Below are 125,483 nucleotides of genomic sequence, written 5' to 3' on the forward strand. Positions count from 1 at the left end.
CTGTGGGTTGCCTTTTCACTCTGTTGATAGTTTCCTTTAAAAGATTTACATTTTGATGAAGTTCAATTTAGCTATTTTTCTCTTTTGTTGCCCATGCTATTGGTGCCATATCCAAGAAATTATTGTCAAATCCAATAACAGCATGAAGTTTTACTCCTGTGTTTACTTTCTTTCTTGTCTTTTTTTTTTTTTTTTTTTCAAGATAGGGTCTTGCTCTGTCACTCAGGCTGGAGGTCAGTGGTGTGATCAGGGGTCATTGCAGCCTCAATCTCCTGGGCTCCAGCAATTCTCCTGCCTCAGCCTCTTGAGTAGCTGGGACTACAGGTGTGCATCACTGTGCCTGGCTAACTTTTTTTTTTTTTTTGTGAGACGGACTCTTGCTCTGTCACCCACGCTGGAGTGCAGTGGCGCAATCTTGGCTCACTGCAAGCTCTGTCTCCTGGGTTCATGCCATTCTCCTGCCTCAGCCTCCCTAGTAGCTGGGACTACAGGCGCCTGCCACCACGGTGCCTGGCTAACCTTTTGTCTTTTGTAGCGATGGTATCTTCCTACGTTGCCCAGACTGGTCTTGAATTCCTGGCCTCAAGAAATCCTCCTGCCTCAGCCTCTAAAAGTGCTGGGATTATAGGTGTGAGCCACTGTGCCCGGCCTACTCCTATGTTTTCTTCCAAGAGTTTTATAGTTTTCACTCTTACACTTGAGTCTTTGATCCATTTTGAGTGAATTTCTGTACGTGGTGTAAGGTATGGCTCCAGTTGCATTCTTTTGCATGTGAATATCCAGTTTTCCCACCACCATTTGTTGAAAAAGATTGTCCTTTTCTCCACTGAATTGTCTTGATAATCATTCTGTTTTGACATTGAGAAAAGAAAAATGTTAGAATTAAATCTAACCTTTTAGATTTATATTTCACTTTTTAATACGTTTTCAAACTCCATGCATTTGCCACAGTTTTTTCAGCAGCCCTTTGCCCAAGAGTCAGTGTGGGTCACAAACTTGCCTGCAGTAGAGGTGAGGAGACCTGGGTAGGGAATGACTCTATTGGCTCCATGGCCTTTGGATGGTTTGAGGAAACTCAGGCCTCCCCAGATTTTCTTTGCTGGGTATCCTACAGATTGAGTTTTCCATCTAAAGGAAACATTCCTTTAGCTTAACAAACTTTTTGTTTGTTTGTTTTTGAGACAGAGTCTTCCTCTGTCTCCAGGCTGGAATGCAGTGGCGTGATCTTGGCTCACTGCAACCTCTGCCTCTCAGGTTCAAGCAATTCTCCTGCCTCAGCCTCCCGAGTAGCTGGGACTACAGGCACCCACCACCACACCCAGCTAATTTTTGTATTTTTATTAGAGATGGGGTTTCACTATGTTGGCCAGGATGGTCTTGATCTCTTGACCTCATGATCCACCGGCCTTGGCCCCTAAAGTGCTGGGATTACAGGTGTGACCCACCGTGCCTGGCCCTGTCTTAACAAACTTTTAAAATGCCCGTACACATGGGAGGAATAAAGAATATTAGTGACTCACATGCCGGTATGAATTCATTTACATTACTTTCCTCCCAGGCAATTAGCTGAGAGGGGGGAAATTTTAACTTTAACTTTAGTGGAGGGTTGCGGAGAAGGAGAGGAAGAAACTTTGCTTTGGGGACAAGGTCACCTTCCAAGGAGGAATGTGGGTGCCCTGGGTGTGGTGCTACCCTGGACAGCACGAGGCATTGAGTATCTCGGATGGAACCAGGAGAGAGGATCAAGACCCAGAAGGGGAAGTAGGAGAGTCTAAAGATAAATTTTGCCTACTTCACAGCTGTGCCAGGGAGAGGCCTTGGGAGTGAGCATGAGTAATCCAGAGATGTGCGTGCACGGGACCCGGCCCTCTTTTGTTTATTCTAATGCTGTCCTGGCAGCAGCAGACACTTCCCCAGGCCTGGCAACATTTCTTCCAGATATTGTCTGGCCAGTCCATCTTTGAAGGAAAAATGAAAAGATGGTAGTGCTGAAAAACCTCTAACTAGAGAATTTTCTTCCTGTGACCCTCACCTCCACCTCCAACACATTCACACACACAATTATCTCCTTGTGGGATTTGTCATGATTTTATAATGATTCTAATTTGAGTTGCTGGCACTTGTTTTAATACCAGATATTTAAAATGTAGACTATATTATTGATGCTGGGATACCTCTGGTGAGTACTGGATGGCTTGTTTGTTTTGAGACAAGGTATCGCTCTGCCACCCAGAGTGCAGTGGGTGACACTGGAGCGCAGTGGCAGTCACAGCTCGCTGCAGCCTTGACCTCCCAGGCTCAATAGATCCTCCCACCTCAGCCTTCCAAATAGCTGGAACTATAGGCACATGCCACCATGCCCAGCTAATTTATTTTTATTGATTGATTGATTGAGACAGTCTCACTCTGTTGCCCAGGCTGGAGTGCAGTGGTGTGACTTGGCTCACTGCAGCCTCTGCCTCCTGTAATCCCAGCACTTTGGGAGGCTCAAGCAATTCTCCTGCCTCAGCTTCCTGAGTAGCTGGGACTACAGGCACAAGCCACCACACCCAGCTAATTTTTGTATTTTTAGTAGAGACAGGGTTTCACCATGTTGGCCAGGATGGTCTTGAACTCCTGACCTCAAGTGATCCACCCGCCTTGGCCTCCCAAACTTCTGGGATTACAGGTGTGAGCCATCGCACCAGGCCAATTTTTTATATTTTATATATTTTAAATATTAAATATTTATTTAAATATTAAATATTAAAATATGTATTTAATATTTTTATATTTTTTGTTAAGATGAGGTCTTGCCATGTTGCCCAGGCTGGTCTGAAATCCTGGGCTCAAGCCATTCTCCCTCTTCAGCCTCCCAAAGTGCTGGGATTACAGGTGTGAGCTACCACACCTGGCTAGAGTACTGGATATGTTAATAGTTCCATTCATACATTTCAAGAATTAGGGTGTTTTTTAAATTACTAAAGGCTGACTTTTTATCCTGTAAACTTCTAGCCCAAATCATCTCTACTACACAGTCGAGAAAAGTAGTTTTAGAATTTGGTTTAGTTATCCCTAAAGCACCTTTTATTCACAAAGGGAAAGATGTATCTGGATCACATTCAAAATGTGTCTCATTAATGCCTCCTTATTCTAATTAATTTGGCCATGGGGAACTTAACCATTACTGAATGTTAATCTCATAAAAAGTACCAAAACCATTCTCTTTTTGTTCTCTGATAAGGATTTTCCCTTTTCTATTTCAGAACTAATTATCTCTATCTCCTTAGTCTTTGTACAGTTGCAAGAGTTGACGTGTGAAACTATACAAGATATCACAGGCTGGGTGCAGTGGCTCACGCCTGTAATCCCAGCACTTTGGGAGGCTGAGGCGGGTGGATTACCTGAGGTCAGGAGTTCAGGACGAACCTGACCAACATGGTGAAACCCCATCTCTACTAAAAAATACAAAAATTAGCCGGGCATGGTAGTGGGCACCTGTAATCCCAGCTACCCAGGAGGCTGAGGCAGGAGAATTGCTTGAACCCGGGAGGCGGCGTTTGCAGTGAGCTGAAATCGTGCCGTTGCACTCCAGCCTGGGTGACAGAGGGAGACTCTGTCTCAAAAAAAAAAAAAAAAAGAGATATCACAAATCAGTCTAGCCAATGATTTTCTCTTTGATAAATCACACAACTCCCTTTAAGAAGTTAATGAGAGAGGCTGCCCTGTGTTATCACTAGGAAGCTGGAGTTTCTACTTTCCATTACCTTTCGTTCAGCATCTACTTTTTTTTTTTTTGAGATGGAGCTGGCTCTGTTGCCCAGGCTGGAGTGCAGTGGCATGATCTTGGCTCACTGCAACCTCCGCCTCCCACATTCAAACAATTCTCCTGACTCAGCCTCCCGAGTAGCTGGAATTACAGACGTGCGCCACCACGCCCAGCTAATTTTTGTATTATTAATAGAGAGATGGGGTTTCACCATGTTGGCCAGGCTGATCTTGAACTCCTGACCTCAAATGATCTGCCTGCCTTGGCCTCCCAAAATGCTGGGATTACAGGTGTGAGCCACTGCGACTGGCCTAGGAGTAAGATATTTCTAATAACAGTTTTTCTTTTAAAGATTCCAATAAATGGAAAGAAATACCATACCCATGGATTGAAACATTCAATATTAAAATGTCACTTCCCCCCAAAGTAAAATAGAGATTTGGTACAATCTCAAGCATAATCCCAGCAGTCTTTAATATATTAATAGGAGCTGAAAAGATGATTTAAAAATCTATGCAGGCCAGGCATGGTTCATTTACTTTGCATATATTTGAATGTTTTCATAATGAAAAGTTTTTAAAAGCATTCGTGAAATATAAAAACCAACTGATTGGATAGATCGTAGCTTGCTGCCATCCCTATACTTTTCCTGGGCAATGTTCAATTATCCATATAAAGGGGACAGAACACATTATACTATTACAAGCTTTGGAGCCATTTTGCAGTTATGTGGCTTTGAGAAAATTTCTTGACTTCTCCGTAGTCTGGTTCCCTCTTCAGGCTTGTTGCGTTCATGTGAGATCACACGCCTCTGGTGTCAAGTGCGTTGCCAAGCCCCTGATGCACCACTGCTTGTTCAATAAGTGTTCATTACTGCTCATGGAGGAAAGTGGGGCAGAGATTACCTTTAGAAAAATGTATTCTTGGCCAGGTGCGGTGGCTCATGCTTGTAATCCGAGCACTTTGGAAGGGCGAGGCTGCCAGATCACCTGAGGTCAGGAGTTCGAGACCAGCCTGGCCAACGTGGTGAAACCCTGTCTCTACTAAAAATACAAAAATTAGCCGGGCGTGGTGGCGGGCACCTGTGATCCCAGCTACTCGGGAGGCTGAGGCAGGAGAATTGATTGAACCCAGGAGGCGGAGGTTGCAGTGAGCTGAGATCACACCACTGTACTCCAGCCTGGGTGACAGAGCAACACTCTGTCTCAAAAAACAAAACAAAACAAAACAGAAACAAAAACAAAAAAACAAAAAACTATTCTTATTTGGTTTTGGAAAAATCCTTTTCTGTTTATTTTGAATGTGACTGATATTTGGAAACTGGCATGATAGGGTCATACCGCAGGAGATTTGGGCAAGAATAAATGAGAAAGCGGCTCTGCCCTTGCAGTAGACTCTTCACCTTCACACTTAACTTGGGAATTAACTCCTGAACTTTGTCTCCATGACACTGCCTCCACATTCCTGACAAATAGCACATAAATGGATAATGCAGATGACCCTGACTTTTTTTTCTTGTTTGCCTTTTGAATTTGAGAGCACCTATCTCTGGAGTGTTTTGATTGGGTCAATATTTAAATTGGCTCTATTTCCTGTCTTTAAAACAGCTAGTAATAGAGAAGGCTAAGATTTTAGACCTAAAAATAGCAGAAAAAGGAAAAAAAAATATCTCCAGCTAATAAAAAAAACTAAGCATATAATTACATCAAGCCCGGGCCTGGAATACCATTCTGAGTTTCTTTTATTAGCAACTTTCACTTCCGTGTTCTCACATTGTTATGGGCTGTTCTTTACCTTTGGCTGGAGTTCTTTTCTTCTTTCAGTCAAGGAACTGGTTTAAACACCTTCCCTATGCCAGGCCCTGTTAGGCAATGGGGATGTGCGGATGAGGGCGGCCTCCTAGTTCTCAGGCTGGGAGACAGACACTGAGGACGTAATAAAACCCTTGATGGGACACTTTAGAGAGGGTTGTCAGGGAAGGCCCCTCAAGATGTCTTGAGTGCAGACCTGTGGGATGAGAAGGGCTCTGCTGATCTCTCTTTCTTGCTTTGCATAGTGTTGGTTATCGGTGTCATTTTTTTCTCTAGAGGACCTAGATGGAATTTACCAGAAAGAGCTGTCTTTGACGATTTATTTAGGGTCACATCTTTCTACATCCCTTCACAGAAGTTGCTCTGAGCACCACAACATATTTTGTTTTAGAAAAGCAAATTTAAGCACATCTGCTACGGGTCGAAGGTCTCTGTGCACTCCTAGCCATGTCGCAAAAAGATTCCCACGCTTCAGCTCTCTTGCTGGTTATCTGTGATCTCGTTCCTTCCTTTTTGTCCTCCCCTGAGGATGTGCTCACGTGCTGGTGTCTGTTTCTGGCCTCTCTCTCCTCATCCTAAATGTAAGGAGTGTCTTTAATGGACATTGGGCTTCCCACGGGTCTTCTCCATGACATCCTGTTGGGTAAGCTTCAGTGTGTTATACCACTTTATCTTAGACTTCTTTTTTGTTGCTTTCTCATTTTTATTCCTCCACTGCTTTTTAAAAATACAAGCGTTTACCTGGACGCGGTGGCTCATGCCTGTAATTCCAGCACTTTGAGAGGTGGAGGCGGGTGGATCACCCGAGGTCAGGAGTTTGAGACCAGCCTGACCAACATGGTGAAACCCTCTCTCTATTAAAAATATGAAAATTAGCTGGGCTTGGTGGCACATGACTGTAATCCCAGCTATTTGGGAGGCTGAGGCAGGAGAATCACTTGAACTCGGGAGGCAGAGTTGCAGTGAGCTGAGATCATACCATTGCACTCCAGCCTGGGCAACAGAGTGAGACTCCATCTCAAAACAAATGAACAAACAATACAAGCATTTAAACTAATTTAGGTTACAATTGATGCTTCACATGCATGTATTTTTAAAGTGTTATTATTTATTTTAGAGATAGGGTCTCCCTCTGTCACCCAGGCTGGAGTGCAGTGGTGCAATCATGGCTCACTGTGGCCTTGAGGTCCTGGACTCAAGTGATCCTCCTGCCCCAGCCTTCCAAGTAGCTAGGACTACAGGTGTGCGTGACCATACCTGGCTAATTCTTTTTTTTTTTTTTGAGATGGAGTCTCATTCTGTCACCTAGGCTGGAGTGCAGTGGCACGATCTCAGCTCACTGCAACCTCTGCTGCCTCCCGGGTTCAAGCCATTCTTCTGCCTCAGCCTCCAAGTAGCTGGGACTACAGGCAAGCATCACTACGCCTGGCTAATTTTTGTATTTTTAGTAGAGACAGGGTGACAGGGTTTCACCATATTGGCCAGGCTGGTCTCGAACTCCTGACCTCATGATCCGCCTGCCTTGGCCTCCCAAAGTGCTGGGATTACAGGCGTGAGCCACCGCACCCCGCATACCTGGCTAATTAATTCTTTCTTTCTTTCTTTTTCTTTCTTTTTCTTTCTTTCTTTCTTTTCTTTTTCTTTTCTTTCTTTCTTTCTTTCTTTCTTTCTTTCTTTCTTTCTTTCCTTCCTTCCTTCCTTCCTTCCTTCCTTCCTTTCTTTCTTTCCTTTCCTTTCTTTCCTTTCTTTCTTTCCTTTCTTTCCTTTCCTTCCTTCCTTCCTTCCTTTCCTTCCTTCCTTTCCTTTTCCTTCCTTCCTTCCTTTCCTTTCCTTTCCTTTCCTTTCCTTTCCTTTCCTTCTTGGATTACAGCTGTGAGCCACCGCACCCTGCATACCTGGCTAATTCTTTCTCTCTTTCTCTCCTCTTTCTTTCTCTCTCTCTTTCTTTCTTTCTTTCTTTTCTTGGATTACAGGCGTGAGCCACCGCACCCCACATACCCAGCTAATTCTTTCTTTCTTTCCTTTCTGTCTTTCTTTCTTTCTTTCTTTTTCTTTTTCCTTCCTTCCTTCCTTCCTTCCTTCCTTCCTTCCTTCCTTCCTCTCTTGGATTACAGGCGTGAGCCACCGCACCCTGCATACCCGGCTAATTCTTTCTTTTCTTTTCTTTTCCTTTCCCTTTTCTTTTCTTTTCTTTTTTTTCTTTCTGTTGGTCTGGAACTCCTGGGCTCAAGCAATCCTCTCACCTCAGCCTGCCAAAGTTCTGCATTACAGGTGTGAGCCACCACACCTGGCCACAGGCACATATTATTTTTCCTGTGTTTCTTCAGGATGATTTTAAATGATAGGGTCTCCCTCATGTTCTGGTTTTCCCATCTGCACTTGGGAAATAGTTGGCTAAGTTTAGCTTCATTTGAATAACTCAAACATGTGCTACATTATTCCACATGACTTCTTCGTTTGTGGATTTTCTCCAATTTCTTTTTTAAAAAAATCCCTCTTGGAGGTTTTCACAAATATTTATTGAGCATCTACCATTTTTTCATGTCAGGGTGTGGAGCTCCTCACTGACCTGGAACCTTGCTTCCCTGCCTCATGCCTGTGCCTTCCTGCCCTCTCCCCTGGGCCAGGTCGCTGTGGCCCATGGCCTCTCTTTGCCTGCTGAACACTTATCCCTGCCATCATGCACTCAGCAACTTATCCTAATCAGCCGGCCCTGTGACATGTATCAAACTTCTTGTGTGCTGTCTTCCAAGAGTCTTTTCATCCCTGGGCACCCCCTCACTGAATATAGTATTCTCTTCCTTCTGGACACTAAAAGTACCCAATTTCTTAAAAGGATAATGGCCCCTTGCTTTCTACCTCTCCCCACTCAACTTTAGAAACCTGCTGTGGTCTTCAGCTCTCCAAGGGAAGTTTCTTCCCTTTCTCAGAAGAATATGTTGACCAAACAGCTTTACTTGCTTCCTCAGAGTCAGTGCAGGCTGAGGAACGTCTCTGAATTTGTGGATCTCTTGGAACGAAATGAACTGACTGGCCTCTGTGATTTGTGACCTCTTATATAGAGACATCACTCAATTATGTAATAAACATTTAGTTATTAAAACCTCTGCCCCCCTTTTAAAAAATAGTTGCCTTAACAGATTGCAAAAGACTATGCCCTAGGCTTTTATGGAATATGGACAGCTTCTTAGCTTAATTTCTCAGGATATAAATTAAGAGCAAGTTTTTTTTTTCTTTTCTTTTCTTTCTTTTTTTTTTTTTTTTTTTTTTGAGACAGAGTCTTGCTCTGTTGCCCAGACTGGAGTGCAGTGGCATGACCTCAGCTCACTGCATCCTCCGCCTCCCCGGTTCAAGCGATTCTCTTGCCTCGGCCTCCTGAGTAGCTGGGATTACAGGCGCGCGCTACCACGCCTGGCTAATTTTTGTATTTTTAGAAGAGATGGGGTTTCACCATTGGTCAGGCTGGTCTCGATCTCCTGACCTCATGATCCACCCAGCTCAGCCTCCCAAAGTGCTGGGATTACAGGTGTGAGCCACCACACCCAGCGTTGTTGTTTTTTTGTTTTTGTTTTGTTTTTTTGAGACGAAGTTTCGCTCTTGTTGCCCGGGCTGGGGTGCAATGGCACGATCTTGGCTCACTGCAACCTCTGCCTCCCCGGTTCAAACGATTCTCCCGCCTCAGCCTCCTGAGTAGCTGGGATTACAGGCATGCACCCTCATGCTTGACTAATTTTGTATTTTTAGTAGAGATGGGGTTTCACCACATTGGTCAGGCAGGTCTTGAACTCCTGACCTCAGGTGATCCACCCGCCTTGGCCTCCCAAAGTGCTAGGATTACAGGCGTGAGCCACCGTGCCTGGCCTTTTTTTTTTTTTTTTTTTTTTTTGGCAGACTTTTGCTCTTTCTCCCAGGCTGGAATGAAGTGGCGAGATCTTGGCTCACTGCAACCTCTGCCCCCTGGGTTCAAGCAATCCTCCTGCATCAGCCTCCCAAGTAGCTGGGATTACAGGTGCTCGCTACCATGCCCGGCTAATTTTTGTATTTTTAGTAGAGATGTGGTTTCACCATGTTGTCTAGGCTGGTCTCGAACTCCTGACCTCAAATGATCCATCCGCCTCGGCCTCCCAAAGTGCTAGGATTACAGGCGGTAGCCACCGCTCCCGGCCTCAAGAGCAAGTTTTACAGTCAAATCTTACAGGTTTAGAAATCATTTTTAAGGATCAACATAATTTGTTCTCAAGCAGCTCTTGGAAGTAGAGGAGACATTGTTCATTCATGTTGTTTGCCTAAAGAACAACAACAAAAAAACCCTCTAGAAGTTCTACGTTACATGGATTTGTCTTAACCAGTGAAGATTAAAGAAAACATCTGTCCAGTTCCCTCTTTAAAGATCTTCATAGGAATTCTGGGCATGTGAAAGAGGTCAAGGTCACAGTGTAGGCTCCATCTATAGCACCGCAAGGTCTGGAATGGGGCCTTCCAAGGAACTTAGTTCCGGCTTCCTGCTAAGAATAAGCAGAAGACATTTACTTTTCATTATATGGTTGCTTTCAACTGAATCTATGAGAAAGTAAAAGGAAATTTCTAAAGTGCCGCCAGATGGTGAGTACTTGGAGCACGGAAGCTAGAGACTAAAGCCCAATCGGAAAGAAACGTGACACATAGGACAAGACAGGCTCTTTTGAGAATACGTGAAACTAAAGCATTAGAAACCTTCCACAAAGACATTTAGGCTGATTATACAAAGTTGTTCCTTGGGTATGAGGTTTAGAAACAAAAGTCAAATCTAAGTGACAAGGAGGATCTCAACAGTAGCCTCCTATTAGCTACCTATTTGCTCTTGGCAAGTAAGTTTCTTCCCTGTTGAGGCTGTTTTTGAAGAGTTAGGGCTTCCTTTCTCCATCTTTGGTATAGATCAACTGGTATTGCCACTGCTGGTAAAAATTATGGCTTTTCATTCAAAATAAACTATTGTAGGCAAAGCTCAGGTGTGTCTCCTTTAGTCTATGATACTCTGCCTTTTCCATTTTCACTGAAGCTGCCATGAGCTAGTTTTACCGAATATATATGTATATCTTTAATGGTTTTACGTACCTGTAATTACTGCTTCTGCTGGTACTCTCTGTATGAACCAGGGACTTTTTTTTTTTTTTTTTAGACGAAGTCTTTTTTTGAGACAGAGACTTGCCTTTTACTCTCTATAGCAGCTTCATAGTTCTCATAGTTCCACTGGTGTGCAGTGGCGCAATCTCGGCTTACCGCAACCTCTGCCTCGCAGGTTCAAGTGATTCTCCTGCCTTAGTCTCCCAAATAGCTAGGATTACAGGCGCCTGCTACCACGCCCAGCTAATTTTTGTGTGTGTGTGTTTTTAGTAGAGAAGGAGTTTCACTATGTTGGCCAGGCGGGTCTTGAACTCCTGACCTCATGATCCACCTGCCTCGCCCCCACAACATGCTGGGATTACAGGCATGAGCCACCTCACCAGGCCAAACCAGGGACATTTTAAAAGCAAAACAAAATAGATTCTAGGTGTTTTCAAGATTGCTTTGCTATACAGCAATAGTCTTTATCTAACTTTCCTATACTGTTGTCTTCATGTTCATACATCTATAAAGCACTTTCAAATCATGAAAGTGTAGGATAATTTCTTGAGAGTCAACATCATTTTTAGAATTCCTATTTGCTAAAGTTAGCATTTATGGAAGGCCTGGGTCTAGAGTACAGGAATGCCTTTAAAATCCAGGCTGCAAGAGAAGGTGTCTGGTAAGCTCCTTGACTTCTCAGCCATGACTTGAGCCATTTAGTAACATTTGTGTTGACCTTTTCATACAATGAGCCACAATGCTGTGATTTGTATACTGACCAGATCTTTGAGCTTAGAGTTGATTTTCTAATAGAGCTGATAGGTCTGTCTCTTATGGGATTTACAGGATAGTGGTACAGCCTGTGAGTATGAAACAGAACAAAGCCAAATGGACCACAAGGGGACTGAACCCCTGACCCGGGGCTCATTAGCTCCATTCTTAAACCACGGCAGCTAAACTGTCAGCCAATTAGAGGTTCACTTGGCAGCAGAGGCCAGAGCCATGTGCTGATCTCATCCAGCCTCAGGAAAGCACATCAAAAGGGCAGAGTGGGCCGAGTGCGGTGGCTCACGCCTGTAATCCCAGCACTTTGGGAGGCCGAGGCGGGCGGATCACGAGGTCAGGAGATCAAGACCATCCTGGCTAACACAGGGAAACCCCGTCTCTACTAAAAATACAAAAAATTAGCCGGGTGTGGTGGCGGGCGCCTGTAGTCCCAGCCACTCAGGAGGCTGAGGCAGGAGAATGGCGTGAACTCCGGGGGCGGAGCCTGCAGTGAGCCGAGATCGCGCCACTGCACTCCAGCCTGGGTGACAGCGAGACTCTGTCTCAAAAAAAAAAAAAAAACAAAAAAAAATTAAAAAAGTTTAATCATATTATGTATCTTCTGCATCTAGATGTTTTGGTTCAGCATCAGATTGAGATTCATCCATGTTGTTTTGTGTATTGGCATTTGATTCACTGCTGTTTTGATTCCATCTTAGGACTGGATTATAGTTTAGTCTACTGCTGAGACATTTGATTGTTCCTAGTTTCTTCGTGTTATAAATTGTGCGCTTTGCATATTCTTGTGCTTGTCTCCTGGTGTGTATGGGCAGGAGTTTCCCCAGGGTGTTTGTATACCTCGCAGTGGAATTTCATGGGGGTAGGATAAATGTGTAATTTTACCAGATGATGTTGAAGTGTTTCTGAAGTGCTTCGTTCCAATTTATACTCCCACCAACAATACGTATTCCAATGATTCCATACTTGATAGTCAGATTTAAAATATTTTACTAATATGGGTACATCTGAAACTGTAATTGTATTTAACATTTATTTCTCCCAAATTTTCCAGAATACTAGTGAAGTTGAACAGTTTTTCATAGATTTATTGGCCATTTCAGGTTTCCTCTTTTGTGAAATACCGAATGTTTTGTCCATTTCTCCTTTGATTGATCTGTATGCAGGTTCATTTTTTGGATACCAATCCTTTGTCAATTATGTGTTGCAAATATCCTCTCAATCGGACTTGCCTTTTACTCTCTACGGCAGCTTCATAGTTCTCATTAATGTAACCAGTTTGTACTATTTGTGCCTCTACACTAAATATCTTTCCCCAGTGTCATATAAATGGTCTGTCATCTTTTAAAAGTTGTGTGGTTTTGCCGTTCACATCCAAGACTTTGACCCATTTGGAACTGATTTGGACTTACACATACAGGTATGAGGTTGTGGTCCAAATTCTTGTTTCATAAAGATAAGCACCAGGGCCGGACGCGGTGGCTCATGCCTGTAATCCCAGCACTTTGGGAGGCCGAGGTGGGCGGATCACAAGGTCAGGAAATCAAGACCATCCTGGCTAACACGGTGAAACCCCATCTCTACTAAAAATACAAAAAATTAGCCAGGCGTGTTGGCGGGCGCCTGTTGTCCCAGCAACTCGGGAGGCTAAGGCAGGAGAATCGCTTGAACCCAGGAGGCGGAGGTTGCAGTGAGCTGAGATCACACCACTGGACTCCAGCCTGGGAGACAGAGCAAGACTCTGTCTCAAAAAAAAAAAAAAAAAAAAAAAAAAAAAGCACCAGCACCATTCATTGGGAAGCCCTTTTGTTTTGTCCCAATCTGCACGGCCACCTCTCAGAAACCAAGTGTCTGTACGTGCGCATATGTATTCTGGAGTTTCCATTTGGATTCTCTGGTTGTTTTATTGATCTCTGTGCCAACGCTACACTTTCAACATACTTGTTATCTGGTAAGGCGAGTCCCCTCATCTATTGTTCAGGAATGTTTTGGCTATCCTGGCCCCTTGCTCTTCTGTTTTCCAAATGTTCCTTCTAAGGCTAATTGGATTTATAATTAGGCCAGCACGACATAAACAAGGTTGTTTAAATAAGCTGATCAGTAAACCTGACAGTAAACGTGTTCACTTGAATCTTGTCATAAAGGTTACAAAATTTAGATCTGAGATGAGAATTTTATGCTCATACCTCCTCTTTATCATGCAGTATCTGCAAACCGTATTAATACAGATACAATTTTAAACTTGTTTGGTTGGCTGTGCTGTTTTTAATCACAAATTTAATTAACATTGAACTTGGACCACTTCCCTGAGCGGTAAAACAGATAATGCCTGGCCAGTGAAGCCACATGAGACTATAATTAGATCTCAAGAAATAATGGTCTCAAATTATTTTAAGTGCTTGTAATTTTTAGTAATATGCAGGCCCATGAACAAATATCAAAAGGGAAACCCAACTGAGAGTGTGTGTGTATGCTGATAACTGTTTATTTAGGGAATTTTGATGTACACAATCAGCCTGGGAAACTTTGTACTGTTTATTAAATAAAGCAGAGAAAACAAGAGAGGATCAACAGTGGGAAATAAGGTCACCAGATAAGGCTTTTTGGCTACTGCTTCCTGTTCTGGGTAGCTCTGCAATTCACTCTGAGAATTTTACTCCCTTTACCCAGATTGCAAATTTCCCATTTCCTGTCACTTATCTCTGCCACCTCCCTCATTCTTGAGCTGCCAGACCAAAACAGTTCAAACAGATAAAGACACAGTTAATTTGTTGAAGAGAACAGAGCTCTCCAGTAAACAACTTCTTCCTAGATCTTACTTTGTAGAGATAACTGGAAATACATCAGCAGAGTAAGAGTTGGATCAACTTATTGTACCATGTTCATTAGGTCTGCACCGATGTAGCAAGTTAACTCATCCTTGCCTTTCTTCTGCCATTTATAGGACAAAAAGAGGTGATGACGCAATAGCTACAAAAACATTTTGTGGGTGATGGATTTTTAACTCAGTGTCTATGTTTTTAGAATTAAGGAGAGAGAAGATGGCAGCTGTGCAGGGTTATCCATTCAGTATCAGTGATGTAGTATGTCACAAAGGGATGGATTTCAGAAAGCCCTGTGCTCAGACTTTCTGAATTATTGTCGTGATGAGTGAAGACGTTACCATGTTTTAGGTGATGAGTATAAAACAGCTGTATCCTTTATCAAACTTAGTTATAAGGGTGGCTGTGCACAGTGGCTCATGCCTGTAATCCCAGTGCTTTGGGAGGTCGAAGAGGGAGGATCACCTGAGGTCAGGAGTTTGAGATCAGCCTGGACAAGACAAAACCCTGTCTCTACTAAAAATACAAAAATTAGCCAGGCGTGGTGGCAGGTGCCTGTAATCTCAGGTACTCAGAAGGCTGAGGCAGGACAATTGCTTGAACCCAGGAGGCGGAGATTGCAGTGAGCTGAAATCGCACCACTGCACTCCAGCCTGGGTGAGAGGGACACTGTTCCAAAAACAAGCCCAAAACAAAAAACTTGGTTTTAAGGAATAGAAATTATGATCTCACTGCATCACTAACTGATCATTAAAAGCATCTTAATAAGATTCAACATTTTTTTTAAAAAGTAAAAATACACAGAATAACAGGATAGTCTGTGACATACTTGCTTTTTGGCCTCTGTAAGAGTAGAGGGTCAAGAATGGCATGTGGCTTTTCCTTGATAAAGTTCATGTCTCTAGCTCCCTGACTTTGAAAGTTCAAAGTATGTAAAACATAATTTGTACTGAGTTGAGCTTACTGAATAACTACATCAGCATCAGGGGCTTCCAGCAGGTTTCTTTTTTTTTCTGAGACGGAGTCTCACTCTGTCGCCCAGGCTGGAGTGCAGTGGCACAATCTCGGTTCACTGCAACCTCTGCCTCCCGGGTTCAAGCGATTCTCCTGCCTCAGCCTCCTGAGTAGTTGGGGCTAATTTTTGTATTTTTAGTAGAGACGGAGTTTCACCATGTTGGCCAGGATGGTCTCGATCTCTTGACTTCGTGATCCGCCCGCCTCGGCCTCCCAAACTGCTGGGATTACAGGCTTGAGCCACTGCGCCCTGCCAGGGGCTTCCAGCAGGTTTCTAACCTGATGATTTAAGGGAAAGAATTGGATGGGAGCTAGGTTGGGGTCCTGCCAACGGTGCTTTCATGTCCACATAAGCTTGAGTCACATGGAGCGGAAAGCTGAACCTAGGTCTCTGGAAGTCCCAGCTGGTATTCTCACAGACCTATGTTCTCTCTAGAGAGGTCACTACTAATAGCGGTGTTCTCAGAATTCATGAAAGGTTTGTTTTTACTACTACTAGATAGGGATATGATTGGCCTTGGCAGTAACCATAGATGTTTGACTTTAAACAGGTCAATTGGCCTCCCTGAGCCTCATCTATAAAATGAAGAGGCTGAATTGTATGAATCCTTGAGAGAATATGAGTACTTAGCATGTTTCCTATTGCATAGTTGGTGTCCAAAAGTTTTGTTTGCTCTGTATTAAACTATACTGAGGCTACAAAAATTTGGAGTTCTAATAATAATAATTCCTTTGGTTATTTGGTTTGGTTATTAATTTGGTTATTTCCAAAATAACCATCATTATATTCAATAAACCCATGTGTAACTGATCCTAAGTAGAAACCATAGCACTGAGCTCCAGTCCTCAAGGATGTAATAATTCTATGTTAGGAGCAACATGACATACTCAACCATAATAAGGATGATTACTCTTTAGTTCCACAGAAGGACCAAATTCAATGGCAGTTCAGGAAGAAGAGAGTTTTTGGCTGCAAGGAAACTTGAAAGTGTTTATGGAAGAAAGAGCACTTGAGTCTTTTTTTTTTTTGAGATGGAGTCTCACTTTGTCGCCCAGGCTGGAGTGCAGTGGCAAGATCTTGGCTCACTGTAACCTCTGCCTCCTAAGCTCAAGTGATACTCCTGCCTCAGCCTCCTGAGTAGCTGGGACTACAGGTGTGCACTACCATGCACGGCTAACTTTTCTACTTTTAGTAGAGATGGGGTTTCATCATGTTGACCAGGATGGTCTTGATCTCTTGACCTCATGATCTGCCTGCCTCGGCCTCCCAAAGTGCTGGGATTACAGGTGTGAGCCACCGACCCAGGCCCACTTGACCTTTTTCTAAAATGCTAGACAGATGAGGTGTAGACAGATACAAACAGGACGAAGGTCCAGGACTAAAGACATTCCAGACTTGGGGAATGATAGATGGATGAGTGCAAAGTGGAGAGTGTAAGCTGTCCAGCTGGACCGGAATGCAGATTGTTGGGAGATAAGGATGAAAATGTGGGCTGGGAGACCATACAAAACCTCTGAGCACTTTACTTTGGCTTTTATCCTGTAGGCAATAAGGCGTCGTTAGCGCTGAAATGCAACCAGCGCTATGTTGGGGCTGGATTACTCTCAAAATCACTGGGAGGGCAGCAGGGCAAACCAGAGGTGTGGCAATCAGCACGGAGGCTATTCTCACTTGTGTGGAGGCCGTGGGACTAGAAAGCACTTGAACAGGTGTGGTTTCAATCAAACATGTTTTGGGACTTTTAGTAAGTGACATGTAAGTTGCTGACTATGCAAGTTGGTGACTTGCACAGTCACTTACTAAAGATGAGGAAAGGGAGTATATTTTAAAATGTTTAGTGGAAAGGAACTCTTAGATTTTGGAGCAAGCCCTGTTATGGCTTTAGAGTACAAAGAAAAGTCATGGAGAATGTCATCACAGCCTTGTCTTAAGATGGTGCCACACTACCGCAGGCACAGGACAAAGAACTGAATTTGGATGATGGTGACAGCAATGACAAGAGAAAAAATGCAAGGCTGTGTGAGAGGAAAATCCACAGGAATTGGTCTAATTACATGCAAAGGGTGAAGGACTAGAAATCTGAGTCTCGGATGATGACGGCAGTAATGACTGGGAGTAAATTCGTAAATGCATTTTTTTTTTTTTGTAAACCAAGAATAATTTTGTTATTTAAAACAAATTCTGCCACAGCCAACTTCTATTTATAAGTACATTTCTAACAACATTTAGATATTACACATTCATTTTTAAGTATTAAGAAAATTAGGGCTTTTCAATTGAGGTGAAAGACTGTCTTGGAGATAAAGTATCTCTATCTGGTGATGCTGTGGAATACTAACCAGTTGTTCTCATAAAATAACATGCAGGCAAAGCAATTCCAAAAGGCAGAAGTTCATTTCTACTAAATACTATGTAAACATTAAAAACAAGTACAAAAGTAAATATTAAAAGTTTTGCTTTTATTTAAAATAAAATGCATTTATACAGTCTTTGAACCATGGATTATTGAACAATACTGGTAATCCACCTCTCCCTCGCACCCTTTTGGGCTATGTGAGCTAGGAATTTTCTGACTAGCACCAATACAGATTGTAACAGCGCAACAGACTAGAACATGGCCAGTCCAGGCATTAGAGTTAAGGACATTGTGGCAAATCATGATCAAAATGAAGTCATTCTTAATTTAGTAGATATTAAAACTGCACATTAATTATATCTCTTAAAGGCATTTAATTAATGCAGAGATTGCTACATTTAAGCCATTTGCTAGTTGTGAGTAGTTTTTAAAAAACTGTACAATTTTATAAAATTTGTGTTTGTACATTAGTTACACAAAATGCATACTTCATAGAACTTTACTTCATATTGTAATGCAAAGAGTTGCATATTTTAGGCAGACAGTGATTATGCTGGTGAATACTAAAAGTGTAATACAGTATGGTGTAAAAATAAAAACACGAGACAATATACACAACATGCTTATTCAAGGACAAAAACAAATCAAGCACGACGGACTAATAGCATTTTCCTTCAAGGTCAAACACAATGACATTACTAAGTATCAGGCCTCCTGCATGCCTGATTTATTTGGGGGTAGGGGGAGGAATTAAATGGCTACCAGAAGTAGGATATTTTAAAACATGATATCAAATTAAACATACATTAAATCACATGCATTAGACATGATAAATAGAGTTCATATAGGTTAAGCCCTGGTTAGCTTTAAAATAGATGGCTTGTTTCTTACAGTTTGGCTAGCTTAAATCAGTGATGGTTTGTTCCTGATTTGCCTAGTATTTCAGTTTTCAATTCATGGCCCTAAGGAATGTGTGCCAAATTCAAGTTTATTATATCATGATAGATTAATAGTCGTGCTTGTTTAGTGCACATATTAACTGGTCTTGTAAGGCAAAGAAGTTTTCATGATAAAATGATAAATTTCAAGCTTACTTATTAAGCAGCATATAACAAACAGCTTTTAAAGTTAAATATTGTTATGGCCGTGGAGTTTCATTAAACAGTATTTCTATTCACACCCAACCACTGGTAAGTTTGTAGAACATCTCTTCATCTAAACTCTCATTTTGGTCTTTTGCACGTGTTGAGAGAAATATGTAGCCACCAATGAATTCATGAACCACTTTGCAATCTACTTCAGTACAAATGAAGGACAACCGTACTTCATCTGCAAACTCTACGGTGACCTGGAATAAAGACAAGAACCATCAGTGCTGTCCCAAATGCTAGGTGGCTGGGTCCACACAAAACTACTGTGCTACTTAAAGTCTGTCCTATCACAAAACACTTGTTGATCCTCAAATAATCAGTCTGTCTAAAACCTGAACTAATAATGCCTTTAAGTCCCAAAGAAGAAGCTAAGTTTATTGCCCTTCCCCTACACTTTAAGTTTTCATGTTCTGAAAAGGAAGACTAGGAATGCAAGGGTTTTAGGTCATTCAGTTCTCAAATGGTCTCTGGCGATTCCATTAATGAGAATGCCTCTCTTCAAGTCGTGGAGGAAAGCCTACTTCCTGTGTTTTAATATTCGCTTCAGATATTTAAACTTTAGGGAATCACGTTTGAGTATTTCAGAAATATAAGATTCTTTGAAGTAATAGGATTTGATACAATAAATCCAATATGATCCTAAACCAAATGACTTAGTAGTAAAAGATGGTTCATTTTAAATGATACTCGTGTACTCCAAGACCAGGGGCAACATGATGTACAGTGGTAAATGTGCCAGGTTTTTAAGCCTAAAGCATCTGGGTTTGAAATGATTCTGTAGTTACTTTGTGCATGGTCATAGACAATGATGGCCCTCAGGTCTCTATATTGCAGTGTCTTCATTTGTAACGTACGGTAATCCAACTACCTTAAAAGGCTGTGACGAGGTTTAGAGACAGGGTACTAATGTAAGCCTCTAGTATCATGTCTGGCACAGGGTAGGCATTCAACAAATAGTAGCTGCTATTTCTGAGTAGATCGGCTTTATCCATTATAGAAAGACAAAAAAGGCAACATCCTAAGAAAATTATGCACTTAGAATTTTAGTAGCTGGGCTAATTATGAAATAGGCAAATTTAAGTGAGAAATGAATAGTCAACCATGGTCTGTCTGTACTTTAAGAGGTGGTGGTACAAATAATCAGAATTTATAGGCCTTTTTATTCTTAATGTACTAATTTGTATCAGAAGGACTATATTCAAGCAACATTGTTATACGAGTTTACCATTTTGATTTCCCAGTTGACATTCCACTGTTTCATGTTGCTGAAACGCCATGTTTTAATTGCATCTCCAGTGCTGGCATCCATCCGAATCAGTCTGTTGTATGCAATTCCAATAAGTTCTTCTTTTTTGCCCCCTTGGAACCTATAACATTTAAGAAAAGAACAGTTAAAAGCATGTTGTGGGGGAACACGTTGGACTGCTTTTCTTCAAGATAAGTGTTCTCTCTAACCCTAAAAGAATACTATTCTCTTTTTTTTTTTTTGAGACGGAGTCTCACTCTGTCGCCCAGGCTGGAGTGCAGTGGCGCGATCTCGGCTCACTGCAAGCTCCGCCTCCTGGGTTCACGCCATTCTCCTGCCTCAGCCTCCCGAGTAGCTGGGATTACAGGCGCCCGCTACCACGCCCGGCTAATTTTTTGTATTTTTAGTAGAGATGGGGTTTCACCGTGTTAGCCAGGATGGTCTCGATCTCCTGACCTCGTGATCCACCCACCTTGGCCTCCCAAAGTGCTGGGATTACAGGCGTGAGCCACCGTGCCTGGCCAAGAGTGCTATTCTCTTAGTAGTAAAACAAACACAATTATCTTGAATTTTTAATGTAGAAATTAAAAGCTTACAAAATACATTCTAACAGTCTTTGAATTCTACTGTAATATGAGTTAATGGGTCTACATAGGTATGCTTTAAATGTTTAATATCTAATTACATGATGTAGATTAAGCAAAAATGCAGATTAAGGTTTACATATAGATGCTTAGAACCACTGACCTTGCAATGAAGTGAGTGATGCCAAATTCAGGTAATGACTGCCAAGCTTGAATAAATCTCATCTTGGCTTCAATGAGACTCATCTGAGCTACATTCTGATGGGCCTCCAAGATTCTCGCTGTTATCTAAACATGATTAAACATCACCTTTACCATTGAACATTATTCTCTCATGGGAGAATTGAGACAAAAGATCAAAAGATTGAATTATGCACCCTGTACCCCAAAATCATATTGTACGAGTTGAAATCAAAATATCTGAAGGTACATTTGGACATTGTAATAATGTAACGTATAATGATTTTTCAAAATAAGTCTTAATTTCAGCTTTCATATATCAACAAAAAGTACTATTAAGAGTACATAGTTGCCACACTTGAGACATATTCCAAATGCATACACATAACGGTACTACTATTATAGAACAGCACATTCTAATCCACATATACATGAGTTTTAATTAAATTTAGCACTATGTCTATAATCAGAATGAATACCTGGAATACATGTTTCTAGCAGGAATATTTGTAAGCAGCTTTAAGGTACTTGAAATCACCATAATCATTTTTATTTTAAATTTAAATTTCACTACTGGGGTAAATTCCATGAGGGATTTGTGGCTATGAGTTTTTATTTATTCTTTTTCTTTTTTGGTAAATATGGAGAACTTACCAAATCTCTTACATAGCCTGGCTGTAGATGGCAATGCGAGGAAAGAAAAAGGAAGCAGAAAGAAAAAAAAAGGCAATCAGAAAAAATGGCAATGAAGCAAAGAAAAAGTTGTGGTCACCTGCAAACCAAAATTCCAGCCAAAAGTCATGCAAAAAACTACTTTAGGTAGAAACCAAGCAAAGTAAATGCAAGAATGAAAAATGAAAATGAGGAAGCAGCAATTACTTTCCATTTAGAACACTGAGAAACACTCCACATTATTTTAGAATATTAAGTGTTGCTAAAGAACCTAAGGGTAGAAATTTGTAGGGAGAAGATAAAAAGAGCAAATATTTCTTTCCCCCTACATCGTGTACCCAGTTCTCACTGGTTAAGGTAAAGCCAATTATTTTAGTAGCAAAATAAAAGTATCCAAAAGCCTTTAAAGTCTTCTCAGATTTAGTCAGATAATATGATCCATGCACTGCTTTTCAGAAGTAAGAATTTGAAGGCATAAAATAAGTGCAGTGCCCATCTGTTTCTTTTTTTACACAAGAAAAGCAAACCCCTCAGTTACCATGTGTTTTTTGCATCCTTTTTCCTGGAAGGGAAAATAAAGAGATGCCGTATACTACATGAGGAATTTCGGCTTTATGGCATTAGTCATTTCCATTTAGATTAACATAAATCAACATATAGAGTAATTCTTCAAAATTTAAAAATCCAGTTTGAGAGTCATATTTATTTAAAAATACCCATAGCATGTTTAGTTAATATATGTATAATTGAAGGGAATTAAAGTAGGTTAAATACAACAGGTTATTTTGATAGACCCAAAAGAAAACTATGAGTCTATGCCCTGGTAGGGAAGAATGTCCTTGTGGCCTGCACATCTTCCTACAGACTCCAGAATGCAACTGGATATAGCTTAATAATTACTGAGCACCATGTCCAGTGTGACTAGTGTGGTATCTGACACACACTAGCAACTAAACTTCTGAATGTCACTACTTACTAGGCGCCAGGGTAATAACATTATGGTCGCTACTCTCTGGAAACAATTTTTTTTTCTTTTTTTCTGAGACAGAGTTTCACTCTTGTCACCCAGGCTGGAGTGCAATGGTGCCATCTTGGCTCACTGCAACCTCCACCTCCCGGGTACAGGTGATTCTCCTGCCTCAGCCTCCCAAGTAGCTGGCATTATAGGCGTGCACCACCACGCCTGGCTGATTTTTGTATTTTTAGTAGAGATGGGGTTTCACCATGTTGGCCAGGCTGGTCTCGAACTCCTGACCTCAAGTGATCCACCCGCCTCGGCCTCTCAAAGTGCTGGGATTCCAGGCGTGAGCCACTGTGCCTGGCCAACAATTTGTAAGTCTATTCCAGCAGTGTGGTGGCTCACACCTGTAATCCCACTGCTTTGGGAGGCCAAGGCAGGCGGATCACTTGAGCTCAAGAGTTTGAGACCAGTCTAAGCAACATAGCAAGACCCCGTCTCTACAAAAAATACAAAAATGAGCCTGGAGTGGCAGTGTGTGCCTGTGGTTCTGGTTACTAGGGAGGCTGAGATGGGAGGATTGCTTGAGCCTGGGAGATGGAGGCTGCAGTGCGCTTGAGCTATGATGGTGCCACCGCACTCCAGCCTGGGAGACAGAGAGACTCTGCCTCAAAAAGAACAAAATACACACCAAAAAATCTAACCTATAACTCTAGTGAGAGAAAGGAGGGTTAAACACGTGCATTTGATTAGATGGCAACTAAGGCCAGAAGGATTTTTAACCATGGACCACACACAAACTGTCCTCCTGTCCGTTAAAGAGAAATCTTCATCTTTATTCTCAGAATTTTCAGTTGATAGTTTCTAGTCAAGAACTATCATTTAGAAGACTTCTGAGAAAACAAGTAGTTGCCAGTGAAAACAATGTGTGGCAGTTCTCGTTTAAGCTCTTTTATCTCCCTGATACCTTACTGTGAAATGATAAAATTGGTCAGGTTTGAAATTACTTATTGCCTTTGAAGGCAAATAAGTTCACTTTTAGAAACAAGATTCTGTATAAATAATTTTAAAATATTTAAATAACTACGAATGAAAAATGAAATTAGCACTTGCTTTACTTTCCCTTTTTAACTTACAATCTACATTCCATACAGTTCCCCAGGGCAGCATTTCCTCCATTCCTTACTACTCCCACATCATATGACCATGGGATAAACAATTTCTAGGCTTACACAACCTCTGAGACTTAAAGACAAATATTCTGTGATTAAAACTTCTGAACATTTAGGTAGAAATAATTTCAGACCCACATAATAATTATATTTAAAGTTAAGGAATTAATAAGTGTTCTGGGCATTTCATTGAGCCTTTTTAGTATGTTTTAAAATTATTCCTTAACAAAGATTAAAGCAAAATTAGATAAAAACAAAATGTTTATTTTAAAGGTCTTCATCCCCCCACCCCCAAACTGAAGGCTTTTCCTTTTATGGCATGATGTTGGGGGCAGAGAATACCAGGGCCTATCCCAAGTGAAATTCCCCTGTAAAGGACTTTTTATGTTGTACCAAAGAACCATTTTCCTAAGTAGCAGCCCTTTTATGGTATTAGTTTCCAAAGAAAAGAATTCTAAACAGAGTGAACAAAAGCAAATTTCAATGAAAATTTACCAAACTGTAACTATGTGTAAAATTTTGGTTAGGTTCTGACCGATAACGTTAAGAAAAGACACAGCTAAAAATGTACTCCTGTAAAGTTTCTTTCTAAAGCTGGAAAAGCCAGTTTCAACAAGAGTAGGTATTATAGATTTTGTTGAGAAATGCTGGCTGCACTTTATGTCACATTTACTTAATTATATACGGAATAAAATGAAATAAATTAAGGAACACAAAGCATTGAGACCATATTCAATTCCCTAAAATGTGTGAAAGAACACCATGTTAACAGAATGATTTCTGCAAGTTTAGAGTAAGTTCTCAACTATTCTGCGTCCTTATCTGTTCTATTAAAATGATAAAGATTTTTTTTAAATGACCAATTTAAACTGACTAAAGGTTACTTTATTTTCTACAGATTGAGTATCCATTATCCAAAATTCTTGGGACCAGAAGTGTTCTGGGTTTCAGATTTTTTTGGATTTTGGAATATCTGCATTATACTTACCAGTTGAGGATCCCAAATCTGAAATCCAAAACGTGCCAATGAGCACTTGAGAGTCATGTTGGCACTCAAAAAGTTTCAAATTTTGGAGGATTTCAGAGGTTCAGATTAGGGATATTCTGTATTTTATATTCTAACCACCTGATACAAAATTAAGACTAAAAAGTTTTGTTTAAGAGGGGAAAAACAAAGTTATGTACAAAATTATAAAAACAAACCAGCAGAAAACAGTAGATGAAGTAAAATGAAGCAAGTACCTGCTTGTTCTTATACTTTTTTAGATAGCGGGGAGACACCAAACATTCAGGATTTATATCAGTCGTGATCTGCTCTGGTATTAACTGGGGATCTGGGTTTAAATGCTGCATCTTCAGAAAGGAAAGAATATTCTGAACTTCTAAGTTGTAAGAACTGTCCGCCATTGTCTTGCCTTTAGAGGCTAATCTGCAGGCTGCCATCCAGTGTGCATACTGTTTTTCCTGGAGAAAAGAAATACTGATGTGTGCAATGTATCATGAAGTGGGCCTTTCAAGTATAAAATATAAGGATGACTGGTCAACTCATTTAGAAATACAAGAAAACTGAAGTGTATTCTTAACTGGAAAACTTACATTGTCACAACGAAGCCAGATTTCATTCATGCCTTCTGCAACTGGAATCAGGAGTTTAATGTTAAATTTTTGGCCCGAAATGTTTACATCTGGGGTAACTTCACATCCTGTAACAAAAAATTTTTAATTATTAAAATGGCTAAATTTACTTTTAAGAAATCTCAAGTCAATACAAGCAGCCCTCATTTTGTGGCATCTTAACATGTTGGATTTTGCCATAGTATTTTATGAAGGCATCTGCTGCAGAAGGTAACATACACATCATACTTGGGAAGCTGGAATGAAAACAACTGTATTCAGGCCAGGTGTGGTGGCTCATGCCTGTAATCTCAGCACTTTGGGAGGCTGAGGCGGGCAGATCACCTGAGTCAGGAGTTTGAGACCAGCTGACCAACATGGTGAAACCATGTCTCTACCAAATACAAAAAATTAGCCAAGGGTGGTGGTGGACACCTGCAATCCCAGCTACTTGGGAGGCTGAGGCAGGAGAATCGCTTGAACCTGCGAGATGGAGGATGCAGTGAGCTGAGATCGCGCCGTTGCACTCCAGCCTGGGCAACAAAAGCGAAACTCTGTCTCTTCAGAATTTCACTTTGTAGGAGGCTTTACAGAAAGGAGTGCAGATTTACTGAACTAGGTGTTAGATAATGGCATAACAGCTGACATAAACAAGTAGTAACAGTATAATAAATATAGCGAAGTAGAGCTCTGCAGTCAGAGAGACTTGGGTTCCAGACCTTTCTTTGTCACTTATTAATAATAATTATGGGCCATTTAACTTCTCTAAGTCGACATTTCCTGACCTTGAACTCTACCTCACAGGGATGATTTAAGGATAAATAATACACATGTCAAAGCTTCCTAAAGCTTATTCCAATTGTCTGAGAATGACATGAACAAAGCACAATGTCATATGATCATGCAGTAGGCTCTACGAAGAAAATTTTAAACTGTTAGTAGGGCTTGCTTTTTCAATTCTTCTTGGCACAGAGTATAAGAAGATCATACACACTCCATATCCAGAAGAACAAATGTTAAAATTGTCATTTTCCCCGTCTACATAAATATTTTAGTATTAAATAAAAAGAACACTTTAGATAAAGGAGAGGCCCTCTTTATTCTCCTCCCCAGAAGCAACTCGTACCATGAATTTGGTAGATTCCCCCCTGCCCTTTGTTTTCTTTTTAAAATATTTACTACATATAAATTTCTTCTTTTATATCTCCTTTTATACAGGCTTTAGAATGATGAGAACATGTGTGGCGAACTGTTTAACGTGCAAAGTTGAAACAGTTGTTCGAAAGTACACAATCTTCTGCACAAATATCATTAATAATTCAAGAGGGTTTACAGTACAAAATTCCATCATAATTAGGCCTCTTTTAAAAAAACAAGAAAACTAAACAGGAAGAGACAAACTGGGTGCTAACTCAGGCACTAGCGTAGGTTCAGAGGCCTACAGGGGCCACATCTCAAACACCCATTCCATGCCACCTCAGCTACCCTACTTCCACGGCAACCACTGGACTTCCTCAGTTACCCAATTAGTGTACTTCTGAAAGATGAAATGCAAACAGCCAATTCTGATCACAATCTCTAATCCTAACGCTCATCAAACTCTTTGAGGAACCCTATGCTGCAACCCCTCCACTTTCTCCCCAACAGCAACAGAAGGAAGCAACAGCTCCCTCCTTCCCAACCAGCCTGGATCACATACACTGGACATCAACTCCAACTGCCGAGACTCACTGTCTTCACACTGTACATTCTCCTAGCAAAATCTGCACCCTAGGTAAATAAATCCCTCTAACTTTTCCTTGCCTATACTCAGGCTGCTTAGCACTGCAAGATGGGAAGGAGCAAGAAAAAAAGGTTTCACTAGAGATTCATGGATACCAACCTCAACTGGACCCTTTATGCTTGCATCCTTCCGTGCTTATAGGCATTTTCAACAATGCCTATTTCAAATCTTCTCAGACATCCTACAATGTCACTTAGTCTCAAGGGACAACTCCACCTCTTATGTCTCCAAGAAAATGAAAGCCACCAGAAGTTAAGTCCATCCATTTCCTGCCACCCTATAAGATAAACTTAGCTGTCCTTGCTTCCACACAGTGCAAGAGGCATCCCTCATCCTCCAGCTTTCCTATCCAAGTGGGCTGGGTTCATTACCATCCCAGCAACCCTGCTCCACCACTGAGATCCTCCCTCTCAGACACTAGATTTCCTTCTTTCTACTACCACATTTCCATCAGCATTAATTTCCTTGAGTCTCTCCCATCTTACACCACAACATACCCCCCTCTTCTGTTACCTCTTTCCCCCTTCCTTGTCATAGATGAGGTTCACTAAAAAGCTTTGCCTTTTTTTTTTTTTTTTTTTTTTTAAATAGAGACAGGGTTTCACCATGTTGCCCAGGCTGTTCTCAAACTCCTGGGCTCAAGCAATCCACCACCTGCCTTGGCCTCCCAAAATGTTGGGATTATAAGCATGAGCCACCGTGCCCAGCCATTTTTGTCTCTTATTTACTTCTCAATGACTGTACTTTGGCTCCATACTCAATAAACCACTGAAGTCTACTTAACTTGTTCTTATCAAGGTCACGAACTACATGGCTAGATACTATGTTGGCCTAAGTACCTTACTTTACTACAGTACTGGACACTGTTGACTACTCTGTCCTTTTGAAACAACTTTTTTTTTTTTTTTTGAGACGGAGTCTCGCTCTGTCGCCCAGGCTGGAGTGCAGTGGTGCAACCTCGGCTCACTGCAAGCTCCGCCTCCCGGGTTCACACCATTCTCCTGCCTCAGCCTCTCCAAGTAGCTGGGACTACAGGCGCCCGCCACCACGCCCGGCTAATTTGTTGTATTTTTAGTAGAGACGGGGTTTCACCGTGGTCTCGATCTCCTGACCTCGTGATCCGCCCGCCTCGGCCTCCCAAAGTGCTGGGATTACAAGCGTGAGCCACCGCGCCCGGCCGAAACAACTTTTATCTTAGCTTTCATCATACTTCATTGCCATAGTCTTCCTATGCATTTTTTTTTGTTTCCTTTGCAAGGTCCCCTTCTTCTAACCTGCCCTGTCTCTTAAACATGGGTGATCTGCAGGGTTCTATTCTTTGTCTTGTCTTCTCACATTACAGACAACCATTGCAATGGCTGCACTTACCATTACTGCTAACTGCTACCCTATCAGTATCTGTAGCATGTGCATCTCTCCCCTAATCCAATGTCTACAGGCTAGCTCCAAATAGATATCCCACAGGCACCTCAAATTCAAAATATCCCCAAATTAAACTCATCTTTCCCCCCAAACCCAGCTTTTTCTACATTCTTCTCATCTTCTACATTCTTATCTCAGTATCACACTATCCACCCAATTGCACAGGTCAGAAAAATGACCCCACTTCAACCTCCTCCCAAATAAATCACCCAGACTATTGACTGAATCCTCAGTATCTATTCAATCTGCCCCTTTTCTCATCCCATGTTGATTACCTTAATTTGGATTACTATCATCTCTCTAAAATGACTCCTCTGCACCATAACTGGTATAAATATGGATCTTGTCATTTTTGTGTTAATATTCTTTCAGTGACACGTCACTGCTGCCAGTTCAAAAAACAATCTCCTTACCATTTTTATCATCTAATGTCTGCCAGTTTCTTCTGTGACTATCTCTCATATTAGCAGGAATCAGATTCAATAGCTATTAAGGAAGTATTCATCCTTCCCCTTAAATTCTATTTTCCAGCAGCACAAAACCCTCCAGGCTTTTTTTTTTTTTTTTTTTTTTGAGATGGGGTCTGGCTATGTTGCCCAGGTTGGTCTTGAACTCCTGGGCTCAAGTGATGCTCCCACCTCAGCCTCCTGAGTAGCTGGGATTACAGGCATGTGCCACTGTGCCCGGCTCTCCATCCCCGATGAAGTCTCTCCAACCTCACTGAAGATTAAGTTACAGAACACCCTTACCCCTTGCTCCTTTCCTTTCCTTTCCAAAGTACTATTTATTACCCCAATTGTAATTTTATCTCCCCAACATACTCTAATCCATCCTGAGGATTGAGACTGTAAGTGGTTCTTCCTTGTATCTCTAGTACCCAGCACAGTTTGTAGCACAGGAGTTCACTTAGTATTAGCTAAAATGAATTTTTAAGAACTTTGCATTTTAGATCTCTATGAAGCCTTGGCATCCAGTCTAACACTCTCATTTCTCAGAAGAAGATAGTATAGGCCCAGATGTGCTATCTTTCCAAAATCACAGATCTAAACCAGGTGTAGTGGTGTGCACCTGCAGTGTCAGCTACTCGGGAGGCTGAGGTGGAAGGATCACCTGAGCCCAAGAGTTGGAGATAAGCGTGTATAACATAGTCTCAAAAAATGAAACAACAAAAATCACAGGTCTTGTTTAGTAGAAGAGCAGCATCCAGGCCATTTGATTCTCGGTCAAGGTGTTATCAGTGTGGTGCCTGTGATGAGTGTGATGATCAGTGTGATGAGTCCTTTGAGAGTACTTGGGAGCAGTGGGATGAAAACTGAGAACAGCTTATAAACTTATTAATTCCATGCCAGGACTTGACCTCTTAGTTATACAGAAAGAAGGTTAAGATATAACAGGGACAGTGAGAACAGGGGCCAGAAGACAGATCTAGTCTCAAAGTCAACAGTGGATCATTTATGCTGGTCCTGGGCAGCTGAAGAGGGAAGCAGGAGAAGGCTGCAACAGATCCTGAGAGCAACAAAGAATGACAGAGACCCAGAAGTGAAATGTCTGTGACTGAGAGAGGAAGGTAGTGAGCCTAATTAAGAGTTTCAGGTAAATTACAGAATTCCAACATGTGGGAATAGCAATTGTCTACCCAGGACTGAGTTTTTCTATTTTTTTAAAATTTGTGTAACTTTAAAAGCAATAGTTTAAGTGACTACTAGGCAGAGCTCATGTACTAGGGTACAGATTTCAACACTGTGTTGAAATACAGTAAATCTATCTTAATGTACGATATACAGTCACGCATTGCACAACAGCATTTCGGTAAACAACAAACTGCACATACGACAGCCACAGTGCCCTCATAAGACTATAATGGAACTGAAAAATACTGCCTAGTGACACTGTAGCTGTATCATAGCTCACATCTGTGTAAACTTATTCTGCTGCCAGTAATAGAAAGATGTAGCATGTACAATTACAAATAGTACATAATACCTGATAATGATAAATGACTACGTTACTGGTTTATGTATTTACTATACTATTGTTTTCATCATTATTTTACAATGTACTTCTACTTAAATAAAAAAAGTTAACTGTAAAACAGCCTCAGACAGGTCTTCAGGGGGATTCCAGAAGAAGACACTGTTACCAGAGGAAATGACAGCTCCATGCTTGTTACTCCCCGTGAAGACCTTCCAGTGAGACACGACGCGGAGGTGAAGGACAGTGATGTTGATGATCCCAATCTCGTGGAGGCCTAGGCTAATGTGTGTGCCTGTGATTTAAGCTAACAAAAGGTTAAAAAAAAATAAAAATCTAAATACAAAAAAAGCATATAGAATAAGGATATAAAGAAAATATTTTTGTATAGCTGTACAATGTTTAAGCTAAGTGTCACTAGAAAAGGGTCAAGATGTTAAAAGTAGTTATAAGTTACAGTAAGCAAAGGTTTGAAGAAAGAAAATTATTGAATAAAGTTTATAGTAGTGTCCAGTAATGTCCTAGGCTTTCATATCCACTCACACCCAGAGCAACTTCCAGTCCTGCAAGCTCCATTCACGGAAACTGCTCTATAGAAGTGTACCTCTTTTTTTTTTTTTGGAGACGGAGTTTCGCTCTTGTTGCCCAGGCTGGAGTGCAATGGTGTAATCTCGGCTCACCGCAACCTCCGCCTCCCGGGTTCAAGCAATTCTCCTGCCTCAGCCTCCTGAGTAGCTGGGATTACAGGCATGTGCCACCATGCCCAGCTAATTTTGTATTTTTAGTAGAGAAGGGGTTTCTCCATGTTGGTCAGGCTAGTCTCGAACTTACGACCTCAGGTGATCCACACGCCTCAGCCTCCCAAAGTGCTGGGATTATAGGCATGAGCCACTGCACCCAGCCAACTTGTACCTTTTCTAGATTGATATGTTTAGATAACAAATACTATTGTGTTACAGTTGTCTACAGTATTCAGTACAGTAAAATGCTGTACAGGTTTGTAGCCTAGGAGCAATCAGCTATACCATATAGCCTAGGTGTGCAGTAAGCTTACGTTGTCTTTTGATCTTCAGCATTAAGGACATTTAGAGTTTCCTTATTCTGCAGGGGCTGCCTCCTTATCTGTTTTGGATTCTGCCTTATTTTAAGCCACGTTGTAGTCATCCCTGGGCTTTCCTCTTCGACATCCTGCTCTTCCTCACCCTCACTGATGACAGGCTGGTCCCACTCAGGGTCCTCAGCCTCTGAATTTTCCTGGCTCGCCAGTGGGGTAGCTGACACTTTCAGGGTTTGGGCAAGTCCTTCCTCTTCCCCTTCCCCAACACCTCTTCCTCACACAGTTTTGTCTTTGCTCAGCCTGGCTTCTGAGGCCACTTCAGGATATTCCTCGGAGGCTTCTAGCTGACACCTTACACATTATGGTTTGTGTAAGTACACACACTCCATAATGTTCACACAATGACAAAATCACCTGGTGACACATTTCTCAGAATATATCCCTACTGTTAAATGACACATGACTGTACTAAGTACAATTTAGAAATATGAATCAGGAAAAGCACCTCTGTGTTTTAAGTGTTAAATGAGATTGTTTTGGAAGTCATTTTTGTGAAATCAGTCTGGAGCCCTTTTCCCTGGTGCTGTTGTCCACATCTGAACACTTCGAGTTAGAAAGGCAGATACTGCCTTATCTACAAAAATATGTGTACATACAAAGGTACCCAAAGAAGAGATGGGCTGGGCCACTAGGAATAACTCAGAACTGGCTTGCCAAGGATGGTGCAACCTTTGCTATAATCAAGCAGGTGGGAAACCAGGAGGCTATGGCTGCAGGTGTTAGCTCCAGCGCCTAGAAATACCTCCCTCCTTTCATTTTCTGTGTCTCTAACCCCTTAGCTCTATTACGAATTTAAGTCTCCCATGAATGCACCTGACTGGAATCTAAGTCTCATTGGAAATGAGTCTAGAAAGTGTATTTTAGTTTTTTAGTCTTTGCTCTAAGGGAAGATACAGTAAGAGGACTGTGGAACAGACAGTGAGGGGCCAGCTGATTGACTGCATCATCCAAAAGGCATGCCAGGTGCCAAGGGTGTGTGCTCACAGGAGAGTGGTCCTCAGGGGATACAGCTTTCTGGAGAAGCGGTATCTACACTGAAAGTGAACCAGGTGATTTTATTGAAAAGTATTACCCCAAGTGAGAAGCTCATTAATGCTCTGCAAAGAAATCACAGTGAGCAGCAGAATGCCATCTACCTGCAGAAGAACCAGACTAATCTGGAGAGGAAATTCGCCTACCAGCTGAGCCAGGGCATCATCAGATGAAAAAGGTGAAGGAGCAGTATGAAGAACCAATAGAAGAAATCACTGAAATAGAAAATTAAGCTGTAGCTCATAGACCTCACTGAAGAAAAGGAAAAACAAAATCCAAAACAAAGCCAATAGCTGAGGCTTCATCCAGGCTTAGCCCAGGCTGTAGGAAGCAGGCCTGCCACAAATGCCCTGAGGGAAAGGAAATGAGCAACCCAAATACCAGCTCCTAGTTCTGAGATAGCTTTGGATTTGAAAAGACAGGACAAGAGAAAACCAATGAGACTCAAGGTGTCAGCTAGAAGCCTCCGAGGAATATCCTGAAGTGGCCTCAGAAGCCAGGCTGAGCAAAGACAAAACTGTGTGAGGAAGAGGTGTCGGGGAAGGGGAAGGGGAAGGACTTGCCCAAACCCTGAAAGTGTCAGCTACCCCACTGGCGAGCCAGGAAAATTCAGAGACTGAGGACCCTGAGTGGGACCAGCCTGTCATCAGTGAGGGTGAGGAAGAGCAGGATGTCGAAGAGGAAAGCCCAGGTGACTACAACGTGGCTTAAAATAAGGCAGAATCCAAAACAGACAAGGAGGCAGCCCCTGCAGAATAAGGAAACTCTAAATGTCCTTAATGCTGAAGATCAAAAGACAACGTAAGCTTACTTGACAAGTTAGAAATGCAGAATCAGCTTGGTGCGGTGGCTCACGCCTGTAATCCCAGCACTTTGGGAGGCTAAGGTGGGCAGATCAATTGAGGCCAGGAGTTCGAGACCAGTCTGGCCAACATGACAAAACCTTGCAGCTGGGTGTGGTGGTTCACACCTGTAATCCCAGCTAACGGGGAGGCTGAGGCACGAAAATCGCTTGAACCCGGGAGGCAGAAGTAGCAGTGAGCAAAGATTGCACCACTGCACTCCAGCCTGGGCGACAGAGCAAGACTCCTTCTCAAAAAATAAAAAAGAAAAGTTGAATCATACATTTCAGGTCAAGTCTGCACAAAAAGATTACAACAAAATATTTATGTGGAATTGAATACTTCAAAACTGTGTAAAGGACTATGTAAAAGAGACAATCTAAACATTTTTCAAGTACCCAAAGGAGTAAAGAAATTGATTTTTAAAAAAACTTGTTTATCCCAGCAAGTGGCTCATTGACTATTAGGCCAATGGGGATGCCACCATCAACAACAGCTGTGCCAGGCTCTCCTTACCCCTGAGGTTCATCTGATGAGCTGGTGTGCCACTGGATTCTTCTTTGCTCTTATAACAAGAAATGGATGTGTCTTTGAAGGTGCACCAATATTGCTTGTAACCTTTCAGAGTCAGCTTTTTTGGCCTACGTATCAAACAGAATTAACAACAACAAAATCACTTGGAAGTAACTTTATTAATGCTGTATTAGCAAAGTTTCACAATATTAAGTCTGGGGTCAAGTTTTACACGTGCTGAAATCGATCCCCCTTGGTCAGTGTCTTACAGTCAGTGCTACTGTTACTGGATGCGAGCCTCCCTTCTCAATCTACTCTAGAAGATCACACAAACAGCGTTCAGAAGAGAAAGGCAGTAGGACCTGTGTTCCAGTATTCTGCAGCTGTAGCCATCACATCTATCACTAACTAGCAGGTCACATGGGAAGGGTAGGAAAAGAAAGGTGAAGTAAATGTCAGTAATTGGAAGATTCCTAGATCCTGTAATTACCTGCAGGTTTATGGGTGTCTGCAGGATTGCCTTGGAGCCTCTATAAAGATGAAAATTTACCTGGCAGGACTGAAAGTGGGGGGAAGTGCTTCTTTCTCCAGGGTAAATTCCAATGGTGACATTAACTTGCCACTCCAGTATCAAACACAGAAGGAAGATGACAGAGCAGTCATGAGGGTGTGTAAGGAAAGGTGCAGGTAGATGAGAAAGGTGGGTCAAGGGGGAAGGAGAAAGGGTAGGGTAGTGGATCTGAAATCATGCCCTTATCTCAGAAGTTCCATATTTTGAACTGTTGCATGTTCAGCTATGGTAAATGGTTTATTCTAGAGTAGTTTTATATCTTATATAGTAGAAAATAGTACTTTCCACATCACCTCCTTTCCTTTTTCTCCTCTCTGCCTTAATGCCGAGCTCTCTTGATTCTGTGGAATATAGCTGGATAGAGTTAAAAATCTTGATCAGATATACTAGAACTTTATATAAAATGTTCCATGAACAAATGAACAGAGTTCAATAGAATCTTGCACTCTGAACGAGGAAATAATCGCTGGCAATGACACAGTTCATTATGTACTGCTTCCAACTGAGGCCCAGAGGGGCTGTGCCACTCTATTACTATGTTTCAGCATCTGTATGATGCAATCTAGGTTTCACAATCTTTTTTTTTTTTTTTTTTTTTAAAGAAAAATGTTTATCTGATAAAAGAATGAGCATTGTGATTTTAATTTCGTAAAAGTGGTTATTTTCTCTCGTGGTAATTTGGTGTTCACCTAACTGGTAAATCCTTTTACAGTAGATGCGTTTGTTAGTCAAACTTACAGTTAGTTTCAATAATGTGACCATGACTATAAAACTGACAGTCATTAATATTTGGAATCCCTCCTCTTTTTGTACTTACTTGAAAACTTTAATGTAGTCAGCAAGTTCAGGGATGGAAGTAATGTCACCCTAGGAGAGAGTTAAATCCTTTTTAAATTTTTTTAATATTTGAAATTCTTTCTAATGTTTAGTATCTGATATCAAGAACTAGCTTACTTAATAAACAGAACGACATAAAATACAGATGATAAAGATTCAAACAACAAAATCACATTACATAGTCTTATGGACCATATTCTTCTTGGTACAAAGGCATTTTCAAATAGCATAAAAGGTTAACAAAATTTTCATCAAAATGGCAATTTATACAACCCGTAAGAATATGTTATCTTTAATACCGCTGAAACTGTTTGTAGCTGCATATAAATCTGTACATTGTAAAAGGCCTGAAGTGTTTCTTCAGCAGTAACTAATCCCTATACTTAAAAACCAAACCCAGCATTTCACAATTTTCCCGAGATCTATTTTTTTCTTTTTGTAGTATTTCAAATGTGCACATCACTAAGTGGATTTTTACCATGACTTGAGATTATTTTCCTCTGCAGAAATATCTTCTCACCGCTTGTAAAAGAATTTGCAGAGTATTAGAGTATTAGATCTATTCTTACTGTATTGAATGCACTAGAGACTAATACATTATTACTTTAAAAACAAACTTCCCAGTGGTGGCGGGAGCACTGCTTAAGGCCAGGAGTTTGAGATCAGACTAGACAACACAGTGAGACCCCATCTCTTAAAAAAAATAAAAAATTAGCCAGGTGTGGTGGTGCATGCTTGTAGTCTCAGCTACTCAGGAGGCTGAGGCAGGAAATGGCTTGAGCCCTGGAGTTTGAGAATGCAGTGACCTATGACGTGTGCCACCGCACTCCAGCCTGGGCAACCGAGCGAGACCCTGTCTCAAAATAAAACAACCACTTTGCTCAAAGTTCCTGAAAAATTAACATCTGATTTCTCTCTCTAAAGCATTAAATATCTCTTTCCACCACCCCCAAATACTTTGAACCTAAATCCACAAAATGGAATGCATCAATTCAAGCTAAATTAGTAGGTAAAAAGAAGATTCACCCTACCAAAATTGTTGACGTTTTACCCCCTTCCAGAGTAATCTCCAGGTCTGAAAGGGCAGCATCAACTTCATCAACTTCTTTGTCACTGTTGTTCAAATGATTCTCTGATGTCATGATTGACAGCTTATTGATATGATACTGAAACCAGAATTATTTTATTAAAATAATTGCTATAACTGTAAAACTCTAAAATGAAATTACTATCTGAATCTATAATTTAATGCTTTTCAGTACCTAATCTGAAAAGACAGAAGCATCTGGGAACTAGAACGATAGGAAATAAAGGGGATGGCACCTGAAATCAATATCCTAAACCTGCTAATAAATATTTATCCAAAAGAAGTAGGGTCTTTGGACACATACCAATGAATTCATCGTTTGGGGGCCCTAAGACTTAAGAGAGTTAACTGGTCCTCAACTGTACTTCACATTAACAGAGATTTTTGACTTTTTTTTTTTTTTTTTCATTGTAATCTGCCCTGTGTCTATAACAGGGCCTGTTATCAAGAAATATTGAATGGACATACAGAATATGCATAAGGTCTTTTGTAGAAACTGATGAACACTGAATGCTGTACATTGCTCCTATTACCCAGGAGAAAGTCATCATTATTATGTCGAAAGATAAAGCTCCACTTTTTCCCCATCCTTGATTCATGCTCTGTATTCTCATATGTAAGAATGTTTGTGAGTATGCACATCGACACCCACATATATGTGGGTGGGGAGGGGGCAGAGAGAGAGTAGTGAGTAGTGATTACTCATATGTAGACAGGAAAATTTTGGGATATAGAATAGTTATTGATTTTAAATATACTTAAGTGACTTAGAACAAATACTATGTTAAGCCTTAGGTTTTCTACAAAGGTCAGCAGAACCTTTAAATCTTAATCAGTTACCTTTCAAAGCAACAAGTGGCACTCCAAATGTCTAAAGTATTCATTTAATACATTCATTTCATGGGAACATTTAGTGAACTAATCTGAGGCCACTTATCAATGTTCTTCTGTGTTTTAAGGTTTAGTGATTGGTAATGAATAGTCTCTGACTACTTCAATTGTGCTGAAATGAGATCTTACAATGGTAGAAATGTCAATGTTCACAAATTATGCGAAATGAGGTAGAGGCTGAGGCCCTCAGGTACCAAATGTCAGAGTATATTAAGAGTCAGGTGAAGAATTGGTCAAAAATACAGATCCTTAGGTTTACTCCAGAGATCCTGATTCAGGAAGTCTGGGGTCCAGCCTGGAATCTGCATTTTTACTCACTGCTCTGGGTAATTCTGATGCAAAATGTCTTTATGAGTCATACTGGAGAAGTCCTGGCTGTGAATGGGACTTAAAAAATCCAGCTTTGCTTTCAAAAGTGCAAGGGATATCTTAAATTTCTTAATACATACTCTGACTTAAATGCTTTAAAAACAATGTTACTAATTCATCTACTTTACTTTTTATCCCCACCTTCTTGTTTTGTATTATTTTGCTTCTTTTTACTATTGTAAATTTACTTTACACAAGGATCCAGATGTCCCAAGGAGAGTGTACTTCAGAGCATGGGCTCTCTCTGAAAGAAAAAATTCTAGGCATCTCCTTCTCACCATACTTTCACAGTTTCCTTATTCTGGTACTAGATGGCTTCCTACAACCTTAGGGTCAGTCTTTGAGAAAGCCTCCAACAACTCAAATCTGTATGCCAAAATACTCTCATTAAATCTAGATTCTAAAATGGTCTTGGAGGGCTATGGTTTGAGACCATTCCATTTCCATGAACTAAAACCTGCGGTCTCTGAGGTGTTCCTTCTGTACTGATATGGAATGCCCACGATACACTCGGGGAGGTGGGCTGCAGAATGATGCCATTCCTGTGAGAACACAACTGTGTGTACTCTCATTTTACAAACACGTTTTGAGCACCTACTATGTGCCAGGCATATAATAGGCATCTGCTGGTTTTAAAAACAATAACCATAAACATGTACTATTTTTTAATACAAAAATAAAGCAACGTATAAAATCTGTGGTCTTTCACACATATTTTACAGGTATTATTATTCTATCATTGGCAAAACCTCCACTAGAAAATCATAAGCCTGTATCAAAGTGAGAAGGATGCAGGAAGAAAGCCATAACCTCGTGAGGGGACTCCCAACAAACTGCTCCAGAATTTAATTCAAGAAATTCACCAGAGTCAGAATTATCTGGAAACACAATACAGGATCCTAACTGGCTCATTAAGCAAGTCCCTAGAAAATAACTGATTAATCCATCTGTCACCTGGGATTTTCCTTGTCTATGCTTCTTTGCCACTCCTTTCATTATGTAAACTAAGGTGAAAATTAGCTGTTCTTGCTTTAATATATATTTTTTTTTTTTGCTAACCTCACTCCCCATTCTTGCTTTCTAATGGCAACTTTTTGGGTCACAACTGAAAACTTTTCTGGATGCATAAAAGAGGGTATTTGGAAGACCGAGAACATTTTTGTTTGTGTTCTAAGGAAAAACAAAATCCTGTCTACAGTGAAAAGTTCTTCAACTGAATGTCAACTCTGCTTCCTGTACTTCTGTTATTTATAGAACACCAACTTCATCAGGACTTTAGGCTGAACCTAGAATCCCGTCATAACTGGGAATACTTGCCAAAGCATTACTCAGGTATCTGAAATTTAAGAAGGATGAATTAATTTGGTCATCAGACCTCAGTAAGAATGTGGATGTGTGGATGCCACCTTAAAGTTATTCATGAAGTGGATAATTAATTTTTAAATAAGCTCCCCTATAATTCTGAAGGAGGTGGTATGTAAGAACCACATATGAAAAAACTGGTTTAATCTAAGGACAATGTTAGCTATCTACTTAAGGATTATCATTGTAGAAAAAGGTTTGGTTCCACTAGTCTCTCTCAATCTTATCACCTAAAAGCATCGCTTTGCTACAGCCCATTTTATAGTGTGTTGTATCATCCCTGGCTATTTATGAAATGCAGGTAAACTTCAGATTAGATTTCAGAAATCTGATTTTTAATAAATATTTTCTTTCCAAGGAAAAACTGAGGAGCTTTGAGCAGATATATATTTGGGGGTGAGAGGGTAATTTTTTTCCTACAAAATAGAGAAAAGTACTTAAGTATACCACTGAAGTCTTGGAAAAGATAAAAAATCAAACTAAAATGTATTTATTTTGCTTTCCTGTCTACTCACTTTCTTCATGGCAAAAATTCTGTCTTGTGAAATGTTACTGGAATTACTATTCCACTTTACTGTTTAAAAATACCTCCCTACCCTTTACCCAAATAAGTCCCATTTACTAGACCTTTCAACTACCTGCAGGGCTGCAAACATCATCATTTCTTCTTCTGTGCATTCAATTTCTTCCAGGAGAATGGCCCATTTGGCCTGCTCATAAAGCTGATTGATTCTGATTGCATCATACTGCAGCAAGAGAAATAGTTCTTTTGTAATATATAACCTTTACCATTGAAAAATTTCAAACTCTGAATATTCAATTGACAAGAAAAATTTAATACTTTTTTTCCTGGGATTTTAATTTACAAGCAAGAATTTTTATTTACAATAAAACATTATTAGAAGGATACCTATGGGGTCAGAGATGCCTATATATGCCCACATCTAATTTTCCATTAAAAATGACATTAAAATATGACAGAATAATTGATTGTACAGTATTAAAAGTAGATTCTGTATGTTATTTTTCAGGGAAATAACCACTAGACATTACAGCCTTTAACATAAGAAATCTAATAAAGTAAGGCAGAACTACCAATTATTTTTCAGTGTTGTTACTGCAACTTGCCATACTAACATGTAATCAGAAAGCAAATTATTTTGGGGAACATTTTGTTCACTGTGGAGAAGCATACCCAGATAAGTGGCAAGTCCTCGGAAACGGCAGTTATTTTAAGTAGGCAAAATACAGGGCAAATACACTTGTGGAAAATGTTTACTTATATGTTATTCAATTATCCATTTAATTATATAAATAAAAGTCAATAGTAATGCCTTAAGAAAACTGCAGATTGAGTATCCCTTATCCAGAATGCTTGAGACCTTCTGTTTTGAATTCAGAATTTTTATAGATGTTGGACTATTCCATTATACCAGTTGAATGTCTCTAACATAAAAATCCAAAATAAGCACATCCTTTCAGCATCATGTCAGCCCTCAAAAGTTTTAACTTTTGGAGCATTCTACATTTTCAAATTAGGAATGCTCAACATGTATTTCAGAATGTTGACAAAATACATCTCCATTCTCCTCACAAATGTAACTATTTCCAAAGTAGCTTTGGCTTTACTAAAAGTAGATATGATGTGGCCTAAAAATGAATTAAAATTATTTTCTATAATTTTATTATAGAGATTTTACTGTTGTATAAAGAATTACTTAAGCATATAATAAAAGAATGTAAACATAACATTAAAATCTAGACTATAACTCTAAACATGAAAAGGATGAGAGGGTAGCCAAGAGAGGTTTTTTCCCCCAGGCTGAAAGAGAAGTAAAAGATTCAAACCTCTGTGCCAAGTGTTTTCTACGGGGGAAAAAAGCTCCAGATATTTATGGCAAAGTTAAATCTTACCAGAAAAGTGAAGTACTATGGTAGCACAGATAATACCAATCATAGTAAAGACAAATAACAGTGTTTGTCTGTTACAGAGGAAAAAAATGTAGACCTAAGAAAAATTTGGCTGGGCATGGTGTCTCAGGCCGGTAATCCCAGCACTTTGGGAGGCTGAGGCAGGAGGATGGCTTCGGCCCAGGAGTTTTAAGACCAGCTTGGGCGAAAAAGTGAGACTGTCTCTACAGAAAATAAGAATGCCAGGTGTGGCTGGGTGAGCCTGTAGTCTCAGCTACTTGGGAGGCTGACGTGAGAGAATGGCTTGAGTCCAGGACTTTGAGGTTGCAGTGAGCCATGATCACACCACTGCATTCCAGCCCGGGGGATAGAGTGAGACTTTGTCTCAAGAAAAAAACGTTTTTCTGAAGCAACATCTTTTGGCACGTAATTAGTAATCTAAAAGTAATTGAAACGGTAACCTTTCTGAAACTTTTATTTAAATATAGTTGAAGAGAGGTCTTAAATTTTAAAAATGAACTTTGCCAATTCTTTTTTTTGTTTGTTTGAGATGGAGTCTTGTCCTGTTGCCCAGGCTGGAGTGCAGTGGTGCGATCTCGGCTCACTGCAAGCTCCGCCTTCCAGGTTCAAGTGATTCTCCTGCCACAGCCTCCCAAGTAGCTGGCATTACCAGTGTGCGCCACCATGCCTGGCTAATTTTTGTATTTTTAGTAGAGACGGGGTTTCACCATGTTGGTCAGGCTGGTCTTGAATTCCTGACCATGTGATCCACCCACCTTAGGTTCTCAAAGTGCTGAGATTACAGGCGTGAGCCACTGCACCCGGCCTAAACTTTGCCAATTCTATAGTATCAAACCAGTACCTTTAAAATACAAATCATGACACTATAAGAGCTTAGAGATAAAAAAGATAAAACCAAATCAACCAAAAGTTTCATTATCTTAATAACAACAATAAAAAGGTTTAGTTATGCTTCTAACCTACTAAAATAGACTTATTTAAAATACAAATACCTTTGCCTAAAAGTTTGAGTTTTTAATAATTATTCAAGATTTCCTATATACAAATAATTCCTTATTCCACCGACTTCCAAAAACAAACATCCATGTGAACAAAACAAATAAATAGGAAAAAAAAAAAAAGATCCCTTTAAACCCTTGGTACCTTTGGATTCAAATCAAAAAAGCTGTAATACTTGAATCGGAGCAGCAAGGCCTCATTTTCCTTCACATCTTGTTCCATGAGAGATCTTGAGGAATCAAGCCATCTGGACAAATTAAGAACCGTGGAACAAAACAATACAGAATTAAGACAATATTTCTACCTCTAGTTGGATAAAGAAATTCAATTTTATCTATATCTTAAAACTTACCCTTGGTTGATTTTTGCTTTATCGAGAAGAGCTTGAGGCTTGAACATTTTTGCCAAGATTTCTGGTGATGTGATTGGTTGACTGACAGCAAGTATACCAGGATTGCCTTCTGACAAAGCACTGTCACCAAACCAAGCAGAAGTTGGTGACAAGGGGCTTCCATCATGAGCATCATAAGTGGGGGTCATTGTTTTACTATACAGTCCTGGGCTTGAATATATACTTCCTAATAAGTAACATGAAGAACAGGTAGTAAGTATGCAGTACAGAATCTTTTCAATAATAACATACACTATGATATAAAGCACATTGCGAAACAAAAGTTTTATTCTGAAAGGAAAGCTTAGTATATTATTTTACCTGTTATAAGAACATGTGTAATTAATTCTCCTTGTATAACATTAAAACATGTAATAACAAAGCCTTAAGAATACAATTAAGTTGGCAGAAATTCTGGGGAAAAAAAAATCAGTTCAAGAGAATTAGAAAATAAGGATATAGCTGAAGCAGACAGACCAACAGTTTTTGTCTTTAAATTGTGGCAAGGCTCACCTTTCAGAGGGCCAATGTAAAGAACATCAGTGCCTATAGGAAAGGAAAGAAAGGAATTCAGAAGGTAAAGGAAAGGCAACAACAGAGGACAGAAACAAAAGAATGAAAAGAAAATGAGAAAAAGAAAAAACAGATTTTCCCTAATTGTGAATCATAAACTGAAGTACACATTTCAAGTGGATATCAGAGTAAACAACCTTAGAAGCTGCAACCTAAGTAAAACAGGGTTTTCTTTGTTCAATTTAAAAGAATGAAGTCCTGCTCTAGTCAAGTATATAGTGACAAATATGTCTACAACTTTTACCACCATTTGAAATCCACATAATTTGAAGGTAACACAATAGAACTGAATTAATTCATATAGATTAAGAATAATTTTATAGTAATGTCTTCTCAGTGAATAAACAGGTTTCAACAAATTTACAAATATGTTTTTAATTTTTAAGTTCTGGGGTACAACAAATAAAGTATTAATGCAAAAGGGTAGATAAAAGTTTGCCCTAGAAAGAGTCTAAACAGAGACATATTTAATAGTCAAATCCCAAAAGGAAGGGCTATTGCCTTATTTATCTTCTGATTTCTTGGTATTAGGGCTAGACATCTAGTAGAGTCTACGTAAATAACAATTTGTCACGTTAGTCAACAGATGGTATGTGCTCCTTTATTTAAACTTCAAAAATTAAGGAGATGAATTTAAGGCATTTAAAAATGTTCAGAATGACATTAAGTACAAGCAGCCCCCCCAAGTCCTAGCTCTGTTAAATTATATTTTGTCCTGTAGTCATAATTTTTCAAAAGAAAATGTGTAATGGGTATAACACTGTTAATGTAAAGAAAATGGCTTTTCCATTCCCTAAACTTAGGGTTAAGCTTAGGAATCCATCTACTTTCCTGCTATTTTTAACTCTTCTCCCCATGCAATGATAGAAACACTGCCTGTGAAAAAGTGACGCTAACGCTAGAGATTTTTGTAGCTGTCATGACCTAGTCTAGGAAGCAAAGGCAACGTTAAAAAAAAAAGTTTTTACTGGAAATATGCAATCTCTTGCTGGACACAGGATATTTGATTTGATGTTCCTCACATGTGTTCTTCCAATGTTAGTACTAAAAAAACTTGTAAAATCTAGGCCAGGTGTGGTGGCTCACGCCTGTAATCTCAGCACTTTGGGAGGCTGAGGCAGGTGAATCACTTGAGGCTGGGAATTCGAGACCAGCCTGGCCAACATGGTGAAACCCTGTCTCTACTAAAAATACAAAAATTAGCCGGGAGTGGTGGCGCTCGCTATTCGGTAGGTGAAGGCTGCAGTGAGCCAAGATTGTGCCAATGCACTCCAGTCTAGGCAACAAAGCAAGACTCTATCTCAAACAAACAAACAAACAAACAAAACCCTCTAAAATCCGAACATTGTTAATCCTAAAACACAAAGCAAAGTTGTGAACTCTTTATCAGCATTTAAAGAACACGGGGATCGTTAGTCCTGGGGCTTTAAAAGCTAGATCCTTAAACTAGACAGGTATTTTTCAAACTTAAAATTGTGTGACACCTCTTGAAAGGACTAATTGGGCACCCCACACTTATTAAATGGGCTGAACACATTACTTCAACTCAGTTGGGCAAAGGGTATTTCTGCTACAGAGTGTGCATGTAGATAAAGTGTGAAAAAACATTAACTTCTAGGCAAAGTCTTGTTTCTTTCAAAGACATATTAAATGAATCTGTTTATGAAGAATGTCAGAATACTGAAAATGTGCACCTAGTGTGATTATAATTCCTATCCCAAACTGAGTCAAGTTAGAATGGACAATTTGCTTTATAAAGTTTCTAATATAGAAAAGATACTCCCCCTAAGTCACTGCTATGGTTTGGATCAGTGTCCCTGCCCAAATCGCATGTCTAATTGTAATCCCCAATGTTGGAGGAGGGGCCTGGTGGGAGGTGACTGAATCACAGGGGTGGAGTTCTCATAATGGTTTTGCACCATCCTCCCTTGGTACTGTATAGTGAGTGACTTCTCACAAGATCTGGTTGTTTAAAAGTGTGTGGCACCTCCCTGCTCCCACCCCTACCTCCTGCTCCAGCCACGTGAAGTGCTGGCTCCTCCTCCGCCTTCTGCTGTAAGTTTCCTGAGACCTCCCCAGGAGCTGATGCCACCATGCTTCCTGGACAGCCTGCAGAACTATGAGCCAATTAAACCTCTTTTCTCCTAAGTTACCAAGTCTCAGGCATTTCCTTATAGCAATTCGAGAACGAACAAATACAATCACACATTTAATAGAATCAGCCACCCACCCAAGTCTCCCTTTCAACTTCCTATAGTTTGTATCTTCTTCAATTCATACTTAATCACTTCATTGTTCTTATTTGTTCTGTAGGCACTATGTGATAATAACTCACTGAGTGTTCACAACAACTCTATTATTCTCACTTCAGAGGAGGAAACTGAGGCAAAGCAAGGTTAAATAACTTGTCCAAGGTCAAGAGCAAGTAAGCTGCAGCCAAGCTATAAATCAGCCAGTCTGGGCAGGCACGGTGGCTCAAGCCTGTAATCCCAGCACTTTGGGAGGACGAGGTGGGCAGACTGCCTGAGGTCAGGAGTTCGAGACCAGCCTGGCCAACGTGGTGAAATCCTGCCTCTGCTAAAAATACAAAAAATTAGCTGGGCGTGGTGGCAGCATGCCTGTAATCCCAGCTACTTGGGAGGCTTAGGCAGGAGAATCGCTTGAACCCGGGAGGCGGAGGTTGCAGTGAGAGATTGCAACATTGCACTCCAGCCTGTGTGACAAGAGCAAAACTCCGTCTCTAAAAAACCAAACAAAAAAACCCCAGCCAGTCTGGCTGTAGGGCTACACACTGCCTCCATGTACTATAACTTATGTAAGCCATTGCCAATTGGTGTGTACCTATTTTTTAAAATTCTGTTACTGTAAGGTGGCTCATGCCTGTAATCCCAGCACTTTGGGAGGCCAAGGCGGGCAGCTCCCCTGAGGTCAGGAGTTCAAGACCAGCCTGGCCAACATGGTGAAACTCTGTCTCTACTAAAAATATAAAAAATAAGCTGGGTGTGGTGGTGCATGCCTATAGTCCCAGCTACTTGGGAGGCTGAGGCAGGAGAATTGCTTGAACCCGGGAGGTGGAGGCTGCAGTGAGCAGAGATTGTGCTACTGCCCTCCAGCCTGGGTGACAGAATGAGACTGTTTCGAAAAATAAAAATAAAAAAATAAAATTCTGGCCAGGTGCGGTGGCTCACGCCTGTAATGCCTGCACTTTGGGAGGCCAACGTGGGTGGATCACCTGAGGTTAGGAGTTCGAGACCAGCCTAGCCAACATGGTGAAACCCCATCTCTACTAAAAATACAAAAATTAGCCAGGCATGGTGGCATGCCCCTATAGTTCCAGCTACTCAGGAGGCTGAGGGAGGAGAATCGCTTGAACCCAGGAGGTGGAGGTTGCAGTGAGCCAAGATCACGCCACTACACTCCAGCCTGGGTAACAGGGCGAGGCTTAGTCTCAAAAAAAAAAAAAAAAAAAAAAAAAAAAATCTGTTACTAATGTCATTATTGTAAACCAATGCTTCAATAAACATTTTTGTAGTTATTTCCCAATCCAGCAGCACTGCTGGGTCAGAGGGTATGGGTATTTTAAATTCCTTAGTAGTGGTTCAGAGACAATCCCAACTAAGTTGTTTTCTTGAATGTCTGGTTTAAAATACATCCGAGGCAGAAAACTAGTAAAGAGTAAGATAAAGTAGCAGATTTAGCAACAAAATATGAGCTTACTAAACAACATGGAAAGATAACTTAAAAACTCTGAGGAGGAGAAATAAAGAGTTCAAAAAGCACTACAGTCTGAGTCCACCTACTGTAGATATTTAAAACCCAATATAATCAAACAACTCCTAAATACTGCTGTATTTTAACCCCGTAAAATTTACCTATTATAAATTATATATTTTTAAAAAAGAGTTCTAAAGTAATACATTTTACAAAATTTTCACCAAAATACCTATCTTATAACCATATTTTATTAAAAGGATTCTTATGGGGGTGGAGCCAAGATGGCCGAATAGGAACAGCTCCGATCTCCAGCTCCCAGCCCCAGCGACACAGAAGACGGGTGATTTCTGCATTTCTGCTTGAGGTACCGGTTTCATCTCACTAGGGAGTGCCTAACAGTGGGTGCAGGACAGTCGGTGAAGCGCACTGTGCGCGAGCTGAAGCAGGGCGAGGCATTGCCTCACTCGGGAAGCGCAAGGGGTCAGGGAGTTCCCTTTCCTAGTCAAAGAAAGGGGAAAAAGACGGCACCTGGAATATCGGGTCAGTCCCATCCTAATACTGCGCTTTTCCAACGGGCCTGGAAAACGGCACACTAGGAGATTGTGTCCCGCACCTGGCTCGGAGGGTCCTATGCCCACGGAGTCTCGCTAATTGCTAGCACAGCAGTCTGAGATCAAGCTGCGAGGCGGCAGCGAGGCTGGGGGAGGGGCGCCCGCCATTGCCCAGGCTTGCTTAGGTAAACAAAGCAGCCAGGAAGCTCGAACTGGGTGGAGCCCACCACAGCTCAAGGAGGCCTGCCTGCCTCTGTAGGCTCCACCTCTGGGGGCAGGGCACAGACAAACAAAAACTCTGCAAGAACTTCCACAGACTTAAATGTCCTGTCTGACTGACAGCTTTGAAGAGAGTAGTGGTTCTCCCAGCACGCAGCTGGAGATCTGAGAACGGTCAGACTGCCTCCTAAAGTGGGTCCCTCACCCCTGAGCAGCCTAACTGGGAGGCACCCCCCCAGTAGGGACAGACTGACACCTCATTCAACCCGGTACTTCTCTGAGACAAAACTTTCAGAGGAACTATCAGACAGCTGAATTTGTGGTCTCACGAAAATCCGCTGTTCTGCAGCCACCGCTGCTGACACCCAGCCAAACAGGGTCTGGAGTGCACCTCTAGTAAACCCCAACAGACCTGGAGCTGAGGGTCCTGTCTGGTAGAAGGAAAACTAACAAACAGAAAGGACATCCACACCAAAAACCCATCTGTACATCACCATCATCAAAGACAAAAAGTAGATAAAACCACAAAGATGGGGAAAAAACAGACCAAAAAAACTGGAAACTCTAAAAAACAGAGCACCTCTCCTCCTCCAAAGGAACGCAGTTCCTCACCAGCAACGGAACAAAGCTGGATGGAGGATGACTTTGATGAGTTGAGAGAAGAAGGCTTCAGACAATCAAACTACTCTGAGCTATGAGAGGAAATTCAAAACAACAGCAAAGAAGTTAAAAACTTTGAAAAAAAATTAGAAGAATGGATAACTAGAATAACCAATGGAGAGAAGGGCTTCAAGGAGCTGATGCAGCTGAAAGCCAAGTTTCGAGAACTACGCGAAGATTGCAGAAGCCTCAGTAGCAGATGCGATCAACTGGAAGAAAGGGTATCGCTGATGGAAGATGAAATGAATGAAATGAAGAGAGAAGGGAAGTTTAGAGAAAAAAGGATAAAAAGAAATGAACAAAGCCTCCAAGAAATTTGGGACTATGTGAAAAGACCAAACCTACGTCTGATTGGTGTACCTGAAAATGATGGGGAGAATGGAACCAAGTTGGAAAACACTCTGCAAGATATTATCCAGGAGAACTTCCCCAATCTAGCAAGGCAGGCCAGCATTCAGATTCAGGAAATACAGAGAACGCCACAAAGATACTCCTCGAGAAGGGCAACTCCAAGACACATAATTGTCAGATTCACCAAAGTTGAAATGAAGGAAAAAATGTTAAGGGCAGCCAGAGAGAAAGGTCGGGTTACCCACAAAGGGAAGCCCATCAGACTAACAGCTGATCTCTCAGCAGAAACTCTACAAGCCAGAAGAGAGTGGGGGCCGATATTCACCATTCTTAAAGAAAAGAATTTTCAACCTAGAATTTCCTATCCCGCCAAACTAAGCTTCATAAGTGAAGGAGAAATAAAATACTTTACAGATAAGCAAACGCTGAGTGATTTTGTCACCACCAGGCCTGCCCTAAAAGAGCTCCTGAAGGAAGCACTAAACATGGAAAGGAACAACCAGCACCAGCCACTGCAAAAACATGCCAAACTGTAAAGACCATCGAGACTAGGAAGAAACTATAGCAACTAACGAGCAAAATAACCAACTAACATCATAATGACAGGATCAGATTCACACATAACAATATTAACGTTAAATGTAAATGGGCTAAATGCTCCAACCAAAAGACACAGACTGGCAAACTGGATAAGGAGTCAGGACCCATCAGTGTGCTGTATTCAGGAAACCCATCTCACGTGCAGAGACAAACATAGACTCAAAATAAAGGGATGGAGGAAGATCTATCAAGCAACTGGAAATCAAAAAAAGGCAGGGGTTGCAATCCTAGTCTCTGATAAAATAGACTTTAAACCAACAAAGATCAAAAGAGACAAAGAAGGCCATTACATAATGGTAAAGGGATCAATTCAACAAGAAGAGCTAACTATCCTAAATATATATGCACCCAACACAGGAGCACCCAGATTCATAAAGCAAGTCCTCAGTGACCTACAAAGGGACTTAAACTCCCACACAATAATAATGGGAGATTTTAACACCCCACTGTCAGCATTAGACAGATAAACGAGACAGAAAGTTAACAAGGATATTCAGGAATTGAACTCAGCTCTACATAAAGTGGACCTAATAGACATCTACAGAACTCTCCACCCCAAGTCAACAGAATATACATTTTTTTCAGCACCACACCACACCTATTCCAAAATTGACCACATAGTTGGAAGTAAAGCTCTCCTCAGCAAATGTAAAAGAACAGAAATTATAACAAACTGTCTCTCAGACCACAGTGCAATCAAACTAGAACTCAGGATTAAGAAACTCACTCAAAACCGCTCAACTACATGGAAACTGAACAACCTGCTCCTGAATGACTATTGGGTACATAATGAAATGAAGGCAGAAATAAAGATGTTCTTTGAAACCAATGAGAACAAAGACACAACATACCAGAATCTCTGGGACATGTTCAAAGCAGTGTGTAGAGGGAAATTTATAGCACTAAATGCCCACAAGAGAAAGCAGGAAAGATCCAAAATTGACACCCTAACATCACAATTAAAAGAACTAGAAAAGCAAGAGCAAACACATTCAAAAGCTAGCAGAAGGCTAGAAATAGCTAAAATCAGAGCAGAACTGAAGGAAATAGAGACACAAAAAACCCTTCAAAAAATTAATGAATCCAGGAGCTGGTTTTTTGAAAGGATCAACAAAATTGATGGACCGCTAGCAAGACTAATAAAGAAGAAAAGAGAGAAGAATCAAATAGATGCAATAAAAAACGAAAAAGGGGATATCACCACCGATCCCACAGAAATACAATCTACTATCAGAGAATACTACAAACACCTCTATGCAAATAAACTAGAAAATCTAGAAGAAATGGATAAATTCCTCGACAAATACACCCTCCCAAGACTAAACCAGGAAGAAGTTGAATCTCTGAATAGACCAATAACAGGTTCTGAAATTGTGGCAATAATCAATAGCTTACCAACCAAAAAGAGTCCAGGACCTGATGGATTCACAGCTGAATTCTACCAGAGGTACAAGGAGGAACTGGTACCATTCCTTCTGAAACTATTCCAATCGATAGAAAAAGAGGGAATCCTCCCTAACACATTTTACGAAGCCAGCATCGTCCTGATACCAAAACCTGGCAGAGACTTAACCAAAAAAGAGAATTTCAGACCAATATCCTTGATGAACATTGATGCAAAAATCCTCAATAAAATACTGGCAAACCGAATCCAGCAGCACATCAAAAAGCTTATCCACCATGATCAAGTGGGCTTCATCCCTGGGATGCAAGGCTGGTTCAACATACGCAAATCAATAAATGTAATCCAGCATATAAACAGAACCAAAGACAAAAACCACATGATTATCTCAATAGATGCAGAAAAGGCCTTTGACAAAATTCAACAACCCTTCATGCTAAAAACTCTCAATAAATTAGGTATTGATGGGACGTATCTCAAAATAATAAGAGCTATCTATGACAAACCCACAGCCAATATCATACTGAATGGGCAAAAACTGGAAGCATTCCCTCTGAAAACTGGCACAAGACAGGGATGCCCTCTCTCACCGCTCCTATTCAACATAGTGCTGGAAGTTCTGGCCAGAGCAATCAGGCAGGAGAAGGAAATAAAGGGTATTCAATTAGGAAAAGAGGAAGTCAAATTGTCCCTGTTTGCAGATGACATGATTGTATATCTAGAAAACCCCATTGTCTCAGCCCAAAATCTCCTTAAGCTGATTAGCAACTTCAGCAAAGTCTCAGGATACAAAATTAATGTACAAAAATCACAAGCATTCTTTTACACCAATCACAGACAAACAGAGAGCCAAATCATGAGTGAACTCCCATTCACAATTGCTTCAAAGAGAATAAAATACCTAGGAATCCAACTTACAAGGGATGTGAAGGACCTCTTCAAGGAGAACTACAAACCACTGCTCAATGAAATAAAAGAGGATACAAACAAATGGAAGAACATTCCATGCTCATGGGTTGGAAGAATCAATATCGTGAAAATGGCCATACTGCCCAAGGTAATTTATAGATTCAATGCCATCCCCATCAAGCTACCAATGACTTTCTTCACAGAGTTGGAAAAAACTACTTTAAAGTTCATATGGAACCAAAAAAGAGCCCGCATCGCCAAGTCAATCCTAAGCCAAAAGAACAAAGCTGGAGGCATCACGCTACCTGACTTTAAACTATACTACAAGGCTACAGTAACCAAAACAGCATGGTACTGGTACCACAACAGAGACATAGATCAATGGAACAGAACAGAGCCCTCAGAAATGATGCCACATAGCTACAACTATCTGATCTTTGACAAACCTGACAAAAACAAGAAATGGGGAAAGGATTCCCTATTTAATAAATGGTGCTGGGAAAACTGGCTAGCCATATGTAGAAAGCTGAAACTGGATCCCTTCCTTACACCTTATACAAAAATTAATTCAAGATGGATTAAAGACTTATATGTTAGACCTAAAACCATTAAAATCCTACAAGAAAACCTAGGCAATACCATTCAGGACATAGGCGTGGGCAAGGACTTCATGTCTAAAACACCAAAAGCAATGGCAACAAAAGCCAAAATCGACAAATGGGATCTCATTAAACTAAAGAGCTTCTGCACAGCAAAAGAAACTATCATCAGAGTGAACAGGCAACCTACAGAATGGGAGAAAATTTTTGCAACCTACTCATCTGACAAAGGGCTAATATCCAGAATCTATAATGAACTCAAACAAATTTACAAGAAAAAAACAAACAACCCCATCAAAAAGTGGGCAGAGGACATGAACAGACACTTCTCAAAAGAAGACATTTATGCAGCCAAAAACACATGAAGAAATGCTCATCATCACTGGCCATAAGAGAAATGCAAATCAAAACCACAGTGAGATACCATCTCACACCAGTTAGAATGGCCATCATTAAAAAATCAGGAAACAACAGGTGCTGGAGAGGATGTGGAGAAATAGGAACACTTTTACACTGTTGGTGGGACTGTAAACTAGTTCAACCATTGTGGAAGTCAGTGTGGCGATTCCTCAGGGATCTCGAACTAGAAATACCATTTGACCCAGCCATCCCATTACTGGGTATATACCCAAAGGACTATAAATCATGCTGCTATAAAGACACATGCACATGTATGTTTATTGCGGCACTATTCACAATAGCAAAGAGTTGGAACCAACCCAAATGTCCAACAACGATAGACTGGATTAAGAAAATGTGGCACATATACACCATGGAATACTATGCAGCCATAAAAAATGATGAGTTCGTGTCCTTTATAGGGACATGGATGAAACTGGAAAACATCATTCTCAGTAAACTATCGCAAGGACAAAAAACCAAACACCGCATGTTCTCACTCATAGGTGGGAATTGAACAATGAGAACTCACGGACACAGGAAGGGGATCATCACACTCCGGGGACTGTTGTGGGGTGGGGGGAGGGGGGAGGGACAGCATTAGGAGATACACCTAATGCTAAATGACGAGTTAATGGGTGCAGGAAATCAACATGGCACATGGATACATATGTAACAAACCTGCACATTGTGCACATGTACCCTAAAACCCTAAAGTATAATAAAAAATAAAAAATAAAAAATAAAAAAAATTAAAAAAAAAAAGAAAAAAAAAAGGAATACTTAACATTTACAATAATGAACAAAATATACAAAAGTATTGCTCTTCAGAAGTGTAAAGTCTATTAGGGAAGACTGGCTTTAAATAAACATGTTTTAGTCTTTTCTTAAAAAAAAAAAAAATAGGATTCTTATGGTATTATTTTTATATTTTTGGAGAAAATTTTCCCAAGCAAGAGTAAACCTAGAACTATAAAGTAAATGGCTAACAGACATAAGACCACATAAAAATGTAAAACAATATGGTTTAAAAAAAAAAAAAAAGGCCACAAACAAAATACCAGTATATAAAGGGAAGTAACACATTAAAATTTTATTATCACTAGAAGCAAAAACATAAATAAAAAATCTATCATTTGAAAATTAATAAAATAGAAATGGCTAATAAACATATAAATTATTCAACTATCCTAGTATTTATCAGGGAAACGCAAAATAACTGAGATACTACTTGTCAAACTGGCAAAAATACAGATTTACAACATTCAATATTGAGCAGAATATGGGAAATGGGGCATTTTCATGTACTGCTGATGGAAGTATAAACCACAGAAACGTTCTGGGGAGAGACAGAGAGAGAGACAGAGTGTGTGTGATATAGTGTATAAATATATATGTATCTACACATACATGTATTTTTTTAGAGATAGGGTCTCGCTCTGTTGCCCAGGCTGGACTGCAGCAGTGTGAGCACCCAGGTTGAACTCCTGGGCTCAGGAGATCCTCCTGTCTCCGCTTCCCAAGTAGCTAGGACTACAGGTGCACACCACAACGCCCAGCTCTGGGATATATGTGACAGAAAAATTAGATACCACCTACGTAGAAAAACAGGTAAATATAGTTTTTCTACATGTAAAACTCTGAAGTCATTTAAAAGAACTCCGGAGACTTCCGGCTGGGTGCGGTGGCTCACACCTGTAATCCCAGCACTTTGGGAGGCCGAGGTGGGCGGATCACGAGGTCAGGAGATCGAGACCATCCTGGCTAACACGGTGAAACTCTGTCTCTACTAAAAATACAAAAAATTAGCCGGGTGTGGTGGTGGGCACCTGTAGTCCCAGCTACTAGGGAGGCTGAGGCAGGACAATGGTGTGAATCCAGGAGGCAAAAACAAACAAAAAAACAAAACAAAACTAGGGAGACTTCTCTGCTTCGACACAAATCACCAAAATATTGATCACCAAAAATCAAATTGCAGAGCACAAAATATATATTAGTATCTCATTTATGTTATTAAAATAAGACTAGACATGCAAATTTTATACCCACATGTGCATATAAACACACAGAAAGGGTACTGTCAAGTTGGACTCCAAACTTACAACCTCGTTACATGCAGTAATCAAGAAATGGCTCCCTCTTGAGAAGGAGTAGCCAGGGAATAAGTTTAAAAGAAACTCACGTTTAATACATTTTTTATATTACTTGAGTTTATGATAGACTGTATTAATGTATAAATTTTGTAATTAAAAAATATGAGGTCCATCAGCATGTATCATCAAGTGAGAAAACACAATGTGTGTATAATACAGTCCCACTTTTGTTAGAAAAAAATGAATATGTAATTCTGTAATATCTGAATATTTACTACAAGCATGTGATACTTTTGTACTTAAAGAATAGTTTTAAAAAATGTTTTGAGGCTAGGTGCAGTGGCTCACACCTGTAATCCCAGCACTTTTTTTTTTTTTCTTTTTTTTTGAGATGGAGTCTCGCTCTGTTGCCCAGGCTGGAGTGCAATGGTGCGATCTTGGCTCACTGCAACCTCCGCCTCCCAGGTTCAAGTGATTCTCCTGCCTCAGCCTCCCAAGTAGCTATCCCAGCACTTTTGAGAGACCAAGGCAGGAGGATTGCTTGAGACCAGCCTGGGCAACATGGCAAAACCTCATCTCTACAAAAAATACAATAATTAGCTGGCCATGCTGGTATCTATGCCTGTAGTCCCAGCTACTTGGGAGGCGGAGGGAGGAGGATCACTTGAGCCCAGAAGTCTGAGACCAGCCTGGGTAACAAAGCAAGACCCCGTCCCTTAAAAAAAAAAAGAAAGAAAAAATTTAGCAAACATTCCTATTATAATTCATAAACATTATGGCCAGGCATGGTAGCTCATGCCCATAATCTAGCACTTTGGGAGGCTGAGGTGAAAGGATTACTCGAGGCCAGGAGTTGATGACCAGCCTGGGCAACACAGGGAGACCCTGTCTCTTAAAAAAAAAAAAACAGAATTGGTTACTTAATGGTTAGAAGCATGAGCATTGGAGCCTGGATGTGAATTCTAGTTCTACTCCTTATTAGCTTTGTGCCCTTGGGAAAATTACTTAACCCTTGTGGAGTTATTTCCTCAGAAGTAAAATGAAGACATCACCAAAACTGCTGGTATTCTGTGGCGATCAAGTGAAAGATTATGTATTCAATAATACTTATAACTTATTTACTATGTAATTGTTGACCATGGAGGAGGAAAAACCTGACATTATATACGTTTATTTCTATGTGGCTAAATTTTCTCCTAGAATATAAATTCATATGTTTATTCTGTTTATATCAGCAATATACGCTACTCTCCAACCATTAAAAATCAGAGACAACCAAGAGGAAAAAAACAAACCATAAGGCTTATTTGTGATTTTGGTTTGCAACCCACTTTCCTACCAAACAAAAGTATTTTTAAAATATGGATTAGTATTCATATTAGACGTGACTTATAAAAGGAAAAGTATTAGTGGGTTGCTCAATCTAAATTACTATGTTTTAATCAAGGCAGCCCAGCTTAAGAATTTAGTGAAAAGACTGATGCTAACTCAATTATGATTATTCATTAGCTTAAGTTATATACTAACCAGCTTTCCTACATTTTGTTATTATCACCAAGCTGAAGGGAAGAGAAGCAAAAATTAGTAAGTTCTGGAACTATTACAAAATTATCCAATGCTTCCAATTCTACCAGTAGCTTCTTGTCTTTTTGTTTTGTAAGATCTAAGCTGATAATTTTATTTTTCATACTCACAGGGTTTGCTTCTAGCCATTTCCGTATGATGTAAAAATTTTAAGATTTCCTGCTTCCCGGACCAGCATACTCAAGAATTTCTATGCATACTGGTCTTCACCCATGGTTTCCGGGCAACGAAACCTCCTCAGCTTCCCAAATTCTAACTCACTAAGAGTTATCACTTCTAATATTGATATGGGATGATTCTGATTGCCACTACTCATGTAGAGTACAGTATAAGGATTTGTTAGAGAATTTAAATTTTAACTTTTTTTTTTCTTTAAGGTAAACAAGCCTACAAAAATTAAGTAAAAGCTAGGCTGTGGCATCTCTGGCCACTGACATATTTGCTAAAATTATGGGTCTGTGTGTACTTGTGAGGGATAGAAGGGGGAAGGAGACGGGTGTGTGCACAGTGCAATGGTGAAAGCTCTAGCCTGGAAGTGGGATGAGCCTGGGCTTACAGCTCAGCTCTACCAGTTACCAGGGATTAGCTCCCAGGCAAGTGATTTAGCTACTCTTGAGTTTCTCTTCTCATGCTACCAATTTTTCAGAATTGTTCAATTAATTAATATATTTAACTGTGTGGATTAAATATATTACATGTGGTGTTTTGGACAAGAAGTTGCTCAATAAATGTGGTTGTCAGTAATAGCAGTTTTAATAAAAACATTGGTTTTCTTTCTGAAAAGGATCTCTTACAAATAAAGAGGCCACAAATGTCCCTTAGGATATTCAAAGCTGTCCGAAGGTCAAGCCTCTGAAAAGAAAGAACTGAGGAATGGTACACGGACCAGAAATAAAAGCAGCTGCAGTCTGGGTGAAAAGGGAACTGGGTGAAAAAGAACAAGGGAGCCCAAGATTGGGGAGGGTAAGAATTGGTAAGGATGCTCTTCTTGGGCACAAGCTAGCCAAAAATTGGGCAGCACAGGAACAGCCCAATGATGCAATGACAAAGGTGCAAGTTAGTACAGTCACGCATCTACTAACAATGGGGATAAGTTCTGAGAAATGCGTCGTTAGGGGATTTCACGGTTGTATGAACATCATAGAGTGTACTCATACAGGCCCAGATGGTATAGCCTACTACACACCTAGGCTGTATGGATGGTATGGTCTATTGCTCCCAGGCTACAAACCTGTACAGCATCTTACTGTACTGAATGCTGCAGGCAACTGTAACACAACGGTAAGTATCTGTATCTGTGTATCTAAACATCTCTAAACATAGAAAAGGTAGAGTGAAAATACAGGTCCAGGTGCGGTGGCTCACGCCTGTAATCCCAACACTTTGGGAGGCCAAGGCGGGTGGATCACTTGAGGCCAGGAGTTCAAGACCAGTCTGGCCAACATGGTGAAACCCCATTTCTACTAAAAATACAAAAATCAGCCGAGTGTGGTGGTGTGCGCCTATAGTCTCAGCTACTCAGTAGGCCGAGGCAGGAGAATTGCCTGTTATCTTGGCTGCAGACAGCTGAGATTGCGCCACTGCACTCCAGTCTGGGTGACAGAGTGAGACTGTGTCTCAAAAAAAAAAAAAAAAAAAAAAAAAAAAAAAAAAAAAAAAAAAAAAAAAGGCTGGACAGAGTGGCTCATGCCTGTAATCCCAGCACTTTGGGAGGCCAAGGTGGGTGAATCGATCACGAGGTGAGGAGTTCGAGACCAGCCTGACCAACATGGTGAAACCCCATCTCTACTAAAAATACAAAAAATTAGCCGGGTGTGGTGGTGCACGCCTGTAATCTCAGCTACTCAGGAGGCTGAGGCAGGAGAATCGCTTGAACCCAGGGGGTGGAGGTTGCAGTGAGCCGAGATCACCGCCACTGCACTCTGGCCTGGGCAACAGAGCGAGACTCCGTCTGAAAAAAAAAAAAGAAAAGACAGTATTTTAATCTTATGGGACTACCATCATACATGTGAGATAGCCCCTTCATGCAGTGAGCTCACATTAGCAAGGAAGAAAACACAGTATAAAATACCAAACAGAAAAGTCTGCTGGCTTATGACAGAAGGATGCCTAATTCAGATTTGAAAAGTAATGAAAGGGTATCCAAGAAAGCTCCTCAAAGGAGCAAAACCTTTAAGGTAAAAAGGTAGGAAGGCCAGGAAACCAGAATATGCAGAGAGAAGGCTGTTGTGTTTTTGTTTTTTTTTTTTTTTGAGACAGAGTTGTCACCCAGGTTGGCTCACTGCAACCTCTGCCTTCTGGGTTCAAGCAATTCTCCTGCCTCAGCCTCCCAAGTAGCTGAAATTACAGGTGCCCGTCACCATGCCCAGCTAATTTTTGTATTTTTAGTCAAGATGGGGTTTCACCATGTTGGCCAGGCTGGTCTCAAATACCTGACCTCAGGTGATCTGCCTGCCTTGGCCTCCCAAAGTGCTGGGATTACAGGCGTGAGCCATAGTGCCTGGCCTGGTGCTGTTTTTTTTATTTTTATTTTTATTTTATTTTTTTTTTGAGATGGAGTTTTGCTCTTCTTGTCCAAGTTGGAGTGCAGTGTCACGATCTCAGCTCACTGCAACCCCCACCTCTTGGGTTCAGGTGATTCTCCTGCCTCACCCTCCCGAGTAGATGGGACTACAGGTGTGTGCCACCACGCCCAGCTAATTTTTTTTTTTTGTATTTTTAGTACGGACAGGGTTTCGCTGTGTTAGCCAGGATGGTCTCGCTCTCTGACCTCATGATCCGCCTGCCTTGGCTTCCCAAAGTGCTGGGATTACAGGCATGAGCCACCGTGCCCGGCCTTAAGTAAGGTTTTAAGGAGTAATGCATTAACTAAATAGTGGTGGTTTTCATGACCTAAATACTAAAAAATTTCCAATTTCTGCCTGAGTCCAATTATGATACTATTCCTTTTTGACTCTCTGAACAAGAGAACTGGGCTTTCTCTTTATTGATTCAACTATTAACACCTGACATGATGATTTGCACATGAGAGAAACTGACACTGGATAGTGACTTCAGGACAGAGAAAAATGCTGAGGGAGAGTTTTTGTTTTTTTGAGATGGAGTCTCGCTCTGTTGCCCAGGCTGGAGTGCAGTGGCACCATCTTGGCTCACTGCAACTCTGCCTCCCGGGTTCAACCGATTCTTGTGCCTCAGCCTCCCGAGTAGCTGGGACTACAGGCGTGTGCCACCACGCCTGGCTGATTGAAGATTTTGTTTTTTAACCTGACCACTCTTCCTGACCTACACGATCCATTTACCCACCACCAGAAAGACAAAGGTACACAGTCCACAGTTCTTACTTTGAGTCCATTGCTTGGTAAAAATCTTACCTGATCCAGGAGTGATAAGAGGCCCCTCTAATTCAAGTGCCTCATCTTCAGACTGGTCGTCTAGCTTCTTCTTTTTTTTCTTTGTTGGATCTCTGGGTTTCTTTAAGAGAGAAAGTTCTTCGGGGTGTCTGATATCTGTTAATAAAATAGATTGTTTTACTAGAACAAAGGAAAATTTAAACATTTTACACTTAGTAAATCTATTGTTTCAAGATAAGAATTTGTAACTTCCTTCTGTATGTCTGTTTCAGTTGTGTCAGGCATTGATGTCATGCAAAACACTGATTATGACACTTAAAAAAAACTATTCAAAGCATTCTTAATTCGTAACTATATAATAAATGTAATGACCTCAAAGTGGGAGATAACAATCTACTAGGGTACGGAAAGAAAGTATTAGAAGCCCTTATTTATATATTTATTTTTTATCTAAAACTGGAAAAAAATTGAGATTTATATTATATGTCCTTCACTCATTCTGTATGTCATAAGGTACACATGATAAATGAAGTAAATGTAATGATACTTTTAAATCATTACCAAATCCTTTTTTTTTTTTTTTTGAGATGGAGTTTCACTCTTGTTGCCCAGGCTGGAGTGCAAGGGAGCGATCTCGGTTCACTGCAACCTCCACCTCCTAGGTTCAAGCGATTCTCCTGCCTCAGCCTCCTGAGCAGCTGGGGTTACAGGCATGTGCCATCACGTCTGGCTAATTTTGTATTTTTAGTAGAGAGAGGGTTTCTCCATGTTGACCAGGCTGGTCTCGAACTCCTGACCTCAGGTGATCTCCCCACCTCAGCCTCTCAAGTGCTGGGATTACAGGCGTGAGCCACCATGCCCGGCCCCAAATCTCCAATTTTAATTGATTCAAATATTCTGCCCTGTATCAAATGGCTACAAGTTTCTGATCTATTTTCATTTGAGAAGTCTGATAACAAGGAAAATGGTTAAATGAAAATAACAAAATTAAAAACGACCCAAGTAAACACACACACACACATATAATATATACTGCACACCATGTTCACAAATTCCAAGACTCAATTTTGTTAAGAAGTCAATTCTCCTCAAATTAAGCTAAAGATTTAATGAGATGCCAGTCAAAATTCCAATTTGCTTTTCTGTAGAAGTTGACAGATTGTAAAATTTATATGAAAATGAGAACAATCCTAGAATAGTCAAAGACATTCTTAAAAAGAACAAAATTGGACGACTTACACTAACTGATTTTAAGACATCATAAAGCTGTATCAATCAAGACACTGCACTTACTGGCTAAATGATAAGACGTACAGATGAATGAAACAGAAGAGGGCCCCAAAAACAGACCTACATACGGGTGATCAGAATTTTTTGACAAAGGTATCAAGGCAATTCAAAGAGAAAGAAAAATCTTTTCAACAAAGTGCTGAACAATGATTCATATGTGTATGTGTGTGTGTGTGTGTGTGTGTGTATATATATATATATATATATATATATATATAACCATTAACCCTTATAACAATAGCAAAAATTAATTCTAAATGACCACTGCTCTAAATGTAACAGGCAAAATAATGAAACTAGAAGAAAGCATAAGATGACAAAGATTTCTTAGGACACACAAAAAAAGGAACCACAAAAAATTGCCCTTTATTTAAAACAAAACAAAACAAAACCAAAAACCCTGACGTACCTACTCTTTAAGACACTGTTGAGAAAACAAAAAGGCAAGCATATAGTGGCACAACATATTTGCAGCACACATATCTGACAAAAGACTTGTATTCTGAATATATAAAGAGCCCAAACAACTCAAGAAGACAAATGAACTAAAGATCTGGACAATCACTTCATCAAAGAAATATGACCAAGCAGCACATGAAAAGATACTTGACATTATTAGTCATCAGGGAAATACAAATTAAAACCAAAATGAGATAGCAGTATCCATACATCAGAGAGGCCAGCATTAAAAAGACGTACTACTCAGTGTCAGTGAGGATGTGAAGAGGAACTTGACCTCTCATAAGCAGCTGGTGGGACTATTAAATGAGACAATTTTTTGAAAACAGCTCGGCAATTCTGTATAAACATACATGTACCACACAACTCAAGACATTCTACCCCTAGTTATTTACCCAAGAAGATGAAAAGCACATTTGTAATAACTTGATTCATAAAAGCCCAAACTGAAAATAACCCAGATGGATAAACAAAAATGTGATATTTGCAAACCAATGGTATACTCCTTAGACAATGGAACACAACTCACCAATCAGTAAAAAGAAACAAACTATTGACACATGCAATAAAATGAATGACTCTCAAATTTATTATATTAAGTGGAAGACGAATTAGAAAAGAGTATATGTCATTCCATTCATAAAATTCCAGAAAATGCCACAAATCCATAGTAACAGAAAGCAGATCAATTTGCTGGTAGCTGAAGTTTGACAGGTGACAGAAATATTCTGAATCTTGATTGTGGTGGTTTCAGAGGTATAAATATCTGTCACAACTCAAATTTCACACTTTAAACGGATACAGTTTATTGTGTATCTATTATACTATACTACAATAAAGTTAATTAAAAAACAGTATAAAACGATGAAGAACCCAAAAATTAACAATAAAAAAGAAAAGCCGCAGAAAGGAGAAGCAATAGGTCTATAGTCATGCGTCATTTAAGGATGGGGATGTGTTCTGAGAAATGTGTCCTTAGGCAATTTCATTTTATTTTTTTGTAGAGATGGGGTCTTGTCACGATGCCCAGGCTAGTCTCCAAACTCGTCGGCCTCCCTGATGGGATTATAGGCGTGAGCCACTGTACTTATTTTTATAATTTATTTAAAAAATAAAGTAATTGCACTATGATGTTACAAAAGCTACATCATCACAAGGAGACAGAAAATTTTCAACTCCATTATAATCTTATCACTGGATATGTGGTTCATCGTTGACCAAAATATTGTTATGCAGCATGTGACTGTGTATCACAATGTCTGGCAGCACTCACTCCATGCCAGAGTATGAAGAGAATAGACAACACAATTCATATCACTGCAAAACTTGTAAAGCTATGGATTGCTAATTACTGAATCAAAATTTTACATGTGGCAGTTTACAGCTTTAGGAGCCAATGACATCCACTAGATTCAACCCAATATTATAAATTCAGAAAGCTTTTTGTTTGTAGGGGACCTGAAACTAGGATCCTACCACGCTGCTACAGAGTTGATGAGGCACAATTTAAGGTGGAAGCACACAGCCAAACTATCTAGATTCAAATCCTAGTTCCACTATTTATTAGCTGTGTGACTCTGGGCAAGCTACTCGGCCTGTCGGTGTCTGAGTTTCTTCATCTAAAATGAGAATAGTGCCTCAGGAGGTAGTTGCATTAATTAAATGATACATAACAAATGCTTTGTAAGTATTTGTGTCTTAATGTTTTTCCTCTAATTATAAAACAGCTAACAACACAGACCTGGCACAGTGGCTCACGCCTGTAATCCCAGCACTTTGGGATGCCAAAGTGGGAGAACTGCTTGAGCTCAGGAGTTCAAGACCAGCCTGGGCAACCTAGGAAGACCTTTTCTCTACCAACAAATTTTTTTTTTTTTTTTTAAATTAGCCAGGCATAGTGGTGCACACCTAGAGTCCCAGCTACTCAGGAGGCTGAGATGGGAAGACTGCCTGAGCCTGGAGGCTGCAGTGAGCCGTGACTGGGCTACTGCTCTCCAGCCTGGGTGACAGAGCAAAACTGTCTTCAAAACAAAACACATACACACACCATGGTAGAAATTTGGAAGTTACCCCCCCTAAAAAAAAATATAAATAACTGAATCATTTAAAATGTGTTCTTTCAGTACCATAAGACAGGGCAAAAAATAAAATGTATTCATAAAAGATGAAATATGACTAGTAAATCATTTTAACCACTGCATAATATTCTATGTAAATAAATCATAATTTAATAATTCTTCTAATACTGAGCCCATTATAAATAATATTCAATAATTCTACAAACATCTATCTCCACCTTTTTCCGTATTTTATTTCAGAATTCACTACAGTAGAATTACTGGATTAAAGGTTATAATAATTTTAAGGCAAAGATGGAACAAGATGGATATATGTTCTTGTTTTATGTCTTTGATTAGTAGTAACATACATCTTCTCATGTGTTTTTAATAATTTATATATATTTTCTTCCTTTTCTCATTTTTTGGTAAAATTTCTTCAAATCAAAGTTAATTTGCATGTAAAAATTAACATGGTAGCAATTACTGCACACCACACTGGACTTCCTTCTTTTTTAAAAAAAAATTTTTATATAAACATTGTCCATGTTTAAATAAAAAGTCCAAATAAATTACTGTAATAAGTATATGGGTTTTGGTCAGGTTTTCTGTTGGTTATTTGAATGCTACTCTTAGAAACACTCGGCCAGGCACGACGGCTCACACCTGTAATCCTAGCACTTTGGGAGGCCGAGACCGGTGGATCACCTGTGGTCAGCAGTTTGAAACCAGCCTGGCCAACACGGTGAAACCCTGTCTCTACTAAAAATACAAAATTAGCTGGGCATGGTGGCACATGCCTGTAATCCCAGCTACTCGGGAGGCTGAGGCAGGGGAATCACTTGAACCCAGGAGGCGGAGGTTGCAGTGAGCTGAGATCATGCCATTGCACTCCGGCCTGGACAACGAGAGTGCAACTCTGTCTCAAAAAAAAAAAAGAAAGAAACACTCTGGGACATAACTAGGTTTTTATTTTGTCCTATATTTTACAGGCTATTTTCTGATTGATTTCTGAAACCTGAAAATGGAATTAACAGAAGAACTATCCTGAATGAATATGTGACCACAGAGTAGGTGAATATAACTGCTCTTTAATTATTAATAAATTTGGGGTAAGTACATCTAGTAAAGAGCAGAAATCATGTTAACAAGTAAATACTTGCTCCTTAAATTCTGCCACTTTCTTGAAAGCATCTAGGCATATCTGATTTTTTTAAAAAACATACTACAGCATTTTTCAGCTAAAGTTACACAATTAAAAATCAAATATTTTCTTCATTCTTGTATATTTAAGATATAAAGTTAACCCACTTGTCCTTAAATGTAATTTTTGGGGTTTCATGGATTAGCAATAATTACTATAATTAGGTAGGTTCAGAAACTCAGAAGTGATTTCAAGTATATCCTTTGAACCTAAGATTTATCTAATACAACTGCATCATTACTTCCTAGAGTTATTTTTAAAGGAGTAAGATTTAACATGTGAAGAGATCTAATGGTTTATGAATTCTACTTTTAATTCACAACGTACCCTCAGCTTTAAATGCCATTGGGGCCATACTGGGATAAAATAAAGGCATTAGAAAATTCCAAGCCTCTGAATAAGCAGTTGTCTACACTGCTTCAACATTAGGTGGAGGCAGGATGGTGGTGGTAATCTCTCTCTCCGCCCATTCATTTCTCCAAAGTAAATCAAGTACTAGTATGTGGTGAAAAATCTAAAAAGTATTGAAGGATGAGTAACAAATCCTTATATAACAAATCTCATGCCTGAGATATGATATGCTTCTAACAAAGTCGCCACAGGCACTATTTAGTGGGAGACAGTAAGGCAAGCATTACATTTCAATAAGTTCTCCCAAATGTTTCTGGCATATCCCCCAGGTTTGAGAGTCACGGTACTACATGATTCAAATGTATTTTTGTTCCCAGGTCATTTTCTGTCTGGCTCACAAACGAGGTAGTATTAAATGTATATTAATATGCATATTTACATTAGTAAAAGAATATTATTAAGTAGCTTTTCTGTTTGTCTTAAGTAGATAAAGCAGTTCTTAACTAGATGGGCCCATGAGAATTGCTTGTAAAATCAATAATAATAATATTAAAAATACATGCCGAGACCATATCCCCAGATTTTTGCAGTAGCTCAGGGCTCCAGCACCTTGTTTTATAGAAGTTTTGTAGGCAATTCTGATTCCAGCTTTTTTTTTTTTTTTTTTTTTTTTGAGATGGAGTCTTGCTCTGTCGCCCAGGCTGGAGTGCAGTGACGCAATCTCAGCTCACTGCAACCTCTGCCTCCCGGGTTCAAGCGATTCCCCTGCCTCAGCCTCCGGAGCAGCTGGGATTGCGGGTGCCTGCCACCACACCCAGCTAAGTTTTTGTATTTTTAGTAGAGACAGGGTTTCACTGTATTAGCCAGGATGGTCTCGATCTCCTGACCTAGTGATCTGCCCGCCTCGGCCTCCCAAAGTGCTGGGATTACAGGTGTGAGCCACTGCGCCTAGCTTCCAGCTTCTTGATAATCACTAGCTTAGGGAAGGGAGAGAATGAAGGGTAGCAAGAATGACTTCTTATTTTTCTAATGGTAAGTAGTTCCATATTGGAACTTGGTAGCCAATGGCTGCATATGAAGTGTGAAAAAGTGGTTTTCATTTCATTACAACAATAACAAAGTAAACCTAACTCTCCACATTAAGATACTGATTATTTCATTGACATGAGAATTTAGGACTTATTGATTTACTGTATGCCTTGTATCAAGAAGTAATTAATAGATTTAGAAATCTGTTTAAGATTTCTAAATGTGTAAGAGTGGGGCTGGAGAAGGGCATAAGTAATTAAACAAGATTTATACCAAAATAAAACATACCCAGAGGACTGTGAGACATGAAAACTTTAAAATGGCCATACCAAAATCCTATACTAATTTATGCTCAATTTTACATTTCAATAAGGATAAGCTAGCGTTTATGAGGCACTACACAAAGCAATGCTCCAGAACCTCTATAACAGAATATATAGCAATGATCTTTTAAGACAGGGGCTCACTGTCACCCAGGCTGGAATGAAGTAGTGTTAGTGTGATCACAGCTCACTGCAGCCTTGACTTCCTGGGCTCAGGCAATCCTCCTGCCTCAGCCTCCCAAAATACTGGGAATGCAGGCCTGAGCCACTACACCCAGCGATAGCAATGAAATTTCATGTTCATTATAATTAGCATGTTATTAAACAGAAGACGAATCTAGTCTAATCTACACAGGCTATATAAATACTATACATATAAAAAAGCATGAGGGTGAGGAATTGAGAAACTGAGGTAAAGAAGGGTTCTCAGGGAAGATAAAGCATTTCTGGTTAAAAAAGTATATTGAATATGTGCATTTATTTTCACTCCTTTTCAAAATCACGTAAAACATAAAGAAAACACAAACCTATAAGGGCCCCCAAAATGGAAGAAAATATCGGATAAGAAATCTCAGAAAAGTTTTGGGAGGCAGAAGTCAGATGGAACAGTAACTTTGTAAACTGGAGAAATATAAAAACCAAGGTGTTTGTAGAACGAGGTACCAATGGGAAACACCCTGATTCACTGTTCTAATCATCAAACTGAGGCACAGAAAACAGATAGACGACCTGAAAAAATTTAGTCTGCCCCAACATCCCTTTCCTGTTCCATTACTGAATTAAACTCAGGTAACCTACTCCACAAACACACACCCTTTAGGATCCTTTACAAACGAACCTGAATAGCCCTAGGGAAAAGATCTTTGAGATACTGATGTTTGAAAAGGCTTGCTCAATATGTCTAAATACCTTACAGAGGGATGATGAGCTAAGCTCCATCCAATATAGAGCTTCTTATTAGGTACTGATACTGCCCCAGGCCAGGCACAGTGGCTCACGCCTGTAATCCTAGCACTTTGGGAGCCAAGGCGGGTGGATCACGAGGTCAGGAGATGGAGACCATCCTGACTAACATGGTGAAACCCCATCTCTACTAAAAATACAAAAAAAAAAAAAAAAAATTAGCTGGGCGTGGTGGTGGGCGCCTGTAGTCCCAGCTACTTGGGAGGCTGAGGCAGGAGAATGGCTTGAACCCGGGAGGCGGAGCTTGCAGTGAGCTGAGATCGCGCCACTGCACTCCAGCCTAGGCGACAGAGCAAGACTCTGTCTCAAAAAAAAAAAAAAAAAAAAAAAAAAAGTGTCCCAGCATTAAACATAAGAACAGCCAGCCAATGATTACTAGACACTTGAGAAAGGCTTCTGTGGTGGGCAGAATACTGAAGGTTTAAGATCCCTACCCATGGTTACACAAATACCCATCTAGGTACTGCTGTGAGGAGTTTTTGCAAATGAATTAAGATTACTTATCAACTGATTTTAGGGAGATTAACCTGGGTTATCTGGGTGAGCCCAATGTAATCACATGAGGCTTCGGGAACAGAAGAGGCAGGCAGAAGAGAGATGAGACAGAAGGAGTGGTCAGTTAAATACAGAGAGAAGACCTTGACTTCCTGTTACTGGCTTTGAAGATAGAGGAAGGGGGGCCACAAGCAATGTGGAGAGCCTCTAGGAGCTGAGAATGACCTTTGGCAGACAAGGCAGAGGGAACCTTAGTCTTACAATCACAAAGAACCAAATTCTACCAAGCAAAATTCATTCTCAGTGCCTCCAGGAAGGAACGCAGCCCTGCTGACACCTTAACTTCAGCCACTTAAGAGTCTATAGAGGACACAGGTGAGCCACGTGTACACACCTTTAACCTACAGTGACTATGAGATAAATTTGTGTTGTTTCAGGCTGCTAAATTTATGGTAATTTGTTATGGCAGCAATGCAACACTAACAAACCTTCTAACAGGAAAGACAGAGACCAAACAAAAAGAAAAATAACTTACGAGAAACAGACACAATGGAGACTACAGAGAACAAAACACAACATGCTTAATGAAGAGGCTGAGGAAAAGACAATGACATAAATAGGATAAAAACAATGATGCCAGGTGCAGTGGCTCACGCCTGTAATCCCAGCACTTTGGGAGGCCAAGGCGGGTGGATTACCCAAAGTCAGGAATTCAAGACCAGCCTGGGCAACATGGTGAAACCCCATCTCTACTAAAAATATAAAAACGAGCCAGGCATGGCTGTGAGTGCCTGTAATCCCAGCTACTTGGGAGGCTGAGGCAGGAGAATCACTTGAACCCAGGAGGTAGAGGCTGCAGTGAGCTGAGGTCACACCACTGTACTCCAGCCTGGGTGCCAGAGCAAGACTCTGTCTCAAAAAACAAACAAGCAAAAAACAAACCCAAAACACTGAAAATTAAAATGTGATAGCCACCAAAAAAAAAAAAATTCCAATATAAAGTCAAGCAAGTGGATCGATCCAAGAACAATGTCTGACTAACAGTAACAGAGAGAACAGAGAAAACAAAGAGGAGGAAATTATCAAGGAAATAATATTATGAAACAACTCCGCATAAATACAAGAAATATCCCCTGGTCAGAAGTCTCCAGCACAATAAATGAAAATAAAACCCTAACCAGGCAGGGCATGTTGTTACAAAATTTCAAAATGGCAGGGAAAAGAAAACATCCTAAAAGTTTCCAGTGAGAAAAGGCAGTCTACAAAAAAGATTAAAAATAAAAATCAAGAACACTATTAGGAGGCCAGGCATGGTGACTCATGCCTGTAATCTCGGCACTTTAGGAGACGAAGGTGGGTGGGCTGCTTGAGGTCAGGAGCTCAAGACCAGTAGTGATACCCCATCTCTACAAAAAATTAAAAATTCAGGCATACATGGTGGTGCACACCTGTAGTTCCAGCTACTCAAGAAGCTGAAGCAGAAAGATTGCTTGAGCCCAGGAGTTACAGATTAGAGTGAGCTGTGATTGTGCCACTGCAGTCCAGCCTGGGCAACAGAGCAAGACCCTGTCTCCTAAGAAACGAAAAGAAAACACTACCAGGACTATTAATAGCAACATTGAAAGCCAAAAGATAATTTAACAATGACTTCCAAATTCTGAGAGAAAAATAATTTTTGATCCAACAATTCTATCAAAGGGCAGAATAAAGACAAATATAGTATCTCAAAAATTTACATCCTATTCACCTTTTTCTTACTACCCTGATGGAGAATATATTCTACCAAAATAAGAGAGCAAATCAACACTGAGGAAATCAGTGTTCAAATCAGTGAACACTGATTGAAATCAAAGATCAAATACAAGAGAGAAGATAATGCTGAAGGTAAATCCTAGGGCTGTGACTGTACAACTTGGCCAAGAAAATATCCACCCCAGAGTGCAAGAGGATGTCTAGGAAGAAAAAAAGAAAAGTGGGGAGACTATAATCCGAAAATGTATTTGATCATGTTGAAAATTAAGGAGAATAACAGAAAGTAAACGAATCAGCAACACATACATGTTGCAAAAGCAGCAAATGATAAAAAAGATATACGACACTTTGGGAAGCAAAGATGGGAAAATTGCTTGAGCCCCCAGGAGTTAGAAACCAGCCTGGCGCCTGTAATCCCAGCGCTTTGGGAGGCCGAGGTGGGTGGATCACCTGTGGTCAAGAGTTTGAGACCAGCCTGGCCAACATAGTGAAACCTCATCTCTACCAAAAATACAAAAAGTAAGCTGGGCATGGTGGCTTATGCCTGTAATTTCAGCACTTTGGGAGGCCAATGTGGACAGATCACCTAAGGTCAGGAGTTCAAGACCAGCCTGGCCAACGTGGTGAAACCCTGCCTCCACTAAAAATAAAAAAATTAGCTGGGCATGGTGGCACGCACCTATAATACCAGCTACTCCGGAGGCTGAGACAGGAGAATTGCTTGAACCTGGGAGGCGGAGGTTGCAGTGAGCCAAGATCGCACCATTGTACTCCAGCTTGGGTGACAGATAAAGACTCTGTCTCAGAAAAAACAAACAAAAAACAAAAATTAGCCAGGCATGGTGGCACGTGCCTGTAATCCCAGCTACTCAGGAGGCTGAGGCATGAGAATCGCTTGAACCTGGGAGGCGGAGGTTGCAGTGAGCCGAGATTACACCACTGCACTCCAGCCTGGGTGAAAGAGCAAGACCTCTTTCAAAAAAAAAAAAAAAGAAAGAAAGAAAGAATGAAAGAAAGGAAGAAACAAACCAGCCTGGGAAATATGGTGAGACCCAATCTCTAAAAGGAGGGAAAAAAAAAAAAGGCATATAAGATAGGAAAGGTAAAAATACACATTTTGGCTCAGGAAGTAAAAATGTCTGCTTTGTTAATGTAAACAATGACAGTGATTCAGCCAAAAATTGTAATAGTTATAATAAAGAAGAAAGGGTTGAGGCCAGGTGAGGTGGCTCATGCCTGCAATCCCCAGGACTTTGGGAGGCCAGGGCAGGTGGATCACTTGAGATCAGGTGTTCAAGACCAGCCTGACCAACATGGTGAAACCTCGTCTCTACTAAAAATACAAAATTAGCTGGGTGTGGTGGCGTGCGCTTGTAATCCCAGCTACTCGGGAGGCTGAGGCAGGAGAATCACTTGAACCAGGGAGGCGGAGGTTTCAGTAAGCCAAGACTGCGCCACTGCACTCCAGCCTGGGGGAGAGTGAGACTCCATCTCAAAAACAAAAGAAAAGAAAGGGTTAAGTGGAAAAACATCAACAGATACCTAAAATTGATAAATCAGGAAGTAACAGTATAAGCACGTATTTAGAATTATGAAAATAAAAGCCAGAAACAGTAAAAGAGTAGAAAGTGGTAGGGAATGCAAGCAAGCACTGGGGAGAAATCGGGCAAGAAAGTAGTTTCATGGTATAAGCCTTTTTTACTTTAATTCAGCATTTATTGGTTTGATTAAAAAATAATTTCAAAAATCTTTCTGCTTACTGAATAAAGAATGCATTGGAAAGAACAAGAATGGATAAAGGAGACTGCTTAGGAGGCTCCTGGAGCAGGAAGAGGTGCTGGCTAATGGACTACTGGAGCAGTGGAGGGTGGAGATGGAGAGACGTGGAAAGACTGAAGACATATCCCTCGAGGCAAAACGAACATTTTGAGGTGATGAAATGTGTAGGTGAGGAAGAGGGCAATGCTAAGGATTTCTCCCGTGTATCTGGTATGAGTACCTGGGATGGAAGAGCCTTTTACTACTATGGTGATTGCTTGGGGGAAGGGCGGAAAGGAGGGAAGAGGGAGCACAGATATTTGGAAAGGAATACCATGAGTTCAGCCTTGAGCGTGTTCAGTTTAAAATTTTGGTTAAAGAAATGGTTTTGTTACTATACGTAATGCTTCAATGAGCATATGATGGCTTTCTAAGAAAGATGCAAAGCTAGAAGAAAATCTAGGAAAAATTAAGAATGAAGGATTTCAAGTAAGTTGGGGTAACAGGAACTTGATTTACTCTCCTGTTTTATTTAAACAATAAGAAATAAAGGAAAAGAAAAAGAAACACTTTCAGATATTAGGCAACAAGATGCACAAAAGAAAGACCAAAAGGATGAACTGAGTGCACCAGCTTACTGCCTATGGGCAGGGGAGGGGCGCATGGGGCCTGGTCTTGCAGAGTTGAGAGATCTGGGATAGCATTCAGGGATGACAGGATGGCTAGAATGTGTGGGGCAGGGGACAGCAGAGAAGGGAGCTCCACGGAGGGTGCTCTGGAGGTCTACAGAGGTGTTTCCTGGAGTCTAGCTACCAGAGACTGTGGAAAGAACCGACGGCTAAAAGAGTTAATGTTCCTGTCAAGGAGAGCAGAAAGACCTCTGCACAGAGTACGGAGAAGAATCCCCAGAAGACTATGACCTCAGTAATGAGGCTAAATTAGTCCTAAGGCTAATGTTGCCTCTGGTCTACCCTAATAAAGCTTCAAAGCAAAAGAATCCAACTAATTCCAAGTAATTTGGTGATCAGAAAAAAATTCAAGACTACTCAATACAAAAAAATCCAGCCACTATGACGCATAATGACACATAGCCAGGAGTAAAGGGTGGGGGCGGGGAAGCACAAATAACTCAGATGATAGATAAAAAATACTGAAATAGCTATATAAAGATATTCCATATGTTTAAGAAACTAGAGGAAAACACACATAATAAAGAGAAAAATGAAAAATCTATATAAAAATGAAGCCAAAATCAAACTTCTAGTGATGAAAAATACATCTCAAATGAAAAAGGCATTGGATGGGATTAACAGCAGATTAGCAGCAGAAAGATCAATGGACTCGAAGATATGAATAAATCTTAAAAAACTATTTCAGGACACATCATAATCAAATTGCTGATAACCAAGGTAAAGATAAAATCTTCCAAGGCAGACAGAAAACATAGAGGAACAATAACAGACTTCTCTGAAATTATGCAGACCAGAAGACAACTGAGGGACATCAATTATTGGTGGTGGTGGTGGGGGGGCGGTTAGACTTCTTCTCTCAGCTGCAGTCTCTTTCAAAAATGAAGGCAAAATAAAAAAAAATTTTTTTGAGACAGGGTCTCCCTCAGTTGCCCAAGTTGGGGTACAGTCACACAATCTCGACTCACTACAACCTTTGCCTCCCAGGCTCAAGTGATCCTCCCCGCTTAACCTCCTGAGCAGCAGGAACTACAGGTGCATGCCACCATGCCCAGCTAGTTTTTTGGTATTTTTTTGGAGATGGGGTTTCGCCATGTTGCCCAGGCTGGTCTTGAACCCCTGGGCTCACGTGATCTTTGGCCTCCCAAAGTGCTGGGACTACATGTAGGCATGAGCCACTGTGCCTGGACCAAATAAAAACTTTTATAAACAAAAGGTCAAAACTTCATAACCAGTAGACTTGCACTATAGAGAGGCATATGAAGTTCTTCAGGTAGAAGAAAAAGGAGACTGCATGGAAAGGATACTTATAAAGAGCACTGAAAAACAGTAAATATGTGATATGAAAGACCATTTTGCTCATTTTTTTTTTTTTAATTTTTTTTTTGAGACGGAGTCTGGCTCTGTCGCCCAGGCTGGAGTGCAGTGGTGCAATCTCAGCTCACTGCAAGCTCTGCCTCCCGGGTTCACGCCATTCTCCTGCCCCAGCCTCCCAAGTAGCTGGGACTACAGGCGCCCACCATTACGCCCGGCTAATTTGTTGTATTTTTAGTAGAGATGGGGTTTCACCATGTTAGCCAGGATGGTCTCGATCTCCTGACCTCGTGATCCGCCCGTCTCGGCCTCCCAAAGTGCTGGGATTACAGGCGTGAGCCACTGCGCCCGGCCATTTTGCTCATTTTTAAATACTTCATTGCTTTAGGGGGAAAACAATGTACTGTGGGGTTTAGCATATATAGGAGTAAAATACATGACACAAAAAGGACAGGAAGGGAGAAATGAAACTAAACTGCTGTAAGGTTATTATACTATGTGTGAAGTAGTGTGTTATTTGAAGGTAGGCTGAATAAGTTAAAGTCATATACTGTAAACCCTAGAGCAACTATTAAAATAGCAAAACGAAGGTCATAATAACTAGTAATTCACAAGTGGAGATGAATGTAATCAAAACTACCCCCCCCAAAAAAAAACCCCCACCAAAAACCCCTTAATCTACTAGAAAGGAGGGAAACAGAAAAGAAATGGGACAACAGAGATCATAAATTGGTCTTCACCAAAATGAAAACTTTTGCTCTTAGAAAACACTGTTAATGAAATGGTAAGCCACAGATTGTGAGAAAATATTTGCAAAACATATCCAATAAAATTTCCGTATCTGGGATATGCAAAGAATGCTTACAACACAATCAGATGACAGCCTAATTTAAAAGACGGCAGGCAAAGGACTCAAACAGACACCTCACCATTATATGGGTGGCAATTAAGCACATGAATAGATGCTCAACATCATTAGTCACTACGGTAATGCGAATTAAAGCCACAAGGAGCTAGGCTCTCACACCTGCTAGAATACCCCAAACTGAAAAATGTTTCAAGGACACAGAGCAACTGGAACTCTCAAGTACTGCCCGGCAGAATGCAAAATAGTACAGCCACTTTAGAAAATAATTTGACTGTTTATTACAAGGTGAAACATCCACTTACCATATGACCCAGAAACCTACTGTAGTTTTTATTGCTCTTGAGTAAATACCTATGTTCCCACAAAGACCTGTAAGTGAATGGTCATAGAAGCTTTTTTTAAAAATAATGGGCCCAGCCCTTCGACTGGTGAGTGGATAAACAAATTATGGTATATCCATACAACAGAGTACTACTCAGTAATAAGATGGAGTTGGTAACACACAACATGGATGAAGGTCAGAAGCATTATGCTAAGTGGAAGAAGCCATACAGAAAAGACCAAATACTGTAGGATTCCATTTATATAACATTTTAGAAAAGGCAAGACTATAGTGGCAGAAGGCAGCTAAGTGGTTGGCAGAGGTCAGAAGGGTAAAGAGGACTGCCAGTAGAGGGGCATGAGGGAACTGTCCTACATCTTGCTGGTGGTCCACTGGTCAAAATGCACTGAATTTTGCCATTATGATTATTTTACCTTAAATTATACCTTAACAAAGCTGATCAAAAGGATAAATAAAATTAAAGGACACAGCTTATAAGACGCCCCTTGGGTCCTCTCCTTAATAAAAATTTCATTTTTTATTTCTTTAAACTCCTGGCTCTATTGCTCAGTTTGACTGACTAGATACTTAAAAGGGCATGTGGCAGGTCTGCTGATGGGCTAACTGACCTGCCATTTCTCAGCCCTCCTGCTTGCGGCTAGTATAAGGAAACTGGAAAAGTCAAGTCATATTCATGTTTTCCCAGTCTCCCTTGCAGCTAAGGGAAGCCATATGGCCCAAGGTGGGCCAGGAGGATGTGAGGGGGGCTTCTGGGATGTTTTGCTTTGCTGTTAGGACACAGGTGTGGAAGAGAGAGAGGTGGAAGAGAGAGGTGCCTCCTGAATGCAGCTATAGGTTGAGCACCCCTAACCTGACTAAAATGCTCCAATGAGCATCCCCTTTGAATGTCACATTGGCAGTCAAAAAGTTTAGAATTTTGGAGCATTTCAAATTTCAGATGAGGGCAACTCAACTCACGTATGCCTGGAGCTCTAGGAAGCATCTTACAATCATGAGGCCAACCTGACATGCTGAGGGGTGAGGAACTGAGGGATGGAAAGAGCTTGTCCTTGAAGACACAATTGAACAACGAATCCAGTTCCAGCAACCACTTCATTTTCTCAACTAACTCCTTATGTGAAAAAGAAGGCTCTTATTCGTTTAAGGCACTGTTAAATCTAGAATTCTGGCTGGGCATGGTGGCTAATGCCTATAATCCCAGCACTTTGGGAGGCTGAGGCAGGTAGATCACTTGAGGTCAGGAGTCCAGGACCAGCCTGGCCAACATGGCGAAATTCCACCTCTGCTAAAAATACAAAAATTAGCTGGGTGCAGGACGGGTGCGGTGGCTCACGCCTGTAATCCCAGCACTTTGGGAGGCCGAGGTGGGCGGATCACGAGGTCAGGAGATCCAGACCATGGTGAAACCCCGTCTCTACTAAAAATACAACAAATTAGCCAGGCGTGGTGGCGGGCGCCTGTAGTCCCAGCTACTCGGAGAGGCTGAGGCAGGAGAATGGTGTGAATCCGGGAGGTGAAGCTTGCAGTGAGCCGAGATTGCACCACTGCACTCCAGCCTGAGCCACAGAGCGAGACTCTGTCTCAAACAAAAAAAAATTAGCCGGGTGTGGTGGCATGCACCTGTAATCCCAGCTACTCAGGAGGCTGTGGCAGGAGAACTGCTTGAACCTGGGAGGTGGAGGTTGCAGTACAAAAAAGTAGTTTAAGTGATTCTTTGTTTCCTTTTCATCTTTATTTAAAAATCCCTCATGCCTGTTATCCCAGCACTTTGGGAGGCCAAGGTGGGTGGATCACAAGGTCAAGGGATCAAGACCATCCTGGCCAACATGGTGAAACCATGTCTCTACTAAAAATACAAAAATTAAGTGGGCGTGGTGGAGCGCGCCTGTAGTCCCAGCTACTCGGGAGGCTGAGGCAGGAGAATGGTGTGAACCCGGGAGGCAGAGCTTGCAGTGAGCCAAGATTGCACCACTGCATTCCAGCCTGGTGACAGAGACTCCATCTCAAAAATAAATAAAATAAAATAAAATAAATAAAAATCCAATCTTTATTGTTACCACTAAAAGCTTTTGTACAGAGTCCTTATGTACAGCTTAATTTACCTAAATCACTTTTATAATTACAAAAATTTTTTAAACACAACTGAGCTTTAGTCAATCTGAGTTCTGTTCCACCAGCATTTTGTGCTTCTCTATCCCTAACAAATAGATTCTTCTTCACAAGGCTAGAACAGAAAGAGAAAAAATAGGAATGAATTAGCATGTATCTAATGCGGAAAGACCCAAATGACCTGTCCTATTGATAACACAGAATGGTAACAAGCTCTAAACACAAAATGTTATTTTATAGTAGCTCTCTGTTCATTGTCAGATTTTGGGAGAAAAAGTGTCATTTCCTCTTAAGAAGGCTCTTCATTTGTGAAGCCTGCATGCCAGAATACGTTACATTAAAAAAAAAAAAATGATGTTCTTTGACAACAGTCTTTCTGTCCAAAAGAAAAGGAAAATGCAACAAAAACTTCATTTAATTATTACACAGAAGCACTGATCTGAAAGTGCGTTTTTGGAAGAAAAAAATTATTACACAGAAGCATTTTCTCAAGACTTAAATGATAAAAGAAAGATAATTTTTACCAAATAAAAAGCTTGGAAATGATGTCAGTGTTCAGCCAAAGTAGGTATTTCCCTTTAAATAGTGTTCTGCTGGTCTTACCTCACTGTCCTTTTTCAGTGTTTGGCATACCCTTCACATTTACTTGGCAACTTTAGGTAACAATATATTTTGGTAGCAATGGAAATGTCCTCATCTTTCTTAGTTTTGATTCTACTGCTCATACAGTAAGTAAGCACAAGCCACAAGAGTAGATACAAGAGAGTTAAATTAATTAAGGGGAAATATTTAATAACTTGGGTTGAAAATCAAGTAATCTAAAATAATTAACAGAAAAAACCCTAATTATTCCTGGGAAGAGTTATATACTGTCACTTCAGTGTTCAGTTTCAGTGGTGGAAAAAAAAAAAATAAACCACTAATGTTTCCCATAATGTAATTCCGGGGCTGGCAAACTTTTTCTGTAAAGATAGTAAATATTTTAGGGTATGCAGCTCCACTCAACACTGCTGCTATAACGCAAAAACAACCACAGACAATACCTAAGCCAATGAACGTAGCTGTATTCCAATACAACTTTATTTATGAACATGGGAATTTGAATTTTTATAATTTCCACAGCATAAAATATTATTTTAATTTTTCTTAACCATTAAAAAATGTAAGAGCCTAATTATGATTAGTTCTTGAGCTACACAAAAGCAGGCTGCAGGCTGGGTGCAGTGGCTCACGCCTGTAATCCCAGCACTTTGGGAGGCTGAGGCGGGCGGATCACGAGGTCAGGAGATTGGTCACGGGAAACCCCGTCTCTACTAAATAAACAAAAATTAGCCGGGCGTGGTGGCGGGCGCCTATAGTCCCAGCTACTAGGGAGGCTGAGGCAGAAGAATGGCCTGAACCCAGGAGGCAGAGCTTGCAGCGAGCCCAGATCACGCCACTGTACTCCAGCCTGGGTGACAGAGTGAGACTCTGTCTCAAAAAAACAAAAAAAGCAGGCTGCGGGCCAGAGATTGCCAACACAGTTTAATCACTTGGCAAATCAAATACCCTTCCCTCTTTTCTAACACACATATGAAAATTTTATAGACTTCCAAGGAATATTTTATAGCAATAACAGTGTTAAATTATGTATTAAATATGCATTTATTAAATATATATTAATTATTTAAGACCAATTAGCTGTTTTCTTATTTATTTCTGTAGCCAAACCTCAACTGTATAACTATTTGACTGGATCTTTATGCCCTAGTTTTTCTCCTGGTTTCCTCCAAATGGAGACCCCATCTTAGGAACCCTGCTCTGTGATACTGACCCCCACCCTACCCCCAATTCTTCATGATGTTAAGTAGACTGCAGCACAAAGCCTGCTATCAGATATCCGCCTTCCCTGTCGTGCTGCCAGCATGTGAAGACATCTATCTATTCACACATGTCAAGTACTTGGACTCTCACCAAATACTGTGATCATCTAAATTTTATGTACCTCCTAGATTTCTGAAATCTGTGCCCTTGGTATCTGCTCCTTCATGTAAACACGACTAGTCTATAAAGCACAATCCCTTTTGTTTTGGACAATTTCATAATCAAGTGCCTTAGTTCTTGGAGTATTCTTTAATAGATCTACAAATAAAATCACCACTCATTAAGACCCTCTCTTTTCCGCAGGAAAGACTTTAGTCTTATAATTTATCAAAATATTATGTAAATTTCCACCCATTAATACTGACGGTTCACAGACCCTTAACAGCTGTTAAGACTGTTTAGAGGAAATATAATGTCACTACCCAATGAAGCAGAAATTCCCTGAACATCCTGTAACAGATCACTACTTTTTAAAATTTTTTTAAATTTTAATTAATTAATTAATTAATTTATTTATTTTGAGACAGAGTCTTACTCTGTTGCCCAGGCTGGAAAGCAGTGGTGTGATCTTGGCTCACTACAACCTCCACCTCCCGGTTCAAGCGATTCTCCTGCCTCAGCCTCTCAAGTAGTTGGGACCACAGGTATGTGCCACCATGCCCGGCTACTTTTTGTATTTTTAGTAGAGATGGAGTTTCACCATGTTAGCCAAGCTGGTCTTGAACTCCTGGCCTCAAGTGATCTGCCTGCCTCGGCCTCCCAAAGTGCTAGGATTACAAGTGTGAGCCACCATGCCTGGCCATAGATCATTACTTCCCATTCGATCCCAGTGATAGGATTAACTGATCCTTATTTCTTTATTCCATCATTTTTTCCTCTTATTCATTCAATTAATGTTTTCTAAGGTCATGCCCTATGCTGAGAATACAAAGATGGAAAGGCATGTTTCTGACTTTAGAAGTTTACATTCTAGAGATAAACAAAAACATAAAAAGCTAAAAGTGGTTTTGATCCTTGAATGAAAAATAGCTTTCTTTTCTTGTTTATACAAATATTACATATTAAATTGTTAAAAACAGCAACAACAAACAATCGCAAAAGTATAAAAAACAATTGGGGATAAAAAGCACACACTTGAAATATCACCCTGAGATAACCTCTGTCAACATTCTAGTGAAATACCTCGGAGTATATCTCTAGGTGGATATTTAAACATAAATGGGATAATGTAGATATGCTTACTATATAGTATCTTTTTGTAATCTAAATTTCAAACATTGCAAACACAAAATTCTAACACTATGAGATCCCCGGGGAGTAAGTGGGCCAATATACTCAATGCATGGATGAGCACTCTCATTGGATATGGCTTCTTTGTCCTTAGAAGCTGGATGTTGCTGCCACTTATGCCACTAGAATGAGGTATTTGTTATCCTGGCTTGAGTCACGAGTTCCTGATTCAAAGCTCTAGGAGACATTTTCTGATGTGCATGTAACCTAGACTTGGTCATACTGCCTGCACTCTATCTATGAGGAGGGTTGGGAAACAACTATCTGGACTTTATGGTTTCTGTAGGAGGGAGGTGGGCTTTGTCTCACATTTTGGAAATGTCATAAGGTATGACATTTCCAAAACACAGAGCCAGAAGTTCAGATGCCATGCAGCCAAAAACAGTAGTAGTAGTAGTAGTAGTAGTAATAATGAAAGACTAACCACCCACTACAGATATATTTAGGAAGGTGGAGCAGTATTAGTGTAACAACCTGAAAATCTTCTCAACATCTAACTTCATTCTATACAGCAGAGTGTGGAATGAAGAAGTAATGCATAAAACATTTTATAGGAAAAAGGCTATGAGATTTGATGACAGCATGCCAGTGAAGATAGGTATAAGGAAGTAAGGTATAAGGAGCTCCAGATTCTTGTCCCAGAGAGTGACAAGAACCACATAGATAGGTTCTTGTCTGTCTCTGCGTGATCTTGGGCAAGTCACTCCCTAAGCTCCATTTGGTTAAAATTCCCATGCATTCTTGAGTTAAAGGCACTAGTAATTAAAACAAAAAACAGGCTAGGTGTGGTGGCTGCTGCCTGTAATCCTACTGCTTTGGGAGGCCGAGGCAGGTGGATTGCTTGAGCACAGAAGTTAAAGACCAGCCTGGGTAACATAGCAAGACCCTGTCTCTACAAAAAAAAAAAAAAAAAAATACAAAAATTAGCCAGGCATGGTGGCGCATGCCTGTGGTCCCAGCTACTGGGGAGGCTGAGGCAGGAGGACTGTTTGAGCCCAGGAGGTCAAGGATGCAACGAGCTGTGTTCACACCACTGCACTCCAGCCTGGGTGACACAGCAAGACATTACCTCAAAAAGCAAAAAAACAAAACAAAACAGGAAAAGATCTCCCCCTAAACAACAAATATTAAACTGAAGGTCAAATGTTAAAAGCATTTCAAGTCAGGAACAACACAACAATAGTCATCACTACTGCTATTATGCAATACTGTACTAGAGGTTTAATCCAATACCATAAGATAAAGAAATAAGATGTATAAAAATGGGCAAGGAAGAGAGAAAAGTTATTATTTAGAAGAGACATGATTGCTTACATAGGAAATCCAAGAGAAGGCCGGGCGTGGTGGCTCATGCCTGCAATCCCAGCACTTTGGGAGGCCGAGGCAGGCGGATCCCCTGAGGTCAAGAGTTCCAGACCAGCCTGGCCAACATGGCAAAACCCCGTCTCTACTAAAAATACAAAAATTAGCCAAGTATGGTGGTGTGCAACTGTAGTCCCAGCTGCTTGGGAGGCTGAGGCGGAAGAAGTACTTGAATCCAGGAGGTGGAGGTTGCAGTGAGCCGAGATATCACCACTGCACTCCAGACTGGTTGAGAGAGGGAGACTCCGTCTCAAAATAAATACATAACAAAAAATAAATAAAAGTTAAAAAATAAGAAAATCTAACAGAATCAATAAATTATCAGAATTTATCAAAGAGTTCAGTAAAGTATCAGATATTAGATTATAAGAAAAAAATAAACAGCATTCCTAATAGCAGTATCCAATTAGAAAAAGTATAAAGCCCCCGGAAGAAACCTTTTTTAAAAAAGTACAATATCTTTCTAGACAAAATGTGATTTAAGGGCAAAAAAGATGACTTCAACAAAAGGAGACAGATTTTATTCATTAATGGTAAGATCTACATAACATTAATGCATGCATTTCCAATCAATTACTATGGAATTTTCCCTGGAAATTAACAAACTTTCAAATTTCATATAGAAACATACAATTCCAAAATCAACCCACACAATTCTGAAAAACAGCAAAGAAGAGGTACTTGCTCTATCAGATATAGACATTTATTATGAAGCTACAGAAATTCAAACAGTGTACTATCCATGTAAGGACATATAAATGGATCAATGGAAAAGAACAGAGCATACAAAAACAGATCCACACAACATGGAATTTTGGTTTATGATAGAGCTGATAGTATGCTAATGTGGAGAAATAACAGACAATTCAATAAACAGTGTTGGCTAGCATGTTCTCCTAAAATATGCTATACTACATCTGTATTTCACAAAGCACACAAAAGTAAATTCTAAGTAGATAAAAGCAGTAAACATGAAAAACAAAACTCTAAGAGTACTAGCAGAAAATATAGATGATACCTGTAATTCAAAATAGGAATAGCTTTTTTAAACAATACCCTAAAAACACAAACCAATGTTAACTTCTACATGACCAAAAAAGACAAAAATAAAAAGTAAATAAAATCAATCATGAACAAAGGTTTAAGACATTAAACAGACCAGGAGAAATTATTTGCAGCACATATTAGAATTTATAAAGAACTACAAATCAATGGTGAACGATAAAACAAAAGAAGAATGGACGAACAGACACATGTCCACTTGAAAGCCTGCATACAGATGTTTACAGCAGCTTTATTCAAAATGAAGCAACCAAGATATCGTTTGGTGAGTGGATAAACAAGCTGTGACACATCCAGACGATGGAATATTATTTAGCACTAAAAAGAAATGAACTGGCCAGGCTTGGTGGTTCACGCCTGAATCCCAGCACTTTGGGAGGCGGAGGTGGGTGGATCGCCTGAGGTCAGGAGTTCGAGACCAGCCTGGCCAACATGATGAAACCCCATCTATACTAAAAATACAAAAATTAGCCAGGTTTGGTGGCAGGTGCCTGTAATCCCAGCTACTTGGGAGGCTGAGGCAGAAGAATTGCTTGAACCCGGGAGGTGGAGGTTGCAGTGAGCCAAGATCACACCACTGCATTCCAGCCTGGGCAACAGAGCGAGACTTGTCTCAAATAAAAAAAAAAAAAAAAAAAAAAGAAGAAGAAGAAGAAGAAAAATAAAAAAGAGAAATAAGCTATCAAGCCACAAAAAAACATGGAGGAAACTTAAATGACTATTATGAAGTGAAAGAAACCAATATGAAAAGGCTACAAACTGTATGAGTCCAAATATACGATATTCTGGAAAGGGCAAAACTAGGTAAAAGGATGAGTGGTGGTGATGAGGAGACAGGGATGAATAGGCAGAGCACAGAAGATTTTTAGGACAGTCAAACTATTCTGTACAATACCGCAACAGTAGATACACATGAGTATGTATTTTTCCAAGCCCACAGCACGTACACCAGAAGCGAACCCTAACGTAAACTACTGTCACGAGTGATAATGATATGTCAAGGTAGGTTCACCAGTTATAATAAATGTACCACTCTGGTACAGACTTTGAGAGTGGGGAAGGTTGTGCATGCGTGAGGATAGAGGGGATGTGGGAATTCTTTGTACTTGATTGCTCAACTTTGCTGTGAACCTACAACTCCTGTAAAAACTAAAGTTTATTAATTTCTCAAAAATGGACAAATGATATAAACAATGAAAAAAGGGAACTTAGATGTCTAATAATTATTTAAAAACATATTTGGCTTTGTAAACTAAAACGAAATACTGTCTTTTTCTCTTGGAAACAAAAACAACAAAACAGACCATAACCAAGTGTTAGTGAGGATTTGTGGCAACGGGTTTTCAAACACTGCTAGTTGGAATATAAACTGGTATAACCAACTGGGAGACAATTTGACAGTACTCTGAAATTATGTATATATTTAAAACACAGCAATTTTACTTCTACTTCTAGGTGGATACTCGAGAGAAATTCTTGCACACACGTACAACACTTAGTAAGAAAATACCTACGTGGTAATGGCAATAACATATACAGTTTATGGATATATACACACAGAGATATGTGTGTGTGTGTGTGTGTGTGTGTGTGTGTGTGTCTGTGTATTTTACAGTACTGGATACACACTGAACTTATGATAGTAGTTGCTTTGTAAAGGGAAGTTAGGATAATGAGACTCAAGAATTTTACCAGTATTACTTTGACTTCAAGTCATATTTGTCATTTGACAAAATGACAAAATATCAACAATTATTAATTCTAGATAATGGGAATTTGGTATTCTTTGTACTTTTCTCTATTTTAATAATAATAATAAAAAACCTGTTTCACATAAAAAAAAATTTCAAGGGCATCAGATCAAAAAGGCAATGTGAATCTACCTGTATCTCCCCTCCTACATCCCAAATCCCCAGAAATGACAGCAAAAGATATTTAAAAATTGTAGGTGGGGAGGGAAGATGAACATCCATAACATTGCTAGGAGACGGGAAACTACAGTAAGAGGGTAAATAATGAGTGATTCTTGAAAGACAGAAAAAAGTTGGTATTGGTTTAAGGGAAGCCACAGCCCAAACTAAACACAAGAAATGGGTGAGGATTCAGACTCCTCCAAGCTCCAAGCCTACAAGCATAAGCAGCAGGCAGGGCTCTGGGTTAAGAGGTAGGTGGTCCCAGCACCTCCATACTGTCCCCAAGCCAGTGCTTGGGACATTGTAGAGGAGCAGCATTTGCCCACAGACTCTAGCAGTGAGTGTGGGTGCTGACACCAGCAAGGAAGATTGGGTACTCTGGCGCTAGCTCAACTAAAATATTTTCACGTTTTCAGCAGTATTTAAAACATTTGAAAATGTTGCAGCATTTGCTCTAAGAGTGAAGCAACCTAACTGATCACTAACAGGGAAATGTGGTTATAAATTTTACTTGATCTTAGCCAAAAAGGCCAAGAAGTAATTGGATGTAAATTAATAGTATGTCTATACTCTGAATCATAGCTTAAAAGAATTTGTAACACATAGAAAGATCTCTAAGACATTACCAAGTTTAAAAAATACATATAAAATGCTCCTATTTATTTAAAAAAAATCCGATATGTATGGATAAATAAATGCATAGAAAATCACCAAACTGTCAAGAATGATTACTTAGGGGAAGGGGGAGCTTACTATGTATGTCTATATTCACTGATTCTTTTACAACAGAATGTATTTATAAATTACTAGTATAATTCAAAAATTTAACATGAATAAAAAACTGCAGTTCTTTATTTGGAATTAAAATATGAGAAGTCACTAAATGTATCTTTAACCAAGAATTTCTCAAATAGGAAAAAATACAGCAGAGTTCTACACTAGTGTAGTGACAGCAGCTCACATTTTCTCAGATGGTTGAATACTTCCTGTCATATGACATAACTGGGTCAGCCAAAGTAACCCACATCTCATTTCAGAATGCATAAATAGAAATACTACAGGGATGTTCAAATTGTAGACTGGTGAAGGAAGACAACACTCATAGTCATTTCCTTAGGAGCTGTGTCAGGCCTTCAATGGAGGAAGTGACACAATCTGCCTGAATCACTAAAATCAAATAGTGACTTATGTGAAGGAAACATTGCAAAGCCGTGTATGTTCCCCTGAAAATAGTGCCTGTTCCTTTACCCTCTCCATAAAAATAAAGTATTAAATAACAAATATCAGATACAATTCTAGTAAGGAAAGAATCTCTACTAGGTTCTTCCTGTTCCACCTTAACCCAGCATTTATCTTAATAAAAAACTTTAATGAAGTAGAAATTTCACACACATACATACATACATAGATAGTTCAGCCCATGCCCCATCCCTTGGGATAAGCTATGTCAGTCATCAGTCATATGTACATCGCATAACTTGTATTTTAAGAAGAATTTATATAATACTTACTAAAAGTCTTACAGATGTCAGAAACAGCTTTGAAGACTCTATCAGAGAAATTCACTTTCACCTTCACATACTTCATGTTGGGAAGCTGCAGGCGGAGCAGTTTGTGCTGAGGGGTGAACTGAAGCTTAGCATCTGCCTGAATACCATACTTATCTAAGGTCCAATGTGTCTTCAGAAGCCAAGTTCTCTTCTTTTCCCACCAGAGAGCATGGTCAGACCAATCTTTTTTTACATCTACAAAAAACAAACAATAAACAAACAAATAGCTTAAAAATCACCAAGGTGACTTTGAGAAATTAAAAGCAGAAAACTAGATAATTGGGTATTTAACAGAAATAATTAATTAACTATTAAGTTACTGTTATGTGACAGGTACAAAAGAAACATTAACAGCTGAGAAAACACGCTCTGTCCTGAAAAGCCAGTACACAAGGCAGCTGAGGCAGAATATATAGGGCAACTAAGAATGTTTGAGTCAACTACAAAATGGGACACATGGATGACAGAGAAAGTACTCTCTTGTTCTCAGAAAACAGAATCCTGAGGGCTAGAATAGGAAGGATTAATAAAGAGAAGCAGTTGGTGGGCTTGGAACTCGTCCTATAGGAATGGACAATAATATTCTGATGAGAAACTGAACAGACTGTGGTTGCAGAAATGTGTCAAGGTGAGTAAGGGGTGGTGAAAAGATGGAGAACTAAAGTGAACAGAAACCAATATCCTAGGTGAAGAGGAGGAACAGAGAAAACACCCATGAGAAACACTATAACTTAAGAGAAAGCTCTTAAAAAAAAAAAAAAAAACTACATTCTGGCCACATATGCTCTCCCAAATAGATCCCTGAAAATGGATCTAAAGTCACGCTGCCCAACATTTTTCACTGAGCACATTTTGGTACAAGTGTAACAGGAAACATTAATATCTGTTCAACTATTTAACAGCCTTATGCAACTAAATGAAACCAAATAAAGAAAAGAATGTAATTTACACAAGATTTAGCTACCCCCAGATAAGGCAGGTCGTAACAATAAACTTGTAGCAGTAAAATCCAACTTCAACTAGTTATTTATTTACTTATGACTAGGATAGGAAGTTGGTTTTTAAAGCCGCAATCAAAGTAAAGACTTTTGGGATCAACTGTATGTTAAACTTACTAAGTGCCAAAAAAAGGGAAAGTGATGTTTCAAAAAACAAAACAAAACAAAACAAAACACACACAAAAAGAAAAGGCCCAGTGTGGTGGCTCATGCCTGTAATCCCAGAACTTTGGGAGGCTGAGGCTGGAGGATCGCTTGAGCCCATGAGTTCAAGACCAGCCAGGGCAACATGGTAAAGTCCCATCTCTACAAAAATTTTTTTTTTTTAATTAGCCAGGCATGGTGGCATGTGCCTGTAGTCCCAGCTACTCAGGATGCTGAGGTAGGAGGATCACTTGAGCCCAGAAGGTCAAGGTTGCAGTGAGTTGTGATGTGAAACTACATTTCAGCCTGGGCAAGGGAGCAAGACTCTGTCTCAAGGAAAACAACAACTTCCAGGGGAAGGAAAAACATGTGAATGCTGGGCACAGTGGCTCACGCCTATAATCTCAGAACTTTGGGAGGCTGAGGCAGGCAGATCGCTTGAGCCCAGGAATTCAAGACCAGCCTGGACAATGTCGTGAAATCCCATCTCTACAAAAAATTAGCTGGGCATGGTACATGTGCCTGTAATCCCCGCTACTCAGGTGGCTGAGGTGGGAAGATTGCCTGAACCTGGGAGGTAGATCAAGGCTGCAGTGAGCTGTGATTGCACCACCGTACTCCAGCCTGGGTGACAGAGACCCTACCTCAAGAAAAAAAAAAAAAGTGAATAACTTTTTGCAAATAAAAATTAAAACTATCATGCTTCTGAGATAAAGCTCATTTTAATATAGTCATACCTTTAAAAAGAGTTTATCAACTTTAAGACATTTAAAAGTATGTATTAATCTAGAACTTGAAACACACACACACACACACATAACTAGTCTATCCCTAAATAAAAAATCAAATTTCCACATTGATTATATGGCTGAAACACTTTCTACAATGGTGAAATTTACTTGATACAACTGAAGTTCTCATTATGGAAGAAATATGCCACAGGTAGAAAAAGACTTTCAATTCTCCAGACATTAAAAACCTATTTTAATCAGTAAGTATTTTAATGGAAGAATTACGGCTACAGCTACTTGTGATCGTATTATCATTCTGAAATTTCAACATCTGTGGTTTTGGCAAAGTCCTGCCAATCATGTTATTTGAAGTTTGGCAAAAGAATGCATGTAACTGCTATTTTATAACTACTTGCTTAATAGTGATACTTAATTGTATATAGTATCCTACACCCTACTTTCTAGCACAGAATTTGCCAACTAACTTTTGGAAACAGAAAATTCTGATCTACCTTATAGAAGACAACCAAGGTTAGATAACTGATCACATATTACTTTTCTTTCCAGGAAGAGAAAACTAAGGGCAGAAAAAGATAACCTGCAAAGAATGCTGGTAACCAAGTAGAGTTACTGTTGAGCTGAACTGAATGATCAGTAGGCAGTGTATACAGGTTGAGCCTCCCTAATGTGAAACTCTGAAATCCGAAATGCTCAGAAACTGGGGAAGAAAAAGTTTTAGACTTTGAAACATTTCAGATTTCAGATTTTTGGATTAGGAATGCTCAACTGGTAAGTACAAATACAAATATTTCAAAATTCAAGATCAGAAACACTCTGGTCTCAAGCTTTCAGATAAGGAATATTCAACCTGTAATACTTTCTTTCCCACGTCTAGTGTCAACGTTACCCACTAAGGAAGCTCTGTCATATACTCCCAGTGGGGAGGAAAGGAGGAAAAGAGCTGTAAGAGCACTATGAGTCCACCAGCACATGTCACGTGGGTTCCTCCAGAAGCCATCCCTGACCTAAGAACTTGGGTGCAAGCAGCTTATTTGTGGGAAGGAAATCAGCACACTTGAGGGGATCAGTGAAAGTGAGATGGGGAGAAAAGCCAACTGGAGGTTCCTCACTGCTGTGAGCACCTGCAGTTCAGTCCTTCAGGGCATGCCTCAGAACTCTCCCAGAGGAGAAGGATGAGGTATCTCTCCACTTTCTTGTTAAGGGTTACTCCTGGGGCCATTACATTAAAAACTCTTAACACTTCTTGGCTGCCAGCATGGGGCTGGCTGCCCTGCACTCAGGCAGAGAAAGCTCAGAGATCCCTGCACCTAAGGAAAAGAGTTTGTCAGCATGTTGGGGATCTGCCCACCAGGAGTGCAGGTGAACTGTAGTGAAAGAGGGGGGCCTCCATAGCACCTGTTACAGCCTGAAAGGAATGTTTATTAAATTTAAAAAAAAAAACAGCTGTTTTATTGTAGAAGCAGGGCAGAAGCAATGCTGCTAAGACATAATAAAAGACAGGCTCAAACAATGTGGCCCAGGAGTAGGTGCTAAAACATAGAGGGCAAAGACACCAACGTGATAAGGAGCTTTTGGGGACAAAATCTACATATGGCACTAATAAAGAGGTAATGTGCCACCAACCACAAAATCTAAAGAGTTTTTATAATGTGAGGTATGAAAAGGACTACTGGTCAAGAACTCGACTTTCCAAGTCAAAACTACATAAATGTGAAGCTGGAGGTTAGCAAACTATGAATGGCCCAAGGAACAAATCCTGCCTTCTGCCTTCTTATGGCTCACTAGCTAAGAACAGTTTTTGTACAGTCATGAGTCACTTAACAAGGGGGATAAGATCTGAGAAATGTGATGTTAGGCAAGTTCACTGTTGTGTGAACATCAACGAACGTATTCACAAACCTAGACAGTATAGCCTACTACACACCTAGGCTATATGGTATGGCCTCTTTTTTTTTTTTTTTTTTTTTTGAGACGGAGTCTCACTCTGTCGCCCAGGCTGGAGTGCAGTGGCGCAATCTCGGCTCACTGCAAGCTCCGCCTCCCGGGTTCACGCCATTCTCCTGCCTCAGCCTCTCCGAGTAGCTGGGACTACAGGCGCCCGCCACCACGCCCGGCTAATTTTTTTTTGTATTTTTAGTAGAGACGGGGTTTCACCGTGGTCTCGATCTCCTGACCTCGTGATCCGCCCGCCTCGGCCTCCCAAAGTGCTGGGATTACAAGCGTGAGCCAACGCGCCCGGCCTGGTATGGCCTCTTGATCCTAGGATACAAACCTGTACATATGTTACTGTACTGAATGCTGCAGGCAACTGTAACACAGTGATAAATATTTGTGTAGCTAAGCATAGAAAAGGTATAATAAAAATAAGGTATTATTAATCTTATGGGACCACAGTTGTATAAACAGTCTGCTGTAGTTGACTGAAACACTGTTACATGGCTCCTGACTGTATTTTTAACTGGTGGCGGGGGAAGGGAGGGGGGGAAATCCAAAGAACAGTATTTTACATAACTTTATATAAAGTTCAAATTTCAATGCCCATAAACAGTTTTATGAAACACAGCCACACTACTCTGTTCACACATTGTCTATGACTACTTCTGCACCACAACATTAGACTACAGTTACTGGGACACAGACTGCATGGCCCACAAAGCCCAAAAGCCCAAAATATCTACTATCTATACTGAAGAAAAAAGAAAGAAAAGAAAAGAAAACTTTGCAGGCCCCTGCTGTAAGCAGTGTTATCTTGCACTTAGATAATGGTACAATAAAATCTCAATTTTCCATCAGTTAGGCTTCCAACTGTGACCTCAGAAACATGTATCTTTCCTGATACTCATTCTTCCCTTTAAAACCTGACCCTCCCCCATGAATTCCACCTCAGTTTCTAATCAAAGGAGCTACCAACCTGCAACCAGCAAGAGAAGGGGATAGGATCCAAAGATTACATACTGGACATCCTATGAGTGGTCTGTTTAACCACAGAAAAAAAATAAGCTCTCTTACTGACTGGCAACGCTGGTAAAACGAGTCTTTTTTACCCAGAAAAACTAGTGGATGAGTAACAATATAGAAAAATAAATACACAAAATAAAAGCAGAAATAGGAGACTAGAAAAAAATCAGAAATATCAATACCACTCATGGCAAAAGATAAAAACAGAAAAGTAGGTGTTCTGACAGCGAAGTAGAAGACAGTGTTATAAGATGGATAAGCTGGACTGTGGGGGCTTGTGACTTATGTTCAAATACTGGGCTTTTCAGTAGCATTCCTGAAGACTCAACACACTACCAACCTAGTCAGCATTACTTGCTATTCTGTAGTAGAGTAATCACTACTACAGAATAAGAACATCAGACGTGTTGAATTCGTGAATTCAACAAATACCTGTTGAACATGTACTGTGTGCAAGAAGGCACTGTTCTAGTGCTAGAGATATGATGATGAACGAAACAAAGTTCCAGCATCATTGAGGGAGACCAAGGTGGCTAGAGGAGAGGAAATGGAGATCAGTAGGAGGTGGCATCACAGAGCCAGGCAGGAGCCTTGTAGGTCACAGTGCATGGTTTAGGTGTTACTATGTATGAGATAAGGCCCTAGAGCAGTAGTTTTCTGCCTGATTGGCATTAGAATCATCTGAGCAGCTTTTAAAAAATACTGATGCCTGGCCCCACCCTAAACTAGGGCTATTTTGGTTTGCGAACAGCTGTCTGTATTTTTTTACGGGCAGATACTCCACCATCTTGGTGACGTCTCTCAAACCAAATATATCAGAATCTCTGTGGGTCTAGGAAATGGTTTTAAGTAGGAGTCATTTGTTTAAAAATCGACTGATAATTTTGAAGAAGTGTGGTGATGGGGGTATGCAAGAGTTCACTCTTGCAAGAGAGTGTGCAAGAAGTCAATGTGAAAGTGGAAATGACAACCATTTCAGTTATAATGGTCGGGGGGTGAGGAAGTACAAATAAGAAATACAGAAAACTTTTCCTGGATATTTTACCACAGCGAGGAGAATAACAGCGATCAATAGATAGAATAATAGCTGGTAGATACACAGAATAATAGCTGGTAGATAGATAGAAAGGAAATAGCAGACCCAAGGAGTATTTTTAGCTTCATTTTTTAAAAGGGAAAGCTATTACAGCATTATTTTAAAAGTGGCTGAAATGATTTCATATTTCAGATCATTTGTAATTATTTATAATTATCATTCACTAATTTGCCCTTCAGCAGAGTATCACTTCAAAACTTTCTAAAGACCTGACTGAGCCCTCTCAAACAGGCAAAGCAATGTTTTCCCAACTTCTAGAAAATTAGCTTTCTTTGGTGCTGGCTTTATATTACACTACCTATCTTATTTTGAAATTAACAGTATCTCCACATCAAGTCACACAATTGGCTCTGCTCAGAATATCACAAGAACATACCTATTCTATTCATTAGTAGCAAAAACAAATTTTATACACTGATGAAAATCCTGAGAAAAATGATGAAGCATTTGCCCAGGCAAGCATAAAAACTAACTTATGACTTACTTATAAATTTGGCTTGTTTAGTAATTCTTTTAAGTCAAGAACTACTTAGAACCAACTGAGAAGCATTTGCCCAGGCAAGCATAAAAACTAACTGCACATCAAAATGCACTTAAAGGCCGGGAGCAGTGGCTCACGCCTGTAATCCCAGTATGTTGGGAGGCCAAGGTGGGCAAATCACTTGAGGTCAGAAGTTGGAGTTTGAGACCAGCCTGGCCAATATTGTGAAACCCCATCTCTACTAAAAATACAAAAATTAGCTGGGCCTGTTGGTGCACACCTGCAATCCCAGCTACTTGGGAAGGCTGAGGCAGGAGAATGGCTCGCACCCAGGAGGCAGAGGTTGCAGTGAGCCAAGATTGTGCCATTGCATCCAGCCTGGGCAACACAGCAAGACTCTGTCTCCAAAAAAAAAAAAAAAAGCACTTAACTGCACAAATTGTGTATATAGGTGTGTGTATGAAGTAGTTTATCTTGATGCAGTAACTCTTTTATCATTTGAGATAGAGTCTTGCTCTGTCGCCCAGGCTGGAGAGCAGTGGTGTGATCTCAGCTCACTGCAACCTCCACTTCCTGGGTTCAAGTGATTCTCCTGCGTCAGCCTCTGGAGTAGCTGGGACTACAGCAGACAGGCACCACCACACCCAGTCCAGCTAATTTTTGTATTTTTAGTAGAGGCGGGGTTTCACTATGTTGGCCAGGCTGGTCTTGAATTCCTGACCTCAAGTGATCCACCCGCCTTGGCCTCCCAAAGTGCTGGGATTACAGGCGTGAGCCACCGCGCCCGGCACAGATGCAGTAACTCTTGAAAGCACTTAGTTATCTAGTGTATTATAGCACAGCTTGTCTCTAAAGTGGCAAGTTAAATCATAACAGACTATGCAACTGTAATTTGAAAAACCCACTATGTGCAGAACAGATTTCAGACATCAACACATATTTAAGTTTTCCTCTAGCTAAAGAATGAGTAGAAGCATGAACACATTATGATGACTTTAAAAGGAAAATGGTTATCTACAAATACTTGTAAGTAACGGCAAGCAAATGAAAATACTACTGGATCACTAAAGTAGTGGTTTAGTTTTCTGTGTGGCATCAAAATCCATAAGGAAATAACTGTTGAAATTCCCTGAATTTGCATAAACTAAAGCTTTGGAAAACTTTCCACACAGGAACTCCCTTACACGTTCTCATCTAGACTCTGGACTATGTTCTAAGTAAACATTTCTATTTTCCAGAATGGCAGGCTTGGTATTTCAAACATTAGATGACTGAATGCAACCCGCGCGTGTGCACACACACACACACACACACACACATACACACACACACCAGCCTGGCACTTGGACAGAAGTTAGCAAACATCACCGGAGTAGATTCATTCATCTGCATTATAAAACCATTCAGGGCATAGACTACGCTTAAAAACTTGCTCTGAGAGTCCATTTCTCCAAGGTCATGATTTTCAGTTATCCTCCAGGTACAGGCCAACTTTTATTCGGTATATCTTACATTTTAAATTTCGATTTTAAACTTTCAGAAGTAACCCATCACAAATACAAGCTTTCTCAGAAAGGCTCGGGGGTGGGGGGTAAAAAGTTGTACTATTATGAAGCCAACACTTGTTTTCCTTCTCTGGGGAATAAAAGGGATTTTATGATTTACTTATAAATGTGGCTTGTTTAGTAATTCTTTTAAGTCAAGAACTACTTAGATTATAGTTTACTATACCTAGCAAAATTCTAACTTCTATAATAAATTTTAGTAAAATATGTTAATTCTTCAAAACATTTTGCCAGCATTCTGGAAAGAATTATTTCTGTGTCCCGCCCTTATTTAACAGATCCCATCACACCATATCACATGCACATAACAGTATCTGACAGACACTCAAACTCCTATCATCAACATTGCAAATTGCTACAACATTGACTGAATCAACAAAAACATACTCCCTCAACTGTAACAGAATGCTCCTCAAATTCAGGCAGTGGTCGTACACTTGCTTTACAAATATAACATCTGTATATTCTAAGAACAGAAGGCTTGGGTTTCTCATCATTAGAAGCTGAGTAAATATTGCTTAGTCTACCAAACAGCTTTTAGTATCACAGTGCTTTCCCACTCCATGAGTCACCAAAAAAAAAAAAAAAGAAAGAAAAAAATATATATTTCAAAGTTTTTTGCTAGAGAAAATATTATGCCCCACTTTATGCAATTCCAGCTCGCTTACACTCTAGAAAACATGAGCGCAGAGAAAGGAGACATTATTGAAAACATCCTATTTAATGTTTTCCTAACAAGATTACCAATTCCTACTTGACTGTTTTGACACGGGCTACTAAGATGCAATTATTGGCCAGGCTCACGCCTGTAATCCCAACACTCTGGGAGGCTGAGGTGGGTGCGTGGCTTGAGCCCAAGCGTTCGAGGCCAGCCTGGGCAACATGGCAAAACCTCATCTCTATAAAAAAAAAAAAAAAAAAAAATCCAGACATGGTGGCCTGTGCCTGTGGTCCTAGCTACCTGGAGGCTGAGGTGGGAGGACCCCTTGACTCTGGGTGGTCAGGGTTGCACAGAAAGTTGATCAAATCCCACTCCTGTTGTTTCTGCACGAGAGCTGGAGCCTATGCCTTACCACACATCCATGGACATGCCCTGGATCTGACTTGGGCCTTCAAACTTTGCACAGTGGCTGCTACTAACTTTTTGAGATAATATTCAGATTCCTGGAGACTCAGTTCTGTCTCATCTAAATCACCAGAGACCAAACAAGGATCAGCCCAATACCTCTTGGACTTTATTTAATGCCATAATGTTGTCAGACTAAAGAGAAAAATGAAGTAATTCTTTACAAAAAAAAGAAAGTTGATCAAATAACTTATTTTTTCTTACCTTAAGTAACCACATCTTAAAAATAAGTAAGCAACTTAGAGTTTGGAATGAAGAGGAGGTTAAAATATTACTTTTAGGGAGCATAAATTTCTAGTTGCATATTTTTAAAGTACTAATTCAGGAAAGAATTGCAAAATTTGTTTAGTATTCTCACATGTCCATAAACTAGAAGCAAAGTTTACATTAGATAATCTTTGCTAAGGCAACATGTCATTGTGACTTCTAAGTACAGATAACTTTTCTGGGCACATGACTTATTTCTGATAAATATATATTTTTGTACTCTGCTAATACTGTAATTCTCTGTACTGTTTCCTTTTGTTTTAGGACCCTCTTGAGCCCCAAATGAGATATAACTATTACCATAATCAAGAGTTGACTGGAGGTAAAGAACACTACAATCCCAGTGTGCTAGTGGCAAAGCCATTCAAGAAGCTGGTTCTGACCTACCGTAGCAAGCCATGCAGACTCAGCAGACCAGAAAACGTCCTTCTCCTGCTTTTCAGGCTACTTGCTCATACCATTTACCTATACCACTTAGTTGCTCATCTATTAAACTTAGAGGACTTTTCCCTCTTTCATTTCACAGCCAGGCAGACTGCCCAAGACACCCTTGGGGAATCCTACTATGTTTTTTCTGTCTACCACTGTATTTTGAACTTCTCACACTTCTGAGAATCCTCCTCCTTCTCAGTAGACAACCATGGATTCTACTGCAGAAAACAGAGAAGCCGTCAGATTCAAACTCTTTCACCTTCACGCCAACCCATCTATAAGCCTTCTTAAATTTGTACCCAGATGGGCCTCCTGTCTTTGTGTTAACATGAAAAAGTGTCTCTTCCCGTCTATCTAAAGCCAATCCCACCTCCTATGCTCTGCTGCCCTTCCCATCTTCTAGGAACCGTGTGCTTTTTTCCTTACATTGGCTCTCCAGGTGTCTCATCCATTCTCATGGCTTTAAAAGACACTTACTTTCGTCACTGGTGTCAGCAGCCCAATCTTCTGCTCAGACCGCCAGCCTATACACCCTACTGCCCATCTCACATCTCTTCTTGATGTCCCACAGATAACTCAATTTATCTAAAACGTAACCCAACTTTTTTTCTTATCCCTACTCTTATTATACTAATTAGCACCAACCGTCAACCCAGTTGCTCAAGCTAGGAATCTGAAGTCATTGATTTTCGCTTTCCGTCATTCCTTACATTTATCAGCAAACTGTCAAATCCACTTCCAAAAATCTCCACTCCAGTCTCCACTGGCACCACCACCCTATTTCAGGCTGCCATCATCTCTTGCACTGACTACTGCCACAGCCTCCTAACTGGTCTCCTTCATTCCATTCAGCACTTTGCATACAACAGCCAGAGTCATCTATTCAGCACTTTCATGCCATTCCCCTGCTGAAAATCTTTTGCAACTGCTTCTAACTGCACTTAAATAAAATCCAAATGCCTTATCAGGTCTACAAAGCCCCACGCAATATGGCCTATCTACTCCTCCAAATTTATCATGTGCTACTCTTCCTTTGCTCCAGCCACACTGGCCTTTTTTAGCTCTAAGAATCATATAACTAAGTTCTTTCCTGCCTCAGTGCCTTTGTACATGCTACTCCACTCCTGGAATGTCTAACTGTCTCTCATCTTCCAGATTTTACCATTAATTCCATATTCTCAGAGAAGCCTTTTTTAGCTACCCTAGCCTTCCAATGTCCTATGTCCCTCCATACTGTTCTATTTCAGTATCCTGTGATATCACTGACCAAAATTTATATTCATTTTGTTTGTTGTTGGTGGGTGGGGGAGGAGGGTGCTATCTTTCTTTCCTAATAGATTATAAACTGTCTAAGAAGACAAAGGCAATGCCTATTTTGATCACCATTATATTTTCAGCACCTAGCACAGTGCTGGGCAGGCAAGAAATATTTAACAAATGAATTAATCCTCATTTTGAAAATTTTAAAGATCTCTCATTACTCAAAACAATCTCAACAAGAAACTTATTTTTAAGCCACCAATAAAAGTAAATACAAGTTTTACTAATTTATAATTAGTAAAATTATAATTTACTAATACAAATTGTATGTCTGAAGAATCCATTTTATCTTCAACTTCAGAATTAAAATATACTTCAATACTAACTAGAAGAGTGGCAGAGATTCCCCTAGAAAAAGGAAATAAAACTGAACAGACATCCTGTTCTCTTTCACATCTTCTAAAAAGAATAAACTTCTTTGCTCAAGACAATCTCTATTGTGCAAAGTGTTTATGTTCCAAAAGTCCACTTGTAAGTCTGAGAATTCAGACTCATCACAGAAAAACACTACATAAATAGTTAGGTTTCAAATCATACAATAAGTTACCCAACCACAAATAACCTGACCTATACGACTAGCAACACTCTACCTTACCAATTGTATCATAAAGCCTTTTGCAGAATGTATAGTCAATGTTTCAACTTGAGAAGTAAGAAAAACTGCAAGCAATGGCACCTGCAGAGAGTGAATTGGATGGGGTAAGAAAGGGAATGCTGCTGCCAAGTTGTGAGGGAGACAATGGCTTCCTAAGGAATATCAAATTGTAGGGCACCTGGCTACTCCCTAGTCATCTTTCCCAGAATACCAAGAAATAACCTATTTCCAGTTTCCCAGATACAATTTGTTGTTGTCTTAGTCCTGGGTTTCTTTTCTCTACTAAACGATGAAAATAGAAGAGTTTTTAACTTGCTTTCCTTTCCAATGCCTGAAACTCTTCTGATGTTTCTACTGAGACTGTATTGCCAATAATGTGTAAAGACAGGGCCTACAAGTAAAATTAATGCTTAAGTTTGTAAAAACGATGTTTATAATATTATCCCTAATATTGATTGAAATGTAAAGGACACTAGACATTAACCTCAGTATTCAATCACACACTGTCCTTACTCTCGACCCCTTTAGGTCTTTCTCCTCCCAAACTTCTCTTTCAATTTTAGAGTTGGGGATCATGGGGCATCCTGCTTTTAGGATGTGCCCTCCTGTTCTCATCTCTTTAGTCACTCAGACCTTTAAAAAGGGAAAGAGGAGGCAAATGGATGAAGAGTGTGGCTCTTCAGGTGTATAATCAATGCACTAATTAATAAATATTTTCCAAGTAACTATCACATGCCAGGCACTAAGTTGGGCAACGGAATATAAAAATTGGTAAGAATTACCATCCCAGTGGCACTTACAGTCCAAGTGAAAGACACAGACCAGTAAAATGAGCTAAAAAGATAAAAGAACGAAATGTCACAGAGGCAACCAACATTAAACGTGAAAGATTAATTAGGTTAACATGGCATTTTTACCTGGGTCTTAAAAGATGTGGGAGTTCAAATGTGTTAAGAGAAACCATCCTGTAGACAATGGAGGCTCTCAGATTGTTTTATTAACATAATTTTGATTTGATTATGAAGCACAAATTAGAGTCTGGCAGAAAATTTACCGCAATATTCTAGAGAGCAGGGCCTGACATAAGGCAGAAGGTGAAGAGAAGGAGGCAAATACGAGGGAGTTGTCTAAGCTAGAATCATGGGTCTCAAGGACACTGATCTCAGATAAGAGAGGACAGCTGGAAGGTGAAGAGGGGAAGCTAGAAAGTTCCTAGCTTGATAATTAAATGGATGATAATAATAGCACTAAGATTTGTTTACTGAGCATTTAGTATGTACCAAGCACTTAACACATTCTCATTTAATCCCCACAAAAAATGTTAAAAGGGGCGGGCACGGTTGCTCACGCCTGTAATCCCAGCAACTCTGGGAGGCTAAAACGGGCGGATCACGAGGTCAGGAGATAGAGACCATCCTGGCTAACATGGTGAAACCCTGTCTCTACTAAAAATACAAAAAATTAGCTGGGTGTGGTAGCACACACCTGTAGTCCCAGCTACTCAGGAGGCTGAGGCAGGAGAATCACCCGAACCTGGGAGGCAGAGGTTGCAGTGAGCCCAGATCGTGCCACTGCACTCCAGCTTAGGCGACAGAGCGAGACTCCATCTCAAAAAAAAAAAAAAAAAAAAGTTAAAAGGTAAATACTATTATAATCTCTTTGTTTTATAGGTGAGAAAATGAAGACAGAGAAGTTACATAACTTGGCCAAAGTTCATAAAGTTAGGATATGTAGGAATTAGGATTTGACTCCAGATGAGTGTGATTTCAGAGGTGGCACTCTTAAGTAACACACCATTAGCCAAGATACAGTTACGCAGAAGAGAAGCAAGTCTGGGCATTTGAATATGAGGACAAAAGACTAATGTTAGGACTCATTTACATTTCACAGTAAAATCCTGATGATTATCCTGCACATCTCTTATAGGAAATAGGTATTTAGGAGAAAGAAGACAGACAGAACATCCACAAGGAGGCAAAGAGATTATTAAATAAAGGAATATTTTTATTATGCATGTCTCTCACTGATTTAATAATGGCAACCACAGAAAATAAAACTCAAAAAGGTTATGGTTAGCAGCCATATAACTACTTGAAGAATGCATATACTAATATGCAAAATTAAACCGATTTTGAAACAACCAAAGAACACAAATGGCTATGAATGCAAAGAAGCAATTAAGAAAAATAATAATAATAATGTACTCACTTTTGGTTTTATACTAGAAATTAAGACTTCTACTGTCCAAAAATAATTGGAATAACTTCTGAGTCATTCCTCTCTTCCTTAAGACTGTTCATTGGTAATTAGATTATTCTAGAAAGACCAGAAGTGAATTCCTAAATTACTCTTAATCTATTTCTAGAGGGACAACGCTCCCTTCTAGAACTACTCCGTATTCCAGAGGAACAGAATTCTCAACAGTGCAATCTACAACACTATCATCCAGGACCTAGCTGAAGTTTTTATAATATGAGTTTCCACAACCATGAAAAACAGGAAAAGAATACCTAACATATACTTTTGAACTCTGCTGAATCTTATTCTCTCATATGGAGTTATTATTCATCAACAAAATGTAAAACAACAAACGAACAAAAAAAAAAACACTGACGATGAAGCATGCAAATATTTCCTCCCTACACTTCTGCCCCACCCCATCTAGCAAAAGGAAAGGCCTACACCAAGATCACAGAACAGTCATTATAGTAATCTAATCCTTATATCTTTGAAATTAGATAATATATATCTCTACAAGTTGTATTTTACTTTTTCCTCTCCCTCAGCTTTTCTTTCCATCCAAGTATTACAGAGTCTATCCCTTAAGCAGCTGTTAATTTGTTCCTTCCTTTCCTTTTACATTGCCTTAGTTCACGTCCCCAACATCTCTACCCTGAACTACTATAACACCATTTTCTACAACACTATCCAGAGTTATCTCTTAAAATGCAAACTTGATCAGTTTATTTGTCTACTTAAAAACTTTCCAAGTCTGGGCCAGGCACGGTGGCTCACGCTTGTAATCCCAGCACTTTGGGACTCCCCCCCAGAATCACCTGAGGTCAGGAGTTCGAGAGCAGCCTGACCAACATGGAGAAACACCATCTCTACTAAAAATACAAAATTAGCCGGGCATGGTGGCACATGCCTGTAATCCCAGCTACTTGGGAGGCTGAAGCAGCAGAATTGCTTGAACACGGGAGGTGGAGGTTGCGGTGAGCGGAGATCACGCCACTGCACTCCAGCCTGGGCAACAAGAGCAAAACTCCGTCTCAAAAAAAAAAAAGAAAAGAAAAGAAAAGAAAAAAACCCCAAAACTTTCCAAGTCTGTTACTGAAGTATCTTATAATCCGTTAACAGGTTCCACAAATCTGTGCCCCGCATTGCCTTTTTCTAGTAGCTCTTACCACACCCAAATGCAGCTTTTGTTCTGGCCTAGTTTGTGGAACAAGCTGGTGTTTCAGATCTCCTTGATAGGCACCTTTTCCTTTCCCCCTTTATCAAACTGGCAAAATCATGCACCAGTACCAGCTCAAATATTACCACCTCTGAATCTTCACTGACCCACCTGTCAAAGCAGCAAAGTATACCTTAGCACTTTGAATGATATAATTCATTTATGTAACTAATTTCCCCACTAGATTAAGAGTATTTGATTTTATTTATCCTGTGTCTCAAAAGCAGAGACCAGAACCAATATTTATAAACTACTACTTGTAATATACAAATATTTGTAATATACAGGCAGCATGTAAAGCAATCTTAATAATCAATTGAAAAATTATAATTATTCCAAGACGAAAGTTCATGTCAAACATTAAAAACTCTTACTGTTGATTATAAATGTACATATGGAAATGGAAAAAACTGCAAAACTAGTGTTTATTTAGTGTACTGTAATTAAAACATTAAAAACATTGAGAAGTGTTACATTTCTTTGTGAAAACTTAACAAGAATAGCTTAAATAGTGCTTGTCTTCTCCTCATATAACTTATGATGTGGAGCAAGTATCTTTTATGCCTTGGCAAGCTGTCACACTCCTTTCTAAGTCTGGATCAACTTAAAACATTCTGTCCTTTGCTCTTTCAGTATCATGAAATATCTCTGACCAGCTCCTTCAGTATGCAAAGTTTTTGCTAGTGTCACTTCCTCTGGGACATCTTCATCCTTTTTGTCATACCACTTGTATCATGTATGCAAGTTTACCTTCACTAAATTCCTTTGGCTGTATATCTACAGTCTTTCAAATGGTGAAAGCATCCACATTTCCATGGTGAGCTATTTCTTCTTTAACTCCATTTATATTTGATTCAACTATCACTTCTAGTATTTCATGATCACTTTTTGTTAATTCATTGCAGTTTTATCTTTGTTGGTCAACTCTTTCAATTATCCATTTTTGTAAAACATCATGAGTTTCTCATGGGGGACAGAGAGGCAACACTAACACTTCTGTTCTGTGTGTGAACTGTATGCACAGTGGCCAATCATAGATAGACTGAAATAAGTCACATGACTTGTCACTGATCATGATGGGCTTCTGTTATTTACATAGTGCTTTGTGGACTGAAGAATTAGCCAGCAAGTTTTGTACTTTATGCAGTTACATTTTAGTTAATGTATAAAGTTAAGATAAAGATGGTGGCAACTAAAATGTGAGCCATGTTGTTAGACAATTAGCGTTATTTAATAAGTAAATGTGCAAATTGCACCTGTCCAAAGCGCTGTTTTCAAAAATGTCTGATATGTCATATTAAAAAAAAGTTTTATTTTATTTTATTTTATTTTTTTTAATTTTTATTTATTTATTTATTTTTTTGAGATGAAGTCTTGCTCTGTCGCCCAGGCTGGACTGCAGTGGCATGATCTCGGCTCACTGCAAGCTCTGCCTCCCGGGTTCACGCCATTCTTCTGCCTCAGCCTCCCGCGTAGCTGGGACTACAGGCGCCCGCCACCACGCCCGGCTAATTTTTTGTATTTTTAGTAGAGACAGGGTTTCACCATGTTAGCCAGGATGGTCTCGATCTCCTGACCTTGTGATCCGCCCGCCTTGGCCTCCCAAAGTGCTGGGATTACAGGCTTGAGCCACCGCGCCCGGCCAAAAAAAAAGTTTTTAATCTGCTAGCAGAAGCTGTAAACTTCAAAGTTTACATATCATTCAAACTGCAAACATATTTCAATTAAAGTACCCCATTCCATTTTAGGTTAAGGAAATTATATTAAGGCTCCAATGGCTAACTGAGGCAGTGTCAAATTATGGGAAACATTTAGAAACTGCTATGGACTAAATGTTTGTGTCCCCCCAAATTCACATGTTGAAATCCTAATCCCCAATATGATGGTATCTGAAGATAGGGCCTGGGGGAGGTAAATCCAGTCATGGAGGTGGAGTGCTTCTGGTGGAACTGGTATCCTTAGAAGAAGAGACAGGAGACAGCTGGTTTCCTATCTCTCCTTCTTTCCCTCCCCCATGTGAGGAAACCAGGAATAGGGTCCTCACCAGAAACCAACCATGCTGACATCCTGATCTTAGATTTGGCAGCCTCCAGAACTGTGAGAAATAAGCGCTTACTGTTTAAGCCACCCAGGATATGTTAATTGTTATGGCAGCCCAAGCAGACTAAGACAGAAACTAAACCTCTAATGAAAAGTGACAAATTGCAATTTCTTCTACATAGCTAGTTGAAAACTGGGGAATTCACTCTTCAAAATAAAAAGATCAACTAAGTTTACAAATGCCTTTTGAAGTTACCAATCTGAAATAATGTCTATCAATTTCAATCTATTATCTGATACTATAAGACACACTAACTCAAAGCAGTTAAGAAGTTTTTTCAGATCACATAAGCCATGCAAGCAGTTACGGAATGCACAAACAGAAAGTATGCCAATTATTCATTTCCAGAGGGTAGGTAACTTTCTACCTAATCCTGAAGGCTGGCTTATTGCTAATTTGGTTCAACCTGGCTTCACTCCTAGAAGACAGGGCTCGGAGTCCATGCAATGAAAAGGTCTGACAAGTTCTGAGAGTAACATCAGGGCAAAATTCACCAGTTAGTATTGGACTTAGAGAAGTATTAGTTGCGTTTGTGTTTTAAATGTGATGACATGAGCTATTCTAAAGTTCAAAACAAAAGCAATTTAGTAAGAACATTTAATTGGCTTTTACACTGTAAGCTTATCTCAGAAAATACTAACAAATTGTAATATAAAACTTCAATGTATACTGGAAAAATTATTTCTTGAAATCCAAGAGGATTATCATTGCTTATATCTTATCTGCAAGTTATTTTATATGAAACTGATGAATTTCCAATTTGTAAAAATCTGATGTCTCCCCCTATTTAAAGTCTTTTATGGGCATCTCACAGCTCTGGGGATAATGCTAAATCTTTTAAACCTGGTTCAGAAAGCACTTTAGCATTATTTCTTCTTGAGCCTCATGTCAAGCCACTGGTTCCCTAGGATTGCTCCCCCATCATCACCAGACTTCTTTCAGTTCTTCAACTGGCCACCCTCCCCTGCTCCACTTCCCATGCTGGGAATTCTCATCCTCTTCCCAGCCTGTTGTTCTGTCATCCTATCCCTTACCCACATCTCCTCCCATTTTTTGCTGGCTAATTCCTACACTCAGATCTCAGCTTAAAAGTCATTTCCCTCCACAAATCCTATCCTATATGCTAGGTTCCAGTTGCCCAGTACAGAATCCTATAACTTTCAATTACCATAATACTCACTACATTATAGTAATTACTATTTAAGGATTGTCTTTAGGTCGGGAGCAGTGGTTCATGCCTGTAATCCCAACACTTTGGGAGGCTGAGGCGGGAGGATCACCTGAGGTTAGGAGTTGGAGACCAGCCTGGCCAACATGGTGAAACCCCGTCTCTACTAAAAACAAAAAAACAAACAAAAATTAGCCAGGCGTGGTGGTGCCTGCCTGTAATCCCAGCTACTCAGGAGGCTGAGGCACGAGAATTGCTTGAACCCTGGAGGTGGAGGGGGCAGTGAGCTTAGATCGTGCCACTGCACTCTAACCTGGGCAACAAAGCAAGACTCTGTCTTAAAAAAATAATAATAATAATGATAATAATAATAAAGACTGTCTTTACGAGTGCAAATAGAGGGTAAGGAATGAGTTAATTTTGTTCACCCCAGTTTGTAGTATAGTCTCTGGCATTCAATAGGCTCTCATTTATAAATATTAAGTGGGTAAGTTAAGGAATAACAGAATATCATTTCACAGTTACCTATGTCTTTCTTCTCTATAAGCTTTTCTTCTGTTTCTCTAAGCTAGTCTATAATACACCATGAACACTGCAATCCCCAACCTGGAATGCCTTTCTTCCTAACTTTCCACCCTGTCTCTCTTTAAACAAGGCCAGTTATTACTCATGACTCTAAATCTCTGTCTTCCTTTATTCAAGGGCTACTTATTTGGCACTTCTCAATCAGATCATTGACTCAAAGTAATTTTCTTTTTTCACTTGGTTACTAGCAAGCTGCTCATATTGAGAGCCGGGACTATGCCTCACGATATAATAGTTGGCTCTCCATAAACGTTTGTTGCTGCTACGAGAGTCCAGTTCATGTACCTTATATTCCCACACATATCTCATGTTATATACCTCCGTAACCTACCAAAAATAGAGCATGAGTGTATAGAATTGTATCTATGCAGGAATGTTTACACATCAATGTCCCATCTCACCTAAAGGCCTTCTTTGCTATTTTAAGTTCTTTAAGGAATTTACTGCCCAAACTCACTGAGGATCCTCAATAAAACAATTATTAGTCTACTACTTACTATGTGCCAAGAACTGCGCTAAGTGCTTTACACATGTGTATGCATTTAATCCTTATGACAACCCTAAGTGGTAAGATTACTACCCTTATTTTGCTTATAAGGAAACTAAGTCACAAAGATGTCAAATAACATGGCACAGGGTCACAAAGCTTATAAGTAGTGAAGCTGGTATTCAAACCCAGTCAGTGACTTCAAGGAATGTATTCAGACACTTCACAACCATTAAACAGAATTTACAAAGGCAAAAAAATCTTTTAAAATGGTTTCAGCAACAGATTAAATAAGAAGGGGTTTATGGTTAAATACTACATAAATAAAATGAAAACAATCAGAATACTGAAAACCACAGTTGAAATTTATATTTTAAGTTTACATGGTATTTGAAGGATAACTGTAGATTACATTTTATTGAGCTCTTAGTATAGTCATTCTACTAATTATCAGGAATTGTTAATCCTTTAAATACCATATTTAGTCAATACATTAGCCCCCCAAAACAAGTAAACTAAAGCTAAGTGAGATTAAATAATCAGAAGTTGAAATAACTTGCCCAAAGTCATATGTAACCAATAAGTTGGCCACATCTTAGAGTAAGTTCTTAGTCACTAACAAAGTTCACTTATTTAATTTTTTTTTTGAGACAGAGTCTCACTCTGTCGCCCAGGCTGGAGTACAGTGGTGCGATCTTGGCTCACTGCAACCTCCACCTGCCAGGTTCAAGTGATTCTCCTGCCTCAGCCTCCCGAGTAACTGAGACTATAAGCATGAACCACCACACCCAGCTAATTTTTGTATTTTTAGTAGAGTCAGGGTTTTGCCATATTGGCTGGGCTGGTCTCGAACTCTGGCCTCGAGTGATCTGCTCACCTTGGCCTCCCTAAGTGCTGTAAAATTCACCTTTTAAAGAAGGTATTTGTCTAATCAGAATATTAAATTTATGGAAACACTCCCTATCTTAGCATGGTGAGTCTGTAATTTTGTATATGTGGAAGCATAAAATCTGCTTCCGGATGATCTTCATACTTTAATTCTTTATACTATTACTAATAATGATGCAAAGTAGCACAATAAACTTAAAATCAATTTCTAATATGGTAGACAGTAAGTCAGACCTATTTGGCTTCTGGCTGGGTGTGGTGGCTCATGCCTGTAATCCCAGCATTTTGGGAGGCAGAGGTGGGTGGATCACTTGAGGTTAGGAATTCGAGACCAGCCTGGCCAACATGGTGAAACCTCATCTCTACTAAAAAAAAAAAAAAAAAAAAAAAAAAAAAAAAAAAAAAATACAACAATTAGTAGGGCATGGTGGTGCGTGCCTGTAATCCCAGCTACTCAGGAGGCTGAGGCACTAGAATTGCTTGAACCTGGGAGGTGAAGGTTGCAGTTAGCTGAGAGTGCATCACTGCACTCCAGCCTGGGTGACAGAGTGAGACTATGGTCTCAAGAAAAAAAAAAAAAAAAAAAAAAAAAGAACCATTTGGCATCCTTTTAAAAGGCACATTCTCAATCTTTTACAAAATGCTGTTATTTATCTGGCTCAGCATAGGGAGAAAATCTACAAACACTAAAACAGCTGGGACTGTAACGGTCATCATCATAGCTACATTTACAAAAGCTATTCTAAACACTTCATGTGTATTAACTAACATAATCCTTACAATAATCCAAAGATACTGTTATTATCCCCATTTTCCAAATGAGGAACCAGAGGCACAGACAGGTCACACAGCCCAAGGTCATACAGCTAGTATATGGTCAAGTCAGGATTCTGACATGGGTGGGCTGCCTTTCAGTCTATGCTCCGTAACAAGGGCATTCCATCTTGGCAACAGAAGTCATTGCCACCTTGCATAAGACTTTTAACATTGATACAGGAATCATTTGCTTTTTTCAAGTTATTTTTAATTTCAAAGGTTATAAAATTCTTAGATCTGAACCCAGGAACTACATTAAGGAACACTAAGCTGGGAAGCACTTACCCAGTAGACAACTTCATCTACAATCAATAATGCTAGTACTTTATTGGTGTTTTATTCATAACCCTGAGTGTTCCATTAAGAAAAAGATATCAAAAACATCATTACACTGATGCTTTGAAATTACAATTGATTTTTTTAATACCTAATGTATTTTTTAGTTACAACATGATGTAAAAATAAGACAGTTAAATATCTGAGAAAAGACTCCCTTCCGATTCTAAAGTAGATGTCACCTTCTCTGGGCTGGAGGTTATCAGCCCAATAACCTTGATGTGTGTAGAAAGGTCACTCCAAGGATGCACTGACACTGGCTGGTCCTTATGTATCTAAATGACAGATAATTGAGTCTGAAACCTGAATCATGGAAGGAAATCAAAATGTAAACCTCAAATTTTAATCATTTACTGCTTATCTCTTTTTCTCATATACACGAATTCACTTCCAAGCAGCATTAATGAAGTTGAGAGAAAATACCATATCATTTTCAATTAACTTTCAAAATGTTTTACTATGTAACTCTAGGTGAGTTACTATGAACAATTATTCATAATATTTTCAAAGAAGGGAAATAGACCAGGATTTGTATACTGACCCTTTAATCCACAAGAGTATGGCTGTAGATATCTTATATTTAAAGACATTTAGATACCTTTAGATACTGTTTATGTATCTTCTAGTTTGGAATTACCACATTTGAAGAACTATTTTCAAAGAATCCTAATCCATTACACATTCCAAAGAGACAGGAACAAACTTAAATCATAGTTTATTCTGTCATCTATACTGAGATTCCAGAAATTGAAAAACCGACTTAGCCAGTAGGTTAGTCATTATGGAAATGCAAATTAAAATCACAATGAGGTAGCACTACTTACTTATTAGAATGGCTAAAATTAAAACAAATGACACTAAGTTCTGACAGTAACGAGGGCAGGGGAGACCTGAGAGCAACTGGAACTCTCATACAATATTGACAGGAAGGTAAAGTGACGTGGCCACTATGGAAAAGTTTGGCAGTTTCTTCTAACTTCAAGCATATACTTACTATACTACCCAGCAATCCCACACCTAGGTAGTTACCCCAGAAAAATGAAAATATGCATTCACACAGATGTTTACAGCAGGCTTATTCATCATCTCCCAAAACTGGGGGTAACCCAAATGCCTTTCAATTGCTAAATGGACAAACTGTGAAATAATCCATTCAGTGGACTACTACTCGGCAATAAAAAACTATTGATACAAACACATGAACAAAGCTGACATGTATTATGCTAAGTGAAAGAAACCAGATTCAAAGAGCTAGAACTGAATGGTTCCATTTGCAGGCCATTCTAGAAAAGGCAAATTATCAGTGGTTTTTAGGATCTGGGTTTGAGGAGATGAGACGGTTACAAAGGAAACTTTTGGGAGTACTGTAAAAGTTTTCTATCTTGACTGTGGTAGTTTTACATGTCAAAACTCAGAATATTATACTAAGAAGGATAAATTTTACTATATGTCAATCAGACCTCAATAAGCCTGACACTAAGAAAAAAAATTAACAGGAAAACGTTATATAATAATTATGCAACTAATTGCTAAAGAATGAATTATAATGAATATGAATTTGTAACCACAAACCCAAGTGCAGAAGTCACACTTCTTAATTACAAAATAAAAGAATTATTTAAAAATACACTTTCAGATGTATTTGTTTACTTCTCACTGGGCATATATACTATTTTTAAATGTTCCATGGCATAACCATTAATTTGTCAGTAAAATAATTAAATAGGAATACTGCATACATTAGCTTTTTTCTGAAACTACTTTCATTAGTTTCTAAATAGGCCCAATGTTTTCATGTGCCTTTGCTATAAATGAACTAAAAACACTGCTCTTATAGAATATACTAAGTAGAGAATTACTTTACTACTGATGCTTTCATGGTTCTAAATTTTTCAAATCCCTGGAATACCATCATCCACTTATTGGTCCCCTGGATTTCAGAAATCTTATTAAAATGGTACTTAAATAGCTCTCTGTTACACTGCAGAGGCAGGTGTGTGTTTGGAAGTTGGCGGGAAAGTAAAACGATAGCTATTTTTTCTTGTTGTTTAGAGGGTGGGAACAGAAAGCAATCCTAAACTAAGCTTTTTTTTTGAGACGGAGTCTTGCTGTTTTGCCCAGGCTGGAGTGCAGTGGCGCAATCTCAGCTCACTGCAAGCTCCGCCTCCCGGGTTCACGCCATTCTCCTGCCTCAGCCTCCCGAGTAGCTGGGACTATAGGCTCCCGCCACCGCACCCAGCTAATTTTTTTGTATTTTTAGTACAGACGGGGTTTCACCATGTTAGCCGGGATGAGTCTCGATCTCCTGACCTCGTGATCCACCACGCCTGGCCACTAAGCTTTTTTTGAGGAGTGCAATTCCCCACTAGTAAAGCTGGAACTTATTAAATATACTAGATTATATTTTAACCTACTTTTCCTTTTTTTTCCTTCCTACTTTCCTATACTCAGAGACTCAATGCCACAGAGAAGTAGCCACTCTCATTTGTATAATACAGATAGTTCATATAAAGTATATATATAAATATATATGTAGTATCAATATATATGTATTATCTCATTTAATTCTCACCAAAACCTATGAGAAATTTTTTTTCTTTTTTTTTTTTGAGACGGAGTCTCGCTCTGTCGCCCAGGCTGGAGTGCAGTGGTGTGATCCTGGCTCACTGCAAGCTCCACCTTCTGGGTTCACACCATTCTCCAGCCTCAGCCTCAGCCTCCCAAGTAGCTGTGACTACAGGCGCCCGCCACCACACCCAGCTAATTTTTTGTATTTTCAGCAGAGACGGGGTTTCATCATGTTAGCCAGGATGGTCTTGATCTCCTGACCTCGTGATCCACCTGCCTCGGCCTCCCAAAGTGCTGGGATTACAGGTGTAAGCCACCCCGCCCACCCCAAGAAAATTTTTTTCAATTTCTATTTTATAGAAGTCAAAACCCACTCAGGTTGGATTCATTGTCCAAAGGTCATACAAACCAGTAAAGTAGCAGACAGAGCCAGAAGTTGAATCCAGATCTTCCGACACACTAGGCAACCTGTTATTTCTTAATAACCTGTGCCTTCATCAGCACCTACTACAGTCTGAGAACAGCTGACATTATGGGAAATCTACATCCAATGATGTCTAAAATTATTATTAACAGCTTATTTAATAGTAAGCTAAGAAGTAAACTAAATTTTAAAAATAAAGTATGTGAAAAAGAACCTATAAAAATATCACTCTTGGCCAGGCGTGGTGGCTGATGCCTGTAATCCCAGCACCTTGGGAGGCCGAGGTGGGTGGATCACCTGAGGTCAGGAGTTCAAGACCAGCCTCGCCAACATGGTGAAATCTCATCTCTACTAAAAATACAAAAATTAGCGTGGCAGCGGGTGCCTGTAATCCCAGCTACTTGGGAGACTGAGGCAGGAGAATCACTTGAACTTGGGAGGCGGAGGTTGCAGTCGGCTGAAATCGTGCCACTGCACTCCAGCCTGGGTGACAAGAGCAAAACTCTGTCTCAAAAGAAAAAAAAATCACTCTGAAGTGAAATTTGCACTAAGAACCTTATTTTAAAAAGGTTAAACAATGTCTTGAAAGACCAAAACTGAGGAACTGTTCTACAGGGTGGCCATAAAGTTTACAAACAGATACTATCATTTTACATGTATCTTAATGTAATATCAATAAGCCATTTATTATATACTCTCCTGTAGCTCCACACTTGGTGGCTGTTCTGTATATGAAAGGAGATTAAGAGGCCCTTTCAACTAAATGTGAAATGAGATTCTGGTTGGGAAAAAAAAAACAAAGGCCATTACTGGGACAACTGGCAAAATTTGAAAATGAATGCATATTAGATGACAGAAATGAATCAATGTTGAATTTCCTGAATGTGAGCTCTATACTGTAATTATGCAAGAGAAGTTTCTTGTTCTTAGGTGATACATATTTAAATATTTAGGAATCAAAGGTTATGAGTAAGTCTGAAACTTCGTCCAACTGCTTCCCAACATGTGTATGTTTGTGTGTATAGAGCATTCAAATGGCAAAATACTAACTGGTGTCTAGATGAAGATTACACAGTGTTCACTCAATTACTCTTGAACTTAGACGTTTGAAATTTTTAAAAATTAAGAGCCAAAGATAACAGGTAAAATTTTAAATATTTTCTTTCCATTCTCTTCAATAGCGATTAGACATTTCCAACAAGGCCTTTTATAAGTAACTGAATAAACATATTCTTAGCATCTCTATAAATAAGTTAACTCTAGCTGGAAACAGTTTTTTACTTTAAAAAACTGGGTATAAAACATAGCAGCAAAACAAAAACAAAAGGCAGCAAATAGTACATACTCTAAGGAACAGCTCATACTTTATTAGCTGCCACAGGATTATAATAAAACTTGAGTACTGCCCTCCACTTTTAAAGAGCTTAAAATTTGCTAAGAAACAGATACAATTTAATTCACTTCCTATGGATCATGAACAGTGTTTTAAACACTGAGTAAACTTACTATCAGATTTAACCAAAACTTAATTCACTTTAATAAGATTTTAACATTGTTTCCTACTCCACCCCTATGATTTAAAAAAAAATTCTTATAATGTTAATATATTTCACTATGAGTGCAATGAGGTTCCATCATGTAGACATTAATTTCCATGAATTCAATTGTGAGCCCTCAAGGGGAAAAACTGAGGATTTCAACTGCATAGGCACCATTCCACCAAATAAGCACACACCTTCCCCAGGGAGCACTAAGCCGGGGTATAAGGGAGCTGTCCAGTTATGTATGCCTCTTTCCCAGTGTGCAGCTTGCCAAGCTCTAATCCTAGTGTTTAAAGTAATTTTTTGTGTAATGAAGCCCCTAATGTAAGCCAGCTTCTTCATCTGGTGCTCAACTAATGAAACTTATTTTTGGAGTTCCTAGAGGAAAAACTAGCTACTTTCCACTTCTGTGAGATGCAATGAATGTATACCATACTTAATTATCACGTTAAGGGATTTTTAGTGGTAACTTTATTAAAATCTATTTCTTTTTTTTGGTCACGTGCTAAGTTCACACTCTAACTTGATCCTAACATGCAACTCCAACATAAATGAACTTTTTTCATTATTATATGGCAAGAACACGACACACTTTTAAAGCAAGGACTTCTTTCTAAAGGCCACGTTCAGAAATATAATCCTCAGATTTTCTTCTTCTTTTTTTTTTGGAGACAGAGTCTTGCTCTGTTGCCCAGGAATGGAGTGCCGGGGTGCAATCACAGCTCACTGCAGCTGCAAACTCCCAGGTTCAGGCAATCCTCCTGTCTCAGCCTCCCGAGTAGCTGGGACTACAGGTGCGTGCCATCACACCTGGCTAATTTTTGTATTTTCTGTTTTTCTGTAGAAACGGGATTTCACCATGTTGCCCAGCTGGTCTCAAACTCCTAGCTCAAGCAAACAACTCCTGAGCCTCAGCCTCCCAAAGTGCTAGGATTACAGGCGTAAGTTACCGCGCCCAGCCAATCCTCAATTTTTCTTTTTTTTTTTTTTTTTTTTTTGCGGGTTGGGGGCTGGGGGATGGACTCTCGCTCTTGTCACCCAGGCTGGAGTGCAGTGGTGTGATCTCAGCTCATTGCGACCTCTGCCTCCCGGGTTCAAGCGATTCTCCTGGCTCAGGCTGAGTAGCTGGGATTACAGGCGCCCGCTACCATGCCTGGCTAATTTTTTTATAATTTTGGTAGAGACAGGGTTTCACCATGTTGGCCAGGCTGGTCTCGAACTCCTGACCTCAGGTGATCTACCTGCCTCAGCCTCCCAAAGTGCTAGTATTACAGGTGTGAGCCACCACTCCCAGCCTAATCCTCAATTTTTCTAAAGCAACTTCATATGTTTCCTTTTAGTTACTCCTGAGTCCTCCAATTTGCATTTTTTTCCTTGTAGATTGTGTGACTTGATCTAACCCAACTTCTACATTCTCTCTACTCATAGAATCAGAGCTAGAGGAAACTTAGAGATCACCTACTTTTTCCTCTCTGCTCAGAGCTGGCTGGAGATTTCCATTTAGTGAGCTCCAAATTTATAAATTCCTTATTCTCCGTTTAAAATGAATTTTTATAGAAAGGTGGAAATTTAATTGTAAACAGAAGTTTTAAAAAGACATTTTAAAAAGTGATACTAAAACTCAGTGAACAGATCCACTTGATATTTAGAGTCTGCCAGGCTGGAGTGCAGTGGCACTATCTCGGCGCATTGCAACCTCCGCCTCCCGGGTTTGAGCGATTCTCCTGTCTCAGCCTCCCAAGTAGCTGGGACTACAGATGCCCATCACCACGCCCGGCTAATTTTTGCATTTTTAGTAGAGACGGGGTTTCACCATATTGGCCAGGCTGGTCTCAAGCTCCTAACCTTCTGATCCGCCCGCCTTGGCCTCCCAAAGTGCTGGGATTAGAGGCGTAAACCACGGTGCCCAGCCAAGGATTTAATACTTCTCAATGACCTCCAGAGGAATCCCATAAAATTGGCCCTCTTCTTTACAAAATTTATTTTTGAAGACAATTTTATTTTGATTTCTTGTTTTTATAATCCTTATTCCTGATGTTTCATATTTAAAATTTTTCTTTTAAAAAACACTATACACGTTTGAAATTTGTCTTTGAGTTAAAAAAAAAAAACAAAAAAAAAACAGGCATGGCAGCTCACATCTGTAATCCCAACACTTTGGGAGGCCAAGGTGGAAGGACTGCTTGAGGCCAGGAGTTCGAGACCAGACTGGGCAACAAAGCAAGACCCATCTCTACAAACAAATTTTAAAAGTAAGCAAGATGTGGTGGTGCGTGCCTGTAGTTCCAGCTACTCAGGAAGCTAAGGCAAGAGGATTACTTGAGCCCAGAAGTTTGAGGATGCAATGAGCCATGATCACACACTCACTCCAGCCTGGGTGACACTGCGAGACCTTGCCTCAAACCAAACCAAACAGTATTAAATTTTCACAATTATTATTATTTTTTTTGAGGCGGAGTCTTGCTCTGCTTCTTAGGCTGGGTGGTGTGATTTTGGCTCACTGCAACCAGGTTCAAGTGATTCTCCTGCCTCAGCCTCCCAAGCAGCTGAGATTCCAGGCACATGCCACCACATCCAGCTAATTTTTGTATTTTTAGTAGAGATGGGGTTTCTCCATGTTGGTCAGGCTGGTCTCGAAGTCCTGACCTCAAGTGATCCACCTGCCTCAGCCTCCCTACCTGCTGGGATTACAGATGTGAGCCACCATACCTGGCCTAAACTGGATTTTTAAAAAATAAAAGGGTGTTTTCCACTTTCTGGATGAAGTATAAACATTGAGGGGATCAATTATTTATGAAGTATCAGCCTAGACTAAGTCACAAATGCAAAAACTTTGTCACATTACGATATAATTCCCTAAAGCCCACTTCATGACATATGCTTTTGCTTTCTTTTAAAAGACTAATAGCGAATGACAAATGTGTTTCATACTGAGATTTAAAAGAGACCGAGGACGGGCGTGGTGGCTCACATCTGTAATCCCAACACTTTGGGAGGCCAAGGCAGGCGGATCATGAGGTTAGGAGATCAAGACCATCCTGGTTAACACGGTGAAACCCCGTCTCTACTAAAAACACAAAAAATTAGCCAGGCATGGTGGCGGGTGCCTGTAGTCCCAGCTACACGGGAGGCTGAGGCAGGAGAATGGCGTGAACCCAGGAGGTGGAGCTTGCAGTGAGCCGGGATCGCGCTACTGCACTCCAGTCTTGGCGACAGAGCGAGACTCCGTCTCAAAAAGTAAAAAATAAAAAAATAAATAAATGAGACTTTTCAGATCTTTGAATTAAAGTCAAAATTCTAAAAATTGTGTTTTAATGGCCTTAAGCGAAGTGTACACGTTATTTATAATAAAAGTCTAACTAAATGCAAAGATACTACTGACACATACTAAGGAAGCATTATTTACATTTATGTCGTGCTTAATTAAAATGCCTCACTCTGGGATGAACACTAGCTTCAAGATGAACCTGACACACAAGGGCCAAACCATAAAATTGTGTCATGACTTTTTTTGTTACAGACCTCTTTGAGAAATTAAAGTGAAGAAGTCTCTTCCTAGAAACCTCCACATGTGCACACACACAATTTTAATACAATGTTGAGGGAATAGGTCATCCTGAGATCTATCGACTTCAGGGAAATAATTGCTGCTACTGAACGTTATCTGGGAAAACCACCTTAAAATATAATGCTTTTGGTATTCATATACCGTCCAAGAGATTAAGAAGGATATCAGACAGTCTGGAGTTTGAAAATATAAGTGAATGCTCTGGTGTCTTCTGTTCATAATTGCTTCAAGGCCACAGTAGCCTGAGTCTGCTAATTTTCCATCACTGCTCTGCAAACCTGAGACAACAGACTCTGTACCATCTCACCCCTACCACCATCTCCACCTTTTATCTAGACTCTGCAAGCTGCTTTGATCCTCTCTAGCCACTGTTGGCAAGTAGTCATCCAGTCTGCCCTTTAATACCTTCAGTGACATAAGTCAGGGCTTCAGAAGGCAGGTCATTCCAGTTTTACGCAACTGTGAAAAATTACAAAGTTCTTTTCTCATTTGACTAGCCTGATTTGTGGATGTTTTAAATGCTGCCCTACCGAATCTCTCCTCTATTTACTTGCCGACAAGGCAACAAAATAGCTGACCATTCAAAGCATCTAATCCTAAAAACCAAAAACATCACTTAACTCTACTTTTACCAAACAGGAAAGTCAGAGGCACTTTCTATTTGGAATTCAAAATATAAGAGGAATCAGTATGAGTTCAGTTCAAAAAAGATGTAAGATTTCCATATGCACAGCATTTCCTACCTTGTTAGGCTTCTTTTCTCTGCATAAAAAATTAAAAATGTATCAACATTAAAAGATTAAGATTATAATCATTTAAATTAACATCATTTCTGTCTGCAGTTCATTCTCTATATTTCCATTTATTATTGTGATTCTATAATAAACAGTCCTAAGCAATGCAAAATAAATATAGAAACCATTATTTATTCATTAGCTACAGCCTGGCTTTCGAGAACTACAAGTTGTCTCAGTCACCTTCAACAGCTCCTTTTTTTGCAATATAAAAAATATCTCCTATTGAGACCAATGTATTAATAAGGTCCATTTACCATAAATTAGAAAAGCTCTAACAAAAATGCTTGTTTTCTTTGAAAACAAAATATCCAAATATTTGCTATTTTCCTTCTTAAATAATCTCATACCAGAGCTGTACAAAAAAGGTTCATAAATATTTTGCAAACAGTGACTGACTTATTCAAATCAGATAAAAACACTGTTAACTGCCAGTTAAATGGTTAATCAATACAGCAAAATCTAATTTTCACTGGGCTACCTAGGAGGATTTTCTTTCCTGAGCTGTATCTCAGGGAGCCAAACAATGCACAGTCTTAAAGAAGAGGCTACCTTGTAAGGAGCTTCTCTTTGGTCCTTCAATAATAAAACTTCCTGCAGGGGTACAAAGCAGGTCCACCCAAATGAATCCTGCCTTATTTTGCAAAATGCATCCGAGTGCTATTTCAGTACCTTTACATACAATAATCTTTTGGTAAGAAATAGATTTCCTGACAAATAAGCACTTCTCTACTTTCCCAGTGTAGCTTGAAAACGAATGCTATGTTTAAAAAAAAAAAAAAAAAAAGACGAAAAAAACCCCCAGAAAGTCCCCAACCCCCCTTCACCAAAACAAAAAACAATTCCAGCCTAAAACGACAATGCCACACAGATAATCATCTTATCACAACTGCATTATGTAAAAAAGGCACTTTAAAGCTCAGGAAGATAGTTCTCTGAGCATTTCTCTTATGATCAAATCATCTATTTAGCTGATTCTTCCAGAAGAAAATGGTTTCATTCATCACAAAAATGTGTACTGCACACTCTTCACACACTTCATACTGTAAGATACCTTATTATTTTAAATCGGGTATCAATCCAGTATATGTTTGTACTCAAGCAAATACCGTCAACTTCAAATTAGCTTAACAAAGTCTGCTTTTTAACACAAAGTTCTTTCACTGACTTGTTATTAATATAAAACCGAACGCTCGAAACGGCTTACATCGAGCATGGACTATGGATACCAAGTTTGTCAAGCACTGCCCCACCCCTTGTAAGAGTGGATGACTGGAACATTTTAATGCACTCCACCACGTAGAACAGCCACAGAAACTTCACACTGGCGCCAGTAGTTGCACATTTTCCAGCACAGATTTTTCTTAAATGGATTTTGCATCATTCTCTATACCAAACGTCACTAACATTCAGGTATGCTGGAGAAATAGATAACCACGGACACTGTAATATCACCCTCCCAACACACTTTCCTCATTCTTTTATCATTCTGTCAGTAAATGTTAAGAATTAACGAGTTCCCCGGCACACATCCCCAGTCCCCCGTAACTACGCAATTAAGGTTATAATTGGGAGGCTCGAATCATTCCATATGAAAATTCAGAGAGTAACAAAACAAAATAGGACGCAAAGGGGAACAGGTCTATCTGCTTAAATACTGAAAGATTTTACATTTCTAAAAAGCATTTGCGAGATGCCAAGATTTCTCAAACGGGCCCCTCCCCCGTCGTGAGCCTCTTTCCTGCCCCCACCAATTCTGGGAAGTCGTTAGTTGGACGCGGCTGGGATGCTACTCACCGAGTTTCTCCACCAGCTTAAGCATCACCCCTCCAATGTGCACCTCGCCGGTCACTCTCAGGGTGACATCGCGGTTCAGGTCCGTCACATGGACACTCAGTTCCCACGTCCCGTCCGCGTAGCAGCCATCTGGCATCCTTATCCCGTCCAGAGCCATGGCTCCTTCCTGCGAGCGCGGAGGAAATGGCTCTCGTAAGCGTCACTCCCCCAAAGAAAGGCGAATCCCACCGAATTCGCAGCGCCGGCCACGGGCTGGGAGGTGGTGGAGGACCGGGGGCTTTCGGCAGAAACTCGGGAGGGCGGCGGCGGCCGGGGCTGCAGGAGGACTCTGAGCCCCGCTCACCCCGCAGCGCTCCTCGGCCCCGGCGCCGCCCGCCCCACACCGTCCCCGCCTAGCGGACCGCGGCGGGCTTCACCTGCCGGCCGGCCCGGAGACACGGGCGCGGGCTGACTCCCCATTCCCCTCCCCGCCGCGCCCCCTCGGGTCCCGGCGGGGTCCCGCACCCTCACCGCGCGCTCCTCGCGCTCCGGGCCCGGGGCTCGCGCGGCAGCAGGCGAGGGACTGGAGGCTCGCGGGGCGGCGGTGTCCGCGTCCGGCTCCTCGGCGGGTGAAGCGCTGCCTGTGGCCGGAGCGGCTAATGGAGTCCCGTCGTCGCGGCCCCTCGCCTGGCTCCCCGCGCTCCACCCTCTCCCCGCCCCCTCTGTCCGAGCCCGGCTGGGCTGGGCGCCCTGGCTCCCTCCTTCGCCGCCCGCAGAGCCACCCTGAGCGGGTCCGGCCGGCCTCGCCCCTGCCCCCGCCCCCGCCCTCCCGGCGCGGCGCTCGGGGGAGGGGGCTGCGGGTCCCGGGCGGGGCGGGGCGGGGCGGCGCGGGGGTGGCGGGGGGCGCGGCGGGGCGGCAATCTCGGCCCCGCGGAGCGCTGCCCTTTTATGGAAATGAAGGACCCGGCTCAGGGATTGAATCCAACATCCGGGCTCTAGGCGGCGGGCCCTGAGGAGGGGGAGCGGGGGAGCGCGGGCGGCCTTTCCCGGGGCGCTGGTGGCCGGCGGGGCGTCCAGAGCTCAGGCTGGACTGGGGCCCCCGCGGCGTGTGTCCGCGCTGGCAGCAGGGGGAGGGGGCTTGTCCGTGAGAAACGGCCCCAGGAAATTCCCAGGGCAAGGTCGTTTTCGGAGAACAAAGTCCTCCCGCCCCCTGCCCACGCCTGGAGCGAGACAAAAAGCCTCAGGGAGGTGAGAGGTGCAGCACCCCGGGAGCTGGAGAGAGGAGTCTGGGATGGAGAAACTTTAAAAAGTAAATGCCCAAACCAACTCCTTGAATGTCCCACAAAAGAATGAGAAAACCCAGAGGGAGGTGAACCACAAAAATTGCTTTGCAAGCAATGTCCGGCACTATCAGCAGCTCCTACTGGACTCCCAGGAGTTTGTAAGCGTTCTTAACCCCTTCGGACGCTCCAGCCAGATGCGAGTCAAACAGATGATGCTCTTGCTTGAGGGGAAAGGAAAGACACAACTTAGTGCCACAAGTTTTACTCAGAAACTGTTTTCCCAGCTTCTCCAGCTCTTTGTACTTATTTGTGTGTTTTTATATGCAATTTAGAACTAACAGTCTATTAAAGCTGTTAGATGGAGATACATGCTCCACCCCACCCTCAGCCACACCTTGGATTTTAATACTTCTGGAACGGTGCCTGCAGGTACCAGGAAGAGCTAAACAACTTCACCTGTTGAAGACTGACTAGTGATGGAGAACGGTCCTCCTGCTTCCCGCTTTTGTTTCCACTTCCCCCATTAACTGTTGTACTCTGTTGAGGGAACTCCTTTCAGAAACAGCAAACCAGAGAAACTGCCTCGCTAGCAAATTCATGGGCTCAAAAAATAAACGTCAAGAAGGCTCAGATTAAAATACTTTTAATGATAAAAGACTCCAGTTCACAGTCTCATAATCTTGTCTAATTGTCTCAAACGCTTGGAAAAGGAACTCGCTAGGCAGATAACCTTTTGTTCATTAACATTACTGGGAAACAAGATGAGAGGCCTCAAGAAGGGGGTGGAACTCAGAAAGGAGTGAAAGCAGCAAAATTTAGTCAGATGCCAAAGGCTTGGTAGAAAAAAACATAGGGAAAACCACTACAGTGTTTTTAGCTAGTTATAATGGAGAAATTGATGCCTTGAGTCTCTTGTCTGTCTACTCTCCAATATCTCTACTCATGGACGTTCCAAATAGTTCACTTGAAAGCAATATGAATGTCCGGAGATGAGGGAGTTTATGTAAATTATAGTGTTGAAAATATACAGGAAAATGTTTTTAATAAAATAAGGAATTGCTTATTAGGGCACAAAACTGCAGAACTGGATATGCAGCTATAAAATTACGAGCTTATTTATGTTAAATGTTCAGAGAAAAAGACTGTAAGGAAATACAGCAAAATGTTAAGAAGCTCTCTGGGTCTTGAGATCACGGAATTTTTTTCTTTCTTCTATTCTTTATTTTCTACCAACTCGAAAACTTTACACCACCACCTATAATTGCATCTAGCATTTCAGTTTCTCTCTACATGCCATTACATTCACGATGATAGACACTGGATAGAGCAGCTACTGACTGAATGATGGGCAGGATTTTCAGAGGTTTCCTTTGCTGTTTTTTAAATAGTTCTAAAGAAAACTTGAGTTCTTTAAGAGCGGAGACTTCAAATTATTTTCATTGTCCACAAATTCACAATAGCTTGGCACAGAGAAAATGGAAAACATGCTGGTGTCAAACCAACACAAATGTCAAAGAAACAGTGGGTCTGTTCCATGGAGAAATCTCAGGGGTCAGGTACAGTGGCTCATGCCTACAATCCCAGCACTTTGGGAGGCTGAGGCAGGAGGATTGCTTGAGCCCAGGAGGTGGAGGCTGCAGTGAGCTGTGTTCACACCACTGCCCTCCAGCCTGGATTGATCTCAGAAAAACAAAAAACAAATCTCAATGGGAAAATCCCCACTTTAAAAATATGCTTATTTGGCCGGGCGCGGTGGCTCACGCTTGTAATCCCAGCACTTTGGGAGGCCGAGGCGGGCGGATCACAAGGTCAGGAGATCGAGACCACGGTGAAACCCCGTCTCTACTAAAAATACAAAAAATTAGCCGGGCATGGTGGCGGGCGCCTGTAGTCCCAGCTACTCGGAGAGGCTGAGGCAGGAAAATGGCGTGAACCCAGGAGGCAGAGCTTGCAGTGAGCCGAGATCGCGCCACTGCACTCCAGCCTGGGCGACAGAGCGAGACTCCGTCTCAAAAAAAAAAAAAAAAAAAAAAAATGCTTATTTATTTCCCCAACCCTATCCCCCAAAAGATTTATGGCAATGTATAAGGATGCATAAACTGTGAGATAGTATACATTATAAGTGGCACAAAACAAGAAAAAAAAGGTGGGTGGGATTGGGAGGCTTAGAGGGGTGGAGTAGAGATTTATTTATTTATTTTGGAGTAGAGATTTAAAATGGAGCTGGGAAGGAAGCTAAGAATTGTATCTTATGACCTTTGCACATGCTCCAGTAAGCTACAAAAAAATTATGGCTTTCTAAACATGCCTTTCTAGAACCTAAAATATCTATGCCCTTTCTGAATATTCCCTTTCCTTCAGACAAAATTGTCGAAGCCGACTGTCATGGTTTAGAAACCCTTTTAATACAGATGGTCCCTCACTTATGATTTTTTGAGTTTATGATGCTGTGAAAGCGATACGCATTCAGTAGAAACCGTACTTTGAATACCCCAGGACCATTCTGTTTTTCACATTCAGTACAGTATTCAATAAATTACATGAGATAGTCAACATTTTACTATAACATGGGCTTCATATTGGATCATTTTGCCCAACCGGAGGCTAATGTAAATGTTCTGGGTACATTTAAGATAGGCTAGGTTAAGCTGTGATGTTCGTTCGGTTAGGTATATGAAATGCATGTTTGACTTACAGTATTTTCAATTTACAGAATGTAACCTCATCATAAGTTGCAGAGCATCTGTACTCAGTTTCCACATTCTAGTTATTTTCCCACTTTCCAGTAAGAGTTACTTTCTGAACACCCCCACCACAGCACTGACTGCTCTAACTACCGTGCTTTCCTGAATCCACTTCTACGAATATTCTCTGCATTTAGTGACAGAGAGTGGGGGTGGGGAATTTTAATATTGTGAATAACTGCCCTATTTCTTAACATTTGAAATCGCTTAAGTATAGCTTCATAAGACACTTTACTAGCTTCAGAAAGTCAGCAGTATATATTTGAGCAATTAATGCACAGGAAGGCAAGGACCTTCAGTTAAGTACCAATGGAAGAGTAATTAGATTAGGTTGGGTGCAGCTGGTCCCTTCAGGCCTTCTTTTTGACTATTTCAAGCTGTCACTTGCTTTGAAGATTAAAGAGGAGTCAGCCTCACCTCTCTGAAACTGGGATTTTTTTTTTTCCAGTTTATCAAGTGAGGCTTTCAAGTGCATTTCTTAAATATACACTTCTACCTAAGATTTAGAATGTATTCAAATGTAGAATCTTATCTGAAATCCCCTGCTAGAACCACTAGGACAATGCAATGCTTGTGGTACTTACATCATACTAAAAAGTAGCTGAGTACGCCAGTGTTTGGAAGAACAGCTCAAGCATTGAAAGCAGCAATATCCAAATAAGGTACCAAGCACTGGACTTAGATTTAGACCAAGCGATGCCTCACAGATCTGCCGTCAAATGCGGCCCTTGGGCTTGGTAATGCTCAGGTTGACTTTAGCTTTTTCTCTGTGCCTACTTACACTGTGCTTTATATTTCTGGAAGGTCAATTCAAAATATAACCCCTGGGTTTGAAAGAAGGAGAGAGGATGAGGGTAGGAGAAAATAAGAGAGGTTTTGTATGAATGTGAATGTGTAAGGGGGGGACTTGAAAATGTGACATGAGGCCAGCAAGATGAAATGTAGTGAATTATTCTTGTCAAATACCAGGTGGGTAGAATTCTTTCTTTGTCTTGGGGATTGCCAAAAATGGCACACACCAATAACACTACTAAAGAGGTAGAAATCCAGGGTTGTGGAATGTGATCTAAATGGGAAGGGAGGTTGCAAAAGCCACTTTTTTGATAGAAATGGGCAGTCACTGTAATTAGCAAGAAAAGGACTGGCAAACTGAGAAACAAGGAAGATTTGCCAGGAATATGGCTGCTTTCACAGACCAAAGAAGGACTCTGAGATAACAGTGAAATCTTTAAGGGGAAAGAAATGCACTGCTTACATTTACTGCTCTAGTTACAGAAAGTTTTATGTAGAAAACCATGCTCGGGGATGCCTTTTCCCCCACCCCCCACCCCCAACTTAAGTTTGAACACCAGGACATCTTGTGAAATATTCTTCACCTCAACAAAAGTATCAAATGTTCACACATACAAACACAGTAACTATGTGTCTGGCACAGTGTAGGACATTGAGACAGGCATGTAAATGTATAACACATGTCACAAATTCTTAAGGAACATCGATCTAATACAGGAGGCTGATATTTAAAACATCAGAAAGGACAGCCACGTACAACATATACAAAAATTAACTAAAAATAGAGCATAGGCTTAAATGTAAGGCCTAAACCTATAAAATTCCTACAAGAAAACATAGGACTAAGGCCGGGCACGGTGGCTCACGCTTGTAATCCCAGCAATTTGGGAGGCCGAGGTGGGTGGATCAGGAGGTCAGGAGGTCGAGACCACGGTGAAACCCCGTCTCTACTATAAATACAAAAAAATTAGCCGGGCGTGGTGGCGGGTGCCTGTAGTCCCAGCTACTCGGAGAGGCTGAGCCAGGAGAATGGCGTGAACCCGGGAGGCGGAGCTTGCAGTGAGCCGAGATTGAGCCATTGCACTCCAGCCTGGGTGACAGAGCAAGACTCCATCTCAAGAAAAAAAAAAAGAAGACAACATAGGACTAAACCTTTATGACCTTGGATTTGGTGATGGCTTCTTAGATAAGACATCAAGGCATAAGCAACAAAGGAAAACATAGTTAAGTTGGATTTTATCAAAGTTTAAAATAGTTATATTTTAAAGGACAGCAACCAAAATGTGAAAAAGCAACTTATAGAATGGGAAGAATATTTGCAAATCATATATATTTTCAGTGACTTGTATAAAAATAAAGAGCTATTACAATTCAATAATAACCCCAGACAAATAACCCAACTAAAAATGGGCAAAGAATATGAATAGACAGTTGTCCAAGGAGACATACAAATGGCCACACAGAATATTCTCAACATCATTTATCAGCAGGGAAATACAAATTAAGGTACAATGAGATAACACTTCACATCCTACTAGAAGGACTATAATAAAAAAGATGATAACAAGTGTTGGTTAGGATGTGGAAAAATCGCAACCCTTATACGCTGCTGATGGGAAAGCAAATGGTAAGTTGCTTTGAAAAATAGTTCAGCAGTTCCTCAAAAAGTTAAACATAGAGTTACTATATATATGGTTACCACATATATATAGTTATAGTATATATAGTTAGCACATACATAGCTACCATGTTCTGAATGTTTGTGTCCTCCTGAAATTCATATGTTGAAATCTAAACCCCCAATGTGATGATATTAAGAGATGGGGAAGGCCTGGCATAGTGGCTCATGCCTATAACCTCAGCACTTCGGGAGGCCTAGGTGGGAGGATCACTTGAGCCCAGGCGTTTGAGACCAGCCTGGGCAACATGGTGAGATCATGTCTCTGCCAAAATAAAAGTAAAAAAATTATCTGGGCATCAAGGTGGGCACCTATAGTCCCAGCTACTCAGGAGGCTGAGGTGGGAGGATTGCTGGAGCCCAGGATTTTTTTTTTCTTTTTTTTTCAAGACAAGGTCTCACTCTGTCACCTGGACTGGTGTACAGTGGCACGATTTTGGCTCACTGCAGCCTCCACCTCCTAGGCTCAAATGATTCTCCCACCTCAGCCTCCCAAGTAGCTGGGACTACTTGGCATGCCACCCTGCCTCGCTAATTTTTGTATTTTTAGTATAGACAGGGTTTCACCATGTTGCCCAGGCTGGTCTTGAACTCCTGACCTCAGACTGCCTTCCTCAGCCTCCCAAAGTGCTGGGATTGCAGGCATGAGCCATTGCGCCTGGCCAAGCCTAGGAGTTTGAGGCTGCACTGAGCAGTGATCATGCCACTGCACTCCAGCCTGGGTGACAGAGTGAGGCCCTAAAATCAAATTAAAAAAATTTTGTTGTTGTTATTTGTCTCTAAAAACAAACATAAAAAAATTTTTAATTAAAAATAAAGAGGTGGGGCCTTTGATTAGATCATTAATCCCTTTAATAAGGGAGTAGCACACTTATAAAAGAGGCCTAATGGAACTCATTTGCCCCTTCCACCATGTGAGGACACAGCGAGAAGGTGCCAACTGTGTACTAGAAAGCAGCCTTCACCAGACACAAATCTGCTGGCCTCTTGATCTTGGACTTTCCAGCCTCCGTAAGTGTGGGAAGCAGATTTCTATTGTTTATAAGCTACCCAGTTTGTGGTATTTTGTTACAGCAGCACAAATAGATTCAGACATCACATAACCCACCATTTCTACCCTTAGGTATATACCCAAGAGAAGTGAAAACATATGCCCACATAAAAACTTGAACATACGTGACTATTCATAATGTCTAAAAGATGAAAACAACCCAAACGTCTTTCAAGTAATGAATGGATAAACAAAATGTGGTATATTTATACAATGAAATAGTGTTCGGCCGGGCGTGATGGCTCACACTTGTAATCCCAGCACTTTGGGAGGCCCAGGTGGGCAGATTACCTGAGGTCAGGAGTTGGAGACCAGCCTGACCAACATG

General features: G+C 40.3%; 1 protein-coding gene across 5 annotated transcripts; it reads right to left on the reverse strand.

Moving 5' to 3' along the window:
- Window positions 1-17,702: 17,702 nt before the first annotated feature.
- FERMT2 (fermitin family member 2) lies at window positions 17,703-118,367 on the reverse strand. Of its 5 annotated transcripts, none has more exons than XM_030810617.1 (17): window positions 118,139-118,367; window positions 117,629-117,794; window positions 85,326-85,559; window positions 59,342-59,476; window positions 42,830-42,862; window positions 42,278-42,503; window positions 42,070-42,172; window positions 39,633-39,740; window positions 36,317-36,451; window positions 35,266-35,315; window positions 33,881-34,005; window positions 25,180-25,286; window positions 24,826-25,047; window positions 21,436-21,456; window positions 20,765-20,889; window positions 19,997-20,138; window positions 17,703-18,968 (listed from the first exon to the last, which is right to left on the reverse strand). In XM_030810617.1, the coding sequence occupies exons 2-17, from the start codon at window positions 117,783-117,785 to the stop codon at window positions 18,795-18,797; spliced, it is 2,097 nt and encodes a 698-aa protein (XP_030666477.1). In that variant the 5' UTR covers window positions 117,786-117,794; window positions 118,139-118,367; the 3' UTR covers window positions 17,703-18,794. The 5 variants fall into 5 exon arrangements, with proteins under 5 accessions (XP_030666477.1, XP_030666480.1, XP_030666489.1 ...); XM_030810620.1 differs by having other exon boundaries at window positions 118,133-118,367; XM_030810629.1 differs by lacking the exon at window positions 42,830-42,862.
- Window positions 118,368-125,483: the final 7,116 nt, after the last annotated feature.

The sequence above is a fragment of the Nomascus leucogenys genome, chromosome 1a, assembly GCF_006542625.1.
Source record: "Nomascus leucogenys isolate Asia chromosome 1a, Asia_NLE_v1, whole genome shotgun sequence".
Classification (NCBI taxonomy): Eukaryota; Metazoa; Chordata; class Mammalia; order Primates; family Hylobatidae; genus Nomascus; species Nomascus leucogenys.

What these genes read in the sequence shown, in the direction of transcription:
- FERMT2 (XM_030810617.1), bottom strand. Translation starts at nt 117,785, where the DNA reads ATGGCTCTGGACGGGATAAGGATGCCAGATGGCTGCTACGCGGACGGG. An exon ending in TCATCAGATGAACCTCAGGG is followed by an intron (nt 25,287 to 33,880) that starts GTAAGGAGAGCC and finishes TTTTTGTTACAG; the next exon opens with GATGTGAAGTTACCCCAGAT. An exon ending in CAGGCTATGTAAGAGATTTG is followed by an intron (nt 20,890 to 21,435) that starts GTAAGTTCTCCA and finishes AATCATGTTTAG; the next exon opens with ATAACAGCGAGAATCTTGGA.